At 40.6% G+C, this 100,972-nt stretch overlaps 12 protein-coding genes, 1 long non-coding RNA gene and 1 pseudogene across 15 annotated transcripts; 6 read left to right on the top strand and 8 right to left on the bottom strand.

Moving 5' to 3' along the window:
- Positions 1–6,345: 6,345 nt before the first annotated feature.
- Positions 6,346–9,221, bottom strand: LOC113155385 (heat shock 70 kDa protein 1-like). Its single transcript, XM_026350084.2, has 2 exons — positions 9,100–9,221; positions 6,346–8,711 (listed from the first exon to the last, which is right to left on the bottom strand). Exon 2 carries the CDS (start codon positions 8,674–8,676, stop codon positions 6,757–6,759), a length of 1,920 nt encoding a protein of 639 aa, XP_026205869.1. The 5' UTR covers positions 8,677–8,711; positions 9,100–9,221; the 3' UTR covers positions 6,346–6,756.
- On the bottom strand, positions 6,346–14,745 carry LOC113155376 (heat shock 70 kDa protein 1). The gene is made up of 3 exons (XM_026350074.2): positions 14,624–14,745; positions 12,236–14,235; positions 6,346–6,711 (listed from the first exon to the last, which is right to left on the bottom strand). The coding sequence occupies exon 2, from the start codon at positions 14,198–14,200 to the stop codon at positions 12,281–12,283; it is 1,920 nt and encodes a 639-aa protein (XP_026205859.1). The 5' UTR covers positions 14,201–14,235; positions 14,624–14,745; the 3' UTR covers positions 6,346–6,711; positions 12,236–12,280.
- Positions 14,746–17,688: 2,943 nt separating this feature from the next.
- Positions 17,689–18,494, bottom strand: LOC113155404 (heat shock 70 kDa protein 1-like). The gene has a single exon (XM_026350105.1). It carries the CDS (start codon positions 18,452–18,454, stop codon positions 17,768–17,770), a length of 687 nt encoding a protein of 228 aa, XP_026205890.1. The 5' UTR covers positions 18,455–18,494; the 3' UTR covers positions 17,689–17,767.
- Positions 18,495–18,588: 94 nt separating this feature from the next.
- LOC113155393 lies at positions 18,589–20,588 on the top strand (annotated as a pseudogene).
- Positions 20,589–23,032: 2,444 nt separating this feature from the next.
- Positions 23,033–25,728, top strand: LOC113155369 (heat shock 70 kDa protein 1-like). The gene is made up of 2 exons (XM_026350062.1): positions 23,033–23,163; positions 23,476–25,728. The coding sequence occupies exon 2, from the start codon at positions 23,511–23,513 to the stop codon at positions 25,428–25,430; it is 1,920 nt and encodes a 639-aa protein (XP_026205847.1). The 5' UTR covers positions 23,033–23,163; positions 23,476–23,510; the 3' UTR covers positions 25,431–25,728.
- Positions 25,729–27,985: 2,257 nt separating this feature from the next.
- Positions 27,986–30,560, top strand: LOC113163049 (heat shock 70 kDa protein 1-like). The gene is made up of 2 exons (XM_026361363.1): positions 27,986–28,116; positions 28,425–30,560. Exon 2 carries the CDS (start codon positions 28,460–28,462, stop codon positions 30,377–30,379), a length of 1,920 nt encoding a protein of 639 aa, XP_026217148.1. The 5' UTR covers positions 27,986–28,116; positions 28,425–28,459; the 3' UTR covers positions 30,380–30,560.
- A 1,154-nt stretch (positions 30,561–31,714) lies between these two features.
- Positions 31,715–44,658, top strand: sh2b1 (SH2B adaptor protein 1). 3 transcript variants are annotated; one of them, XR_003298865.1, is made up of 11 exons: positions 31,715–31,870; positions 33,479–35,632; positions 35,745–35,846; positions 36,186–36,277; positions 36,636–36,718; positions 37,161–37,316; positions 37,439–37,650; positions 37,741–37,915; positions 40,118–40,208; positions 41,112–42,680; positions 42,739–44,658. XR_003298865.1 is itself a non-coding variant. In XM_026361339.1 (10 exons), the coding sequence occupies exons 2-10, from the start codon at positions 33,905–33,907 to the stop codon at positions 41,131–41,133; spliced, it is 2,661 nt and encodes an 886-aa protein (XP_026217124.1). In that variant the 5' UTR covers positions 31,715–31,870; positions 33,479–33,904; the 3' UTR covers positions 41,134–44,658. The 3 variants fall into 3 exon arrangements, 2 of the variants coding, with proteins under 2 accessions (XP_026217124.1, XP_026217132.1); XM_026361339.1 differs by having other exon boundaries at positions 41,112–44,658; XM_026361347.1 differs by lacking the exon at positions 31,715–31,870 and having other exon boundaries at positions 32,528–35,632; positions 41,112–44,658.
- On the bottom strand, positions 35,781–37,548 carry LOC113163058. The gene is made up of 3 exons (XR_003298867.1): positions 37,435–37,548; positions 37,145–37,340; positions 35,781–35,904 (listed from the first exon to the last, which is right to left on the bottom strand). It is a non-coding gene; the product is annotated as an uncharacterized LOC113163058 (long non-coding RNA).
- Positions 44,659–46,202: 1,544 nt separating the features above from the next.
- On the top strand, positions 46,203–58,689 carry atxn2l (ataxin 2-like). The gene is given in 24 exon segments (XM_026359762.1): positions 46,203–46,351; positions 46,728–46,785; positions 47,726–47,782; positions 47,884–47,955; positions 48,116–48,308; positions 48,813–48,931; positions 49,161–49,252; positions 49,573–49,761; positions 51,012–51,316; positions 52,134–52,217; positions 52,452–52,595; positions 52,819–52,896; positions 53,061–53,122; positions 53,529–53,842; positions 54,587–54,656; positions 54,999–55,160; positions 55,270–55,333; positions 55,590–55,756; positions 56,347–56,393; positions 56,395–56,480; positions 56,976–57,091; positions 57,458–57,640; positions 57,797–57,965; positions 58,485–58,689. Coding segments are annotated over 24 exon segments (2,907 nt in total). The 5' UTR covers positions 46,203–46,334; the 3' UTR covers positions 58,544–58,689.
- A 474-nt stretch (positions 58,690–59,163) lies between these two features.
- On the bottom strand, positions 59,164–68,343 carry LOC113162962 (linker for activation of T-cells family member 1-like). Its single transcript, XM_026361247.1, has 12 exons — positions 67,670–68,343; positions 63,571–63,680; positions 63,228–63,267; positions 63,097–63,119; positions 62,822–62,867; positions 62,473–62,531; positions 62,321–62,356; positions 61,987–62,017; positions 61,824–61,891; positions 61,478–61,579; positions 60,471–60,571; positions 59,164–60,389 (listed from the first exon to the last, which is right to left on the bottom strand). Exons 2-12 carry the CDS (start codon positions 63,671–63,673, stop codon positions 60,363–60,365), a joined length of 636 nt encoding a protein of 211 aa, XP_026217032.1. The 5' UTR covers positions 63,674–63,680; positions 67,670–68,343; the 3' UTR covers positions 59,164–60,362.
- Positions 68,344–71,290: 2,947 nt separating this feature from the next.
- Positions 71,291–79,924, bottom strand: spns1 (spinster homolog 1 (Drosophila)). Its single transcript, XM_026359803.1, has 13 exons — positions 79,685–79,924; positions 76,875–77,090; positions 76,526–76,591; positions 76,173–76,309; positions 75,879–76,030; positions 75,675–75,741; positions 75,297–75,439; positions 74,210–74,362; positions 73,913–74,102; positions 73,690–73,755; positions 73,204–73,302; positions 72,702–72,870; positions 71,291–72,390 (listed from the first exon to the last, which is right to left on the bottom strand). The coding sequence occupies exons 2-13, from the start codon at positions 77,080–77,082 to the stop codon at positions 72,320–72,322; spliced, it is 1,521 nt and encodes a 506-aa protein (XP_026215588.1). The 5' UTR covers positions 77,083–77,090; positions 79,685–79,924; the 3' UTR covers positions 71,291–72,319.
- A 1,108-nt stretch (positions 79,925–81,032) lies between these two features.
- On the bottom strand, positions 81,033–85,683 carry nfatc2ip (nuclear factor of activated T cells 2 interacting protein). Its single transcript, XM_026361930.1, has 9 exons — positions 85,626–85,683; positions 84,043–84,141; positions 83,879–83,939; positions 83,657–83,789; positions 83,362–83,442; positions 82,933–83,182; positions 82,693–82,837; positions 81,828–81,946; positions 81,033–81,741 (listed from the first exon to the last, which is right to left on the bottom strand). Exons 1-9 carry the CDS (start codon positions 85,635–85,637, stop codon positions 81,580–81,582), a joined length of 1,062 nt encoding a protein of 353 aa, XP_026217715.1. The 5' UTR covers positions 85,638–85,683; the 3' UTR covers positions 81,033–81,579.
- Positions 85,684–90,356: 4,673 nt separating this feature from the next.
- Positions 90,357–95,327, bottom strand: sgf29 (SAGA complex associated factor 29). The gene is made up of 10 exons (XM_026360633.1): positions 95,240–95,327; positions 94,532–94,605; positions 94,354–94,429; positions 94,149–94,221; positions 93,831–93,895; positions 93,595–93,724; positions 93,092–93,238; positions 92,885–92,920; positions 91,986–92,148; positions 90,357–91,399 (listed from the first exon to the last, which is right to left on the bottom strand). The coding sequence occupies exons 2-10, from the start codon at positions 94,595–94,597 to the stop codon at positions 91,283–91,285; spliced, it is 873 nt and encodes a 290-aa protein (XP_026216418.1). The 5' UTR covers positions 94,598–94,605; positions 95,240–95,327; the 3' UTR covers positions 90,357–91,282.
- A 3,487-nt stretch (positions 95,328–98,814) lies between these two features.
- Positions 98,815–100,161, top strand: nupr1b (nuclear protein 1b). The gene is made up of 3 exons (XM_026365336.1): positions 98,815–99,021; positions 99,095–99,230; positions 99,813–100,161. The coding sequence occupies exons 1-2, from the start codon at positions 98,925–98,927 to the stop codon at positions 99,220–99,222; spliced, it is 225 nt and encodes a 74-aa protein (XP_026221121.1). The 5' UTR covers positions 98,815–98,924; the 3' UTR covers positions 99,223–99,230; positions 99,813–100,161.
- Positions 100,162–100,972: the final 811 nt, after the last annotated feature.

Below are 100,972 nucleotides of genomic sequence, written 5' to 3'. Positions count from 1 at the left end.
GATTTGTGTTTACTGGTTTGAGGACTAGAATCAGATACAGTGCAGATATGTTGAACTCTCACAGATAAATGTCAGGAACTATTAAGATGGTTTTTGTTTGTTTGATGGTTTGTTTGTTATTCACTCAGACAAATTAGAATAAAAGCGACGTTTAGTTCCCATCTCTAAGATGCTCCCTGCACGATGTGATCTGTGTAACGTTTCATTAACACTTTCCATCTTAGGAGCTTTTTTTTGGACTTTGTGAAGAACATTTATCTTTAAATGTGTCTTAACTTTAAGAGGAAACTGTGAGGAGCAGCTTCCCTCCTCCGCTGATGGTGGAAAGTACATTTACTCACCGAGTACAATCTTCTCATCTCAAACACACACACACACACACACACACACACACTATCTATCAGATAACTTTAGTTATAGATTTAGAGAAATGCTAAATTTACCTAATAAATAATAATGAGCTATTTTGACAGGTTCAAATGCGACGACTGACCCTCTGAGGTATTTACACATTAATGTTTACATGTTAATGTGTTAAATAATTATGTTTTAATCATATGATTTAAATCCCTTTTATTTAAATATTAGTAAGTAAGTATTTTGTTAGTGTGGTATTAGTACTGTTACTGAAGAAATCCATCAGAGAGTAAGTGGGGTTTATCTTTTTTTTTTGTTGATGTACCACACATAAAAGAACAGCTTCTACTAATAAAATACAGCAGCATCATTGGAAGACAAACGTATATAACAAGCATTAAACTGTCTGACAAGTCACTCGTATTAAAAATGAGTTTAATGCAGAGGTTCTTCAACATCTGTATTTCAAGTGTAATGAGTTCACATCCAGACACTTCGCCCTTCGTCCACTTCACTCTGTGTTCACTGTCACATACAGTGATCACTTTATATTCACCACCGGTGACAAACTTGTGTCTTGCCTAGTGTTTTCATGTATTGTGTGTACTTTTACTGCTGATACTTTATCTACATACTTAACACAGTTATAAATTAATTACAGTTCTCTACGTTAAGCTGATACTCAGAGGTGGTAGTAACTACAGTAAGTACAATATTGAGATAAGGAAATTGACTTTACTGGAGTATTTCCATGTATGTTACATGTATTTGACACGGTTCGATACTTTGCAGAACATAAAGTGCAATGATCAGCTGCACATTTACCAGCTGCTGTTTCTGTCCCACATTAGGTTTCTATAGTAACACTGAGATTTCCCCTGATTTCTATTTAAGAGGAAAGATTTTATTTGTACTTTTCAACTAGATACAGCTGATAATATCATGTCATCATAATCATGTATAGAAGATAACCAGCAGTTGTTGTAGTGATAAAGTGGAGACACTGAAAACAACAAGCCAACGTAGAAGACACAGACAAGTTCAACCTCAACAGAGATCAAGAAAGATTCAAAGAGTCACAGTCACAGACAAAGAAAAGATGACCTACCACCTACCACTTTTGCACCTGATCAAAGCAGATTTATATAAAAACAGACAAATTAAAAACTCTGGGAAGATGAGAGGTTGTCTGGTCTAAACGAACAGGTCGGATAGAGAAACAACAGAAACGTGTCAGTTCATGATTCACACAAGTGCAGCTACATTTCAGTCAGAATACTCAATGCACTATGCACTGCCTCAGAAGAAACTCTTTATAATCTTCCAGCCACTGCCTCTATCATCACATGAGGATTTTCTGTAGTGATGTTACCACTACACTAACCAGCTGCTTTCAAATTAAATCAAATTAAAAAAAGAAAAACAGAAAGAAAACCATCAACTCAAAGTGTTGAACTCCACTTTGTTGCTTAGAATCCATCTTAGAAAACAACAACATTAATAATTATACCTCATAATTGTATTTAAAGAGTTGCTGCACTTACTTATAATTTAAAAAGCAATGTGCATATTCCACTACAGCTATACTTTAAATCAGAAACTAAAATAATATTATAAGTCTATAAAAGCTGATGAAATACTAACAATCTTTTTGTCTATCAGTGTCTTGTTGTGTCTCTTTGTTTCATCAAAAAGACATTTTCCCTTCAGAACGTCTCGTGTTTTCATGTATTGCGTTTACTTTTACTGCTGATAATTCATTTACATAAAGCTAATACTTACACTGCTCATAAATTAACTACAGTTCTCTACATTACAGTAAGCTGATACTCAGAGGTGGTAAGTAACTAAGTACAATACTGAGATACTTTACTGGAGTATTTTCATGGATGTTACTCCACTACATTAGAATCACCACTACATTTATTTGAACCATGTGTACTATTACTTACTATTACTAAAGAGAGGACACTTAGAAACGTCCTAGATAGATGGATAGATGGATATTAGATAGATAGATAGATAGATAGATAGATAGATAGATAGATAGATAGATAGATAGATAGATAGATAGATAGATAGATATTAGATAGATAGATAGATAGATAGATAGATAGATAGATATTAGATAGATAGATAGATAGATAGATAGATAGATAGATAGATAGATAGATAGATGGATATTAGATAGATAGATAGATAGATAGATAGATAGATAGATAGATAGATAGATAGATAGATAGATAGATAGATAGATAGATAGATAGAACCTCTTAGATTGAATGTGTGTGAACATGGTCTCTGATTTAATGCTGCTTACAGTCCCTAGGTGGCGCTGTTTAATCTTTGTCTTAGTTCACATGCAGCTTTTGAGTTCTCACTTTGCAGAAGGATGAGTTCATGGACCTACTGTCAGTGGGAATATCATTCGAGTACAATGACATCAGTGTTTTCTCTATAATGACTGCTGCTTAATTTAACAGGATCATATTAGATAATATTCTATGTCACTTACTTACAAGTTACTATAATTCATTTTCTTTTTTACTCTCTCTGTCAGTCTCTGTTTCAGCTTTAGTTAAAACACTAAATATGAATTAACCATGTATAGAAGAGAACCACTAGAATTAGACACAGACAAGTTCAACATCAACAGAAATCAGGACAGATTTGATATCTGCAAACCATGCACCACAGGTAACAACAGGTGGCTGGAAACAAGTCAGGACAGAGATGACGACCACAGTGTGAATTCATATGAACTGTCCATTGATGTCAATCAGTGTTGAAAAGCAGCACTGCTGGTAGAAACAAGTGGTCATGTCTGAGAAGATGAACCATCACTACATGAAGCTGGTAATACTCATGTACTATTACTTTGATACTGTTATTACATGAATCTGAATTACAGGTGTTGTTAAACATCTGTATTTAAGCAGATTTACGTACGTCTATACGTAGTGTCACAACGTTTCAAAATAAAATACTGGCCTTTTTCTAACACTACATTGGGCTGACAGTCACACTCAAACGGAGACATAAAATATGTAAATGCTAAAATACAATAAATTAAATAAATTAAAATAATGCATAATAAGCTAAATAAACAGTGGTTACCAGCATTTTGTTTTTAGTGATCCCTTCCAGTAAAGAAATAAATGAAACAGTGAGGGGCACTGTTGTACTTTACTTTATGGAGGTGAAAATCATCCTGTACTTATACTACATAAAACTGATTACACTTGTGTACTTTAACTTTGATATTATAAGAAGATGAAGTTAGTAAGTGGTAACTACTGTTCAAATGTTTGAGGTTGCTTAATAAACGTCCTTGTTTCCTTTTTCGCCATGAAAAAGATTTATGATAAGAGTTTGATTAAGAAATTTAACAAAATGTATGTAAGAAATACCATCACTGAGAAACATAATGATTTAAATCTGAATAGTAACTGTGTTCTTCAAACCTGGAACTGCACCAATACTGGCAACAATGATGAATACAGATTTATACCATAATACTTTGAATGAGTTAGAAATAAGAAATAACAATGTGCTTTGTTTTTTTCTAGTGCTTTAATATGTAATAGTAGTAATAGTAATGAAACAGGGATTTACAGCCTTGTGATGTGTAAAATAACAATTACCAATATAACCCAGTGGATGTTGGACAGATGGCATCAAACACTCCTCCAGCATCTTTTCATTTCATCTGTGTGTCACTAATGTTTTTTCTTTGTAATCCAAACACCTGAATGTGAAATTCTCCTGTCCATAACATTTCTTTCCCATGTGTCCAGTGTCTGTTCATTTATTCATCGTTTTCTTTCTCTTGGCCAGTTGTGGCTTTGTAATTACACGTCTCAACACATTGCCAGCATCTCAGACCTGCCTCTTCGCTCTACACAATAATAATAAAAAAATAAAAAATAAAGCTGCCAGTTGAGGACCTGTGCGATGTCTGTTTGTCAAACTAGACGCTCTAATGTCTTTGTCCTCTTGTTCAGTTGCCTCCCACCCCTCTGTCTGTTCTGGTTAGAGCCAGTCTGAGCTGTTCTGAAAACATTGTATTAAATGGTAATCCTTTATTTAATTTTAATTTTAATTTGGGAAAACCAGCTGTTATAGTTATTACTCAAAATAAAAATGAATGATACTCTGATTGTTAGACTCTTATCAGTCTAACAACGTTTTAATGGACCAAAAATTGTATTGATATATAAGGAAATACTGCATATAAGCGTCCCCAAACATTTGAACGGTAGAGTAATAATCAGATTTTGATGCTTGGGTCAAATGTTGCTCAGTTTAATTGAACTGAGAGTGAAAATACCCCTGGCCATCAAAGCTGTGTCCCGTCAGTACTGAACTTCTTTTATTCTCTTTTCTCTCTGAGTCACGGATGATTTCTGCAATGAACAAAACATGTTTTCAACAAAGACGACACTCCTCACATTTCCAGACAGCATCAACTCTCCCACAACTGGTGCGGTGAGAATAATAATAATAAGACACAAAAACACATCAGCTTCCTGTTGTACTCACAGATTGCTGCTGCTCTCGTCCTTCCTCTCTGACTGTGCTGCTGCTGCGGTCCGATGAAGTGCGGATCTGAGCTTTTCTCCTGCTTCCAGCAGCTGCTTTATATCCTATATCCCAGGTTTCTGGTTGTTTCTAGAAGTTTTACGCAAACGCACCAGTCAAGTCAAAGTCCATGGCTGGGAGTAGCGTCCTTTAATTCCTTCAAAATAAAGGTGTTTCCGTCTGACTATCGTGTAGAAACACTTGCGAATGAACGCGTGTTTATCTTATTTTGAAGGTGAACAAAGCCAATTCCGGTTATGATCTGAAGAAAACCGGAACCTTAACGCTTGTAGGCAAACTGAACTGACCAATCAGAGCCGGGTGCGCATCCTTTTTTTTTGATGGTCTATTGAAGTGGGTTTTCTGCCCCACAACAGAAACTTCTAGAACTATGAGTTTTTCAGTGGCACAGCAAAAACTTTTAGTTTTTAACTTCACTTTTAAAAGCAAAAAGCGTTAATATGATTCCCTTTTACACCTGTGCCATTGGCTTGAAAATAAATATCATAACTGTATGTTTTCATTTAACAATGCATTCTATCTACTCAGAGATTTACATCCTGTCCGGTTCAATACTGATATATTATAAAGTTGTTAACACCTTCATGTATAAAGTGTATCCAGACTGAGGCAGAGATCAAAGACTAAGACTATGTTAGGACTCAAAGTTATAGGCCTGGCTCAGAGGTTATGAGACAATGTACATAAAATACAACTTCCTATCAGCTTTTGATTCTGAACTGGAGACACTGCTGCTATAATTACATGTAGTATCTTAATCACTTGGTAAAAACACGGCCACATTATTATTACTGTTAATACAATATTGTCTAAATACTGTCTAATGTTCTAGTAAATTCCACAAACAACTCTGCAATCAGTACTACAGTTGTAGTTGTTTTGTCCATGTCTTTACTTGCAGTGGCTCTGTCATTCATATGTTTTATTTTGAAGTCCTGTTTAATGACATCATTTCTGCTTTTAGCTGTGCTCTAACACTAGAGATGATACTTGAATGAGCTCATCCTCCAACATTAAAGAAATGATATATTATTAGTATGATTAATTTAAGTAATTGTAATTGCACAGATACTGTCAATAATAATTAATACAGATTTGTACCATAAAACCTTTAATTTGGTGGTAACAATAAAAAATAATGTGCACCGTTTTATTCTAGTGGTGATTATGTATATGAATGTATATATTTTTCTTTTGGGGTTTAGATGCAATTTAAAGTTAAATTAAAAATGGATAATTATATTTTTTGGAATCCTTTAAAATAAAGACATTAAAAACTGTATGTGGCATGGGAATTTCCTTCTGAACAATTTGGATGATGTAGTCCCCAATATTAATACAAAAATCGTACTGCAAGCATTAAAACTAGAAAAATAAAACGCAAAATGTGATTAAACTTTCAACTTTATTGAAATTTCCAGCATATAGAGGATGAAAATATTTTTAACATATTTTAAGATTTCAGACATTGTACATCAAACAAACAAACAAATAAACAAACAGGCATCTGATGTATAAAGTAACAAGTCATAATGCAGTCTAAGTGAAAAAGGTATCAGTACAGAACAAGTATAAACTGCATCTTTAGGACGTAACAATCACATATAAATGGTCAAATGTATCAAGTTTCATGTTTATTTCAAACAGTCTCAGTGATGAAACTAGATCTAAAAGTATTAACTGTATTTACAGGGAACATATATAAAAATAAAACTCATAAACATGAGTCATACAGGGCAGTTACAGCTGAATGTCAGTACAGTACCAGTAATCAAACAGTCCACACCAGGGGCCACTTTAGTCCACCTCCTCAATAGTGGGCCCCTGGGAGCCGGCCCGTGCCTGCTCTCTACAGCTGCCAGTGGGCATTTCTCCCTGATACAACTTGCTGATGATGGGGTTACAAACTTTCTCCAGCTCTTTCTGCTGGTGTTGGTACTCCTCTTTATCAGCCAGCTGGTTGTTCTCCAGCCAGGTGATGGTCTCATCACACTTCTCAATCAGCTTCTTCTTGTCCTCCTCACTAATTTTGCCCTTCAGCTTCTCATCCTGGACGCTGCTCTTGATGTTGAAGGCGTAGGACTCCAGGGAGTTCTTGGCAGCGATTTTGTCCCTCTGCTGCTCGTCCTCAGCTTTGTATTTTTCAGCATCCTGCACCATCTTCTCGATGTCTTCTTTGCTCAGTCGCCCCTTATCGTTGGTGATGGTGATCTTGTTCTCTTTGCCGGTGCTCTTGTCCACCGCAGACACGTTCAGAATGCCGTTGGCGTCGATGTCGAAGGTGACCTCGATCTGCGGGACTCCTCGCGGTGCAGGTGGGATTCCTGTCAGCTCAAACTTGCCCAGCAGGTTGTTGTCCTTGGTCATGGCTCTTTCCCCTTCGTAGACCTGGATGAGGACCCCGGGCTGGTTGTCAGAGTAGGTGCTGAACACCTGGGTTTGTTTAGTGGGGATGGTGGTGTTGCGCTTGATCAGGGGTGTCATGACCCCTCCGGCTGTCTCGATACCCAGGGACAGAGGTGCCACGTCCAGGAGCAGCAGGTCCTGAACGTTGCCTGAGGTATCCCCTGTGAGAATGGCGGCCTGGACAGCAGCACCGTAAGCCACCGCCTCATCTGGGTTGATGCTCTTGTTCAGCTCTCGGCCGTTGAAGAAATCCTGCAGGAGTTTCTGGATTTTGGGGATTCTGGTGGAGCCTCCCACCAGGACGATATCTTGTATCTGTCCCTTGTCCATTTTGGCGTCTCGCAGGGCTTTCTCCACTGGCTCTAATGTTCCCCTGAACAGGTCGGAGCACAGCTCCTCAAATCGAGCTCTGGTGATGGAGGTGTAGAAGTCGATGCCCTCGTACAGAGAGTCGATCTCAATGCTGGCCTGGGAGCTGGAGGACAGGGTCCTCTTGGCCCTCTCACAAGCTGTGCGCAGCCTCCTCAAGGCTCTCTTGTTCTGGCTGATGTCCTTCTTGTGTTTCCTCTTGAACTCCTCCACAAAGTGGTTGACCATGCGGTTGTCAAAGTCTTCTCCACCCAGGTGAGTGTCTCCAGCTGTGGCTTTGACCTCAAAGATACCGTCTTCAATGGTCAGGATGGACACGTCGAAGGTGCCTCCACCCAGGTCAAAGATCAGGACGTTACGCTCTCCTGACTTGCCTTTGTCCAGACCGTACGCGATGGCAGCTGCCGTGGGCTCGTTGATGATCCTCAGGACGTTGAGTCCTGCGATGACTCCTGCGTCTTTGGTGGCCTGTCGCTGGGAATCGTTGAAGTACGCTGGGACTGTGATGACGGCGCTGGACACCTTGTGGCCCAGGTACGCCTCGGCGATCTCTTTCATCTTCACCAGGACCATGGAGGAAATCTCCTCAGGGTTGAAGGCTTTGTTCTCCCCTTTGTACTCCACCTGAATTTTAGGCCTCCCTTCATCTGACACCACCTTGAAGGGCCAGTGCTTCATGTCAGCCTGCACCACTGCATCATCGAACTTTCTTCCAATCAGTCTCTTGGCATCAAACACGGTGTTGGTGGGGTTCAAAGCCACCTGGTTCTTAGCTGAGTCCCCAATGAGCCTCTCTGTGTCAGTGAACGCCACATAGCTGGGGGTGGTCCTGTTACCCTGGTCGTTGGCGATGATTTCTACTTTCCCGTGCTGGAAAACCCCCACACAGGAGTAGGTGGTGCCCAGGTCAATGCCGATGGCTACACCTTTAGCTGCAGACATTTTCACTGGAGATGGTCGCCTGTCAAACAGTGAACCTATATTGTAGAAACAATCAAACTAAACATTAGCATGTGAATACACCAGTACTCAGTAGTCTGATATTCACATTTAAAAATCACAAAATATATTGTTTGGTTTAAGTAAATTTACAATCAAGACACCAGAAATGTGAGATGTTCTTCTGAAAAATGTTTAAATGTTTCTAGGTATTTTCCCCTTTAATTACTACACAATAAACACCATCTTCATATAGTTAATAAAAACATCAAAATTAGAATGAAAATTTACTTTTTCTTCTCACATATAGGCAGAGCAAATTACTCTGTTGAGCACATTTAATTACAAATAAACCCAATATTTTTCAATGTATAAACTAACAAACACACCAAAATAAGACAATCAAATTATAAGGGTTGAACTTACAGTTTGGTGTCCAGTGCTCTGAGTGATGAAGAGGATGAATCTGCTGCTTCCTCTCTGGATCTTCTTGTTCTCCGCTCTGATCTGTTTCTGTCTCTGTCTCTGCTCCGAGCTGCAGCTTTATATCTCTGAAGTTCACTTTCTGGCTGCTTCTAGACGCTTCACACCGTCAAGGTAGCCTCATTGTAAGACAGCACTTCCGGCTCGTTTTTTAAAAATAAAATGCCTCTTAATAAATATTAAGTACAAATCAATTACCTTGAGCGCTCATTTATGTTATTTTGAAGGGACAACATATCTGTTCCGGTATGTTTGTGTCAGTTTCTACCTACTCAGCTGTTCCACTAAACACCAGCCAGTGGCAGCAGAGAGCGCAGCTTTCGTAACCGGATGAATCAGAGGAAACTTCTGGAGCGAGTCCGAAGTTTCTAGAGCACTTGAGAAAAACCCAGAAGAAATGATCTACTCTTTGTTTGTGTGAGTGATTCATAGATCAGTGTCATTTACTGTGTTTATTCACAAGCTACAAAGTTCACCTCACAGAAAAAATGAAATATAATAGAAATAGACATTTAGAAATGATGTTTGTTTACTATAGTAGTCTGACCTGGTTTCTAAAGGTGATTATATATCATCCTGTTTTTGGCCTATTAAAAGGGAATTAGAATTTGATTTAAGAAAATACTTTATTGTATTTATCATACATACAATTTCATTACTCAGTGCCATGAAACATTTACAATGTTTTAAAATATATTTGAATGATTTTCTCTCAAAAGAGTCTCTTCTTCTTTGTCTTTCCTTGAATATGTTTTATGTTTATTGTGAAGTTCATTGCATCACATATTTCTGTATGACCTGTGCTACAGAAATATTATTGTAATATAATCTGAAATTATTTTTGTTTTTTGTTAAGGCATGGGTTTGGATTTATGTCAATGGACAGGGTGGAAAACAAACAAACAAACAAACAACAACAAAAACCACTACACATGACACAAAAATCTGTGTAAATTTACAAGTATTTGTTAAAAATCACCCAAGAGGCAGAAATGATGTTGAAACATTTTGTATTATTTGTATTGTCATTTACAGTTAAAGTGGCTTTCCTCAGTTGATGTGAGGGCACTTGTTTAACTTGTTTAACATCCTATTTCTGTTGTGCATATTTCATTCAATACTTCAAAACAATGTGCTTCACAGAATATGCAAACTACACAACCTGCAAAAGAAACATAACCAGAAAGACAACAAAGGGCTGCTCCTCACTGTAAATACTGTATATTTAACTTGGCACCTTAGACTGGGCCGTCTGTCGCTGCAGGTGTTGTTATAGAGGACATCAGAGTCCACTCGAACTATAAATGACTGATTGTAGCACGAACATGGAGTTTTCTACTATGAACATGTTGAGTGTTAGCTAATCAATCAGTCTCTCCACTACTGTTTCCCTTTTGAATTTCTGAATTGCAGGACATTACTTTGCTTTGAGACTTTCCACTAAATGTTGCTCACTTTATGTGGAAACTGTAAAGACTGAAGACTTCATTGTTTTAAAAGAAGATAAGAGCATTATCTTCTTTTTGCTTTTCTTCCCTTTATTTTTATTTGTTATGTTTATTTTATTTCTTATTATTTTCCTTTTTTTTTTCTTACATTTTGGGAATTTCATCAGTCTAAACTAAAATCACTAAGGTCATTTACATATTTTACCCAGTAACACACATTTTGGACAAGCATCTATGAGACAAAAGTAAAGATTGATAAGTTTTCAAGATAAGTTTTCATTTTGATATTGAAGCATATAGTTGTTTTTCTGAATCTTAGCATTTTTATCTGGAATATTTTGCCACTGTGGTTCTTCCCATGAAGACTGTGATGCTGAAAAACTTCACTTAATTCAATCATCAAGCTCTGCAAAGCAGCTGTAGTGGCATGAAGATGTGCTTTATTGTAAATTCCAGTAGTTCCTTCTGTCATACTGTAGAGAGGTCATCAGCAGCTTATATATTATTTTTTATATTGAACTGACATATTTTCTACACTTAAACAATTTATCCAGAGCAACTTCCATTACTTTTGTTTTGAGTGCTCACATCTGATATGAATTGAACAAAGTATTTGTGTTAGAACTTCAAGGCAGAGATGAAATAGATGAAAACTACATTAACAAACTATACAACAAACAGTGAGAAAAACATGTGAATATGAAACATAAAGTCACAGCTGTAATTTAAACCACAGAAATCAACACAATGCAGAAATTAAAAAATATTTACATAGGATGACTAACGGTTGCCATCTCTACAAATTACACTACACGTTTGTAACAGGAGACCAAACGTATCAACATAAGGAGGGTAATTACAGTTTACCATCGCAGTGATAGAACAGTCCACACCAGGGGCCACTCTGCAAATGGCACTGCTAGTTTTGTGGTTCATAATCAATGAACCATTTGTTCTTTAATTTTACAGTGTACAAGCAAGTGTTTGAATTGTCAGTGGGTTTAAATAAGCTCATATCATTTACCCTTTTTTTGTAATTGCTAACACACATTTACTGAACCTGGGTTTCAGTTGATCTTCATCATCACCTTCTCATTCCAGAAGTCTTCTCGTGCGAATGTGATAATGTGTTCTCATTGGTTTCACACATTTTTAACATTTCCATTCAAAACAGTTCACGCACATGTCATACAAAAGTCCTCTACTTATATCTTACTCCAATTATTTGATGCAGTGCACTACAGTAAATATTGGGTATAATTTGTTTGTTCATTGCAGAAAGAAAACAGTACAAACCCTGTGCAGTGACGAATGTTCAAATTTGTGTAGTCCAGATGGATCTAGAGTAGTCTAGAGTATCTGAACATGTCAACTTGAGTGCAGTATTTTGTTGTTCAATGGGTAACGACTGAATGAGAAAAATTGAAAGATATGCAAAAATTATTCAAAATGCATTTTCAACTTAGCTAATATGAAAACATATGAGATGAAACCAAAGACTTATTTACTTATCATCTTTATTGCAAAGTCCAGCAATGCAACAATATAAAAATACATGAAGACATTGTCAATTATCAAGTTGTCTCAAATATAAGGCTTAAACAGAAGAGTGTGTGCAAACATGACAAAATGTCAGTACAGTCCCAGTGATCAAACAGTCCACACCAGGGGCCACTTTAGTCCACCTCCTCAATAGTGGGCCCCTGGGAGCCGGCCCGTGCCTGCTCTCTACAGCTGCCAGTGGGCATTTCTCCCTGATACAACTTGCTGATGATGGGGTTACACACTTTCTCCAGCTCTTTCTGCTGGTGTTGGTACTCCTCTTTATCAGCCAGCTGGTTGTTCTCCAGCCAGGTGATGGTCTCATCACACTTCTCAATCAGCTTCTTCTTGTCCTCCTCACTAATTTTGTCCTTCAGCTTCTCATCCTGGACGCTGCTCTTGATGTTGAAGGCGTAGGACTCCAGGGAGTTCTTGGCAGCGATTTTGTCCCTCTGCTGCTCGTCCTCAGCTTTGTATTTTTCAGCATCCTGCACCATCTTCTCGATGTCTTCTTTGCTCAGTCGCCCCTTATCGTTGGTGATGGTGATCTTGTTCTCTTTGCCGGTGCTCTTGTCCACCGCAGACACGTTCAGAATGCCGTTGGCGTCGATGTCGAAGGTGACCTCGATCTGTGGGACTCCTCGCGGTGCAGGTGGGATTCCTGTCAGCTCAAACTTGCCCAGCAGGTTGTTGTCCTTGGTCATGGCTCTTTCCCCTTCGTAGACCTGGATGAGGACCCCGGGCTGGTTGTCAGAGTAGGTGCTGAACACCTGGGTTTGTTTGGTGGGGATGGTGGTGTTGCGCTTGATCAGGGGCGTCATGACTCCTCCGGCTGTCTCGATACCCAGGGACAGAGGCGCCACGTCCAGGAGCAGCAGGTCCTGAACGTTCCCCGAGGTATCCCCTGTGAGAATGGCGGCCTGGACAGCAGCACCGTAAGCCACCGCCTCATCTGGGTTGATGCTCTTGTTCAGCTCTCTGCCGTTGAAGAAATCCTGCAGGAGTTTCTGGATTTTAGGGATTCTGGTGGAGCCTCCCACCAGGACGATATCTTGGATCTGTCCCTTGTCCATTTTGGCGTCTCGCAGGGCTTTCTCCACTGGCTCTAATGTTCCCCTGAATAGGTCGGAGCACAGCTCCTCAAAGCGAGCTCTGGTGATGGAGGTGTAGAAGTCGATGCCCTCGTACAGAGAGTCGATCTCAATGCTGGCCTGGGAGCTGGAGGACAGGGTCCTCTTGGCCCTCTCACAAGCTGTGCGCAGCCTCCTCAAGGCTCTCTTGTTCTGGCTGATGTCCTTCTTGTGTTTCCTCTTGAACTCCTCCACAAAGTGGTTGACCATGCGGTTGTCAAAGTCTTCTCCACCCAGGTGAGTGTCTCCAGCTGTGGCTTTGACCTCAAAGATACCGTCTTCAATGGTCAGGATGGACACGTCGAAGGTGCCTCCACCCAGGTCAAAGATCAGGACGTTACGCTCTCCTGACTTGCCTTTGTCCAGACCGTACGCGATGGCAGCTGCCGTGGGCTCGTTGATGATCCTCAGGACGTTGAGTCCTGCGATGACTCCTGCGTCTTTGGTGGCCTGTCGCTGGGAATCGTTGAAGTACGCTGGGACTGTGATGACGGCGCTGGACACCTTGTGGCCCAGGTACGCCTCGGCGATCTCTTTCATCTTCACCAGGACCATGGAGGAAATCTCCTCAGGGTTGAAGGCTTTGTTCTCCCCTTTGTACTCCACCTGAATTTTAGGCCTCCCTTCATCTGACACCACCTTGAAGGGCCAGTGCTTCATGTCAGCCTGCACCACTGCATCATCGAACTTTCTTCCAATCAGTCTCTTGGCATCAAACACGGTGTTGGTGGGGTTCAAAGCCACCTGGTTCTTAGCTGAGTCCCCAATGAGCCTCTCTGTGTCAGTGAACGCCACATAACTGGGGGTGGTCCTGTTACCCTGGTCGTTGGCGATGATTTCTACTTTCCCGTGCTGGAAAACCCCCACACAGGAGTAGGTGGTGCCCAGGTCGATGCCGATGGCTACACCTTTAGCTGCAGACATTTTCACTGGAGATGGTCGCCTGTCAAACAGTGAACCTATATTGTAGAAACAATCAAACTAAACATTAGCATGTGAATACACCAGTACTCAGTAGTCTGATATTCACATTTAAAAATCACAAAATATATTGTTTGGTTTAAGTAAATTTACAATCAAGACACCAGAAATGTGAGATGTGCTTCTGAAAAATGTTTAAATGTTTCTAGGTATTTTCCCCTTTAATTACTACACAATAAACACCATCTTCATACAGTTAATAAAAACATCAAAATTAGAATGAAAATTAACTTTTTCTTCTCACATAAAGGCAGAGCAAATTACTCTGTTGAGCACATTTAATTACAAATAAACCCAATATTTTTCAATGTATAAACTAACAAACACACCAAAATAAGACAATCAAATCATAAGGATTGAACTTACAGTTTGGTGTCCAGTTCTCTGAGTGATGAAGAGGATGAATCTGCTGCTTCCTCTCTGGATCTTCTTGTTCTCCGCTCTGATCTGTTTCTGTCTCTGTCTCTGCTCCGAGCTGCAGCTTTATATCTCTGAAGTTCACTTTCTGGCTGCTTCTAGACGCTTCACACCGTCAAGGTAGCCTCATTGTAAGACAGCACTTCCGGCTCGTTTTTTAAAAATAAAATGCCTCTTAATAAATATTAAGTACAAGTCAATTACCTTGAGCGCTCATTTATGTTATTTTGAAGGGACAACATATCTGTTCCGGTATGTTTGTGTCAGTTTCTACCTACTCAGCTGTTCCACTAAACACCAGCCAGTGGCAGCAGAGAGCGCAGCTTTCGTAACCGGATGAATCAGAGGAAACTTCTGGAGCGAGTCCGAAGTTTCTAGAGCACTTGAGAAAAACCCAGAAGAAATGATCTACTCTTTGTTTGTGTGAGTGATTCATAGATCAGTGTCATTCACTGTGTTTATTCACAAGCTACAAAGTTCACCTCACAGAAAAATGAAATATAACATAAATAGACATTTAGAAATGATGTTTTTTTACTACAATAGTCTGACCTGGTTTGTAAAGGTGATTATATATCATCCTGTTTTTGGCCTATTAAAAGGGAATTAGAATTTGATTTAAGAAAATACTTTATTGTATTTATCATACATACAATTTCATTACTCAGTGCCATGAAACATTTACAATGTTTTAAAATATATTTGAATGATTTTCTCTCAGAAGAGTCTCTTCTCTTTGTCTTTCCTTGAATATGTTTTATGTTTATTGTGAAGTTCATTGCATCACATATTTCTGTATGACCTGTGCTACAGAAATATTATTGTAATATAATCTGAAATTATTTTTGTTTTTTGTTAAGGCATGGGTTTGGATTTATGTCAATGGACAGGGTGGAAAACAAACAAACAAACAACAACAAAAACCACTACACATGACACAAAAATCTGTGTAAATTTACAAGTATTTGTTAAAAATCACCCAAGAGGCAGAAATGATGTTGAAACATTTTGTATTATTTGTATTGTCATTTACAGTTAAAGTGGCTTTCCTCAGTTGATGTGAGGGCACTTGTTTAACTTGTTTAACATCCTATTTCTATTGTGCATCTCATTCAATACTTCAAAACAATGTGCTTCACAGAATATGCAAACTACACAACCTGCAAAAGAAACATAACCAGAAAGACAACACAGGGCTGCTCTTCACTGTAAATATATTTAACTTGGCACCTTAGACTGGGCCGTCTGTCGCTGCAGGTGTTGTTATAGAGGACATCAGAGTCCACTCGAACTATAAATGACTGATTGTAGCATGAACATGGAGTTTTCTACTATGAACATGTTGAGTGTTAGCTAATCAATCAGTCTCTCCACTACTGTTTCCCTTTTGAATTTCTGAATTGCAGGACATTACTTTGCTTTGAGACTTTCCACTAAATGTTGCTCACTTTATGTGGAAACTGTAAAGACTGAAGACTTCATTGTTTTAAGAGAAGATAAGAGCATTATCTTCTTTTTGCTTTTCTTCCCTTTATTTTTATGTTATGTTTATTTTATTTCTTATTGTTTTTCCTTTTTTTTCTTACATTTTGGGAATTTCATCAGTCTAAACTAAAATCACTAAGGTCATTTACATATTTTACCCAGTAACACACATTTTGGACAAGCATCTATGAGACAAAAGTAAAGATTGATAAGTTTTCAACATAAGTTTTCATTTTGATATTGAAGCATATAGTTGTTTTTCTGAATCTTAGCATTTTTATCTGGAATATTTTGCCACTGTGGTTCTTCCCATGAAGACTGTGATGCTGAAAAACTTCACTTAATTCAATCATCAAGCTCTGCAAAGCAGCTGTAGTGGCATGAAGATGTGCTTTGTTGTAAATTCCAGTAGTTCCTTCTGTCATACTGTAGAGAGGTCATCAGCAGCTTATATATTATTTTTTATATTGAACTGACATATTTTCTACACTTAAACAATTTAGCCAGAGCAACTTCCATTACTTTTGTTTTGAGTGCTCACATCTGATATGAATTGAACAAAGTATTTGTGTTAGAACTTCAAGGCAGAGATGAAATAGATGAAAACTACATTAACAAACTATACAACAAACAGTGAGAAAAACATGTGAATATGAGACATAAAGTCACAGCTGTAATTTAAACCACAGAAATCAACACAATGCAGAAATTAAAAAATATTTACATAGGATGACTAACGGTTGCCATCTCTACAAATTACAGTACATGTTTGTAACAGGAGACCAAACGTATCAACATAAGGAGGGTAATTACAGTTTACCATCGCAGTGATAGAACAGTCCACACCAGGGGCCACTCTGCAAATGGCACTGCTAGTTTTGTGGTTAATAATCAATGAACCATTTGTTCTTTAATTTTACAGTGTACAAGCAAGTGTTTGAATTATCAGTGGGTTTAAATAAGCTCATATCATTTACCCTTTTTTGTAATTGCTAACACACATTTACTGAACCTGGGTTTCACTTGATCTTCATCATCACCTTCTCATTCCAGAAGTCTTCTCGTGCGAATGTGGTAATGTGTTCTCATTGGTTTCACACATTTTTAACATTTCCATTCAAAACAGTTCACGCACATGTCATACAAAAGTCCTCTACTTATATCTTACTCCAATTATTTGATGCAGTGCACTACAGTAAATATTGGGTATAATTTGTTTGTTCATTGCAGAAAGAAAACAGTACAAACCCTGTGCAGTGACGAATGTTCAAATTTGTGTAGTCCAGATGGATCTAGAGTAGTCTAGAGTATCTGAACATGTCAACTTGAGTGCAGTATTTTGTTGTTCAATGGGTAACGACTGAATGAGAAAAATTGTAAGATATGCAAAAATTATTCAAAATGCATATTAATGAAAACATTTGAGATGAAACCAAAGACTTATTTACTTATCATCTTTATTGCAAAGTCCAGCAATGCAACAATATAAAAATACATGAAGACATTGTCAATTATCAAGTTGTCTCAAATATAAGGCTTAAACAGAAGAGTGTGTGCAAACATGTCAGTACAGTCCCAGTGATCAAACAGTCCACACCAGGGGCCACTTTAGTCCACCTCCTCAATAGTGGGCCCCTGGGAGCCGGCCCGTGCCTGCTCTCTACAGCTGCCAGTGGGCATTTCTCCCTGATACAACTTGCTGATGATGGGGTTACACACTTTCTCCAGCTCTTTCTGCTGGTGTTGGTACTCCTCTTTATCAGCCAGCTGGTTGTTCTCCAGCCAGGTGATGGTCTCATCACACTTCTCAATCAGCTTCTTCTTGTCCTCCTCACTAATTTTGTCCTTCAGCTTCTCATCCTGGACGCTGCTCTTGATGTTGAAGGCGTAGGACTCCAGGGAGTTCTTGGCAGCGATTTTGTCCCTCTGCTGCTCGTCCTCAGCTTTGTATTTTTCAGCATCCTGCACCATCTTCTCGATGTCTTCTTTGCTCAGTCGCCCCTTATCGTTGGTGATGGTGATCTTGTTCTCTTTGCCGGTGCTCTTGTCCACCGCAGACACGTTCAGAATGCCGTTGGCGTCGATGTCGAAGGTGACCTCGATCTGCGGGACTCCTCGTGGTGCAGGTGGGATTCCTGTCAGCTCAAACTTTCCCAGCAGGTTGTTGTCCTTGGTCATGGCTCTCTCCCCTTCGTAGACCTGGATGAGGACCCCGGGCTGGTTGTCAGAGTAGGTGCTGAACACCTGGGTTTGTTTGGTGGGGATGGTGGTGTTGCGCTTGATCAGGGGCGTCATGACCCCTCCGGCTGTCTCGATACCCAGGGACAGAGGTGGACATTATATAGATTTACAGCATTCTGTGAAACACTGAGTACTGGTGTATTCACATGCTAATGTTTAGTTTGTTTGTTTCTACAATATAGGTTCACTGTTTGACAGGCGACCATCTCCAGTGAAAATGTCTGCAGCTAAAGGTGTAGCCATCGGCATCGACCTGGGCACCACCTACTCCTGTGTGGGGGTTTTCCAGCACGGGAAAGTAGAGATCATCGCCAATGACCAGGGTAACAGGACCACCCCCAGCTATGTGGCGTTCACTGACACCGAGAGGCTCATTGGGGACTCAGCCAAGAACCAGGTGGCTTTGAACCCCACCAACACCGTGTTTGATGCCAAGAGACTGATTGGAAGAAAGTTCGATGATGCAGTGGTGCAGGCTGACATGAAGCACTGGCCCTTCAAGGTGGTGTCAGATGAAGGGAGGCCTAAAATTCAGGTGGAGTACAAAGGGGAGAACAAAGCCTTCAACCCTGAGGAGATTTCCTCCATGGTCCTGGTGAAGATGAAAGAGATCGCCGAGGCGTACCTGGGCCACAAGGTGTCTAGCGCCGTCATCACAGTCCCAGCGTACTTCAACGATTCCCAGCGACAGGCCACCAAAGACGCAGGAGTCATCGCAGGACTCAACGTCCTGAGGATCATCAACGAGCCCACAGCAGCGGCCATCGCGTACGGTCTGGACAAAGGCAAGTCAGGAGAGCGTAACGTCCTGATCTTTGACCTGGGTGGAGGCACCTTCGACGTGTCCATCCTGACCATTGAAGACGGTATCTTTGAGGTCAAAGCCACAGCTGGAGACACTCACCTGGGTGGAGAAGACTTTGACAACCGCATGGTCAACCACTTTGTGGAGGAGTTCAAGAGGAAACACAAGAAGGACATCAGCCAGAACAAGAGAGCCTTGAGGAGGCTGCGCACAGCTTGTGAGAGGGCCAAGAGGACCCTGTCCTCCAGCTCCCAGGCCAGCATTGAGATCGACTCTCTGTACGAGGGCATCGACTTTTACACCTCCATCACCAGAGCTCGCTTTGAGGAGCTGTGCTCCGACCTGTTCAGGGGAACATTAGAGCCAGTGGAGAAAGCCCTGCGAGACGCCAAAATGGACAAGGGACAGATCCAAGATATCGTCCTGGTGGGAGGCTCCACCAGAATCCCCAAAATCCAGAAACTCCTGCAGGATTTCTTCAACGGCAGAGAGCTGAACAAGAGCATCAACCCAGATGAGGCGGTGGCTTATGGTGCTGCTGTCCAGGCCGCCATTCTCACAGGGATACCTCGGGGAACGTTCAGGACCTGCTGCTCCTGGACGTGGCACCTCTGTCCCTGGGTATCGAGACAGCCGGAGGAGTCATGACGTCCCTGATCAAGCGCAACACCACCATCCCCACCAAACAAACCCAGGTGTTCAGCACCTACTCTGACAACCAGCCCGGGGTCCTCATCCAGGTCTACGAAGGGGAAAGAGCCATGACCAAGGACAACAACCTGCTGGGCAAGTTTGAGCTGACAGGAATCCCACCTGCACCGCGAGGAGTCCCGCAGATCGAGGTCACCTTCGACATCGACGCCAACGGCATTCTGAACGTTTCTGCGGTGGACAAGAGCACCGGCAAAGAGAACAAGATCACCATCACCAACGATAAGGGCCGACTGAGCAAAGAAGACATCGAGAAGATGGTGCAGGATGCTGAAAAATACAAAGCTGAGGACGAGCAGCAGAGGGACAAAATCGCTGCCAAGAACTCCCTGGAGTCCTACGCCTTCAACATCAAGAGCAGCGTCCAGGATGAGAAGCTGAAGGGCAAAATTAGTGAGGAGGACAAGAAGAAGCTGATTGAGAAGTGTGATGAGACCATCACCTGGCTGGAGAACAACCAGCTGGCTGATAAAGAGGAGTACCAACACCAGCAGAAAGAGCTGGAGAAAGTGTGTAACCCCATCATCAGCAAGTTGTATCAGGGAGAAATGCCCACTGGCAGCTGTAGAGAGCAGGCACGGGCCGGCTCCCAGGGGCCCACTATTGAGGAGGTGGACTAAAGTGGCCCCTGGTGTGGACTGTTTGATCACTGGTACTGTACTGACATTCAGCTGTAACTTCTCTGTATGACTCATGTTTATAGGTTTTAAAATGTGATAAATAAGATGATGACTTAAAGAATTAATGTTTACACATATTCCATGTATAAATACACTGTTTTCATCACTAATGTATGATCACTTCTGTGGTTTAAAATGCAACTGTCACTTTATGTCATGTTCAAATATCTTTCGTTTTTTTTTTTTGCACATTGAAAGTGGGGAATATTTTATAATAATTCAAAACTATTAATATATTTCAACTGTGCTGCTGGAATTTGCAATAAAGATGTACACAACTTATTTTAGTTTTATATTTGTTTTGGTATATTTTTTTCCGCCTTTCATATTATTTTGTTATGAAGTTAAGCAGGTATTTAATTACATTTATTTAATCTTAAAATTACACACAGAAGAATAAAATAAATGAACTGATTTATCATTTGTTTTAAATGTTATTCTTGTAAAATTCATTGAAGATTATGTTACCAAAAGAATTTTTATGAGACAAAGTAATCTTCTCTTTAGAACTGAAGGAGAAAATATGAAGGAAGAAATAAAGTAACCGAATTGAGAACGATTTGAAAAACTAAAGACTTGTCAATTAGTCCTATAAATCAACTAATTATTATATCTTTATTTGTACTTTTGGTAATATAGTTTATAAGAAAGTATCATACTGCATGATATGGAATATGTTATTGTTATCTAAGTTAGCTTTTCTAAAAAAAATACTCCATTTATTAATTAGTTTTGTGCGTGTGTGTGTATGTAGATACTGTTGCATGCCTTTCTGTGTATATAATAACCTGTTCGCTTTTCTGTAAAATCCCAGTTCAAAGCATTTGGATTTGCCTTTTATTTGACCATGCAGAAAAAAATTATTGCAGTCAATTTCATTTATACAGTCCAATGTCAAAAATTGTGACAGAGCATATGTCTAAAATGACTTCTAATATTTTTTGTTTACAAATTACAAAACTCACACCACCATATCAGTGAGGCACAAAATGACCATAATATGAAAAAATCAAACTACAGAAATATTTAAAAGCATCACAGACAGAAACTGACTGCATAAAGATTTAGAAGCATTCTAATTTGACCAGTATGATTTAGTTTAGCCTCCTATAAAAGTGGGGTGGACCAAGTAGACACCTGTAAATATTAACACAATACCATCAAACCATGATCATAAAGATGAATCAGCAACACTCTAAAATAGACTCAACAAAAGCAGAACACTGATACTTTGATGAAGTTAGGCTTTATTGCAGAATGGATTAGATTGCATTAGTTTTAATAAAGTACCAGGTGAATGTCTGTATAGGCCTACAGTGTGTTTGCATCCTTGTGCATGCAACGGGTTCTATTTTTTCTTGTTGTTTTTGACCGCAGTCACTTCCCGTTACAGTTCTTTTTATTTCTAGTATGTTGCTTTAAAATGTTGTTAGCACAAACCACGAGGGCCGAGATAGAAATGTTTCATCATATCAGCTGAAAACGAAGGTAACTGGTGAGTAGGGAGCAGATCACAGAGCTACAAACAGATCGCTCAGTTTCACCCTATGTTTCACATATTTCTACTTCCCTGTTTTTAAAGATCTTTTGGACAAAAAGAGTTGAACACAGTTTTTTATCTTGGATGTATCTGCTAGACAATCCTCTGCATATATAGTTAGAATGATGATGATATGATGAACAATTACATCACAAATGAGAGATGTGACAAAAAAAAGAATCAACTTTCATGAAACTGAATAAAACTGAATAATGGATGAAACAAATAAAATAGCCAGATTCCTCTTTATTATGAAAGATTAAGTTATCCAGTTGTTTTCATACTACCTACATTTTTTGTATTTACATGGCTGACTTGAACTACTCTCACAAAATCACCGACTAGACAGAAAACTGGTATATAGATACAGCAGCAGCATTTAAACTGTGTTATCTACAGTGAGGTTAACAGCATAAAAAAACAGATTGCATGAACATAATCAGATCACAATCTTTAACTTCAATTAAAGAAAAAAATCTATACCTATATATATATATATATATATATATATACCAATTTGCATAGGTTAACAAGGTGTTAATTTAATCTGTTGTCAGTGCAACCACGTCCATCATAGCAGTTATTAATGAGTTTAATATTTTTTAGCAATAATCTGAATCTGCAATGTAACTTCTACCCAAAGCTGTAAAATTAAGCTTTGTTAATAATAACGATCCTTCAGGCTGATTCGAGAGATTTCTGAGAAAGATGCGTCAAGTTGACAGTTTTCCTTTTAAATGCTTCTTTCACAATAAGGCACATGCCTGTTTGTTATCGCTTTTTACAGCCTCCATGGAGCCGGCTGTGTTTTATTTTGAAAATACGCACAGAAAACGACTGCTGCCACAGACTCTGACTTGACGGTGTGAAGCGTCTAGAAGCAGCCAGAAAGTGAACTTCAGAGATATAAAGCTGCAGCTCGGAGCAGAGACAGAGACAGAAACAGATCAGAGCGGAGAACAAGAAGATCCAGAGAGGAAGCAGCAGATTCATCCTCTTCATCACTCAGAGCACTGGACACTAAACTGTAAGTTCAACCTTTAACTCTGAAAGTTAGTTTAGATTGAAAGTTTGATACGTTCATATTTGACAAATGTGTGGAAGCTGCATAATTAACTGAAGTAATAAAAGCAGAGAAAACTGTTTAGATTATGTTTTTAGAAATAGAATTTGTGTATTGTATCTAAATTTCATTGATAAAACGTGGTTGTTGATTTAATGATTTTTTGAGAGCAGGACTTTTACCTGTGACATTATATAGATTTACAGCATTCTGTGAAACACTGAGTACTGGTGTATTCACATGCTAATGTTTAGTTTGTTTGTTTCTACAATATAGGTTCACTGTTTGACAGGCGACCATCTCCAGTGAAAATGTCTGCAGCTAAAGGTGTAGCCATCGGCATCGACCTGGGCACCACCTACTCCTGTGTGGGGGTTTTCCAGCACGGGAAAGTAGAAATCATCGCCAACGACCAGGGTAACAGGACCACCCCCAGCTATGTGGCGTTCACTGACACCGAGAGGCTCATTGGGGACTCAGCCAAGAACCAGGTGGCTTTGAACCCCACCAACACCGTGTTTGATGCCAAGAGACTGATTGGAAGAAAGTTCAATGATGCAGTGGTGCAGGCTGACATGAAGCACTGGCCCTTCAAGGTGGTGTCAGATGAAGGGAGGCCTAAAATTCAGGTGGAGTACAAAGGGGAGAACAAAGCCTTCAACCCTGAGGAGATTTCCTCCATGGTCCTGGTGAAGATGAAAGAGATCGCCGAGGCGTACCTGGGCCACAAGGTGTCTAGCGCCGTCATCACAGTCCCAGCGTACTTCAACGACTCCCAGCGACAAGCCACCAAAGACGCAGGAGTCATCGCAGGACTCAACGTCCTGAGGATCATCAACGAGCCCACGGCAGCCGCCATCGCGTACGGTCTGGACAAAGGCAAGTCAGGAGAGCGTAACGTCCTGATCTTTGACCTGGGTGGAGGCACCTTCGACGTGTCCATCCTGACCATTGAAGACGGTATCTTTGAGGTCAAAGCCACAGCTGGAGACACTCACCTGGGTGGAGAAGACTTTGACAACCGCATGGTCAACCACTTTGTGGAGGAGTTCAAGAGGAAACACAAGAAGGACATCAGCCAGAACAAGAGAGCCTTGAGGAGGCTGCGCACAGCTTGTGAGAGGGCCAAGAGGACCCTGTCCTCCAGTTCCCAGGCCAGCATTGAGATCGACTCTCTGTACGAGGGCATCGACTTCTACACCTCCATCACCAGAGCTCGCTTTGAGGAGCTGTGCTCCGACCTGTTCAGGGGAACTTTAGAGCCAGTGGAGAAAGCCCTGCGAGACGCCAAAATGGACAAGGGACAGATCCAAGATATCGTCCTGGTGGGAGGCTCCACCAGAATCCCCAAAATCCAGAAACTCCTGCAGGATTTCTTCAACGGCAGAGAGCTGAACAAGAGCATCAACCCAGATGAGGCGGTGGCTTATGGTGCTGCTGTCCAGGCCGCCATTCTCACAGGGGATACCTCGGGGAACGTTCAGGACCTGCTGCTCCTGGACGTGGCGCCTCTGTCACTGGGTATCGAGACAGCCGGAGGAGTCATGACGTCCCTGATCAAGCGCAACACCACCATCCCCACCAAACAAACCCAGGTGTTCAGCACCTACTCTGACAACCAGCCCGGGGTCCTCATCCAGGTCTACGAAGGGGAGAGAGCCATGACCAAGGACAACAACCTGCTGGGCAAGTTTGAGCTGACAGGAATCCCACCTGCACCGCGAGGAGTCCCACAGATCGAGGTCACCTTCGACATCGACGCCAACGGCATTCTGAACGTGTCTGCGGTGGACAAGAGCACCGGCAAAGAGAACAAGATCACCATCACCAACGATAAGGGCCGACTGAGCAAAGAAGACATCGAGAAGATGGTGCAGGATGCTGAAAAATACAAAGCTGAGGACGAGCAGCAGAGGGACAAAATCGCTGCCAAGAACTCCCTGGAGTCCTACGCCTTCAACATCAAGAGCAGCGTCCAGGATGAGAAGCTGAAGGGCAAAATTAGTGAGGAGGACAAGAAGAAGCTGATTGAGAAGTGTGATGAGACCATCACCTGGCTGGAGAACAACCAGCTGGCTGATAAAGAGGAGTACCAACACCAGCAGAAAGAGCTGGAGAAAGTGTGTAACCCCATCATCAGCAAGTTGTATCAGGGAGAAATGCCCACTGGCAGCTGTAGAGAGCAGGCACGGGCCGGCTCCCAGGGGCCCACTATTGAGGAGGTGGACTAAAGTGGCCCCTGGTGTGGACTGTTTGATCACTGGGACTGTACTGACATTCAGCTGTAACTTCTCTGTATGACTCATGTTTATAGGTTTTAAAATGTGATAAATAAGATGATGACTTAAAGAATTAATGTTTACACATATTCCATGTATAAATACACTGTTTTCACCACTAATGTATGATCACTTCTGTGGTTTAAAATGCAACTGTCACTTTATGTCATGTTCAAATATCTTTCGTTTTTTTTTTTTGCACATTGAAAGTGGGGAATATTTTATAATAATTCAAAACTATTAATATATTTCAACTGTGCTGCTGGAATTTGCAATAAAGATGTACACAACTTATTTTAGTTTTATATTTGTTTTGGTATATTTTTTTTCCGCCTTTCATATTATTTTGTTATGAAGTTAAGCAGGTATTTAATTACATTCATTTAATCTTTAAATTACACACAGAAGAATAAAATAAATGAACTGATTTATCATTTGTTTTAAATGTTATTCTTGTAAAATTCATTGAAGATTATGTTACCAAAAGAATTTTTATGAGACAAAGTAATCTTCTCTTTAGAACTGAAGGAGAAAATATGAAGGAAGAAATAAAGTAACCGAATTGAGAACGATATGAAAAACTAAAGACTTGTCAATTAGTCCTATAAATCAACTAATTATTATATCTTTATTTGTACTTTTGGTAATATAGTTTATAAGAAAGTATCATACTGCATGATATGGAATATGTTATTGTTATCTAAGTTAGCTTTTCTAAAAAAAATACTCCATTTATTAATTAGTTTTGTGCGTGTGTGTGTATGTAGATACTGTTGCATGCCTTTCTGTGTATATAATAACCTGTTCGCTTTTCTGTAAAATCCCAGTTCAAAGCATTTGGATTTGCCTTTTATTTGACCATGCAGAAAAAAATTATTGCAGTCAATTTCATTTATACAGTCCAATGTCAAAAATTGTGACAGAGCATATGTCTAAAATGACTTCTAATATTTTTTGTTTACAAATTACAAAACTCACACCACCATATCAGTGAGGCACAAAATGACCATAATATGAAAAAATCAAACTACAGAAATATTTAAAAGCATCACAGACAGAAACTGACTGCATAAAGATTTAGAAGCATTCTAATTTGACCAGTATGATTTAGTTTAGCCTCCTATAAAAGTGGGGTGGACCAAGTAGACACCTGTAAATATTAACACAATACCATCAAACCATGATCATAAAGATGAATCAGCAACACTCTAAAATAGACTCAACAAAAGCAGAACACTGATACTTTGATGAAGTTAGGCTTTATTGCAGAATGGATTAGATTGCATTAGTTTTAATAAAGTACCAGGTGAATGTCTGTATAGGCCTACAGTGTGTTTGCATCCTTGTGCATGCAACGGGTTCTATTTTTTCTTGTTGTTTTTGACCGCAGTCACTTCCCGTTACAGTTCTTTTTATTTCTAGTATGTTGCTTTAAAATGTTGTTAGCACAAACCACGAGGGCCGAGATAGAAATGTTTCATCATATCAGCTGAAAACGAAGGTAACTGGTGAGTAGGGAGCAGATCACAGAGCTACAAACAGATCGCTCAGTTTCACCCTATGTTTCACATATTTCTACTTCCCTGTTTTTAAAGATCTTTTGGACAAAAAGAGTTGAACACAGTTTTTTATCTTGGATGTATCTGCTAGACAATCCTCTGCATATGTAGTTAGAATGATGATGATATGATGAACAATTACATCACAAATGAGAGATGTGACAAAAAAAAGAATCTACTTTCATGAAACTGAATAAAACTGAATAATGGATGAAACAAATAAAATAGCCAGATTCCTCTTTATTATGAAAGATTAAGTTATCCAGTTGTTTTGATACTACCTACATTTTTTGTATTTACATGGCTGACTTGAACTACTCTCACAAAATCACCGACTAGACAGAAAACTGGTATATAGATACAGCAGCAGCATTTAAACTGTGTTATCTACAGTGAGGTTAACAGCATAAAAAAACAGATTGCATGAACATAATCAGATCACAATCTTTAACTTCAATTAAAGAAAAAAATCTATACCTATATATATACCTATATATATATATATATATATATATATATATATATATATATATATATATATATATATATATATATATATATATACCAATTTGCATAGGTTAACAAGGTGTTAATTTAATGTGTTGTCAGTGCAACCACGTCCATCATAGCAGTTATTAATGAGTTTAATATTTTTTAGCAATAATCTGAATCTGCAATGTAACTTCTACCCAAAGCTGTAAAATTAAGCTTTGTTAATAATAACGATCCTTCAGGCTGATTCGAGAGATTTCTGAGAAAGATGCGTCAAGTTGACAGTTTTCCTTTTAAATGCTTCTTTCACAATAAGGCGCATGCCTGTTTGTTATCGCTTTTTACAGCCTCCATGGAGCCGGCTGTGTTTTATTTTGAAAATACAAACAGGAAACGACTGCTGCCACAGACTCTGACTTGACGGTGTGAAGCGTCTAGAAGCAGCCAGAAAGTGAACTTCAGAGATATAAAGCTGCAGCTCGGAGCAGAGACAGAGACAGAAACAGATCAGAGCGGAGAACAAGAAGATCCAGAGAGGAAGCAGCAGATTCATCCTCTTCATCACTCAGAGCACTGGACACTAAACTGTAAGTTCAACTTTTATCTCTGAAAGTTAGTTTAGATTGAAAGTTTGATACGTTCATATTTGACAAATGTGTAGAAGCTGTATAATTAACTGAAGTAATAAAAGCAGAGAAAACTGTTTCTGTTTTTTAAAAATGGGATTTTTGTATTGTAACTAAATTTCATTGATAAAATGTGGTTGTTGATTTAATGATTTTTTGAGAGCAGGACTTTTACCTGTGACATTATATAGATTTACAGCCTTCTGTAAAACACTGAGTACTGGTGTATTCACATGCTAATGTTTAGTTTGATTGTTTCTAAAATATAGGTTCACTGTTTGACAAGCGACCATCTCCAGTGAAAATGTCTGCAGCTAAAGGTGTAGCCATCGGCATCGACCTGGGCACCACCTACTCCTGTGTGGGGGTTTTCCAGCACGGGAAAGTAGAAATCATCGCCAACGACCAGGGTAACAGGACCACCCCCAGCTATGTGGCGTTCACTGACACCGAGAGGCTCATTGGGGACTCAGCCAAGAACCAGGTGGCTTTGAACCCCACCAACACCGTGTTTGATGCCAAGAGACTGATTGGAAGAAAGTTCGATGATGCAGTGGTGCAGGCTGACATGAAGCACTGGCCCTTCAAGGTGGTGTCAGATGAAGGGAGGCCTAAAATTCAGGTGGAGTACAAAGGGGAGAACAAAGCCTTCAACCCTGAGGAGATTTCCTCCATGGTCCTGGTGAAGATGAAAGAGATCGCCGAGGCGTACCTGGGCCACAAGGTGTCTAGCGCCGTCATCACAGTCCCAGCGTACTTCAACGACTCCCAGCGACAAGCCACCAAAGACGCAGGAGTCATCGCAGGACTCAACGTCCTGAGGATCATCAACGAGCCCACGGCAGCCGCCATCGCGTACGGTCTGGACAAAGGCAAGTCAGGAGAGCGTAACGTCCTGATCTTTGACCTGGGTGGAGGCACCTTCGACGTGTCCATCCTGACCATTGAAGACGGTATCTTTGAGGTCAAAGCCACAGCTGGAGACACTCACCTGGGTGGAGAAGACTTTGACAACCGCATGGTTAACCACTTTGTGGAGGAGTTCAAGAGGAAACACAAGAAGGACATCAGCCAGAACAAGAGAGCCTTGAGGAGGCTGCGCACAGCTTGTGAGAGGGCCAAGAGGACCCTGTCCTCCAGCTCCCAGGCCAGCATTGAGATCGACTCTCTGTACGAGGGCATCGACTTCTACACCTCCATCACCAGAGCTCGCTTTGAGGAGCTGTGCTCCGACCTGTTCAGGGGAACTTTAGAGCCAGTGGAGAAAGCCCTGCGAGACGCCAAAATGGACAAGGGACAGATCCAAGATATCGTCCTGGTGGGAGGCTCCACCAGAATCCCCAAAATCCAGAAACTCCTGCAGGATTTCTTCAACGGCAGAGAGCTGAACAAGAGCATCAACCCAGATGAGGCGGTGGCTTACGGTGCTGCTGTCCAGGCCGCCATTCTCACAGGGGATACCTCGGGGAACGTTCAGGACCTGCTGCTCCTGGACGTGGCACCTCTGTCCCTGGGTATCGAGACAGCCGGAGGGGTCATGACGTCCCTGATCAAGCGCAACACCACCATCCCCACCAAACAAACCCAGGTGTTCAGCACCTACTCTGACAACCAGCCCGGGGTCCTCATCCAGGTCTACGAAGGGGAAAGAGCCATGACCAAGGACAACAACCTGCTGGGAAAGTTTGAGCTGACAGGAATCCCACCTGCACCACGAGGAGTCCCGCAGATCGAGGTCACCTTCGACATCGACGCCAACGGCATTCTGAACGTGTCTGCGGTGGACAAGAGCACCGGCAAAGAGAACAAGATCACCATCACCAACGATAAGGGGCGACTGAGCAAAGAAGACATCGAGAAGATGGTGCAGGATGCTGAAAAATACAAAGCTGAGGACGAGCAGCAGAGGGACAAAATCGCTGCCAAGAACTCCCTGGAGTCCTACGCCTTCAACATCAAGAGCAGCGTCCAGGATGAGAAGCTGAAGGGCAAAATTAGTGAGGAGGACAAGAAGAAGCTGATTGAGAAGTGTGATGAGACCATCACCTGGCTGGAGAACAACCAGCTGGCTGATAAAGAGGAGTACCAACACCAGCAGAAAGAGCTGGAGAAAGTGTGTAACCCCATCATCAGCAAGTTGTATCAGGGAGAAATGCCCACTGGCAGCTGTAGAGAGCAGGCACGAGCCGGCTCCCAGGGGCCCACTATTGAGGAGGTGGACTAAAGTGGCCCCTGGTGTGGACTGTTTGATCACTGGGACTGTACTGACATTCAGCTGTAACTTCTCTGTATGACTCATGTTTATAGGTTTTAAAATGTGATAAATAAGATGATGACTTAAAGAATTAATGTTTACACATATTCCATGTATAAATACACTGTTTTCACCACTAATGTATGATCACTTCTGTGGTTTAAAATGCAACTGTCACTTTATGTCATGTTCAAATATCTTTTGTTTTGTTTTTTTGCACATTGAAAGTGGGGAATATTTTATAATAATTCAAAACTATTAATATATTTCAACTGTGCTGCAGGAATTTGTAATAAAGATGTACACAACTTATTTTTGTTTTATATTTGTTTTGGTATATTTTTTTCCGCCTTTCATATTATTTTGTTATGAAGTTAAGCAGGTATTTAATTACATTTATTTAATCTTTAAATTACACACAGAAGAATAAAATAAATGAACTGATTTATCATTTGTTTTAAATGTTATTCTTGTAAAATTCATTGAAGATTATGTTACCAAAAGATTTTTTATGAGACAAAGTAATCTTCTCTTTAGAACTGAAGGAGAAAATATGAAGGAAGAAATAAAGTAACCGAATTGAGAATGATATGAAAAACTAAAGACTTGTCAATTAGTTCTATAAATCAACTAATTATTATATCTTTATTTGTACTTTTGGTAATATAGTTTATAAGAAAGTATCATACTGCATGATATGGAATATGTTATTGTTATCTAAGTTAGCTTTTCTAAAAAAAATACTCCATTTATTAATTAGTTTTGTGCATGTGTGTATGTAGATACTGTTGCATGCCTTTCTGTGTATATAATAACCTGTTCGCTTTTCTGTAAAATCCCAGTTCAAAGCATTTGGATTTGCCTTTTATTTGACCATGCAGAAAAAAATTATTGCAGTCAATTTAATTTATACAGTCCAATGTCAAAAATTGTGACAGAGCATATGTCTAAAATGACTTCTAATATTTTTTGTTTACAACAAAAGCAGAACACTGATACTTTGATGAAGTTAGGTTTTATTGCAGAATGGATTAGATTGCATTAGTTTTAATAAAGTACCAGGTGAATGTATGTATAGGCCTACAGTGTGTTTGCATCCTTGTGCATGCAACGGGTTCTATTTTTTCTTGTTCTTTTTGATTATGCTCTGATTTTATAACATTTATTCAAAACATAATAGGCTACATGCCACTGGTAATTGATAAATGACTGACTGAAGCCCCGCCAGCGGTTTTTAGCTGCAGCTGTCACGGACCTGGAGTCGCCGACTTACGAACTATCGCGAGAACCAGGACACTGCGAGAAGAAAGGGGTCCAGGCAAGGCATAGCAATATTCATATTTAGCAACAACAACAATCTTTACAAACATCATTGTTCCGTTATGTAGACTAAAAGGATGAAGGACTATGTGCCAGTTTCACACAAAGACACGGATGAAAACACCAGACTGTGATATACAGGTAGAGAAACCTCTAAATATTGTGCTAAAACAATATTGATAGCTAGCTAGGTGGTTTATTAATAGCTAGGTTAGCTACGTGGCTAACGGTTAGCTTAGCCTCGTAAAGAATCTTTGGCGTTAGCTGCTGTTGGATGATTGAATATGTGGTCATCTCGGAGACAGGTTATAATAGACATCACAAAATGAGAACTATTTAACTAACACTGGAGAATAAAGATGTTAATAAATGGTCTGTAGGCAAGTAGACGTTAGGTAGCTATTGTTAGCTAGCTAACGTTAGACGTCTTTAAAGAAAGCTGAATGAGCAAGACACACATTGCCAGTTCATGTTAGCATGCTAGCGATTGAGGCAAGTTTATATAGTACTTACCTCACTTAGAGATGCTTTAAGATACAGTAGTTATATGTAGACGGCAGTGATTAATTTAATGGGCAGCTTTGGAGGAAGTACTCGCTTTATTTACTTGAGTAAAAGTACAAATTTTACTAACTTACTTACTGTAAATACACCATTACAAGTAAAAACCATGCATTGAAAATGTTACTAAGGTAAAAGTATGCAGTGAGAGCAAGTTAACAACGGTGATGTGAGAATAAATCATATATTTTGCTAAAAAGTAGAAACATTATAATATTATTAAAGTAAAACATGCAGAGAGAATCTTGAGAATTTACATCAAAGTATTAAAAACAAAACTACTTGCAGAAAATGGCCCATGTGAATTTTATTACATTGCATAATTATTACGCATGCATCATTGAAAATCTACTCAACTACTTGACAATCAAATTACAAATAAAAGTCCTGTGTTTAAAGTGTTCCTGAAGTAAAACTACTTCCACATAAAAGTAGAAAATGCAGAACTACTCATTATGCACAATTCTTTATTTCAGATAAATATATATTATTGTGCGAGAAAAGTGAAACAGATATATGTATAGGCAATTACTTGATTACATTATTTTAATACATTATTTATTACAGTAGGTTAAACTGTGCCAAAATATTGTCTTATTCATGCTACTCAGATTTGCACACTGCTTCTATTCTTTGTCATACAGTTTTGATGCTGTCATCTTTGGTACTGCAAACAGTCAAACAAACAGTGACAGATTTGACCACATTATCAGTTGGAAAGGAAATGGTAAAATAATCTTTAGTAGCAACACTTGGTTTAGGTTATAATGCATTCATGTCTACATCTCTTAATGTTGCAGCTGGAAAAAACATTCATTTGGAAATGCTGGAGTTAGTTTACAAATGGTACTAGCCAATAGTGCATATACTGTAGAGCAAAAACAATTATTTTAAGTATTACTGCCAACACATTCTTTTTGATTTACTATTTATTCTGAAAAGCAACAACAACAAATTTGGTGGAGCGAGTATCTCCCACAGAAATAAAATGTATAAAATAGCAATTGTAAATTGTAAGAATACAGATATAAAGGGCAAACTGATTTCTGCTCTACAACTATTCGCTAACACTGATACTGGTGAACTCTCACAGTTGTATGTCTAATATTTATGTTTTGACTTCTGTGTGCAGGGGCTTTTTTGGTGATGTGCATACCAAGTTATAGTTTGTGTGTGTGTGTTTTACAGGATGTGGCCGCAATTTTCTGGATATATGACAGACGGTGAAGAAGAGGCAGACCTAGTGAATCTCGCCCTTCAGGCCTCCACTACCCTTCCATTTCTTGAATATTTGAAACTCACACTTTCTTGCTGAAAAGGAAACATATTTAATAGCACAATAGAATGTAGCAAAAAGCTTATACTTAGTGGTATTTGACCTTTTTTTAAACCCCATCTTGCATGGGCTGGGTACATTGTCTTTTTAACTCTTCGTTTTTGATGGGGCTAAGTGCAACACTTCAGTTCACACTAATTTGTAACTTATTAGACCAATGTGCCGTGTTTGCCCCCCGTCATTTGCCCCAGCTGTGCAATCACTTCAGGTTTCTGTTGTATGTTTGAAGTGATTTGACAAATCATAAAGTCTATCAACACCCCTGGCTTATCAGGAGGATGAACGGCTCTCTATTAACCCCGCCCAGCCCACGGGTGGCAAACTCCTCTCCTTTACCTCCCTCACCCTCCCCTTCTCCGTCCCCTCCTTCTCCCTCTTTGCTGCCCATGTCCTCCCGACCACCCCCTCTCCCACCTCTGGTGAGTCCTCCACCCCAGGCTCACCCATCCTCCCTTTCAGACACCCCCACACCATCCCCCTCTCCTTCTCTGAGCTGGACCGAATTCTGTGAGCTCCATGCCCGTGTTGCAGCTGGTGACTTTGCACGCCATTTTCGGGCTTTTCTCCTGGAAAACCCCCACTACTCCCCAGATTCAGCAGCCGTTTTCTGCCGCCGCTTCACTGACCGCTTTGTTCGTCACTTTCAGAGTGAGCTGGAAGGGGCACTCCCACCAAGCTGTGCTTCTGGGAGGGACGAAATGGTGATATGGGCTCCTCAATCGGATGCTACTTCCTTGGAAGAGGAGGCAGTGTCACCCTTGTCAGCATCTGGGGGAGCAGTCCTTCCATGTCTCCCAACTAACACAGCGAGGGCCTCATCAAAGCCTGCGCCAACACGGCTAGTGTTGGAGAACCGCAGCGGGGACAGGTTCCAAGATTCCTATGCCCATGGCCAAGTTTTGCCTCCATCGTCATCATCATCATGTTGCTCCTCAGTGGGTGGAAACAATGGGAGGCGTGAGGAGAGAGGGGCAATGGTTGTCCCTGGAAATGGGGAAGCACCTGTTGAGGAAGAGGAGGACAGCTGGCTCGGAGTGGCGTCTGTGGGGGAAGATGTTGAACCAGATGAGCGGGAAGGAGAGTCTGCAGAGGGGGACAGTGCTGACCCATCTCACACTTCTCAGATTCAGCCTTCCTCTTCCTCCGTCACTCCTCCGTCTGGCTCCAAAGGTAACAGTACACCCAACTCCTCCAAAAACAAACTGAAAAAGCGCTTTTCACTGCGGAGTGTGGGTCGTAGTGTTCGGGGGAGTGTCAGAGGAATCCTGCATTGGCGAAGCTCGTCAAGTGACTCAGCCCAGAGCCAGCTGCCCTCCAGCTACAGCTACACTATGGGTGTGCAGGACGCTAGCTTGGTTTCAACCTCAAAGAGGAACTCTGGCACACAGCCTCCGACACCCACCTCCTCCATGCCCGTCTCTCTGTCAATGCCCCTCTCCCTCCCCCATTCTTCCTCTTCCTCTCTGCCCCCTTCATCATCAAGCAGCGCCACCTCTCTCTCTCTGTCAGAGGCTGCTCGGGATCGGCGACGGAGCAATGGTGAAGGAGGTGAGAAGGAGAAGTGGAGCCACCGCCTGGAGAAACTCAGACTCTCACGATCCCCTCCTCCGGTCCTCGCCCCAACCACTGTTGGCTCTCACTCCACCTCCTCAACGCTCCCTCTGAACAGTGCTGCTGCCGTCGCCATAGTACCTCAGAGAAAGGTTGGCCGGCTGGTGCGGGAGGGCGGGGTGAGCGTTAGCTCATCCAATGACGAGTTAAGTGCGAGCCATGGCTTTTCTGGCTTTTCATTCAGTCTACTGCATCATGGTACAGACAACAACAGCGCTGCCTCAGCTTCATCTGCTGCAGCTCAGGCAGGTTCAGTGCAGCCTCTGGCCAGCGGTGCAAACATGCCCTGGAGAGGAGGACGCTGGCATAAATGTCGTCTGGTGCTCAGAGAGAGGGACAGAGAAGGTGGTGAGAGGGGAGAGGAGTACTACTTGGAATTCTTCATTCCACCCAAAGTAAGTATTTCCATTAAACCATGAGGATACAAGAATAAAATATTTCATATAAAAACGTAACTGCTGAATAAATCAGTTTGTTAACCAGATTTTGTTTGGTTCGTCTCCTTAGTCGTCAAAGCCCCGACTGACTGTCCTTTGCTGCTCCATCATGGATGTGAGGAGCACCACCGCGCTGGAGGTTCCTGACAAGGAAAACACCTTTCTGTTGCAGGTAATCACCCCCTTCATCCAAGTCTTAAGTTTTCTCACTGATTAGTTTCTCTCCGTTTCTGAAGAAAAATATGTTAGCAACACAACACAGGGATTGATATTTACAATGTATGCTTCAGCAGCTTTTATGCATCACAGACATCTCACAGCTAATGAGAATTCCCAGTGTATTTGTATACTACCGTACCATATCAGTTAGAAACAATAGGGAATACCTTGATAATGTGAAGTATATATAAATAAAATGTACTTTACTTATTGGTGGTTAGAGGGGAGATAGATTTTCAAATAACTGTCCCCTTTCCAACCTAAAGCTTAACCTGCATTTGTTCCCTCTAAGCTGGAAGGGTCAACACAGTACGTGATTGAAACACGAGATGCTGTACAGATGAGAGCCTGGCTGAGTGACATCAGGAACGGCATCTGTCTCAGGTAATAAAGGTGGCACCAGTGCAAAATGTGTTGCACACCATACAGCTGCTTCGACGGGAGTTACTATACTATTTCTTTTGTACCCTGTGTGTGTGTGTCTTCCTATGTTTTTGTGATTGTATTTTAGTTTGATACCATCACTGGCATAACATTGTGACATTTCTGCATCATGAGCACAACATCATCATCAAGAGGACAGTTGGAGTTGAGTCTTGGTTTTAGGGTTCAGGTTAGAGACAGGTTTAGATTAGGTTTATGATTAGACTTAGGCACTTTGGAGGGATGCTTCAATCTGGAAATAGAGGCTAGGGAATACATTGTCACTGAGTGTCCTCACTAACATTTCTCTCTGCCACAGTGAACAGGAAGACACTGAAGCTGCGTCTGGGGGGCCGTTAGACATCAGTGGGACGCCTGAGATTGTAGACCGTCTATCACAAGGTGTGTGTGATATCATTTTGTAAAGAGCTACAGTGTTTTTACATCAAACTTGGACTTAAACCTTCTGAAACTGGCAGGAGATGTTTGTGTGTGCTCCACAAAGTGAGGTCTGTTTAGAATAAAAGCAGATCTGTGACTGTGTGGCTGGTGACTTTGCAAAATCCACTTTCACGTTCAGTCAGGTCTAGAGCAATAGTTGATCTGTACATCAAACTCGATGGTATAAGTAATTGTTACTTTCTGTTCATTATTGATTTTTTTTAAGTGTTTTAAAAAACCTTTTGCTCTGTTATTTATATATAAGTCTGTGTATCTGAACCCTGATTTGGATGCCTTCAAATTAATGCAAATTTTACTGGCCATACACCTGTAACATAAACAGACTTGGGAAAATGTACTTAATAGCTTCTCTGGTTTCTGTATTACCTCACTCCTCTATCAGTGTGTTATGGAGGTATTGGAGGATCCTCACCCCTGATGGATCCCCTCCCTCCAGAGTTGCCACCTCGAGCCCCTCTTGATGAACCAGACGGCCGGATTCTTGGGGGAGGCGGTGCTAGTCTGGGCACACCTTTTGCTGAGACGCCAGATGCCACAGGTGCGTGTATATCATCCTCAGAGACTTTTAATTAAAACGGTAAAAAAACTTAAATGAGGTTTAATTTCTGGGACATGTAGAACATGTAAAACATTACTGCATTGTATGTTTCACCTACATAGGGTCCTTTCTGTTCTCTGAGACACCCTCTGCCGAGGCGGTAGAGCACCCTCTCAGTGAGTGTCAGTGGTTTCACGGCACCTTGTCACGCCTGAAAGCTGCTCAGCTGGTGTTGGCTGGAGGTGCAGCGAGCCACGGTGTCTTTCTGGTTCGTCAAAGTGAGACACGACGTGGAGAATATGTCCTCACTTTTAACTTCCAGGGCAAGGCCAAGGTGAGTCCAGGAGTACTTACAAGGGTAACATTTGTCTCAAATCTGGACAAATCTAGAAAAATAGGACCTGACTCTGTCTCTTCCCCGCAGCACCTCCGTCTATCCCTGAATGAAGATGGCCAGTGTCGAGTGCAGCACCTTTGGTTCCAGTCCATCTTTGACATGTTGGAGCACTTCCGGGTGCACCCGATCCCCCTGGAGTCTGGCGGTGCCTCAGATGTCACGCTCATCAGCTTTGTGGGTGCCACTGCTGTTCGCCAGCCAGGTATGAGTGACTCCAACCCCTCAGATCAATAAGAAGCATAAAAGCTCCTAGAGCAGCGATAGCCATACAGGAAACAAATGTAGCACTCAGTGCTGGTAAAAGGCCCTTTATGGTGATATTAAATGTTGGTCCTGTATTTTATTCATATTCCTAAATCTGTTTCTTTTGGTGGACAGTAATGTCCACCTGGTTGGATGTTTCTTTAACACTTTCAATGTGGATAAAATCATAATAACAAAACCATTATCACCACTTAAATGTAAAGAAAAAAAAAGCCAGAATATTATAGCATAAAACCCCGGTAATGAGTCAGGATTAAGTTGTTTAGGCGATTCCTCTCAGATCAGTCTACGTATAAAAGTGTTTTTATGTTGAGCAAAAGAAGAAAACATTTATTTATTAACATGGTCATAATTCGATTAGGACTTTCTCCTTTGTATTTTTTTTTTCAACTGTAACTCATCGCAGTGATAAATACCTAGTGAAACACACCATTTGAGTAGTCTTATATCTAGTCTTTATATATTGATGCACTGTCTGGACCTTGCCAGTTCATAGTTGATGCTGATGTAGGCATTGATACCTCTCTGTATAAAGTTTATAGAGGACTCTTGGGCAGAAAAGCATATCCTCCTAGAAGTTTTGTGCTTACAAACTAGAAAAAGGAAAACCTGTTGTAACATTAATGTAATAGACTCTCGGACCTTCAGTTGAAGTGACAGCAAAGGATGAAGTTGCCAAGATTGCATAATTCATGTCTGAAAAGGGCTTTGTAGTGTACACAGCTTAGTCAGTTCCCAAAAAGTATTGTTGTATTCTTCAAGTTAGAGCAGAACATCTCAGCCAGGTGTTCTGCTGCGTGTTCTAACCTGAGTAGCAAAAGGCCGGACAGTTATCATGAAGCCATGAACCCAGTCTGCTGAACCACATGTGTTTGTGTGGTTCAACACGGAATAAATGCATCAGTTGTCTAGTGTGCATATACACTGCTCATCCAAAAAAAAAAAAAAAGTCACAACCTGGATTCAGCTGAGCAAATATGTAAAAGTCTCCTATTGGATAATTACTGCATGAATGATTATGTCTCAGCTGGCAACAAGTTATTTAACTGATGCAGTTAGTAGCTTCTCATTTCTTAAACATCCATATTTGAAGACACACCCTGTGGTCGTGGAAAAGATGTTAATCTGTTTCAGGAAGGTCAAATTATTGGCATCAAGCAAAGAAACCATCTAAGGACATTGATGAAACTACCAAAACTAGGTTAAGAACTGTCCAATGGAAGAAGGTCATGTGGTCTGATATGTCCAGGTTTACCCTGTTCCAGAGGGATGGGAGCATCAGGGTAAGAAGAGCGACAGGTGAAGTGATGTACCCATCATGCCTAGTGCCTACCGTACAAGCCTGTGGGGGCAGTGCCATGATCTGGGGTTGCTGCACTTGGTCAGGTCTAGGTTCAGCAACATTATGTGTCCAAAGAATGAGGCCAACTGACTACCTAAATATACTGAATGACCAGGTTATTCCATCAATGTATTTTTTCTTCCTTAATGACACGGACATATTCCAGGATGACAATGTCAGGATACATCAGACTCAAATTGTGAAAGAGTGGTTCAGGGAGCATGACACATTATTTTCACACATGGATTGGCCACTGCAGAGTCCAGACCTTAACCCCACTGAGAATCTTTGGGATGTGCTGGAGAAGAGTTTGCACAGTAGTCCAACTCTCCCATCATCAATACAAATATTGGCAAAAAATTGATGCAACTCTGGACAAGAATAAATGTTGTGACACTGCAGAAGTTTATTTAAACGATGCCACAGCGAATGTGTGCAGTAGTCAAAGCTAAAGAGTGTGTGTGACTTTTTTTTTTTTTTTTATGGACAGGCAGTGTATGTTGACCATCTTTTCTTCTGAGCTGTTCTGTGTCTTAGTTCATTTCTGAGAGTACAGACTTTGCTCAGTGTTATTTCTTAAACAAAAATGCCTTTATACGACACAAGAATGCCAGACTTCACCATATTAAATACTTGCCAGAAAACCCACAATGAGTCACAGACATTTTGGTAACCATCTCCACTCACCTACATCATGTGGCCCAGCAGCCTTTTCCATCTGCCCACCGTGTTACTGCACCCATCGGTTCTGACCTCTGTGTTGTTGTCTTGTTGTATCCGTTGGTTCATCCTTTACAGGCCGAGACAGGGCAGGCAGTCGGCCTACAGTCTGTGACGTCATCACCACGCGCCATCCTGACTCTCCATCAACCCCCATCTCTGACTGTGTGTAAGTGAGACCGGACTCGGCTGAGAGAGAGAGAGAGGAGAGAGTGTTTGAGTAAGAGCGAGTGAGTGAACAAGTGAGGTGTAAAAAATATTTTTATGTGCAAACTGGACATATTGACACCAGTGTTTGTCATGGGAGTACACACCGTAACATTACTGCTGGTTCTTTGCATTCTGCCTTTAACACAGAAGTGGTGCTCTTCCAGATATTATGCACCGTTATCATTTCTCAGTAGGTTGATGAAATTCTGTATTTTTTTATGGTCCCATTTGCCGAGTCAAACCAACAAATAACTGACCGTACTAACAAGTATTGCATGTTTATCCAAATCCGGATTCATATGCACTATATATTTAACTTCTAAAGATTTACATGTTCAGTAGGAACCATCAGACTTGAAAATGACATATAAAAACGCATCACCTGCTGAGCTGAATTAAACAGAGAACCCTCCCACATGAGAGGGAGCTCTTTTTATTTCATTTCACACTTTGCGAAACTCTGAAATCTGGATAACTGATGATTAGTGCACGTCTCTGCTTTAGCTAAGATTAATTGTGACAACATCAGAGGAAAATGCTCTGTTTTTGTATGTCAGCCGAACCGTATGTCTGTCTGTGTCTGTGTGTGTGTGTGTGTGTGTGTATGTGTGTGTGTGTGTGTGTGTGTGTCTTTGAATTGGACTGCCTCCATGACTCCCATGGACTCCATGACTACAGACTTCTTCCACCTATACTTCTGCTTACTGTCATTTTCTCTTTCTCTCCCCTCTTTCCTCCAACTATGCTGTCACTTCACTTCTTACACTTTTGTTCTTATCCCCTTCCTTTATTTATACTTTTCTCTCATTTTCCCCACTTTTCCTTATTTTTTTTTCCTCTCATCTGTTTCTTCTCCACACAGACTTGACCAGCAGACCCCGTAGTCCTCCTAACCCTCCTCCCCTGCCACCTGGCCGGCCGCCACCCCCGACTCCGCCCCAGGAGCGAGGAAACGAGACAGAGCTGGGAGGAGGAAGCATGACTGTGATGCCGATGGCAGCGACAGGAGGAGGAAGTGGAGGCAGTGGAGGTGGTAGTGGAGGAGGAGTGGAAGATTGGGAGGAGAGGGACAGGGACACTCCTCTCCGCCAACTAGAAGCTGTGGAGGGAGAAGAGAGGGATGGAGCGAGGGCGCCTAGAGCCATCGATAACCAGTACTCCTTCTTCTAATGAAGGGAATTCCAGGAGGGGGAGGAGGAGCGTATGTGTGCGTCTTTGCGTGTCTCCCAACAGTGTGTGAAAGCGAAAGTAAGCTTGGGTGAGGCGGCGTACATCATAGCCATTCATAACCAGTATTTTTATTTTGTTAGCAAGGAGGAGGTATAAAAGTACTAACACTACGCGAGAGAGAGAGAGAACGGAGCAGATGGAGAGATGGGTGAGAGCAGCTTTACAACACTAAATAGCGGTACATTTCTTTTCTTTTTTTTTTTTTTGTCATATAAGCTTTGTCTTTTGCCGGTACGCCTCACAGCAGGCTCGTTCTTGTTTGTGCAAGTGAGCAGTAGTGAGAGCTTGAGCCCTGTGAAGCCAGCAGTCCCAATACCTCACAGTGGTCCTGCCAAGACAGCACATGCTAGCCAGAGGCCAAACATACTCTACATACATTTCTACTGTGGCATGTAGACCCAAAACATTACACTCTCATTGGTACAGGGACAACGTCACAGCAGTCTCTATTTAAAAGCACTGTACTGGATTTATGTAGCAAAGAAACGTCAAATTAACATATTAGCTTCGGTACATGATTACATTCATGTCTCAGTGAATGAAATAGATGTGAAATGTGAATTTAAAATAAACTATAAACACAATATGTGATTGAATGTATACTAGTACTAACACTAATGACATGATGATGATGATACTGTACTGTACTTCTGCTTTGGTGCCACATGTAAGTGTAAACACCAGGTTGAAGATTAAAATAAACAGGAAAATACATAAAGAAATGAAATCATATATAATATACACACACATACACATATATAGATAGATAGATATTTTCTTGTAAAGGAGGCTGACTGTAACCCCCATTTAACACTGAGCCGCTTCTTGTGTCTTTTGGTCAATAAGAGCCTTGAAGCAGCACAGACCTCTACACAAGCTCTCAAGGATCTGTTTCTTCCTTACAGCTGCTGAAATGACATTAAAATGACACTAACAACAGCTGTTACTTTGTAGAAGGACAGGAAAAAAGCAGCTCCAGCAATGAAAAGAAATTGTAACATGCTGTAGTCAGTTCAAATGCTAAATAATCTGCGTGAGTGCCAGTCAACTGCAAAAATGCCCCCAGTAAAGTGTCCCCAGTATGACACTTTAGCAAACAGCTTCAGATGCATTGCCTCCTGGATTGGAGGACTGACTATGACTTGCATGCACCTTGTGGTTGCATCATATTTTTGATTTGGCTAAAAGAAATACATATATAGTATGTGTAATGCAAACAGCACTCTTGTATGTAATTGGGTGTAGAATTGGTTTGACAGAAATCCCAGTGGGTAACTAATAGACTACAAGCTTCAGGTGGAGAATACAGGATATATGGGATAAAGATGGGTCCAATGTGGCCAGTGGCGTAGCAACGGATTGTAGTAATGTTTTGGTTCAGCTTTATGCATGTTGTGTAGGTTGGTACTGTCACTGAACTACAGATAAGAAAAACTTAAAAATAGAAAACCATCATGTTGATTTAGTTTATTTACTTATGTATTCAGTGGATGAGTTGGTAATGGTTAATAAACAACTGACAACTGGCATTTATAGATCAGTTATAAGCCATTAATAGCAATGGTCGCAACGCAGCAACTTTCAGGTGGTAATGCATCTATAAATGTTCCTTATTGAATGCTAATGAATCTCTCACTTCTAATAAGTCATATAAAACATTAGTTTTTATTTAATGATCTACCAAAAGTCACAACGTCAGGGCCCCTTTATAAAGGATGATAAACACCAGCATATGTGCTTTTTTCACAGTCTTGTTACTCAGAAGTTGTTTTGTTGGTAGTTATAATTAATCTATAAAACTTTAGCAAAATTTTTATTTCTAACACACTATCTGTTCGCTGCTGGACAGAAATGCTGAAATGATTAGTTTACCAATCAATTAGTCAGTTGATGGAAAAGCTATTACAAAATAACAGTTTATTTTGGTTATGTTAATTTGCCTTTTTGTTTGGCTGGACAACACAAGCAAACTGGAGCCCTTACTGCAAATCCAGGAGATTTTCATCTATGTATTTCACACTCTTCTGGCATTTTTTATATACTAGACTATATATTGACTGACACCAAAACAATTATTCATTGCAGCCCTTCTGCACATCATTGTGCACTTTAGTGGAACAAGATTGGGGGTGATAATTGGAATGAGATTAAAAGGGATATTTTTTTGTATTGAATACATGTTGATTTAAGGCAAAGTTATTCCAAGACTTTGCCATTACATAAGGCAACAAATAAACTGATTTCTTTCTTTTTTTTTTTTTTTTTAAATGGAGTTTGGCGTGATGTTATCAAGACACAATAGAGAATGTTATGTATTGGGTCTAAGTGGCACATGAGCTACAGCGGGCGGGAAACATTTACCTCAGTCACACTCAGTATACAGTACGTCTCTCTCTCTTTTTCTCTCTCTTTTTCTCTCTGATACAAAAAAAGCTGAACTGGTAGAGATGTGTTTTCTTTCAGAGAGAAATGATTGCTCATACCAATAACAATAATATTGACGGAAATAATAATAATGACGGTCAGAATAATAGTATTAATTTTATTTGTTTTTAAGACATCTTTTTATTTTGTATGCTTACTCCATGTAACACTTGTTCCAACTTCAGTTGAAATGTCTTTGTGCCTTTTTTATTTTTGGGATAAAAGAAGGAAAAAAAAAAATTACGATTTGCTATAATGCCTCATTCTCAAGGCTAAAGTAGCCCTCATTTTATTTTCATGCTGTCTTCTCCTCCTCAACTTCATTATCCATTCATCAAGTTTGAAAAATATATACAATTACCAGAAAATGTCAATGAAAATACCTACTTTTTCTACTTGTGCCTTTCTGTGTCTGTCTTCTCGTCATCAGCCTCTGCCTGCTCTTGAGTTACGCTGTCTCCAATCATCAATCAATTTAGAGCTTAACTGTTTCTTTACAAACCACGTTACCTACCCAGCCATTTGTCATTTTTTTCTTTGCTCATGTATTTGTATGCACCTTTTCCCCACTAACCATCATGTTCTGTGTTCTGTTCTCAGTTTCAAAACTCTTTGTGCCTTTCTGTCTCTTTTCTCTCTTTGCTGGGACCGTGTGTTGAGGGCGGGCAGTGTTGTCTGTCCACCCTGTGTGGTTAGTTTCAGGTACTACATTGAATTTAATGATAATGATATAATATAAATATAGTGAAACATAATGGTCTCTTTGTGGTCATTTTTTTCTTCAGGTTTTAAATGTCATTCATTTGTAAGTACAGTAAGTATTAGTTGAACTAATTTTATTAAGTACAGGAACCTAAAGGACGATATTCAATTTTTAACCTGAATAATATAGTATGCTATATATAATATTTATATATAAAGTTTTTTTTTATTAAAAAGGAGCACTCTCTAGATCCAGCTTCTCATTTGAGAAGTTTGGCTCTTTAGTCTTGAATGTAAGTGTAAATTAAATATCTGAGCATCGAGTTCAAAGTCAGATAAACAAGCTCTTTTAATATTATTAAAGTATTAAAGTAAATTTGAGTTTGGAAACTTATAATGCAAATTTTTATATTCTATACACAACAGTTAATGAATCAATTAAAAATATAAACATACAAAAATAATAATTAATACAGTCCTGCTATAACTCACACACACACACACTACCTCTCAAAAGTTTGGGATCACTTAGCTATTGTATTGCTTTCCAAAGAAACACACATGAAATGAGTCTGAATAGGAAACATTGCAAAAGAACAGGGCAAGCTGATATTATCAGAGTTAATGAAGAAAATGATAACTGTGTTCTTCAAACTTTCCTTCATTAATAAACACCTTTTTGCAGCCAGTTTATGCTTTTAAGTTCCCTCACAGTTTCTAGTATTGAGTAGCCTTCCTTTCAAAGCACAACAATAGACTGACAGGTCTCTAATGAAAGTTCTTTCTTTCTGGCCATTTTGAACCTGTAAACAAACTGTTTGTTTACGTTTTGTTTACTCCATTAGTACAACTGTTCTCAGCTGTGCAACACAATTGCAAAAGGTTTGTCTCATAATCATTAGCCTTATAAAATCATTAACTTGAATCAACATACTAGGAGATTGATGCAGAGAACTGACAATTGCTAAATAGTAATAAAATTACTATTTTCACATAACGTTGATCAAAAGTGATAATGACATTTAAATCATGTTGTGTAGGTTTGTTCACTTATTTGTCCCTTTTACTTATCTCAGAGTTTGGAGCTTTGGAGTCTTGGAGTTTGACGATTTTGTCTCATAGACTTTTGGCAAATAAGTTAACAACATCCCGGCACAGCGTTAAAACTGAAATTGGTTCAGTCCCTTTAGTTGGAAATAAAACAAACAACAAACAACACAAGTTGTTCTCCAGCATTGAATTTGTTACTGCTTTAAGAGTCAGTCTGTAAGTTTCATGATTGACAGGAGAGCAAACCAATTACAGAAAAGGTCAACAATGATTGGCAGGACCCTGTCCAATTAGGTTTTACATCTGTTCAACAGGCGGGGTTAACAATTGGTGCGTTCGTTATAATGGCTCAGTTGAGCCCGGTGGCTGTTGACGTTCTACTGATATACGACGCTATTAAGACCTCCCGACTAACTACATTACTGGAAAGAGTCACCTTTGAAATCCTGGGAGCTCATATTGTTATGAATGAAAACATTTATCATTTATCGTAATTAGACGGCCAGAGACAGCCCGCCCGCCAGAGTTGATCCGTATCACATGCGCAGCAGTTACCGGTTTTTGACAAAGCGAACGCACCCGGTGCTGTGTTTTGTTGTTGTTTTTCAGCGCTGTACCGTGTGTGGCCTGTCAAATCGTGTGGCTTTTTCCTGGAACAGACGAAACTGGCTTAAGAGGGATGCACATGACTAAAAAGTACAACTTTCATACTAAGACTTGCTCACCTGTCAGTTTCTAATGTGATGCCAACATCATTTCTAGCGGTTCGTCTGCGTGTCTGTTGGTAAAATTCGTCGTCTGCGCAAGCTAGCCGTGTTAGCTTACTTAGCAAGCTAATTTCGCCTTTACATCTAACAATAACAACATCGGACAGCTTTTCGTATTTTTGTTTAAGAGAAACAATTAACGTCATGGTAGTTAATTATTGTTTTTTCAACCCATGCCATGTCAATATTTCGTTTGCCTGTCAGCTAGAAATGTAGCAGTGTTGCCTTTGTGATGCTTGTGTTTATTGTTCTCACTGATGATGATACCTTTACCCTAAGCTGACTGAATGTTTTAACCTTTGCAGGACCAGGAACACGATGAAACCACCATCACAAGCTCAGTCATCTCCCTTGCGCAGCTTAGTAAGTATTGACAGCTCAATGTATCCATTAGGGCTGTAAGTTGTAAATGTTATTAGCACCTGATGAATAATTTATTACATCTGGGGGTACTTTTGTTTCCCTGCATCCGACATGAGAGTGATATGTGGGGCCAGGAAAGATAATAAGTGGAACATTTAGACTGTAAACATCCTGTTGATCAGTTGTTGTCTGTACTGACAAAACGCACAACTGCGTGTGGGTTAAAGGTCTTTAAAGGTAGAGTTCGTGGATCTGATGTAAACCGGATCAGGCCGACTAGATACTGCAGCTGCTCTCAACTTTAACCCCTTGATGAAGTACTGAGACTTTTAAAGTAGAATTATGTCAGTATATATGTACTTCATTACAAATAAAATCTTACATGCAAGAATTAAGGAAAGTATTATATAGCTGCATTTTCTCATTGTATCCAAAGGAAAACTACTGTGCATAAAAGTTGCACAGTTATGTTATTTTATGTCATTGTATTTAAAATGTCAGTTGGATATTTTCCTGTTGCATTTAATTTGAGACAATACAGTGCATTAACTGGTAATGATATTAAACTGTAATGCTTTATTTTGTCTGTAAGTTGTAAGAGATTCAGGTTTCATTTGATGAGAACATTTGCCAGTGAATGTTACACTTTAATCATTAAGCATTGAAAAACCAGTTTTAAAGGATAAGCATCAAAAATCTGGTTTATAAATAACATTCTTGTTAATGTTTGTTTATTTTATATGATAAAACATTGTGTTTAATTTTATTGTTTTATTGGCTTCACAAATTTACTATTGTCAGTGAAATGAGCTATGTCCTGCACTTCTGTCAGGAAATCTTTTAGTAGCCCAGATAAGTTAGAGCCTAAATCTGTATTAAATGTGCTGTTGCAGTAGAGATCTGTTTGTCACTGTTGCTCACATGTCCTCTGTGCTTGCAGGTATTTGAAGGCGTCTACAACAATGCCCGAATGCTTCATTTTCTTACAGCAGTCGTGGTACTACACTCTTGTAACTGGCTTAAATTCTAGATAAACTTGATTTTTAGACAGATCTGTAAGTGTTGAGATCGATTGACACTTTCCTCACTATTTTCCAGGGTTCCACCTGTGATGTGAGAGTAAAAAATGGCACTGTGTATGAGGGCATATTCAAGACTCTGAGCTCACAGGTAAACACCGTTTTACATTTCATTTTCTCTAGTTTTCTGACAAAATGTTACCCTCTGGCACATTTTGGTCACCAATATTGCATCGATTCTGAAGCCTGCAGCAATAATTGAACAATAAACTATGATTTCTCTGTATTTACTGTACTGTGTCTGCCCCCAGTGTGAGCTGGCTGTTGATGCTGTTCATAAACGCAACAATGGGGATGGAGGAGGAGGAGGAGGCGAGGAAGGAGGGGGAGGAAACCAGCTCTCTCTGCCCAAAATTGAGGATATCACGGACACCATGATCTTCAGTCCGGCTGAACTGGTGACCATGACGTGCCGAGATGTTGACCTTAACTTCGCCGTAAGAGGTACACACATGAAGGGACTGTTGATTTTTGTTTTCTAAGAAAGAAACCCAGTAAAGAGTCAGAACATAATTAGCTTAGTTTAGCATAGATAACATTAAACACATAGGAAACTGTTCCTTTAAAGACCTTTTGAGGCTGCTCTTGATGACGACTGAATTTAGTTCTTGCATAAGTTAAGAATGAACGATTTTGCAATCTTTAGGTTTAAATAATATTCTGAGGCAGGCCTTACCTGTCTTCAATTTATCATGCTGCCCTTTCATCTATCGGGTTATTACAGATTACAGGTGGAGTTAATTTGCTGTTTTTTGTAAGATGCAGATGATACAGCTATAAAAGAATCTCCATGTCTGGCAATGACATCACTGCAGTGCTTATGATTGAGGGATGAGATGGAGTTTGCAGACTAAAACTAAAGTTAACTGTAAAGATCCTGTTTTTATTTAAGTTAATTAGTTATGTATCTGTTCCATCTGTGGTGTGTGTTCATGTGCATATATACAGACACGTTTACTGACTCGGCCATCAGCTCTTCACGGGTGAACGGTGAGCACAGAGAGAAGGTTTTGCAGAGGTGGGACGGAGACGGAAATGGAGAAAACTTTGAGCTGGAATCAGACACAGTGAGGAACCACATACACACACCTGCATGTAAACATTAGAGACTTAGAGGGTTAGAGACTAGTGCGTGAATGATTCATTGGTTGGGCTGGAACACCATCATTCATCAGCTTGTGTTTCAAAGATATGTTTGAGGTAAAAGTGACATGATATGAAAAAAAAGGACAATATTGGTGCAAAGAGAAAGGGCACCTCTCTGTTTTTCATGTTTTGATGCTTTTTTTCTGTTAGTCAAATGGCTGGGATGCAAATGAGATGTTCAAGTTTAATGAGGAGACTTACGGCATCAAGTCCACCTATGACTCCAGCCTCTCCATGTACACGTGAGTCTGTCGCCCAGTCAGTCTAAGTTTTACAGTTAATGCATTTAGGCAGTGACCTCATCCACAGTAACTCAGTGTTTTAGTGACGATTAGATGACTCCAGGTTTTCTCATCCTGGGTCACTAACCATCTGGACCAGCACAGGATGGCACAAAAACACAGACTAATTATGTAAAGATAAAACTGTAAGATATATCAGCATCGAACCCGGGAATTGGCAAAATGTATTCAGTTTATCTCAGTTATAAACAAACTTTATCCTGACTTTCCTGATAATCTGTTATTGTTGTGTTCATATTTGTGTCTGTCTGGTCTCCCAGGATGCCTTTGGAGAGGGGGAACTCAGATGTTTACCGTCAGCGTGAAGCACGAGCAACACGCTTAGCCGGCGAGATCGAGAGCAGCCGGCGGGTTTCTTTAGAGAATGATGAAGGCAAGAGTGAGGAGGACAAATATAGCTCTGTGGTCCGAGAGAGGGAGGGCAGGTCTAGTCCCGGATTCTCTAGCAGGTAAAAGTAATTGAATACACAGTTTTTCTATTGTACTCCTTTAGTACTCCTGTTTAGACCTGTTATCTTATCCAAATTTGTAATTTGTAAGGTCAGAAGCAAACAGAGTTCAGATCACATGCAAAGTTTGTAGAAGTACACAGGAGTAAAAGTGTTAGTACCCCACTCCAAGCACCCCAATACAAGTATCACTTCAAATTCTTTTTTCAAGCACAGTAGAAAAGTACAAGAAAAGAAAACATAGCATATCAAACTTTAAGGCTGTTAGGTTTATTTCATGTATTCAGAGAGAGTTCAGGCAGATTCAAGGAGAGTAAAAGTGGAGTAAAAGTACCTGGGAAATACTCTAGTAAAGTACAAGCACCCCAGTTTTTACTGCATCTAAGTGCAGTACTCCAGCAAATGTACTTATTTACTTACCATGGCTGGTCACTGATAGCATAAAACACTACTGAGGACTGTGCCACATCCTGACAAAGAGCAGGAGTTGATAATGTGAGCTCTGCTCATGGATTTTGTCCTCCCTGCTGTGGGATTCAGGGTATTTATCTGTGTGGGGGGTCGAACTCACAGTGTACAAATTGCAAGGGTTTGTAAGTAATTGGACACTTGGTTCTGAATGTTTCTTTGGCAGCTGTGTGTTGTTTACTTCACACTCAGAAGAGCTCTTGCATGGCTCTGATTTTATTGAAAGTTGAGATTTGCCATTTAGAGTCAGGTGAAGTTATATGTCAACATGAGGAGTAAAGTAAATTATAATGATGACAACAAATAGCAAATAGACATCACAAAGGTCTAAATATAGGGTTAATAAAACAAAATTTAGCCTCTTATCTAAATGTGTCTGTCATAGCTCAGGCATGAAACTGGTCCCCTAGCTTTTTATTGCGCAACAGGATGAATCCAGATGTACACAGAAGCATTTTGTGTGCTTAGTTACAGCAATATGCATCAAAACTCAAGATTAAAAATGTGGCTGACTGATAAGAGAACTTTCACACAAGGATAAACCCAGCACTGTCACACATTTTCTCTCAGTTATACAGAATTAAGGCTTCATGCTTTTGTAAATGCAACAGAAAGAATAGTAAAAAACATATGTACCTTTTATAAATGGTAAAATAAAAGCTGGCATATAGAGTCATAACTTGCTAAAGTGCACCATCTTTCCTTCCTGGGTTCACTTTGAAAACCCATCTGCTTTGCTTTTTGTGTGCCAGCTCTGAACTCTGTCTGATCTTGTTTTCCAGAGAGGGTAAATACATTCCTCTCCCACAAAGGGCTCGAGAGATCGGCTTATCTGCTGGTAGCATGAGGAGTGGATCTTCTGCACGATCGTCTGCACAAACGACCTCCAGACACCCCCCACCCAGCTCCTCTTACCCAAAACCAGTCTCTGATCGGAGCAGCCCTCTGTCTGTCCGAACTTCCTTCTCTCCTCATCAAACTCAGAGCAGCCCCCCGGCAGCCAGCAGCCCTCCCTGCACCAATCACGTTCTCCCACAATCCCTCTCGCATCCACAGGCGCTTGCTGACGCAGCATCTGTTAATGGAGGTATGGAGAACCACATATAGTGCAAACAGTTCTTTTATTTAAAGAGGAAGTGGAGTCCATCAGAACTTCACAAACTGATCTTGCAGGTGTAACAGGAAATGGTGTTAAAAGGGATATAAGCAGAAGAAGAGCCTAATTTGACAACAAATTGTGAAAGGTTTTCTGCATTAATTTCTCATAAAATGGGATCTGATCTTCATCTTAGTAAAGAGTATCAACAAATATAATGTGCCTTTTATGTGCTTATTGAGAGCTACCATTAAAAACCTCACAATGCGAGTGGAAAAAGTATGTGAACCCTTAAAATAATGGCCTCAAAAAGGCTAATTGGAATCTGGTGTTAGCATAAGAAAATTAGTTTAGAGGTGTAGACAAGAGCTACTTCGACTGATAAAAAACACTCAGCACAAGAAGAATACAGTTATGTGAGCCATGCCTCGCCAAAATTAGCTTTCTGAGGATTTATGATCAAGAATTGGTGATTTAGATAAAGCTAGAAAAGGTTACAAAGTGATGTCAAAGACGGGCAAACAACCTACAAATGGACACTTTGGGACTGTCGCTACTTTTGTGTTTTTTATTTTAAGCACATTTTATCTGTTAATACTCTTAAATGAAGATCAGATCACATTTTATGACAATCTATTGCAGAAAACCATGAAATTCCAAAAGGTTCACAAACTTTTTCTTGCCACTGTATTTGCCATTGCTTCTTTTTTTTCTAAAAATGTCATATTTAAAGCCTTCGTAACTAGTATATTGCTCTTTGGTGTTTGTTCTTTTCGGTGTTGGTTGACTGCTTGTTTCTCTCCTTCAGTTGCCCCGAGAACTTCCCCAAAATCCCAGAGACTTCAGGGCAACAGGAATCTGCGAACCCCCAATTCCCAGTCCTTACCTGCAGGTAAAGCCAATCACAGGTGCATTCATTTTACATGTGGCATTTCTGATAACATTTCGTCATCACCTAATTGCTGCTGATAACCAGTAACCTGCTTATCAGACCAGCTCGTACAAGCTTCTCTCCCTGTTGTGGCTTACAGACAGTCTAACAAATTCAGCTGAACCACTCAGAGCCCTCAGTAACTTCCCGTCATCTCTGTTTCTCTCTCTCTTCATCTGTATTTCCTCCCATTAGTTTCTCGTACTCCAAAACCAGACGCTCCTCCTCAGGATGTCCCTGTGCTTGGCCCTGCCTACCCAGACTCCTCCTCTTCCATTGTCACCACAGCAACCACCACCACCAAATCCTCTGGCCCCACCCCACTCTTCCCTGTTGATGGTGAGACATTTTAAATACTCACATTATCAGTCAGTACAATGACTATCTGGCTAATGTGAAGAAAGAGTTTATCATATTTAGATTGATGAGTACATCTGTGAAGGTTTAGGGGATTTTGGCTCTCTTAGCTAAAAACAAAAACGAAAAACAAATGAACAACTTTTATATGAAATATATCAAAACTCCTTCTAACTGTGTTAAGTCTTCTCTTTGTTTGCCACAGTGAATGAAATCCTCAATACAGCAACTAAAGAGCGAACAGAAAGTATTTCCAGTCCACAGGAAGGCAAGAGCAGCAGAGGTAAAAGACTTCCGTCCTCCAGGAGATTTTCCACTTGTACCTTTTATACTTATAGGGACAAAATACTAGCTTTATTAGCTATATTACAGAAATAAGTCTTTTAAACACCTCTGTAATGTATCTGATGACAGCGTCTAACCTCTGCCTCTCCTTCTCCTTCCCAGCTCCGTCAATCCAGCAGAGATCTCAGTTAGAGGAACTCCGCAAGTTTGGCAAAGAGTTCAGAGTAAGACGGTTGTTTTTGAGAGGGTCTCACTGTGGTTCTAAAAAGTCTTGCCCACCTATTGCTTTTACAGTTTCTCCTTCCTCAGCTAGTTAGTAGCTTCTTTTATCTTGATATGTCCTGAATATTTCCCCATACGAGCAGATGTTTTTGAACATTTGTCCTCAAACGTGAACCAGAAATGCTCATTTACAGTAAGGTTTTATGAATAATGATGTACTGATCACTGAGAAGAAGACAAGGGATTTTGCTCTTATTCAGCTTTTCCTTGCTGAATCTGAGGTTACAAACACAGTATAGACATAAGTTGTTATAAAAGATCACAGATTAATTTAATTAAAGATAGAAGTATAAAATAAAAATTCTTTGGTACTGTAGTTTCTCACTGGTCATTTAATCTGTCTTTCAGCTGCAGCCCAGCTCCTCTCCTTCAGTGAGCCCAGCCTCTGCAGATCCTCCTCATCACAGCTCTGCACCACCTGCAGACTCGTCATCCTCTCCCAGCCCACCTAAACCTGCCACCTCCTCTGCAGATCTACAGCAAACTCCAGAGGCCACCACGTCCCCTGCTGCCCTGACTCCTCCCATTCCAGGTGGCCCCCAATCCTCAGGGCCCGAGATGGAGCGGCCTGGATCACCACAGTCAACCTTGACCCCCAGCAGCGGTGAGGAGTCTTGTCCAGAGAACAGTGATCGAGCAGAGGCTGTGACTGCAGCTGCAGTGTAAGTAACTACTGTTACTGGTATGACCACTACTACAAAACATCTGCATAGACATGCAACTTTCAAAACTTGGGTCAAAAATTGCTTCCCTGCTATTAAAAACCCAACTGCCATGATTTTAGGTGTTACAGTTAGTACTATCTATAGTATGGAGTGGCATAAATGCTGAGTGCCAAAATAAAACTAGATTAAAACACCACGTGTATATGAATGATGACCTCAGGGGCTTTCAGTAACCGTCAGTTCTTGCACAGACATGATACATACAGTACAGTATACTGCGTACATCAGCACAACTTACTTGGTAACAGTGACAGTGTTATCTCTGAAACTGCTTCAAATCATAGAAGAAACCACAGATGACCTTTAAATCTTGCCTCAATCATCAAGTGTACACATGTTGTCTGTACATGGTTACAACCTCAGTTTATTCAGCACCACTTTTCATGGTTAAGTTTTAGTAAAGAAGTTAAACAGTGAACAGGGACAAAGAACAGGGAAGAGAAGGCAAATGTACCACTGTGTCTGCTTGTAAATTACAGACGCCTTGAATGTTCCTCTGTGGCTTCAGGTTACAGGCTGTTAAAGCAGCTTTTAGAACATGATATTGCTAATGTCGTACATGACTGGAAGTTATTTAAATGGAAAAGTTAAATCCATGAGCTTTGTGGTTAAAATATTCTCAGAGAGAACTGTCTACAGATGTTGTTTTCATGATCTTTCTTGTTTATTTCCGTATTTCAGGCAGGTGAAAAATTCAACCCTGAATCCAAATGCAAAAGAATTTCTGCCCATAAAAGGAAACGCAGTCTTGGTTAGTTGAAACAAGTTGAAACACACACACACACACACACACACACACACACACACACACACACACACACACACACACACACACCTGTTTATGTGTGTTTATTATCTTATCATATATTATAATAATATTTTGTGAATTAAGAATACTCATTTCACATTAAATGTAGAGGTCAGTCATGTGTAAGGTTGAAGTTTAAGCCTCTTTTAACCAAAATATGAAATATGATGGATATAACACACTTTGTACTGCTTATTAAATAATCGTTTTCTAAAAAATGAACAATGTATCAGTCACGGGGACAAGTTTAAATGTGTCTTTACCTCTTTATCTGTGTTTTGACAGAAGCCTGCGTCCACCCCTACCCCTCCCCGACCAACTCCTCCCACCCCCTCCATGGTCCTGCCTTCTCCGGGGCAGCCAGGAGGCCCAGCCATCTTCAGCAGCCCACCTGGACACTACCTGTCCTACGTTTCCCCCATCCCCATCCAGGGACACTCAATCCAGGTTTGAAATGCAGAACTCTAGTTAAATCCTTTTGCTGTCAGTCACGAAGAATATTACCCAGACTGATAAAAACTGATGTCACTGCTTTGATGTCTGCTCGTCTCCTCAGGCTCCACAAATGTATCAGTACACAATGTCGACTGTTAACCAGGGCAAATACCCCAGAGCTAAAGGTATAAACTGCACTACACACTACACTCTATTAGCCATTGATGAAGAAAGAAAATCATGAAAATAAGTTCTATTAAAGTTACAGCTCACTGCTAACCATAGCAACAAACATACATCCTGTTTACATGCTTCAAATCATTATGGCTATTGTAGTTCAAAAAGTCTGAACATAAATACTTGAACACACTATTAGTAAAATTCATAGTCAGTTCATTACTGTCCCAGGTGAAACAGGAAACTCTTGCTCTGCTGTTTCAGGCCCAGTGGTGGGACCCCGTCTAGAGCATCACACCTCTCCAGCCTCTCCCATGATCTCAGCTGCAGCCTCAGCGGCAGGGCCCCCTCTGGTGGCTTCGCCTTACCCGCAGTCGTACCTGCAGTACGGTCAGGTGATCCAGGCCATGCCCCCGCACTACCATGGCCAGGTACAGCAGCTCACTGATGTTCAGATGGGCTTCCTGGGCTTCCTTGATATGTTGTTAATATGTTCTTAATCTGTAATTCAACACACAATAAGCACCTGTACTGAAATATATTATAAAATATATATAATAATATATCACTTGGTAGCTGATCGTCGTCCTGGTGCTGTCAACTTTGAAGATGCTATTTCTTTCAAAGGATCTCAACCTGTTTAACTGAGTATGCTAATTCTGGCTTCCAAACATGTTATGCTCTGAGAGTACCTACTGTGAATGTTCATATATCTTATGTCCCCTCATGGGGTCATAGGGGGAACAGAGGTGTCTTATCTGATATTGTGACTTATCTGATGTGTATAATAATGCGAAACACAGGAAGAGAGCTGGGTAAACACACGGAAACAATGTGGTTACATGGTGCAGAGAACCTTAAACCATTCTTAGGGCAAATTTGAATGTGATTATCTCTCATGAACATCCAGTGAATCAACTAAACATGAACTGTAGTAGAGCTACAGATAATCTACAGTAACATTTAAAACATTTAACTTATTTTAATTATCTCTGTATTTTATTTGGTTTTGATATTCTAGCCGGTTTACTCGGTGCTCCAGGGCGGTGCGAGAATGTTGACTTCTGGAGCCCCCCCCCCAACCAATGGCCCCTCCCGGCCCTCAGTACCCCGGCCAGGCTGAGGGCCCACCGGGTCCACAACAGGCCATGTATGGTAAGTAGAAATGATTCAATCCAGCCTGAACTGACTGATGTTTGTAATTGTAATGAATGCTAGTTGATGGCAGGTTTGTGTTGGTTAGGGTTAGGGTTAGACAAAATCAAAAAATTTTAAAAACAAATTTTAAGAATGCTATGGTTTGTTGTTTTCTGCTCTCGTAATAAGTCCTTACTGTGATACATAATGTTTTTGTGGTGTCTGGGGAGTTTGACTTCTGACCTTTTACGAGCAAATAAACTTTCCTGTGCATGCACCTTTCAGCTAAAATGCAGCTGTGCAGATACATATGCACATATTTTGACATGGCATTCAACAATGAGCTCACTGTTCAATGAAGTTAAATGTCAGCCTGAAATAATCAGATCTATGGAGAGTGAGGATGATTCCCACCGTACTGTACTTGTACAGTATGTTTCTATTTAATAGACAATTACTGGAATAAGGTTCTTTAAAAAGTATTTAACATTATTTGTCTTTTTTCTTACTCAGCCCCTCAGTCATTCTCTCACCACTCGGGTTCAATCCATCATCCTCAGCCCTCCAGCACTCCCACTGGGAATCAGCCCCCACCCCAGCACACCGCACCCAGCCCTGGACATACTCAGGTGGGTGCTGCTGCTGGCGTACTTCTCTTCTCGGATTTCTGTGGCTGCCTTCCAGTACTTTAATTCATCAACCTTTACTTTAAAAGGTTTTAACACAATTATCAGTTTACAATTAGCCAACTCACAAACACTCTCTTCAAGGAGTAAATACATTTTTTTAAAGTACTGAAATGAATAAAAACCAATGTACCTATACAACAAATTGAATATAAACTGATCTGGGTTTATTTAACATATATAGTTTGATGGTAGACGAGATGTTTTAACACAAGAAAACAGCCTTCTTTGCGTTACTAACATCTCAGATCCTTCTATGTAATGTTTTGGTCTGTATCTCTAAGTGTTTTCACTTGTTCTCCCTCTCAGCCAAATCAGGGTGGTCCTCAGCCTCAGTCTATGTTCCACACTGGAGGCCTGTCAGCTCACACCCCTCCTAACCTGTCAGCAGGCCACAGCTCCCCACAGACCGCCTACACCATGCAGGGATACGGCCTCCACACCCACCAGCCTTTGCCACATGGCTTCCCTTCTATCAGCCAGCTCACACAGGTGGGCTTTGTCTACTACGTCACTATATACTAACATTACTAGAGAAAATTCTGTGCAGTGCATTTTGCTTCTCTCAGATCTACGTCTGCCTAGCTGGACTCAGAGTTTTCAATTCGAGTGGAAACTTGACTTCGTTATGTTGTTTGAACTCTGCAGGCTCATGTCACAGCAGGTCTGTCAGGACCTCACCACTCTGGGGGTCACGGCCCCCCACCTGTCATGCTGCACTACGCTCCTCCTCAGCAGGGCAGTGGCTCCAACCCCCAACATGGCCCACCACCCCAACAGGGAGCACCACAGCACTTCTACATTGGGCCTCCCCAAGGTAAAACACACTGGACAGAATCCTTGTTGAGTTTGTTGACAAAGGCTGAAATTCAAAAGAGTAAAACTGTATTAAGAGAAAACATGTGTCCTGCTCACAGGTAGTGAAATAATGGTCTCTGAACGGGTCTGGATGCCGTGTTGATAAACTTTACCTAGTCTGAAAGCACAGAACCTCAAGGTTCAATTGGTACAAACTATTTTAAGATGCTAATTTCAGTTTCTTCTTATTCATTATTATTATTATTATTATGGACTCTTACACTGCAAAATGTGTCCTGTATTTGTCCATTCTTGTAGCTGTGAACTTATTTGGGTTAGTAGGTTCATCAGGCACACCAACTACAGACCACATTAACATTTTACATGTATATCTGGTTCATGTAATCCAGGAAAACCAAAGTGTAAAAACGTATGTTCTCAGCAAATAACCTTTGTGGTTCTTTTGATCCAGTAGAATAAGTAAATTGATTCAGAACGTTGTGAAATGGTTTTAAGTATCTTCCTGTGTGTGTTGTAGCTGTTCAGGTTCAGGCTCACCCGACCCAGCAACTGTCCTTTCATCCTTCTGCAAACTGAAACCGCTGGAGTGCAGCGGATTCAAGAACAAGGACGGCAGCGTTGTTGTGTGATGAGGTCTCGAACATTCCCACCTCCTGACATGAAATTAACACGTCCTCATTTTTACCCACATCTTTTTAGAAAAGCAGTAACAAGACGGAAACATCAGGACACGTTTCGGTCTTATTTAATAAGGGAGCAAGTCTTCAGGAGTAGATTTTGTAAGTACAGGCTGTTTTCACACACGGACATGACGCTGGACTAAAGACAAACTGGTGGAAACATTGGACTGATCACAGTAGAAACTTTTTTTTTTCTTCCTGTCCCACCGCTGTCCTTTTACAGACGAAACCAGTTCATTAATAATAAAACAAGTGAAAAAAATAATTCACTTCAGTCTCGAGTAATGTTTGTAATCTGCTCACTATCTCTGTGACTCACACACAGCAGCAAATGTAGCTTCGACAAGAATATCATTAGGTGAAAAAGTAGTCTCATCTCCCACTCTTAGTTAAATACTGTTTTATAGTAAAACATACGTTTTGTATGCAGAATGTATTACACATTGGAGACGCCATGGAGACGCCACACACACAGTCACTGTTGTCTCATGTGCTGATCTGAGGAGAGGATGTGACAAAACTGCAGTTTTCTGAAGACTTGATGCGCGTCACACACTGCAGTGTGCAATGTCTTATGTTAAGCAAAGTCACATGGCTGTGAAAACACTTCAGAGTAGAGGAAACTGAAATAGATGTAGGAAGAAATGAGTTGTTTCTAAGTAAAATGAAATAGTAGAAGTGCTTGTTTAATTTTTAATTGTAGTTAATTAAAAGAAACAATTCTAATTCACACAATTTGATTACAGATTCAGAGACATCATAATAACAACAGCAACACATAAATACACTGAAAGAAAATTAATATGTGAATTTAGACATTCTCAGGAGTTGTCAGTAAAATTGGACTAAAGCTCAAACATGTTGGCCCCATTCAACCATTTGTAATGTTAGATGAGCCACTGTGGAGGGGTTAACCAGTACGAAATGAGCAGATCTGTTTCTGTTGTAAATGTTAAAAAGTACTTAAAAAAAAAAACTACAGGGATGGAACTTACTAAATCTGTAAGAAACTGACACTGAACCTCAATAAGTAAACCTCCATTTGTCCAGTAGAGATGTTTTCTGCGTTGACTTCAGTTCAGTTCAGTAGTTGTGCTGGCACAGTACACTGGTCAGACAGGAATACCTCAAGAACTATTGGATTGTCATGAAGTTACGTTTAGACATCCATGGTTCCCAGAAGATGAACTTGGTAATAACTGATCATTAATTTTCTGACTGCACCAATCTGAAGTCCAGCCTTACAGAGCTAATACCACCATGGCTGAAGATCAGTCTGGTTTGAGAACAACACTCGCATCTAGCTAAAAGTATATGTGTCTTACAATAAATCTTCCTTTGACAACGGTGGTGACGTTCAGTCTTTGATTAAGCTTAAGTTTTGGAGAAGTATTGAGTCATCTGTACAATCACTTTAGAGACTGTAATTACTGTTGTGGGGGGAAATTAAGCACTTTTGGGTTGTAAATCTACACAATCTGGCTCCTGATTTCAAAGGGCCTGATAAAACTGAAACCTCTCGCTGACAGAATTCACCCCCCCACAGATTTTCACTTCTCTGTATAGAGTCATTTTTCATTATCGGTTTCTTTTCTCAGCTGGTCAGCTCCTTAAATAAACACCATCAGTGTTCAAACATCATTACAGGTGGAGGAAGAAAAGCTCAAAGTGGTCCAGGTGTCAGACGTCATTCCGTTAAGTTGATTGGTGTCCCATCACGCGCTGGGGTGGCCGTAACTAATCTGGAAATAAAAAGAGGAAAAACTGAGCTGACTGGTGTTGAATAAGAAAAGCGGCAACATTAGTGATTTACTGTAATTTACGGGCAGTTCGTTGACGTAGTTCCCCTTGTCATCATCGGTGTCGTCTTCATCGGTGTCTTCATCACTGCTGTCCTCATCGGTGTTGCTATGAGCTAGCAGTTCTGTTTTTTGTACAAAATGTGAAACATTTATTATAACTGGCTAAAATCCAGAAATTCAACAAAGATGTGGAATGAACTCAACGAATGAATCTCGAAAAGGTGTTTGTAAAAACCTTTCCTCAATTTCAAATCAACAACTTATAATTATAGTTAGTTATCTCACATGTTCAAACAGCACATAGAGCATCGTGGGCATTTATGTTTTGATATTTGCCCACTTTTAGAGTAGAGCTTTTCGATGGAGTTACTTTTAGTAAGATAACTTTGGCATCTTTAAAGAGAACAGCTCTAGCTGCAAGCCACTCGCTAAACCAAACTAAAGCTGTGCTGCAAAACCAAAACTCAGAGAGATAAAAGAGGCTAAAAAGCTCTGCAGGACCGAAGAGTTGTTGACAATTCCCTCTACCACAGTTGTTTTCCACTGTCTTCCAGGTCTACTGGTATTCCTGAGCTCACTAGTGCATTTTTTTTAATAGTACCAAACAGTAGTTTTGACCACACCCAATGTTTTGGTTTTTCAGCCTAATGAAGACTTAGGTGACCAAACAGACACGCAACCGATAAGCAGTGAACTGTCCAAATGTTTACGAGCCATTAAACTAGGTAAAACTGTTGCTGCTGATAATGATGTGTGTGTGTGTGTGTGCTGTGAGTTATTCATAGAAGCCTAGATGAGATGAACAGCTGCCTGCTGCAGGAAACAGGCTGAACCAGACAGGAACTGGGCTGCAAAACCAAAACCCAGAGATGAGAGATGCTGAAAAGCTCCGTAGAGCTGCAGAGCTGCTGACAAAGTTCTCTCAACATGTGGTCAAGAGACATCGACACGGGCGTGACAGATGATAGTGACTGAATGCAGAGTTACTCTTCATCCTGTGGAAACGAGAAGGAAGAACTCCAACTCACGGTGAAAGTGCAGCGGTTCCACATTCAGATAGTCTCTGTCCTCTTCAGCATCAGCACACATCGGAACTTTCTGCTCCGGCACGTTCTCATAGTCGTGTTGATCTGTGGATGAAACACAGCGGGTCGTTTCTCACATCTCTGACTGCTGTGTCTTTCTTTGATTTCCTTTGTCTTTTTACTTTTTCTAGCCTTCAAGACTGAAGATTGTGACTTCTGCTTCACCAGTAAAATGAAAACAACAGAGTTTTGTGTCTCTTTGAGTCTAGCTGAATTTCTCCTGTGTAGCAGAGTTAGTGTAGTTTTACGGTGTATTGGTGCTTTAGCTCAACCAACTGTGTGTTTGTACCTATACTGGGCGTTGATGCTCGGCTCTGATTGGTTAAGGCACAACCCCCGTCATCAGGTATCACGATTCTGCAGGAAAAAAAGCAAAGAAGAGCAGATCAGTATCTGATTCAGTGGGGAAAACAACAAAAACATCATAGATCCACGTGAAAGAGGGAACCTACACGTATGGTTCTTCTGTGTCGTTGTCAGGTCCTGCAGAAAACAATATGTCAGCGACCAACAAACTACACACACTGGCACAGAGTCAAGCATCAAATGTTTTCAGGCTCATTTCCTTTTTTTGGAGGAATGCTGGATAGTTCAATCCATGAAAACAGGAACTGAGTTCTGTCCATGGCTTTAGAGTTTAATTTGTATCATTTCAAAGTAAACTGCGGGTCTGTGTAGCATCATCTTACATGTAACACTAAATGCAATAACCTGCATATTTAATTGTACTGAAGTATTTTTTAAAGTGACAACTTTATGCATAAATTACACTCAACATGTTCTTACCATCTAGAACTGGATTCTCATAACTTGGATTACTTTCTGTAGGATAGAAAAACACACGTTGTTATGTTTTTTTTTAAATAAAGGACAAAAACAACAACAACATCAAAAAAACACACTATCAACTAAAAATGAAAGGAAAACAAAGATCCTACCAGTTTCTGTTGGGGTGACGGATCGGTGTCTCCAGTGACTCCCAGGTTCAGCTGGTGTCCTGAATATGAAAAGCAAGAAATGAGACATTTCTAAAAAAGTCAAAGCGCAAACCTAAGTAAAGATCTAAAACAGCTGCAAAGTCTTCAGCAAAGACTAAAAACATTTAAATAACTATTAAGAATTCAGCCCTTTGACTCTCTGTGGTCGTTTTACATCTATTTGTAGTTAAACATTTTACAGAGGGCCTGTGCACATCAGGCCTGTTTGATGACAGTCAGTCATTTGATGCTGGTGAAGGTCTTAGTAGGTCAGAACCTAAGGTGTGTTTTGTGAGAAAAAGTAACTCACAGTGTGCTGGGAGAACGTGCAGACCTCGGATCAGGGGCTAGGTGGACTGCAAATAAAGAGAGAGAATCATCACTGCTAGAGAAAACATCCACATTAAAGACAGCATCGTCAGCAAAAAGTGGTCATTTGAGCACGAAATGATACGCTGAGACAACAAAGTCCATGTCTTTAAGTACATTTCATCATCAAGACCGTGCTCAAGTGAATATTGTATTGTTGCCAAGACAACAAGGTCAGCGAAACTCTGCAGAGCACATCAGGCGTTTCCGACTTACATGGATGGTTTACCAGAGGGGGACTGAGTGAAAGAGAGAAAGAAGAGACATGTTAGAAAAGTTTCATCTAACTTTATTAAGTGAGAGGCGTCATCGTTCACCTTTGTGAACCAGTAGAAGGACACACTTACTTAATGTATTCGTCTGAAGGGCTCGTTTCTCTGATGGAGACTGATGGGAGAAAAACAAACAAACAAACAAACAAACAAACATCATTTTGTATTTTAAGACATAATCTCTTGCAGCTAAAACCGAAAATCTGAGTCTGTATGAGTGTGAAAACGTTGGCCTGAGTCTGGTTAAAAATGTCCTTGATAAAACCACAGGGTGTAATATTTAGGTCAAGTTAGGACAACAGCTATTAACCACACAAGTGTGTGTCACACCAGACGTTTGTGTCACACAGATGTCAATGTTAGTGAGTCTATTTTCTCTCCACATGTCTGCGCAGCATTGAATCAAACATCATCTCACCCAGCGGCCCTTCTTTCCTGCAGTCCAGACAGACAACAGCCAAGAGCACGATGGACACGAAGACAGCGGCAGACACAACCAGGACGAACCAGGAGACATCCATGGCTCACCTGAGGAGGACAGAGCGCTGGAGCTTTTATTCAAAACAATAAATAAATACTGAATATCTAACGCGTTCAGAAATCCAGCACGGTTCCAGATGTCACACTTTTTTAGTTTTCAAGTGGAATTATGTGCATACAGGTGATTCCTGTATTGAATAGCAGCAAAAGAGCTGAATTAAATCAGAGCCTGTGCTCGCTGGCATCTCATCTAAGCTGGCAACTTGGTGTTTTTCACTTTGTGGTTTTCCTACTTTCGAAGTAAACAACTGGAAACTTTAACCAAAAAAAAAAAAAAAAAACTAAACGAAAAATAAGACAAAAAGGTAAAATGACTGTGATGAATGTCTTTACGATTTAGAAACTTGTGTCTTATTTGAAGCGAGCAGGTTGACACGTAAAACCAAAACCTGCTGTGGTCTGAGTTTCATTATCTGTTCAGCAGTTAATATCATGACAACGATGTTTCTGCTGTGCTGACATTTCTGCAACAAGCAATGATGAGTGTGTGTGTGTGTGTGTGTGTGTGTGTGTGTGTGTGTGTGTGTGTGTGCACATTAAAGATGGCTGTGCCACAGTGAAATTGTAAAGTGATTTACAGTATGTACACATTCTGACCATGACCAACTTCCTGACTGCAGAATGAGTACTTTAAGACCACAACACCACCTCAGAGTGTCCTAAATAACTAAAGGAGTGATCGCTGTGATGCTGCCACCGCTCCCCTCTCATAGAGGAGAAACTGCAGGATGCTGCTGCTGTACAGCGACTGCTCAATGCTGCATCCTGCATTTGTCTGAACAGAGTGAGACAGAGTCTGAAAGAGGATGTTACAAGCCACAAGGGAGTAATGATGACGCTGTGATACCGAATGAGACGGAGCAGTGCGCTGGGGGACCCTGACCCAATTTAACCTGTAGGAATAACCCACGATGCACAGAGGTGTGACGGTAAACATGGAAGGACTGAACGAAAGAAGAAGAACGATGAAAGAAGTTCCTGAAGAGACAAATGCAGGAGCCACAGTTTGACAGCCCGGTTCCTTGTAGGCCACTTACCACTTACAGATTTCCAGCCATCTGACAAAATAAACACAAATCCAGGTCAGAGACAACAGCTGTCCCTGTTTCAAATAATGATAATGCTCAATTCCAATGGGCATTAGGTCAGATCCAGTCTTATTGTGCTGATGCTGATGATTTCACGATTTCAAGTGCATGTACGCAGCTCTGAGGAATTCTGAATTCTGATCTAATGCATCTGATCTGCAAGAGTCTGGACGTGAATCAGATCCAGGACCACAGATGTGTGATCTTGAACAGACACAGTATATTTCAATGAGCAGAGTTTTGGAATAATCTTTGAGATTAGGTCACTTCCTGTGCTATTGCATGATTGGTAGGTCTACGGTATCGATGTCCTGCGTCAAATGGTAGGACGTTCGTTCTTATCCGTTAATGCCTGCAGTTGAGCGTTGTGCTGTATTGAAAGTAATATGTAAATGTAACTAAGTGGGACGTAGAGTAGTAAGAGAACCATCTCAAATGTTGTGGAAAAGTGAACTCGACAGGAGATCAGTACCTTAAGACGCAGATGGTTAGGGTTAGGAAACAAGGTCAAGTGGTTGGTTAGGGAAGGCAAAATGTCCGTACTCAAAAGTTAGACAGGGCTTCTCTTTTTAGTCAATGTTCGTCAAACTTATCTACTTTAATACTTTATTGATTCCATTAGTAATGTTGCTGAGGTCAGCTGTCATTCCAAGCACCTAACCACAGCCGTCGATGGGGATCAATGTCCACTGACCCAGGTTTGATCCCTGATATCACCATTGATCCGAGTCACAATCAAGCTGTGAACAGGATGGTAGAGAGCTCTGGTTTAGACTTGTAAAATCCTGTCAGTAGGGGTAAAATGGATTTTTGGTGAAAATGACCAATTTACAGACACATCTTTGAAAAATAATGTCATTTATTATGTTTTGGTCTTTGAACGCACCCATTATCTGTGATTAAGTAACAAACTGGGTGAAGCCATGTCTTGAAAACTGAAGCTGTCTGCTCTCTTTTGTCAAATAGCTGGTGGTTTTATATTTTTCTGCGGCATCAGAGGAAGAGCATGGCTGATAATAATCTTCCTCCTGATCACAGAAATGCGTCGAACAGGAAGGAAAACCATTTTACACGTGGTGCGACTGACTGGTACAGCTCATTTTCTTTCCTTGGTAAAGCTCAACTCTCCACAGAACAATCTGCAACTGACTCCAAAGCCTGGAAACGCACTTCGCAGAAAAGACCAGCACCCACTCAGAACTTGAACATGCAAGTCTCCAGATAAACACACCACAAACACAGACTTACTCTGCAGTGGAGAAGCTGCACTGTGGCGGGCAGCCATCTTGTGAGACTTGGCTCTGTCTTTAAGCTCATTTTTGAGTTTTTCCCAAACCACAAAAAAACCCCTGAGAGGTTTGATTATTATTTAGAATTGTGCATGAAAGGTCACATACGTGGAAAGGAAGTTTGACAGGAAAAGACAAAAGAACAATATCTAATAGATAAATCAGGTGAATGATTCTGTTATAATACAAGTAGCATGGAAACACCCAAGTACCTTGAAGGTAAAGGTACTTAGTTACATACTACCACTGTTTACAAGTAAAAGTCCTGCATTCAAACTCTTAATTATTATTAATGTATATGATCCAACTATCAAAATAAAAGCGCTCATTTTACACAAAACGGGTCCTGGTGAGAGTTATATTATATTAATGGACGTGAATAGTGATGAGTCAATGTTTGAAGATGTTACTGTTGTAGCTGCTCAAAGTGGAGTTAGTTTTAATTCAACAAGTTTAATAAATAAATCTACAGTTTAATGATGCATTATACCCTGAATTTCAAATAAGTAGTGGAGTCAAAATTACAAATTGTACTGAACAGTGTTAGATGAAGTGTAAATGCTGTAGGCTGCTTTTTACCACTTGGGAAAAGCTCTTTTATTTTTAGGGGATGACACAAAAATGTTTTCAGCATTTATGCTTTTTCACAGATGACAAAAAAGAGATTTGACAGGAAATGGGGGGAGAGACACAGATGGAGAACGGCGTGTGAGAAAGGCCTATGGCCAGAAAGAAAGTACAACATTGTTGTTTAATGTTCAGACCTGTAACCTAACCAGACCACCAGGGCAACTCTTCACCTACATTGTGGCCGTAACACCCTCGAACCTCAACTGATTGTCCAATACACACGAGAGAGAAGCTGCATGTGGCTTTTCAAGACTGGTAAACGAGCAAGGTGAATTATACATTGGAGAACAGTACAGCGTCCTACAAAGCAGCTAAGTGTGGGTGGGGTTCTACCCACTTGTTTTTATTCACAGTTTCATTTTGCACATAGAAAAAAAAAAATACTGAAGATATGAAAAATTCTGCACCAGCATGTTGCACGATAAAAAGATTGTCTAAAACGCTGATGATGCAGTGCAAGGCGGTCTACTTCTACTGCTACTTTCTTTTTTTATTTAACCTCCCGGTCCTCTCTTTATTTTCTGATAGGTTTTAGTCTTTAACACAACATTTAAACACAAAATTAGCTGTTTCTTATTTGTGCGGCATTGACGTCCAATTTGTGTCAGAGCAAAGGTTCCACCTGGTGAAAAACCAGCGTAGGACACGTTGCTATAGCTCACACAGTTATTCTCTGCAGGCAAACTTTTTGATTTCTGCTTTTGGGTTCTCTGTGGCCCAGTGAGTGGCCTATAATGATAACGATTGAGTCTGTATCATCACTTGCTCGTCTATATAAACGCTGCGAAACATTTCTGGGCCAAAAAGAAGATCCTTCACTAGGCCTCAATGTGAAAACTGGTGTAGTTCAGTCCGATCACTACATTCTTCTATGTGCATGCTGGAAACTAAGCTCTCCAAGATGGAGGAACCACTGTGCACCATCAAGGTAAAATGAACAACTGGAAAGAGAAAGTGATGGAAAACTCACCGACACCGGAGACAAACTATGGCTGAAGAGACAGTTGGATAGAGGTCAGAGGATTGGCCGGTCTCGAGTCCCCCAGCAGAATCTGGTCCACATGAGACGACTAATGTAACCAAACATCCGCCATGTTTGAAGACTTTGCTCAGTTTCTCCTTATTTTCACTCTGCCTCGTCAGTCTATACTTGCTGATGATCTGATCTGCGCCTTCAGCAACCTACTTAGCACTTTTCTCCCTCCCTCTATGTCACCACTGCACCCAATCACCTACTGAGTCGAGACGATGGGTTTCGCTTTGCCTCCCGCCACAGATCCTCAGGTATTCTGTCTTCTTTCTCAGTGGTTCCTCTGAGAAAATGTACAGTGGGCCGAGAGCTTAGGTTGCATTTGTCCAAAAAGATGGAGCGCTGGCCTCAAAAACAGAAACAATACAGAGGAGAGTCTTCAAAAGTCACTGGACCAATTACTAAAATCTTAAGACAAGATTGCAGCTATTCAGCATTGAGTTGGTGACAAGCTTCTGCAGAGGGTGACTCACTAACCAGGTGAGTCACTAACCAAACAACTACCGTAAAAGTTCACATCTCTCTCGTGAGGAACGGTATGTGTGGGTTGATCAAACTGCCCTCTTTCAGTCGCTCAACTGCAACCTGCAACTGGCGGTGGAAATTGGAAAAAGGGGCCTGCAGCTTACAGCAACAAAATGTCACAAAAAAAAAAAAGTTTCACACAAACACCCTGAACCAATCAGGAGATGGAACTGTGACACCTCAGTTCGTTGCCGGGTGTTAAAAAGCTGCAACACTGTGTGAATGCTGCTGCAACCGTCTTGACATCCTCCCACCTACAAACAGGAAACCACACCAAGGGAAGGAAGATGAGTCCTCCTCTCCTGTCCTCACTGGGCCTCTTTTCTCCTGTCGAGACAAGATTCAGCAAATAGGGGAGAGGAAAAAGAAGGGGAGCGCACCAGAAAACCCTCTGTCAATAATTTGTGAGGAGGCGGTGGGGGTGGGTGAGCTGGGGGCACCTGCCGAGAAAAGCCTCAAAAACATATCTGACACTCGTTGCCAAACTTGAGTTTTTTTTATTTTATTTGACTTATCTAAGGTACAAGTAAGGCCAAACGCGTGGTTGAGAACTTGTGGCTGTTACTTCTCCCATGCACCGAGGAGCTTCAAGCTTTTTCCTCGCCGTTCTTGCTCAGTACAGCATTTCAGATCGTTTGGGAAACAGTTAGGGCATATTTTGTCCTAATGTTTACCGTGGTCATTTTCAGTGGTCGACAGGTGTGGATGCGGGCCACTTTACTCACTGCGGTGAGTGTGGACTCACATGCTCCCTGAAAAAGGTGTCACCTGGTTGGCAGCATGTTGTTCCAAACCCGGTATTCCAAGTTGATCAGATGTGCCCGTTTCCCACAACAGGCACCTGTGCTCAATGTGGGTGGTAGACAGTTAGCTGAGCACTTCTTCAACATCTACTCAACTTATGGAAAACGTTCTGTATCATCTCGTTACCAAAAAGAGGTCATCCTAGTACTCCTAATGATCTTAGACCTGTGATGTCACATGTGATTAAGACATTTCAGGGAGAGTCCCCGGTGTTGGAGTTACTAGACCCTTACAGATCAGGCACACATCAGAGTGGAGGAGGAGATTATTTTTCTAATGCACAGAACATACTCCTACCTGGAAAGCCAGGGCAGCATTGTGAGAGTCGTGTTCTTTGAATGGTATCAACACCACCTGCTTGCTGCAAGCAGCAGGAAATGCACTGTTCACACTGACACTGTGAAGTGGATCACAGACTCACTCACTGGGTGGCCACAGTTAAGATGGCTGTGTATCTGAGGCGGTGATGAGCAGAAGCAGTGCACCTCGGAAGTCGACTGTTTACCCCTTCAAGTTCTCAATCATTAAATGCTACAATAATAATGTGGAGTGTTTTTGAAGCAGCAAAAACTACTTCATCAGTAACACCAAAGACATGGTGGACTTAAAGGAACACTTTTTAATTCAGCTTAGCATCAAGTCAGTTAAACTTCTGAGATATTGATCTGTAGCAGAGGGGGTTGTTAATCAGTTTCAGCTGCTTTGGTGTTAATGAATTAACAACAGGTGACCTAGAGGAGCAACAATGAGAGACCACTAGAACAGGAATAGTTTTACAGGAGGAGCCACTGACATTTTTTCCCTCCTCATTTTTTTCTGACAGTTTTTTCACTGGGCCCCTGCGCTTTTCACAGATGACAGACTTGAAAGGTCTGGAGAAGCCGTGGAGAACGTCATACTGCCTGTTACATTGTTTAGCGTGACTGGTTTGGTGGCGGGTCAGTTATGGTCTGGGAAGGCATATCAATGGAGGGATGCACAGACTAGGCTAGACAACAGCACCCTGAGTGCGTATTGGGATGAAATTCTTGGACCCACTGTCAGATCCTACACTGGTGCAGTGGGTCTTGGGTTCCTCCTGGTGACAACAGTGCCCGGTCTCATGTGGTGAGAGTATGCAGGCAGGTCCTGGAGGATGACGGAATTGATACTCCACGCTCACCTGACTTAAATCCAACAGAACACTTCTGGGACATCATGTTTTCACATCAAACGATGTGGCATCCTTGCGTTCATAACACATCATCCACTCCATACCATTATAAATATCAAGCATTATTTCCCCCCCCCATTTATATCTGATTTCTTTTCACAGTATTCCTGTAATTCTTTTTAGCAGTACATTATGGAATATCTTGAACAACAAATCTGGTCAATTAACACAGATGCTCCCTAGAGAGAACAGAGCAGAGCATCCTTCCTCAGGATGCTTTGTTTCTTTGACCTGTGCAACAAGATGTTCTATCAGTCTGAAGAAGAAAGTGCTCTGTTGTTTGCATTGTTTGCAGGGGAGGGGGCATCAAGGCTGGTGAGGCCAAGAGAACAAGCTGATCAAGACAGGACAAGATCTGTAGCTAGTCTAGAACAGACCGTCAGTCTGGTAGTAGCAGAGAGGAGGATGGTGGACCAGATCAGTGCCATACTGGACAACCCCTTTCACCTACACTACAATAAACTGTGGCTGATAAGACGTTCACAACCACAGAGTGATTCCACTGAAAAGCATGATGCCCCACTTCATGCGGTCTTTTGTTCCCATTGCCATTTGACTGGACATCACCTGTGCACCATCCGAACAATACTATTGTACAATACTACAATATTCATTTACATCATTTTCACATATCAAACACCCCAACACCTTGCATTGTAATGTATATATTGAATACATTTCAATGTCAACTCTGTACTATTAATATTTTTATCTGAAATTTTCTGTAATATTTCTATTTACCTGGGTCACATTATTATTCAGACAGTGCCTTTTCTTTTTGGTTCTTCTCCTTGTTTCTTACCCTGTTACTATAACAAATAGATTTCCCTCACTAAACTGCTACTACCACCAACTATTATTATATTATTGATCATTAGTACTACTATTAATTACTCACCATAAAGAAACTCCACGTTATTGTTGAAATTTACACATTTCTATGGCAGACATTTTGCTTATTCAACTACAAACACACACACACACACACACACACACACACACACACACACACACGCGCGTGAAAAGATCAGTCTCTTTAATAGCTCACAAAAAGATTTGCTAAAATAATGTCAAGTTAACAAAGGAATTTAATTATTAACATTCATTTAAAAGTTGCTTTTTTTCCTTTTTAAATAACAGTTGTTAACATATTTTCCACAACCTGTACTCTACCTGCCCTCACTGGAGACAAACTGTTAAACTACTTTCTAGACTGGGTTGGATTGGGCTCTGACCTGAAAACCAGAAACAAACCTGTGAGAAAGTGTTTGTCCTTCAGATAAAATGTCCAAAAAAAGCACAGAGCACATTTATAATGAAAGCTAAATTATTAAAACAATAGTGATGTTTGTAAAAGATGAAAAAAATGAATAAAAAAAAAAGGTATGGTGACGATAAGATCTTCCCATTTTCTGACAGCTTGGATGGCTGTCATTCAAGAAACTCGGCGAAGGTTAGTGTTATTAAAAGAAGCTTAAACATACATAAATACATGATTAGGGAAAACCAATTAATAAAGCTTGTGCCGTGTATAAAACCTTTTGGTTGTGGTTCTACTGGATCATGGATCAGAATATGAATCATGGGGTTCCTTTTTCTGAATCTTTGACTGATCCTGGATCAGGTGGTTTAGAGGCCCACGGGGGGGTTAAAAAGGGTTAAAGAGGTCAAGTCCAGCCAGGTCATTTCACACATGCTCCTGAGTGTCAAATACAAAGTAAAACCAAACCCACAGAGCAGCTTATGTTGCTTCCCCTCACAGTCTCCAGGGCTCCCTTTCAATGTCATAACTGCTCTGAAAACATTTCCAGTAAAAACGCATGTTGAGTGCAAGTCAAAAAATACAAATGCAAAAATATCTCCTGCATTCCCAGGCAAGTTATAAAAAGTAATTATCGACCAAAAATTTAAAAATAAACATCCTAAAATGCTTCTGCATGGCAGATAGTCCAAACTGTGTTCACGTCCGAAAAATTATTAAATAAAATAACTAGAGGTGTATGTAGGATTGGGCTGAACACAAGAAGAACCCCATCAGGTTTCTGTCATCAGATCAGAACACTAGACACTGGTACCCGGGTGGATCGACCGCTTTTTGGTACGACAATCGGCTCATCATCTGCAAACAGAGAGAAATGAGAGGAAGGGCTTTTATTTTGCCATTTTCCAGCTGAAAGCAAGCAGTGTTTTATTTGCTGGAATTTGTTTTTCAAGCTATAGAAGATCTTGAGGTTAAGATTTTGGGCTATAGCTGAGACACACTGCACATTTCTTTATCTTGTATGCTGTGTTAGGTCACATTTCACGACTTACTTGGACTTTTGTTCACACTACACAGATTAATCAACTGGCCAGACAACTACACAGAACTGACCAACTCATATCAGCTTTGCTGCATATTAAACATTGAGAGAAAACAGCTAGTCTCACCTGTTGGGACGTAGTTCTCAGCCCGATCGCGGTCTCTTTCGATGAACAGTGCAGTGGCGAGGAAGAAAGCCCCGCCCACCACGGACACAAAGGAGCAAAGCAGCAAAGACAGCTGCAGAGATCGAAACTGCCAGAGGAACGAGTCGTTCTTCCTCAGAGAGTCTGAAATCTAATGCAGACAGTAGGACAGAGGGTTAGGAGATTGACACCACCCACATGGAAACTGTAAATGTAAAGCTAGGGGCAGTGGCTGGTTGGCCCAGTTCAGCACAAAAACTGGAAAGAACAACAAAAACTACCAGCCAAATAACTAATTGTCATGTATACACTAGCTTTTTTAATATTTAGTGGCGTTATTGAAGTAGGAAGACATATTTAAATCTATTTTGCATTTTAGCTATTACATTATCTACTACCAATCATTACATTGTACAATTATTATTGTACAATCCAAGGACACACATTTCTTGTTTTCCGGTGACAGTACAGTACAGTTACATACCACTCCTATCAGGTATGGACTTCCTGCGTCTCCCAGTAGATGAGAGATGACGATCTGTAGCGCCTCGGCCGTGGAGCGACGAGTGGGAACAACCACATACTGAGAAACAGTCACAGTTAGTGAATGAGAACATGCTCATTATAACAAACCAAAACATTTATATACCTGAAAAGTCTGACACACACACATCTAAAATCTAATTAATTTGAAATGAAACAAGACTGAACAGCAGTCATTTTTTGTTGGTTTGATGGGTTTGTTTTGGTTTTTCAGCCTAATGGAGACTTGTTCACTGACTGTCAGTGGCCAGTGTACAAAACGATGTGTCACCATCTAAATACAACACACCTGACCTGGAGATCTTCCTGGGACATATCACATCAAACATTTTCGTAAAATGTATTGCAAATTGAACACATAAAATGATAAAACTGTTAGGCATATACACACTGTACCGGAAATAAAACAGAAAGACTTGTTTCTCACCAATAGGATATCAGCTACAATGGCCCAGTTCATGGACAGGAACGTCTCTCCAAGGAAAATAAAGACCTGAAGGGACATAAACAGATCACCTTTACAGCTCAACACTACACATGTTGCAGCTACAGAAACTAAAAATGTCATTCAGCAGGTAGTGGAGACCAAATCAGAGCTAAAAAGAAGAGGGAATATTTTTCTATCCTTCAGGTTCTCACACGCCACTCACGTATGTGGCGATGGTGCTGGCCTCAGCAAAGACAATAGCCAGGTAGAGGAAAGGTGCCGAGAGGAGCAGACCAGCAGCACAGACCAGTGGGTCAGCTCTGGGCGTCTTTGACCTCAATCGCCGACTGACCTGCACACCGCTAACCACGCCCAGCACACCTGTGACGCAGGTTATGACTCCGAATATCAGACTGTGAGAAGAGAAACAGCCGTTGTTGTGTCAGGATGCTGCTCTTTCTTTTAAAAACAAAACATGAAACGTGTTGATTCTGTGCCACTGACATCTCATGCATGTTACCTGTCTATGGAGGCGCACTGGCCCTTCGCACACGGAGTTTTCTCCCCAGTGAACACGGCTGCTCTGAAGAGGAACGTTGGTGCCCAAAGAGCCAGAGAGCCGGTGACAAAAGCCACCGCTGTGAAGCCGAAAGTAGACAACACGAAACTGCAGCTGCAAAAAAAGAAATAAATAAAAAAGATTTGAATTTCCAACTAGTTCAGAATATTTTGTTATGTTAGTTCAACCAAGTTGACGCGTCTGCATCTTAAGCCTTTTTTGGACATGGCTTTAGGCCATTTCCCATAAATGTTCAGCAATGACTCAGACATGACACGCTGGCTACAGAAGGAGCCACAATGCTGGCACAGTATTTAACACCTGGGGGCTGTTTCTCAGCAGAACTCAGAAGAAGTGTTGGTGGGTGAGAAGGTGCAGCAGCAGAGTTTTCCTATCTTCGCGGACGTAAGGTGACGAAAATGTTTTGCATTTCTCAGTATAACACAAAACAATTCAACAGCAGCACAAACTCCAACCTCAAATATCACAATCAACACCTCTGTAAAATTGTTAGAACATTATTAGCTTCATCAAGGATGTCTGATTAGTTATCAGTTCGTCTTGATTTACTGAGAGGGTATTGGTATTTGAACTGGGATATTTTGAAACTGATGTCACATGATGGTGGTTTCACTGGAGAACACGTCTCATTCAGTTTTTTTAACTAGATTACAGAGACACCCAGTCATTTCACATTGTTCAGAGGCGTTACCTCTTACGCTCTATAGACAATCTCTGTCTCAATCTCAGTCTTTGGCTACATAGCACTGTTGCCTGTTTCTCCACTAATTTGTGCTTCATCTGTCATCATGGAATTAACGGTGACAGATTAAATCATCTGCTGTTTGACATTTTAAGCAGCAAACAAGTAACGTACAGGCAGCACATAGTGCAGGGAAAAACATCCTGTAGTTAATTGATCATGTAGGGCACTGCTCTCACAGACATTAAAGAAACAGGTGACCAAATATACTTCGGCAGCCTGCTAAAGTCTTTTCTCTAAGTAGGAAACACTGTGATAACATCATCAATGTCAGACTGAACTTACTTTTTGCTCAGAGCCTGCAGATCTGTGAGCCAGCTGGTCTGGCGAAGGTGATTCTCTGGTCGAGCTTCAATGGCTCCTCTTCTAGGCTCCTTGACCACGAACAGCAACAGGAACACTGCAATCAGCCCCAACCCTGGAGTCACCTAGAAGAGAGGAAACTGTGTCAACTGAAAGCAGTAGAGGCAGAACAGAGCCTGGACTCTCTCCTGGTGTGAACCACAGGTCTAGATTATGGATCAGCATTTCTCATGAGAACTGACTATTCTAACAATCATTCATGTAATGAATGAAGGACGTAAAAAACAAAACAAACAAACAAACAAACAAGAAAAGTGTTTGTGCAGTGTAAACAAGAAAATGAACAAGTCTATGACTTACTCGTAAAGCCCAATGCCAGTCGCTTGCTGCGTTGCTGACCTGTGACCCCACAATGTATCCAAGACCACTGACAAAGACAAGAAGAGATGAAGAATTTAAGCTAACACTTGTTATGAATGAAAACAGGACACAGTCAGAGTATTTTGTTATTGCATCCAACAAAACTAAGAAAAATAATCAGAAAATGAGAAGTTCTTCCCCCACCTGCCGACGGGGATGGCGAAATAGAAGAACGTGAGCATGTTTGTCCTCGTCTCCTTTACATACAGATCAGCAATGATGGTGGGCGCGATGGTGGAGTAACTGGCCTCCCCGACTCCGACCAGACCTCGAGTCAACAGCAGGGCCCAGAAATGCTGCACGAATACAAAGGAGGAAGATAGGAGGATTTATATCTGATACTCTAATTTAAAGAGTTGTTCCAGAGGTTGCAAAGACAGATAAACATAATGTTTTCACGTCACTGTAAACAGGCTGTAAGACCAACATGTGTCTCACTTCTTTGGGAGTGTAAGAGCTGGCAAGTGTCACCAAGGACCAGAATGTGATGCCAACGCTCATAATGTATTTCCTGTTGTACCTGTCGCCCAGGTATCCAAAGAGGGGAGCCAGGAACATGTAGCTACAGATAAAAACTGGAAGAAAAGCAAATATTTTCCCGAGGGCGTCAATTCATTCACAGAAATGAACAGCACTGTGTTTTTAAAAACAGATTTACATAATAACTAACGCCTGCAATGACACGTCAAATTAGCTTCTACCTATTAAAAGCATAATCTACACGGAGCAAAACTATCCCTCAGATTTGTCGTTTGACTAATTGATTAGCTGATGAGTTTTCGTTTTCTTACCTGTTTGAAGTAAGCCAGACTTTTCATCGTTAATCCCAAAAAAACTCTCTATGTCAGGGAGAACACCTAGTGGGGGGGGGGTTAGGAGTTTAACATGAACTGCATTAGTTTTCCATCCAGTAAAATATGCACAAGAACTTTAACACGACTGCTGTGAAAATAATAAATGCATCTTAAAACAGTAATTATTTAAAGGAAATCAAATTCTACCCTTTAGTTTTTAATGTACTATGAAAAGTGCCTTCCTGTCTTCCCATCTTGCCGTAGAGATTAGCTTGTCGACTTTAAACCTACGACTGATGGAGGAGGAGAGATTGGCTGTCGTGAGACTCCACGTGTCGTATTGTACCTGCCACGGTGAAGCGGTCCATGTAGTTGAGTAGGTTGATGTAACAGAGGATGGAGACTGTTAGCAGCCCTCGGACTCTGGACACTCCGCTGGCTGACTCCTCTTCCGTCCCCTCACCCGTTGCCCTGCCATGCTCCTCCGGACCCTCCGCCTCGCTGTCATCAGAGAAAAACGGCGTCGAATCAGACGTGGGCTCCCCCAGAGACATGGCTGCCACTAAAGAGGGGGGTCGAAACAGTCAGTCCACTCATCATTTATTCATTTCAACAAATGTATCTTTATTCATCTGAAATAAGCTGGAATGGTCGTTTAAATATCTGACAAAGTGAATGATATCTATTTTCATTTCTTCAAACATTGCTAAAATGTGTTTGGTTGCTGGTACTGTAGTAAAGAATTCCTCCTGGCATAATTGGACAAGTTGGCTCTTATTCGCATGTTGTGGTGCCGCCTGCGTAACAACTGCATTTAATATCAGTAATTATGTAGCTTCAAGCTCTCTGAGCCGGGCACGTTTGCTTGTTTGCATCTAGGACTGTAAGTCCAGAAAACCTTTTGATTAATCTTAAGTACTGTTTTTTCAATCGATAATCTGAATTTTTAAATCTTCAATTTTGTCTAATATATTTGATCTCATTTGCTAAAGTCACAGACATATTTCATATCATATCCATTGCTGCTTTTACAGTTAACTAGACTTTGCCAAAACCTTATATAAATACGAGAACATTGAAATCATAAGAGCTAAATTAATATGTTATCCAAGCTGCAGTTCACATCATAAAGGAGTTGGTTGTATGTTCAGGGCACAAAAATCCCTAAAGTAAACAGCAACAGTAAAACTAACACATGGCTGTTTGTGAACACTGGGAGCAGCAACACTGGAAAAACTACTTTGACTCTGTGTTGTCAGCATCGGTCGGATCACGCGGGACTTTTTGTTTCTATTGAGTTATCAGATCACCTGATACCACTATCACCAGAGTAAACACTCATTCTCACTCAGCTGTAATATCTAAAGATACAGCATGTTTCATGTCTGCAGTGTACCACAGAATCATAATCAGCAACTTCCTGAGCTGAATGCTGCTCAAATAAAAGGACATGTCAACTCTCATTATCACACAAGGACATAAGAACAAGCGTTTCTCACTCTTTTCTGACATTTCTCAACAGTTAATGAATTAATCCAAAAAATACATGTAAAAAAAGCAAATGATCCAGATGATTTAACACACTGTCTATTGCCATTGCCACAATCATGCTTTAGAAACAGCTTAGAGAGTTTAATGATGGGATATGCGCTCATATGAAGAGGAACAGGGACAGAAAGGAGAAGCTGGAAATGACTGTGTGAAACTACTGTCCTGTGATCTCTCCAACATGTGGTTCAACGCTGGACTGAATCAGGAGGAAGAGGAGTTGCGACAAAGACCTTTTGCTGATGTGGCGAACACTTTGTGCATCATCGCGCAAAGACTTGCACGTCTCACTTTAACTAAAATGAAAATTTTTACTTTCTCTATGATAAGTTTAACTTTCTCTACACAGCCATGCTTTGATTTAGCCAATTGAAAAAGAAACAAAAAGGCAAATGCTACATGTGATAAAGCACAAATTGCAAACGACTCAGCTGTCTTGGACTTTGAGCCCTCAGTAAACACCACTCATTGATCAGAGAGCCACCCACAAATAATCAGGCCAAACTATTCCACACTGCTGTCATAAACTAATATTAAACTTATATAACTTTACAATTAGCTAACCTTAGATCACCAGCTAGCCTTCCTAATGCATCAAACACCATCTTGCTCTGTAACAAACAAGATTTCTTTGTAGTAGCTAATAAATGACAGGGAGCAATTTAAGCGGTTTTCTGATAAATGCGACACATGGTGAACAATTTAATATTTTCTTACTTTAACACGAAACTATGTACCTGTTCATACGAACATTTAAAATACGTTTTGATGACATAGAAAGTAAATAGAGAGCATCTATCAATGCGGAAGAAATGTGACGGGGAGAACATCATTCCAGACTTCATTCAAAAATGTGTCAATTTTATCTACATAGCTTTAACACACTTTATGATTAGCCTTCGTCTCCTCGGGTTGGACACACGACATTTGAAATGATATTCAGATACATTTGGACTGTAGGTTTAGAAATAATTGTCCAAAAGCATTACACGTCAACGCCATAGAGTTTACATACACTATAGTGTGAATTAAATGGCGGTCACGGAAGAAACACATCTCCAGACTCCATTTATGATTCTGTCATTTGCTCGTCTCTCGTTTTACAAAATACACGTGAGCGTTGCTTTAAACGCTTCTGCTTGGTCAAACTTAGCGTTAGATGGTTTACTTTCTCTGAAGGGAAATTAAACTTTCCCAAAGTATATTCTGTGCTCTTTCTCTATGACGGTTTGGTGTAAACAGCCTTTGCATAATAATAGGAAATACAGTATGTTGAAGTAAGGAAAGCAAAGTAACATGGTGAAAAACATTACACCGACATTCACGGGGTCGCTTGCACACCCACACATTACTACAGGTTAAATATCTAAAATGGTCCATTAATTCAGAGAGGAACAGTTGAGGTTACTATTGTCCTGTAGCTTCACAGTAGATTATTGTGACCTGACATTTGCAGTCTTTTGACAACAGTTCGCCGAGATATTTCATTTAGCTAAGCAGCACTTCATCAAATCTTTTACACAGTTTTAGGACAACTCATTTGAGGGAACAGAAATCTAAATAGTCCACATGCTGTCAAGCGATGGTGAAGCTGGCTGCATTGTTTACCTCGGAGGATGAGTCAGGGCTGTCGCTTCTGTCGTCCCTCTCCTGCCGGTGCTGATCTTCTCTTCGTCACACGCACAGCTGTGAACACTATTCAGGACCCATATTGACTGTTATATTGCGAATTAATAGTTTCCCCGTGAACACCGTTTGCCGGAATTACACTGAATAAAACCTAATGTTGACCGCAGAACACTTCAGCTTGGACACTTCTTCACCGCCGCCATGTTGGAAATGAACAAACTTCCGCCGCGCAGCTCACATGACTTCTCATCTGGAAGTCACATGATGTTATCGATCGCTCAAACTAATCAGTGATTGTTTACTGCGGGAATCTTATTAGGCTTTTTTATAGTTTAACACCGTCTGGACCAACATAAGTCAACTCAGTAGCCTACATGTAGTCAAGAACAATGCAGTGGCATCATATGACACAACCTGTTCACCTGGATTTGTGCCTTGGTACCTGTCATTTCTGTGCGTTGTAGGTCAGCACTAAAAGAAGATAATACAAAAGTGGACTTGTACTGTCTCTGACAAAGCTTTGCTGTACTTGTTAATAAAAAAAATAAAAAATAAAAGATAGCTCTTTGGCACAATTGAATTGTAAAACAACAAACTAATCATAGTCACATACAGTTGAAATAAATGTGTCCAACCACGTTTTCCCCAAGGGGATCAATAAAGTATTCAATTTTATTCATTAACGTGTGAACGGTTGAGTATGAAAGCATGATAGAAGGCCAACTTAGGTGATGTGGGACAGAGCCTTCACTATTGTATCACAGATTTTAATTATAAAACTCTACACTCACCTCTAGGTGAGTATGATGATACTGGGATCTTGTGCATCTCCCCGACCAATGCCTTTCTTACCCTGTTACTTTGGTGGAGACATCTGCCTCTAAATTCCCTTATTGTTGCCCGTGGGTGTGTTCCCCTAGCAGAAACATTAAGTTCTCACTGATATCATTTCCATGCGGTCTTAACTGCTGCTCCAATTACATTACATTGTTCTCCAAAACAGTGGCATTAGCTGTAACCTTGGGATCATCACACCTTCACAGTAGCTCTCACCCTGAATGAAACAGGAAATTGAGTAAAACCCCTCTTCAGAAGGTTGGTTCTAGAGCCAGTGCTTTGCATGGAAGTAAACCCAACTATATCATATATATATAGAGAGAGAGAGACTTCAGAAAGATGTCTTGAAACTCATTATGGTATCACTGTTTGTATACATTTGACCCCCGTAGTCATCAGCAGCCTTTTGATTTCAAGTTTGATTTTGATTAAGGATTATACTCATTACACAATGTCCTCCACCACTCACACGCTTGATATTACCCCAGAGTAACATCTACTCCTTTTATTTTTTATAATAACAGTAAAAAAGCATGTAATAACAGGAAACTGTTGTACAATCACACATTAACACATTAAAAAAAGTTTAGAATTGTACATTAATTGAAAGTCTTGTTATTAATTTATTTTATTTTTTCAAAATATAAAAATAGGATCCCACTTGAATTTCAAATAATTTTGTATTTGCAATATTTACAGTAAAGTGGCTTACAAATAAAGTAATTGAAGTAAAATATCCACACAGGTGTCCACACCTGTCTCACCTGTCTGAATGAAGAGAAATGCTAATTTTATTGATCGTCTGCATTGCCTGTGTCCTGGTTTGCATTTCACTTTAAGTGGAGCCTGAACTGTATTTTCCTGAGTTTTACATTACAGTGACTGTGTCATGTGCTCCAAGTACTTCCAAAAAGTGGGTGACATACATGCAGCAATGTGCCCAAACACTTGTAGTAGAGACACACATGGAGCACTGGAGCTGCTGCTATTGCCCCACTGCTCATGCTAAGCCGTCTATATAAATGTAATCTTTAGCTTTAAGTCCAAACTTCAATTATGTCTCCATCCTCCATGTTGAGTTCAGCTGGCGTCTGGCTGTGTGTTACTTTCGAGCCATCGAAATGGAAGCGGACCTTTCTCTGGGCGCTTGGAGACATCTTGGACAAATATTGGTAGAATATGGGACCCAGTGTTGCATCCTGAAACACACACATGGTACAGTATGCCGTTTCTGTCCTGCTGCTAAAACAAAACTCAAAGCTGATAATGAAGAAAAACTACCCACTTTGTGCAGAGAAAACTCTTGAGATGAATCTTTGTCTTTGCCCTGCAGTTTCACAGTGATGTTGCTGCTGCTGCCGTCATTCGCGCCACTTTTGTCCTCTGCTGCCATGACGACGCACTCTGCACAAACAAATGCAAAAGAAAACAGTTTTCAGAAAAGTCTGTATAATGAGTTTTCAGTAATTCTGTTCTTTGGCAAGTTTGCACTTGTTTTGACACAAAATGTTCAGCATCACTGTTTTTCAGCACAAACTCAGCTTGGACTGCTCCAGACACCTGCCTGGATAGTGTTGACATTTTGTACAACAGTTGTCCAAGTTCATACCATTTAAACCTTATCATGTTATGCAGCTGTGATACAGGGGAAAGGGGACACAGTTTCCATGAGGAGATTTTACTGTTGAGTTAATCATTAAATTCTATTCACCTCCACTGTTGTATTTGTCCAAGTCTTGATATCACAACAAAACTCATGCATACCACTATTACACTGCAATTGAGTGGTGGGGTCACAAAGATAATGCTTCGACGCCCTCCACTGATGTAATGACAAACTGCACCAGCGTTTGACTTTGCTTGCTGTGTAGGAAAGCATTTAACCCAGAGTGTGTACGTACGTTGAAGTATAAAGAGCTCTTTAGTAAATCCTCATTTGTATAAAATTTGTATACAAGGTTTTTTGTTCAGGGACGCATGAAGAACTTTCTACCCAAACCGTTTAAAATGGATCATGACTGGAACGATGAAGAATCAGGTCTGTAGTCTTGAATGATTTGGTGCTTGCTGCAGTATGGTTCATTATGTGCACTTGTCGTTACAAAAATAATAATTATTATTATAAATAAAGAACTTGTCATGTGACCCACCTATTATATCTGCAATGCCGAGGCCGAGCTCGCTGATGGTAGAGTGTGTTGGCAGCTCCTCTTCCTCCCTCAACAACAGGAGGCGAGAGGGTGGAACGTTAAGGGTGACAGACAGCTGAGTCACTACATCACTTAAAGGTGTTGACTGAAAGAATAAGAGAGAAAACACAAAGAAACATGTTTAAGAGGTAAAAATGACAAAAAACATTTGTTTTAAAAGCGACGTATCTCTGTACGTACAGATAACACAGGGATCTTGTGGATGTCTGTTCTGCAGCGGATCTTGAGAGGGATCTCCCGAACTGAGGGGCTGTACAGCAAACTCTGAGACCCAGAGTCAGGGCTAACAATGATGACATCCTCGTCATCTTGTTCCTCTTCAAGCATGGGAGATGAGTGATCTTGAGCATGTCTAGATCTGGACCTGGTCCTGTTTTGAGGCTCAGGAGAGAGGAGGGAGTTCACTGCACGAAGCTCCCTGTCGATTTCACTGAGGGGTACAAACACAACCAAATTCTTGAATTCATTTTACTGATATTTTAGTATCAGTATTATTATTATTAGAATTACTATTGTTTATCATTTTATTTTACTGTTGTCCTTTGGGTGTAAAGCACTTTGAGCTCAATCAAATGTAGATCACTGTAGAAGGAAAGAAACCAGACTCACCTGAGTTTCTGTTTGACCTGCCTGGATTGTTTCTGAACTGGACTCTGTGGAGGTGGAGGAGACGGGCAGCGAATGGTTTCTCTGAAAGAAAGACAACCGCCAGAACAAAAAGTAAACATATACACTGAGTTTACATTAATTAAAAAGTTCTGAGTTTGACAAGTCATTAAGTCACTTCTTGGTGGGGCAGGACGTGAATAGGTTATAATAGAAACCTGTCAAATTCTGGGGATTAAGTGAATTAAGCATTTGGTTAAGGGATGAACCAGATTTCTGACATTAACCTGATACTTACGGTTCCTTCTGTTGTTGATGTTTGCTCTCCGGACATTCTTCTTCATCCTCGTCAGAGTCACTGAGGTTGACGACGGCTGCAGTTGTTTCTTTAGATGAAAACTCTGACAACAAACTGTCATCTGCAACATCCTCTGACCACGGACAAAAATGATCAACTTCACAGCAACAAAAAACTGGTCCTGCTAGGTTTAAGCTACAAGCACTAAAACTGTTTGTTTACCTGTCTTTTCCTTTTCAGTGAACACTGGTGCCATTGGCTTCAGCTGCAGACTGCTTTTTACCTAAAAACAAAAATATTTAAATGATCTATAGCACAATATTTCCGTTTTCAGACAAAGCCAGAAAAAACATGGTACAGCTTATCAATGAGCACAGATGATTTACCTTGTTGGAGTAGACTGGTACTGGGACGATTGCTGAAGGGTCAAGGATGCGTCTGCGTTTGGGTGGAGGATTCACAGCCTGCACCTCACCCTTGGAACCCTGGGGAACAGAGAGAGCAGAAGGGACCACGACCTCTGCTTTAAGTGTTAATACTTCTTGCGTAAAAGTCACAGAGATGCAAAGACTTAACAGATTCCCCAGATGACACAACCTCAAAAAGACTCCAAATACTACAAAGCATGGCAACATTTGGGTGTCACATGAGTCTCGTATAAATTAGTGTTCTATAATTAGCTTAGTTTTTTTCTAAATTAAAGAAATATTCAGCGTTTTTCCTTCTGGAACAAATGTACAATTGGTTGAATTTGACTTTTAGCTCTGCTAGCTTTGTTTTGATTCTCTGTGATGAATTTTCAGGGGAGGTGAACAATTATTTAGTGATATAATGCTAATGCTTCATTAAGCTGGATCTCTTTCTTGCTCTTTGTGCCAGGTTAGCTCCAGTTTTCAATAACAAAGACATTTTTGAGTACTACTTGCCATAAATATTGCAGTAACCATATCCCACTGTTTTGTTACAATTCTTTGGATGTCCATCAGTAAGGATTTACTATTTAGAAAAGAGTTGTTTATTTTCCAATATATTGTTAAACATATACATTTTTAAATCCAGCAAACGGCCGAGATTCACCAGTAATCAAGTACTGACTAGGATGATGTAGTCTAATTTGTTGTTTGTGGATATGAATGTTATTGTTTTTGAACGTGAAATGCTGAAGTTATAGTGTTGATATTTTAGAGAGCAATGATTTCTCAGGCTGCCGTTCAATCCTAATGTTTCATTTGAGTATCAGCAGATTGTACATCACATATGGCTTTTACTGTCAGACCTGAGAAAACTGTACAATAACAATTTAAGTGGAAACTCCACTCAACCAAAAGAGTAAGAAAGCTGAGATTGTGGCATTTGACACAACGCTGAGAATAAACTGTCCAAAATCATTTGTTGTTTTTACTGCTCGTAGTTACAAAGGTGGATTTCCTCTCTTCTTATTTCCATGAAGGTGCAACAAAAGGTTTAAATGTGCTTTATTATTAATATTATTATTACAATTTACATTTAGCGTTCGCGTTACTTTCAATGAACCGCTATCTAGCTAGCTAAATAGATAGCTAAATAGCTAGCTAGCGAGCTGACGTTACATGTCAACATGTTCTGCTGGAGTGGTTAAACAGTAGTTTATAAGTCACTATTGTTTAACCTAAAACTGGTCAGCGGATGTTATTGACAACCTACGACTGTGGTAAGTGGCGGTTTTTATCTTGAGGACAGCTAAAATGCAATCAAACGTAAGATTAGCTTAACGTTATTCACCCTGCGGCTAACGTTATACTAGTAAAAGTGAAACTAGACAGTTATTTTCTGTCGGAGGGAGTTTAAGCTGCTGTTGTTGTATATCGGTCAATGTATCACTTTTCACCAAATGTAGTTTAATAACATCACTATTACGCCTTTTATTTATGACTCTTCACAAATTAAACGTTTTTAACGATAAAAAACAGAAGATTTGTCAAACACCCACCGCTTCAGCCATGACCGCTGCTCGACAGGGAGACGTTAGGAGTCTGCGACAGAGAGTGTTGCTTTCACGTACTATGGGAAAATACAGCAAACCTGTAGTGTTTTAAGTTCAGGTCTGGTTTACGGTTTTTTTCTCCAGATAAATTAGTGAACCCCACTCCTTCAGCTAACCGCTCAGTGTCTTCAATTGTCAGCATTTTTTAAGGATGGTTAATTATAGACTTCTTTCTTGAGCACCCCAACATCAAGATGAACATATTTCTGCTCTGCTGCTTTTACATGGACTCACACACTTGAGGTCATTTTCAGGTCAGGACAACCTGACCTGTGTGCACTGCTACACAGAGATATGTTTATTTTCCTATAAAATAAAATTACTTAAAGTCTGCAGACATATGCAGAAATATACTACAATACAATTTCCTTTCTATTTTTACATAATACATTTGTTAAAAACTCAACCTATGTATAAAAAGGTAGGTAGGTAGATAAAAAGTATCCAGGCTATTATTGAATTCTATACATTATAACTAATACGTTTCTGTATCAGTTTGTACAGTCCATTTATACAGTGTACAGAACTATAGTAAAAAGTAAAATATAGCATTTGTATACTTAAAGTGGAAAAGACTGTACAATAAAAAGATGTGTTAATGTATGTAATTATTGTAAACTCAAGTAACATATCAAGTTTGAATAAAAAAAAGAAAAAGAATAGACTATGAAACTGTGTGAATCAAGCATCAAATGTGATGGAAAAAGGTTACATGTCGGACTCCGTAGTTTTCTCTGGGCCCCTTCCCAATCTGACCAGTGACGACATGTTTAGCCGCATGACGTCATTCAACCGCTGGCTGTCTAAGTGGTGTCCCGCTAACAACGTGGGCTACATAGACAATTGGAAAACGTTTTGGAGAAAACCTGGGCTGATTAGAAGAGACGGCATCCATCCCACTTTAGATGGAGCGTCTCAACTCTCTAGAAATATGACAGAGTTTATTAGACAACCTAAACCCTGACATCTCAGAGTGGAGCCCAGGACGCAGAGACGCAGTCTTACACACCTCTCTGCAGCTTCCTTACAGCCGTCACCCCCCAAAAACTACTATAACCCTATAGAGACAGTGTCTGCTCCCCGAGTACCTAAATTATTTATATCTAAAACTAACACAAGAGGAGTAATTCATAAAAACCTAATAAAAATAAAGACGACTCCTCTCTTAGAACAAAATAACAAGAAAACAATCAAATGTGGACTGTTAAATATCAGATCTCTCTCGTCTAAATCCCTGTTAGTAAATGATTTGATAACTGACCATCAAATAGATTTATTCTGTCTGACTGAAACCTGGCTGCAGCAGGATGAATATGTCTCTCTGAATGAGTCGACCCCCTCAAGTCATGTTAATTATCATGTTCCTAGAAGCACAGGTCGGGGTGGAGGAGTAGCAGCAATCTTCCACTCAAGTTTGTTAATCAACCCCAGACCTAAACATAGTTTTAATTCATTTGAGAGCCTCACTCTTAGCCTCTCTGATCCTAACTGGAACAATCCAAAACCAGTCCTGTTTGTTATTGTGTACCGTCCTCCTGTCCCTTACTCTGAGTTTTTAACTGAATTCTCAGAGTTTCTATCTGATTTAGTTCTTAGTGCAGATAAAGTCATTATAGTGGGTGACTTTAATATCCATGTAGATGTTGATGATAACTGCCTCAACACTGCATTTAATTCACTATTAGACTCCATTGGTTTTACCCAAAATGTAAATAAACCCACTCACTGTTTTAATCACACCCTTGATCTTATTCTGACATACGGTGTGGAAGTTAATCAGTTAATAGTTTTTCCCCAAAACCCTCTTTTATCTGACCATTTCTTAATTACATTTGAATTTACAGTACCAGACTTTACTAAACCTACAGATAAGATTCACTACAGTAGATGTTTATGTGAAAATGCTGTTGACAAATTTAAGGAACTGATTCCATCTTTTATTTCAGAGCCATGTACCAACACAGAGGAAGGCAGTTATTTCAATGTTACTCCAGCACAATTGGACTATCTTGTTAATAGTACTGGTGCTTCACTTGGAACAATACTTGATACTGTTGCTCCTCTGAAAAAGAAACTAGTGAGTCAGAGGAAGTTAGTTCCATGGTACAATTCACAAATCCGTAGCTTAAAGCAGAAATCACGTAAGCTGGAAAGGAGGTGGCGTTCCACCAATTTAGATGAATATTGCCTAGCCTGGAAAGATAGTTTAATAATATATAAAAAAGCCCTGCGTAAAGCTAGAACTTCATATTACTCCTCATTAATAGAGGCAAATAAGAACAACCCTAGGTTTCTTTTCAGCACTGTAGCCAGGCTGACAAAGAGTCATAGCTCGGTTGACCCTAGTATTCCCTCAACTCTCAGCAGCAATGACTTCATGAATTTCTTTACAAATAAAATCATAACTATTAGAGAAAAAATTGATCAGATCATCCCTGCATATAGCATGGATTGTACAACAACTCTAGATCCACGCTCGTACTTAGACTGCTTCCTCCCTGTAGATCATTCGGAATTAATTTCAGTAATTAATTCCTCTAAACCATCAACATGTGTCTTAGATCCCATCCCAACTAGACTCCTCAAGGATGTCTTACCTTTGATCAGCACGTCCATATTAGATCAGATCAATCTGTCTTTACAAATAGGCTACGTACCACAGGCTTTTAAGGTTGCTGTAGTCAAGCCCCTACTCAAAAAGCCTACTCTGGACTCAGGGGTCTTAGCGAATTATAGACCAATATCCAATCTGCCCTTTATCTCTAAAATCCTTGAAAAGATAGTTTCTAAGCAATTGTACGACCACCTACGTAGCAATAACTTGTATGAAGATTTCCAGTCAGGATTTAGAGTACATCATAGCACAGAAACAGCACTGGTAAAGGTCACTAATGATCTTCTATTAGCATCAGACAATGGTCTACTCTCTATACTCGTCTTGTTAGATCTTAGTGCTGCATTCGACACTATAGATCACAACATTTTATTACACAGACTGGAACATGTCATTGGAATCAAAGGAACAGCACTAGAGTGGTTTAAATCGTATCTATCGGATAGATTTCAGTTTGTACACGTTAATGATGAGTCTTCCATGCACAGCAAAGTCAGCTATGGAGTTCCACAGGGATCTGTGCTTGGACCGATTCTTTTCACGTTATATATGTCCCCTTTAGGCAATATTATTAGGAAACACTCTATAAATTTCCATTGTTATGCAGATGATACCCAGCTATATTTATCTATGAAACCAGGAGAAACTAATCAATTAGTCAAACTTCAGGAATGCTTAAAAGACATAAAGGCCTGGATGACCTCCAATTTCCTTCTCTTAAATCCGGACAAGACAGAGGTTATACTGTTTGGGCCTAAAAATCTCAGAGACACTATGTCTAAACACATTCTCACCATTGATGACTTAGTTCTGGCCTCAAGTAATACTGTAAGAAACCTCGGAGTTATCTTTGATCAGGATATCTCCTTCACTTCATACATAAAAGAAATCTCTAGAACTGCCTTTTTTCACCTAAGAAACATTGCTAAAATTAGGAGCATCCTGTCCCAAAGTGATGCTGAAAAACTAGTCCATGCATTTGTTACTTCCAGACTGGACTATTGTAATTCATTATTAATAGGATGTCCCAATAACTCATTAAAGAGCCTCCAGTTAATCCAAAATGCTGCAGCCAGAGTTCTGACTGGAATTAGCAAGAGAGATCATATTTCTCCAACGTTAGCTTCTCTCCATTGGCTCCCTGTTAAATCCAGAATTGAATTTAAAATTCTTCTCCTAAATTATAAATCCCTTAATAATCAGGCTCCATCTTATCTTAAAGACCTCATAGTTCCTTATCTTCCAAGCAGAACTCTCCGTTCTCAGACTGCAGGTTTACTTGTGGTTCCTAGAATTTCCAAATGTAGAATGGGAGGCAGAGCCTTTAGCTACCAAGCCCCTCTCCTGTGGAACCAGCTCCCAGTTCAGGTTCGGGAGGCAGACACCGTCTCTACATTTAAGACTAGACTTAAAACTTTCCTTTTTTATAAAGCTTATAGTTAGAGATGGATCAGGTGACTCTGAACCATCTCTTAGGTATGCTGATATAGGTTATTCTGCTGGGGGACCTCTACTGATAAACTGAGCTCCTCTCCTCTCTCCTTTCTCCTGTATCAATGCAAATGCCACCATTTCATGTCATTAACTTTGTGTCTTCTCTCTCTTTTAGTTGTGTTTCCTCCTCTCTGTCTCCCTCTCTCTGTACTTTTCTGCAGGTATCCTCGGCCTGGAGCTGTACATCTCCAGAATCCAGTTCATCTGCCCAATGTTCTTGATGCTTGTTGTTGTCTTTATTGCTTGTTGTTGTCTTTATTGCCTGCTGTTCTTTTCTCTCTTCTCTTTCCACTCACCCCAACCGGTCGAGGCAGATGGCCGCCCACTATGAGCCTGGTTCTGCTGGAGGTTTCTTCCTCTAAAGGGAGTTTTTCCTCTCCACTGTTGCCTAAAGCTTGCTCAAATGGGATTGTTGGGTTTTCTCTAATATTTTGTATAAATATTTTCTGTAAGGTCTTAAACCTTACACTGTAAAGTGCCTTGAGATAACTTCTGTTGTAAATTGGCGCTATACAAATAAAATTGAATTGAATTGAATTACAATACACGCACCACATCTGTGTTTATCATATTTGATTATAGAACAATAATACCAATTACAATGTTTTGCTGTGTGGTTTAATGTTGCTTTTAATGACTGGATGTTCCCTGTGACTGTGTGTCACTGAGAACAGCATCAAACGGAATCGAAGCGAGGTGGACTGAACACAGATCTTCACAGAGCACTGATAAACAGATAAAAAGCTGTTTCAAATTGGTCCCTTCATGACAGAATAACCAAACAGCTCTCACCACAGCGGTTGGGAATACAGAAGATGTTTGAGACTCATTAAACCAAACTTCTCCAGGCCATTAGATGTTACTGCATGAGTGTTTGTAGTCTGTCAAAATACAACCTCAATTACTGTGTAACAATTTAATACAGCCTAAAGTAAATGCTTATCTTTCACAGTTTACAGATTTTGCAGCAATTAGAAAAGTAACTAACATCCTAGCAGTAAAATTCCAATTATCCTACCTTAAGACAAAGAAACACACTTACGAGCTGTTTTGTTTTCTGACATGCTCCTGGATCTAGTTTACCACCATCCAGTGTGTTTTTTAAAAATCTGTTTTCTTTGGGCATTTAATTGTGGGACAAAAATAAAAGCATTTTATAGACTAAATGACTGATTGATTAATTACAAAATATTTGTAATATAATAAGGTGTTCAGGGATGTGTAGTTTATTTCCAGCCAGTGCGTCTTGGTGGTGATTTTGACATACAGCTGCATTTATTTTAGCTGTACTTGTACTTCAAAAGTCTTTTCAGTGTGTGTTCCCTTTGATTGATCACCTATTCACCTTCAATCAATCAGTACAAATTCTTGGCCAAAAACCTGCAACAGATGCTTGGACCCGGTGCCATCATAATCCTGCCAACGAGGCTTCACTACTGTCTTTTGCTCTATATCAGGTCTTGATATCCAGTAATCCGGTTATGCTTAGTGTCCATCACTTCTTTTTGTTCTCTTTGCAGGCAACCACATAACGCTGAGCCACATTGAGAGGAGGGGAATAGCCGTCAGCATATGATGTGTCCTCAAACAGTACTGAGTAGTCATCCTGTGGCTGCAAACACACACATGCTGAGGTTAAATGTCGTGGGAATTTGTGACTGAAACACCAACACAGAAACAACAGAGTTTAGATCTATAACAATAACAATATATTTTCAAAAATAGGTAACACTTCCTATGTCTGCAGATATTTAGGACAGCTCCCAGAGGTATCATAATGTGTTAGGCTCAGGAGGAGAGGATAAGATTATTAACTGACACCATTCTGAAAAGAGAACTAGGTCTCTGCCTGAGGTTTGCATCAGTGATGATCTGAATCTATCACAACTTGTAATTTGAGCAGTAATAAATAATTTCCGCACACCGAATGACCTTACAGGAATAAACAATTTTCTCCACTTGAAAAGAAGCTTAAGCTAAAGCAGCTATTATGTGTATTTTGTATTATTAGTACAACATTGGTTTGAACTTTTAATATTTAAATAATATGGGTGTCTGAACTTGTGCCCATCCTCATCAGTTTTCTTCGCTCAGCCCAGCAGACACTTGCACACAGTTTTGTTTGAAGCTCGCCTCTGTAGCAGTGCCTAACTCATTTGCTCAGAGATCTATGCCAGAATGTCACATCTTAGACTCACCCTGTGAGGTGGCGTGTGGATGAGGGCCCGGTAGAAGCAGGTGGTTTGGGGGTAGAGGGCCAGCACCAACTGGTCCTTACTGAAAAGGGCCTCGGGGTCTGTCTCTGGATTGGCCTTCCACTGCGGCAGAGGGATAATCCGTCGTCTGCTGAGAGTGTGTCTCCTGATCACACAAACATAGAGTTTTTAGCCACAGTTAAAATGTTAAGGCAAAATAGGTTTATTCTGAGTGTGGGAGCCTGCTATATCAACAACAACAACTGCTATATCTTGTTTATCAGTACCTCAGAGCTTCGTCAGATAACTATGGTTTACATCTCACATCATGATTTTAACCTGTTAAACCAGAGCGCAGATGGGCATTCAACAACAAAGACCATTTAAAAGCCGACTAAACATGCAGCAACCTAGACCAAAACAACAATTTCTACCTAAAAAGAGTAAAGTAAATTAGTACAAAAACACGCTAATGCGACATGCCTGCAAAATGGGCACTAGCAATTGTGATAGTCCCAGCTACCAGTACCAATGACATCTTTTAAATGGTCTTTGTTGCCAGAAACACAGCTTCCCTTGTTACTGGGAGTGCTCAGGTTTACCAGGTTAAAAACATCAAGTTCCTAATGTTTTATATGCTGGCAGCTTGGTTTCAACCCAAATGCAATTTTGCAGCTTTAAAACAGTCTCCGGGAACTGTTACAATACAATAACAAAGAGAAATAGAAATAGTGCTTGGTAAAATTGGGGAGAGATGGCATAGGGCAGAGACAGAAAGAGAAAAGAGGGAAATAAACCAAACATGTAAATGAGAACGGTAAAAGGATTAAAGACTGAGATATAGAACAGAGATGACTGAGTACTAGAGAGCTTAAATGTGAAGCTATTGTAAGAGAACTCACTCTTTTCCCTCTTCATCAATGTCGTCTACTTCATATCTGCAGGAAGAGGTGAAGAAAAGTCAGATCTGTTTGAGAACATTCAACTGATTTCACTCAACTGAGTCCACATGTTCCTCATCCTCTGTTCAGCTTCACATCCTGAAGGTCAAATCCTGATGTTACACATCCTGTTTGTTCTGATGTGTGTGAAATGCGTGATGTTCTCACTTGTTGGTGGAGTGGTTGTAGCTGACCACCTCAGCCAGGATCCACTGCTCGTCTCCGTCTACAGCTTTCACCCTCGCTGCCACCTTGTCGCCCTGTTTGGCCACGTAGTCGCTGCTGGCTGGAGTGGCTCCACACAGAGGCGGAGGGCTGAGCGAGAGAATTTGACATTTTATAACTGCTTCTGCATTATACAAGTGTTTTAGCTGTTTGTACACACATTATTTGAGCATTTATGATTTTGAGTAGTGTGCCTGCAGTACAGCTTCTCTAAGAATTGGCAAAGAAAGATCTTTCATCATCATCCTCTAATCTATCAATGTGAACAACAAAAAGACAACAGGATAAAATTGGATGAGCCTGTTTTTTTTTATTTTTGAAATTCTCCAAAACTTCCTAATCAAGCAGAGATAATGTAAAATAATTAGAATGTAGCCTGTTAACAAAATTATCTGGTAACTCTGTGGCTCAAAGTTGTGAAGAAAACTCTTCATAGTGGCAGCTACCTCTCCCCTGGTTTTCCGATCCACAAAGGAAGCGTCATGGCTGACTGTTGGAGGAGTGTCATTAGGACACCACGTCTCATTGTCTTCCTGGGAGGATCACTGTCACTGTAAACTCCTGCCATCTTAGCAGCTGCAAAAAAATAAGGACATTTGAATTTAACCTGGCATCCCATTGCAGATCTTAGTGTGCAAATGTTGTATTCTACCAGTTAATGTTTTTTTACACACACACCCACCTATTCTCCTCTCTTCCAACAAAGACTTGATCTCTGCTATTTTGTCAAGAGCATGACGTAGGATGCTGCAGGGAATAAAAGAAGAGAACATGATGGGATTTTGTTACAGCGGCATTTTTGAAGTGTTGAAGAAATTAATGAAAGCATTTGTGCTATGTGACCACTAAGTTTATCAAACAAAGTATATTGTGTTTCATGGCGCTTACAACTTTGAAACCTGTACATGTACTAAAGTTACCCTTTCCACTCTAAACCTCTCACTGTAGGGTTTAAACCATGCCTGTAAAATTCTAGGAAAATTAATTTGTGGTTACTCACCTACATTCTGCCTCAGCATCTGCTTTGGCTGTTGTGTACAATCCCCTTAGCTTGGTCCGGTAATATGGAGAAGCTGGAGAAGACATGGCAACAAAGTGTGAATGAAACAGAAAACATAGAGAAGCAACTAATAACTTTGTGGAAAGCATAAATGTTAGAGGGAGGACTCTGAAAATGATGCTACTGTTAATGATGTGTGACTAACTTTTGTTTTCTGTCTGCATCCTTTCATGTGTTTTCTGAATGTTGAGCAGATTGTGTTCACTGCGTGACCTCTCCTCCTGAAAAGAGCACAGAGATTAGGTTAATTTCCTGTGATTTGGTTAACTTTAACTGACTTTAAAGTTACGGTTTACAGTTGATAACTAGTGTCTCTAACTTACCTGGGTCTGTTTGATGAGCTGATGAAGCTCTGTGAGTAGCTCGGCAATCTTGGTATCAGCTGACATATCCGTACCTTTAAGATTTTAACATTCAGATCTTGTAACAGCTTGTATACATAGAAAAACCAATGTCAGACATCTGTCCATTTAAATAGCAAAGGAGTGTGGTTTTGCTGGAAACATAACACAGTCACTTCAGTGGAGGAATAAACAACCTAACATTTTATCAGTGCATTAGAATTGGGCGTTGGATGAGAGCCGACTTGGAGAGTGGATGTAGGCGGTTTAGACTGAAGCTCTGCTCGGTTCTTATAATAGCTTTAGGACATGGCGTCTTTAAATTCAAAGATTTTTGAATGGAGTTCGGTGTAAATCTGTTGTAAAACGCGCTTCTATAGTGACTCCCATCATATTTATTAATTAGACGAAGGAAACAATATGACCTGTGTATAGTGATGTTGTATGTAATGCTGCAATTACCACTAACAATGTAAACTAACAAGTAGCTTATATTAATGTTGTGGCTACTGAGGCACTAGTTGGCTGGATTAGCAACTGGTTTGTTTCGCTAATATTAGCTGAGGTGTTATCTAAACCGTGGGATTTGTGCTCCTGCAACACCAACATTAGCACCATATATATACAGTATGACAGCTAAGCACACTTATGGTCTACATATTCTGTAATACAGACATTAAGGCTTCTTACCGTGTGAGTTTTTCTGTTTATTTATTGTCGACTTGCTAACGACGAACAGTCACTTCTTCTTCGACAGTATTGAGAACCGCGCTATCCGGACTTACTGAGCACACCGCCACCCGGTGGACGGGAGTGCACCTGCAGGTTTGACACATATTGTGGTAGTCTAACTTTCTGATAGGGCATCATGTATGAAAGTTGTACAAGCCATTATTAATGATATTACTTATACTGGTTAAGAAATCATATGCAAATGATTTATCGCTCAGTTACAGCACGTGAATAAGAACACGGTTATGTTCCCAGATTGTTTAAAGTCTCCACAATCAATCCACAAAGCAACACGTTGTCATCTTATCTTTTTTAATTCACAAGTAAGAGTGGGATGTTTAAATATTGACCCCTAGGGATTGCAAGACATCTGAACCAAAATCCATTTAGAAACTGAATATTAATATTTATAACAGCAGACTTACAGTTTTTGGGGAATCTTTAGGTAATCAAATCAGCATTAGTAGAAACCAGTCACCTTGACCTCTGATTGGCAAGAAGAGTTAATGAGTCAACAAGTCTGGGTCACAGAAGCCTTTGACGGCACTTCTCCACATTAAGACATATTTTGGAGAACATTTCTATAACAATAAATATAAGACTCAAGTTAAATTCTGCAGCTTTAATATGATGTGTATGAACGTATGGTATTAGGTCTACAGAAACCTTGACTTGCTGTTGAGGAGCGATACAGTAAATGCAAAGTATTGATAGCAAGAGCTGACATTTAAAAAAAAATAAGCATAAAGCATATCATACAAGTGATTTGTTGATGGCCCCTGATGGTGTAGGGCCTGTGTGCCAGTACAAACTGTACTCCCATCACACTTTGAGACCAGTCGGCAGATAAACATCCTGTGAATTAATGATTAACATCTGCTGCTTTAAGGTTGTCAGACCTAAAACAAAAGCCGGTGCCTACAAATCACACATCCCATCATTCTGAAATGAGTTGAGGAGGTACAAATTCAGAGAGTGTATCTTTACGCAGATGTAATTATTGTTCATTAGTTATGCATAGATTAATTACATGCATGCTCAAGGAAAGTGTGTTTACATGGATCTGCAGAAAGCCACCAGCTCGGCCAGTCAGGCCATAAAGCAGGCCGACTGTTGGACCATATCTTATCTGTAACCTGGTTTACAGTGCCGTGTGTACACTGGGTGTGTTACACGCTGGGGACGTGTTTGTGTGCACATGCCAAGTTCCTCCACAGACAGATGTGAGGACAGACTGTAACTCGGCTCGGGCAGGTTGGCTCATATTTCTGCAAATATTTACTACACCCAGTCATGTGGCCAAACAGGGGAGAAGGAGACAAAAACAAGACAAATCAGCAGATAACGCAGCAACAGAGCGTAGGAAACATCCTGACAGAATAACAAAAGCTGCTGCAGTATTTTCTTAAAAAGCAGAGATAAACATAGAGCGGGGTGGTTATAAAATTCCTCCTCCTCCGCTCTGTTTTCCAGGACTGAAGGCAGCGTTTATGACAGGCTGTGACTCAGTGAAACATGCCTACAGCCTGAGTTCTCCTCGCACATCTCTCCGCCTGCCAACAGTCACGTTGGGCTCACAGGGAGGTTTTCACTGAACTTTCCAGACGTGAGGAGGAGCCTCTGCGGGAGCAGGAGGAGGAGGAGGAGGAGGAGGAGGAGGAGGAGGAAAAGCCTCAGCTGCTGGTTTCTGCTCCGGATCCAGAAACACATGCTGCCTGTTTGCGCTCTGCGTGAGGTGGTGACACTTGACTCCACACATTATGAGTCAAAGACCTGAGATGATGATGAAACTTTTCCTACAATCCCACTAACAAATTCCTTTCATGATTTTATTACATAAACATTCATCATGTAGGATTTTAAGCTTTGCTATGTTTAGCTTGATTATAATAACTATGACTCACCTGGTTAGAATAAGCTTATATGAATGTATTTAGTCAGACACTAGTGGAAAAGTAACTATGGACATTTACTCACGTACTGTACTTCTATACGTATTTATATATTTCACCTTTTGTGTCACTACATTTCATTATCATCTGTTACATTCTGAATCACGTGTTTCCAGTGAGAACAGATAATATGCCTGTAAAATCCAATGCACTATTTTGTTTTTCTTATAAAATCGAGTTTCTGGTCCTAAGGACACTTTGAAATGTGTCCTTGTCATGTTTCACAGTTCTACCAGGGACACTGCCTCAAAAGCTTCCACAAGGTTTCATGTAAACAACAAAGAGATAAGAGAAAACCTCCAAAACCCAAAAGTCGTCATATCCCCACAGATTTATCTTGTGACCCCAGTGACAGTGTTCAGTTATCCACAGGAAAAGAAACTGATTCCATCCAAACAAACACTTATGCTGATCCACTGCATTTTCAAGTTTTCCATCTTGACTCAGCGGCGCAGCCACAAACCAGACTCTTATCCTCACTGTAGCAGCTAAAGTATATTTTAACAGCCGATGATGGAGGATGCTCGAGGCCTGTAATTTCACCATGACGACGAGAGGATGAGTTTCAATTCACAACGTGACATAATTTTTTCCTCCGCTGTCAGAAACCCTGTTTGTGTTTAAAACTGCACCAGGCAACATTTTCTCATTAGATCCATGTGTGTCTAAATTGGAAAGAATTTTTCTTCTTCCCTGTACATTTATCCTCTTCTTTCACATGTTAAATGTTCCAATAAACAAAAATGACTTTTATAAAATATAAAAATACAAAACCAGGGAAAACAAGAAAAACATTAGTACACAACCATAAAACATTTAACTTGTATAAGTTCACACTTTAGTCTACACGAGTCCCTGCACAGGTACAGAAAAATAAAATAAGGTTATTGCCTTAAAGTTTATTAAACTATATTTGGCCGTTAAGCTTCTTTCTTTTAAAACAATCTGTCTGCACTTTGACTCTGAGATATGTTTGGTTCACGTTTAGCTTACAGGGAAGTATCCCAAGGTGACTGAGATACCACGATAACAACACACACCTACGTACACAAACACACTTTTCTGGCCTGGCTTCTGCGGTCTGAGGTCATCTGGATAAATCAGGTCAGAGCTGTGTGAAGACTGCAGCTGCTGATAAAGAGTCGGCTGCAGAACCGAAGGTCAGACTTCAGGGAACTAGAGTTTTTAAAGTCAGCACAAAAATAACACACAACAACAGCAGCCAGTGACGGTCCTCATGTCTCCTCATGTCCCCTGACCTGAAGGTCTTGTTTTTGTCATTCATGCTTTGATGTCCTTAGTGACCAGGGCTTGTTGTTAGGAGAGCAGCAAACAATTTTCATGAGCACATGGGTGTTTATACAGAAGGGGGGGGGGGGGAGGGGGGGTGTAGGTCAGAGTGATTGAAAATAAGCAGAATTGTGTTTTCAAGTCACTTCCAGCTAAAATCTGATGCAATATTTCTGCAGCAGGAGGAGGAAACGTACCAGAGGGGAGTGTCTGTGAGTGAGGGAGGAGGAGATGGAGGAGGAGGATGAGGAGGAGGTGGAGGATGTCCCGTTATAAAAACCCACCGAGACCTCTGCAGGAAAGCAGAGAAAGAAACATCAACTTTCAGGACAAGAGGAAGAAAAGAAGAAGTGGTTGTTGTTGTTGTTGTTGTTGTTGTTCTCTGATCCTGATCAACAAACATGAGTCACGTCGACGTGAAAAACATGAAGCCGAGCAGCTTCGAAGACGAGTACTACGATGAATATGAATATTATAACTTAACCGATAAATACACAGGTGAGGGAACTTCTTCTACAAAACAAACAGCTTGTGGTTTGTTTAGGTGAAACCGTGTTTCTCCTGTTCCCAGAGGGATCGGCTCGTAAAGGCAGGACGAAGAAGGAGGCCAGTGAAAACACGAACAGACACAACCCAGCAGGACATGAGCGCAAGATCGTGGAGAAACTGCAGAACAGCGAGAAGAAGGACAAGGAGTGAACACTGAGGTCAGGTTTGTTCGTCTTTGTGTCCAACTAACGCGCCGAATTGAAGGTCGACCCCTCGGTTTGTGATCGGTATGGTTGTTGAGTCGTTTACTGTGCTGTGGAGTTGAAGAGAAGCTGTAAAACCTTAAAGTTGGCAAATCTCCAAGCGGCATCTGGCTCTTTTCCTTCATCTCCCCTCCCTTCACAGTACCTAAGGGAGTGGATGTAACTCAAAGTTCTCATTTAGGAACTTTTTCCTTTAACACATTCATTCCCAGCTGCATGTCTGGGATGTGGATAGTTGCTACTTTAAGAAGTCAGTTAAGAAATCCTTATCTGGAAAACTTCCAAATGAGGTTTGGCTTAGGGGAATTTAAATAAATGGAGCCAGAGGATTGGCCCCAGCAGAACCAAGCCACACGCCTCACCCACTAATTAACTACATGTTCTTATGTCTAGCCCTTTTTATTTTTTCCATTCCTACATGGTTACCAAACAATTCAAGTCCAGAAAAAGAGGAAAAAAGTGGCTGACAATTGGCTCAAGATCAAGGTTTTTGCCACATGTTTTTATTGCATGACTGATTTGACTTTTCTAATCCAGGGCAACTCGGACGGCTTATCCCGGACACCGACCATGGCCTCCTTGGCGACAAAACGAGATGTGCAGACGGCAGGAGCGTCCTGAGCTCCGTTGGGCGAGGTTTAACCCGAGGCGTGAAGAGGAGTCCACTGATCCAGATGTTCCAGCTGCAGCTTCCCTGAGCTCAGACGTCAGTGAAAGGCAGCGGACTGTGGCTCCTTAGCCTGGAGGGGTTGTGAAGCACTCACCTGTGGTGGCGTGTACCTGGGTCCCATTCAGACCACGAGGGTGCACCTGTGAGTGTGGTGGTGGTGGAAGTTTCTGTGTGTTGACAAGTTTTCATTTTTACTATTAAAACATTTTCAATGCAGTTGGTTCTTGTCTTTCTTATAGTCATATTTTACAGTGATTGATCAGTCAGAAGATGTAAAAGTCAGCAATTCAGAAGTGAAAAGCTTAGATTAGACAAAGGGGTATAATATTTACCTTCTTAGTCTGGTGTGTTAGCATGTGCTAACATTTGACAATTAGCAGTAAACACAAGGTTTCACTACTTTTAGCCTGTGATGCTAATTAAAGTGCTCAACTGTTGATATCGCCAAATAGTGACTGATACCATAGTTAAAAAAATACTCATCAATGCAGACATGCTTTTATCTTTCCTATGTAAATTCATTTGTAAGCCCTTAGATTTATAGGGTCCTGACAATCATGTTGTAAACCATCATATTCGAGTGGTTCTTAAAAATCTGAATATAGTGTAAATGTGTTATAGTGTTAATAACAAATCATTTTAAGACACCATGTTTTTAGTGTATAATTAGAAACTAGCTGCAGCAGTAAAAAAGTAAAACATATGCTGCCAACAATAATCCCTGTGGAGTACTTAAGCTCAACAACATTAGTAATATCTCCCTTGTGTTTGTGGGGGTGCAGTTGAGCATTGAGTTCATCCAGTAACTTTCAGGGGCCAGGGTAGTTGATTGTTTGTGTGTTTTAAAGCACAATGCAGAAACTGGAGTGTGTTGAGACCCTTGGGGCGGACTCACAGATGCAGGAACTTTGTGAGTTCTTTAAGGTTAAACAACAGCTCCCTGTCGGCACCTTCATATTTGAGGAGTTTCAAACTTGGACCTGCAGGGTGTGATGTCAGTGTTCCCCAGCAGGTGGCAGCGACTGTC

The sequence above is a fragment of the Anabas testudineus genome, chromosome 8 (assembly GCF_900324465.2).
Source record: "Anabas testudineus chromosome 8, fAnaTes1.2, whole genome shotgun sequence".
Lineage (NCBI taxonomy): Eukaryota > Metazoa > Chordata > Actinopteri > Anabantiformes > Anabantidae > Anabas > Anabas testudineus.
Note: the sequence above shows the minus strand (reverse complement) of the source record. Positions and strands in the feature narration are given on the sequence as shown.

What these genes read in the sequence shown, in the direction of transcription:
- LOC113155385 (XM_026350084.2), bottom strand. Translation starts at nt 8,676, where the DNA reads ATGTCTGCAGCTAAAGGTGTAGCCATCGGCATTGACCTGGGCACCACC.
- LOC113155376 (XM_026350074.2), bottom strand. Translation starts at nt 14,200, where the DNA reads ATGTCTGCAGCTAAAGGTGTAGCCATCGGCATCGACCTGGGCACCACC.
- LOC113155404 (XM_026350105.1), bottom strand. Translation starts at nt 18,454, where the DNA reads ATGACGCCCCTGATCAAGCGCAACACCACCATCCCCACCAAACAAACC.
- LOC113155369 (XM_026350062.1), top strand. Translation starts at nt 23,511, where the DNA reads ATGTCTGCAGCTAAAGGTGTAGCCATCGGCATCGACCTGGGCACCACC.
- LOC113163049 (XM_026361363.1), top strand. Translation starts at nt 28,460, where the DNA reads ATGTCTGCAGCTAAAGGTGTAGCCATCGGCATCGACCTGGGCACCACC.
- sh2b1 (XM_026361339.1), top strand. Translation starts at nt 33,905, where the DNA reads ATGAACGGCTCTCTATTAACCCCGCCCAGCCCACGGGTGGCAAACTCC. An exon ending in CACTGCTGTTCGCCAGCCAG is followed by an intron (nt 37,916 to 40,117) that starts GTATGAGTGACT and finishes CATCCTTTACAG; the next exon opens with GCCGAGACAGGGCAGGCAGT. An exon ending in ACCCCCATCTCTGACTGTGT is followed by an intron (nt 40,209 to 41,111) that starts GTAAGTGAGACC and finishes TTCTCCACACAG; the next exon opens with ACTTGACCAGCAGACCCCGT.
- LOC113162962 (XM_026361247.1), bottom strand. Translation starts at nt 63,673, where the DNA reads ATGGATGTCTCCTGGTTCGTCCTGGTTGTGTCTGCCGCTGTCTTCGTG. An exon ending in TGAGAATCCAGTTCTAGATG is followed by an intron (nt 62,018 to 62,320) that starts GTAAGAACATGT and finishes TGTTTTCTGCAG; the next exon opens with GACCTGACAACGACACAGAA. An exon ending in GGAACCGCTGCACTTTCACC is followed by an intron (nt 60,572 to 61,477) that starts GTGAGTTGGAGT and finishes TACAAAAAACAG; the next exon opens with AACTGCTAGCTCATAGCAAC.
- spns1 (XM_026359803.1), bottom strand. Translation starts at nt 77,082, where the DNA reads ATGTCTCTGGGGGAGCCCACGTCTGATTCGACGCCGTTTTTCTCTGAT. An exon ending in ACTGGCATTGGGCTTTACGA is followed by an intron (nt 75,440 to 75,674) that starts GTAAGTCATAGA and finishes CCTCTCTTCTAG; the next exon opens with GTGACTCCAGGGTTGGGGCT. An exon ending in CTGCAGGCTCTGAGCAAAAA is followed by an intron (nt 74,363 to 75,296) that starts GTAAGTTCAGTC and finishes CTTTTTTTGCAG; the next exon opens with CTGCAGTTTCGTGTTGTCTA.
- nfatc2ip (XM_026361930.1), bottom strand. An exon ending in CACTGAAAAGGAAAAGACAG is followed by an intron (nt 83,790 to 83,878) that starts GTAAACAAACAG and finishes GTCCGTGGTCAG; the next exon opens with AGGATGTTGCAGATGACAGT. An exon ending in CAGGTCAAACAGAAACTCAG is followed by an intron (nt 83,183 to 83,361) that starts GTGAGTCTGGTT and finishes TGTACCCCTCAG; the next exon opens with TGAAATCGACAGGGAGCTTC.
- sgf29 (XM_026360633.1), bottom strand. Translation starts at nt 94,597, where the DNA reads ATGTCAGCTGATACCAAGATTGCCGAGCTACTCACAGAGCTTCATCAG. An exon ending in ATTGATGAAGAGGGAAAAGA is followed by an intron (nt 92,149 to 92,884) that starts GTGAGTTCTCTT and finishes TTGTGTGATCAG; the next exon opens with GAGACACACTCTCAGCAGAC. An exon ending in TCCACACGCCACCTCACAGG is followed by an intron (nt 91,400 to 91,985) that starts GTGAGTCTAAGA and finishes GTGTGTTTGCAG; the next exon opens with CCACAGGATGACTACTCAGT.
- nupr1b (XM_026365336.1), top strand. Translation starts at nt 98,925, where the DNA reads ATGAGTCACGTCGACGTGAAAAACATGAAGCCGAGCAGCTTCGAAGAC. An exon ending in CTTAACCGATAAATACACAG is followed by an intron (nt 99,022 to 99,094) that starts GTGAGGGAACTT and finishes TCCTGTTCCCAG; the next exon opens with AGGGATCGGCTCGTAAAGGC.